Source organism: Talpa europaea, assembly GCF_964194135.1.
Source record: "Talpa europaea genome assembly, chromosome: 7".
NCBI classification, from domain to species: Eukaryota; Metazoa; Chordata; class Mammalia; order Eulipotyphla; family Talpidae; genus Talpa; species Talpa europaea.
The window spans coordinates 82,920,248-83,028,769 of NC_140074.1; the positions used below are offsets into that span (position 1 = coordinate 82,920,248).

The 108,522-nt window shown below is 48.9% G+C and overlaps 1 protein-coding gene across 1 annotated transcript; it reads left to right on the plus strand.

Moving 5' to 3' along the window:
• Nucleotides 1-27,139: 27,139 nt before the first annotated feature.
• LOC311173756 (galectin-9-like) lies at nt 27,140-107,402 on the plus strand (the record flags this gene model as incomplete). Its single annotated transcript, XM_084237842.1, is given in 9 exon segments — nt 27,140-27,163; nt 27,663-27,754; nt 30,016-30,217; nt 31,576-31,686; nt 33,130-33,255; nt 35,120-35,208; nt 35,330-35,405; nt 105,561-105,644; nt 107,256-107,402. Coding segments are annotated over 9 exon segments (951 nt in total).
• Nucleotides 107,403-108,522: the final 1,120 nt, after the last annotated feature.

Sequence of the window (108,522 nt, forward strand, 5' to 3'; positions counted from 1 at the left end):
GTTAGATAAGGAATGTGAAGATCCCCCACTCAGTAGCAAATTAAGTGAGACAGCCAAAAACTGACCAATCACAAAGAGACTGGTAGAGCTTTAGAATAATCAGGGAAAGAAAGTATATATTCCCTGAGACACGACTTCACTTTGGCTTCCTTGCCCCTCCCAGGCCTGGTTCCCTGGCCTGGGAGTCCCACTTTATTTCTGTTCTTTTTTTTCTTCTCAATAAACTTTTTCTAAACAAACCTGCCCTGCCTCTTCTCGCTTGCTTGCCTGAGCGTCTGCGAAGTTCCTGCTGTGGCTTCGTGAGACACCAACCCGTGGGGGGTCTAGAGGCTGGGGCTCAGCACTGCCCTGCAGCCTGGAATCTGTTCCTGGCTGGGAGACTAGGCCTGACAATTCCGGTATCACCTGCCCCATCTTTGGAACCTGGAAACATCCCCCTTTCCTGGGGACCACCCTGTTACAGCATGGCTCCCCAAGGGAGGTGAGTGGATTCTCCAGAGACAGTGGGGAACAGAACAGGCAGACTGACTGAAATACACTGCTGAGGGGAACAGCAGGTGAGACAGGAGAGGTCTGCTGCGCCATGTGGGTAGTTCCCTGGCTGTCTAGGTATTGAACCTGTGCTGCAGAGGCTGCAGATAACTTCACAGTGCTGTGTTTAACCCCTTGTGCCACCAGCGAGGCCCCTACCTAAAGAATTTTATCCTACTTATCATCTATTTAAATTACTTATTTATAACAATTATATTTACCCATAAATGTATTAACTTGCTCTTACTTGAATAATAATCCCAGGTACAATAAAACTTGTATTTCTGCATTATTACCTATAATGTTTTTATTCTTTTTTTTCTTTTAATAGAGGCATGCTTTTTTATTTTTATTTATTTGTTTGCTGGTTTGTTTGTTTTTTTGTTTATACAAGCACTGGGTACAGTCAGAAGCGCGGGAGGGTGAGAGAATTCACCAGAGCCAGAGCGGGGAGCAGAGCAGGCAGAAGGACCAAAGTACATTGCTGAGGGGAGCAGCGGGCGGCAGGAGAGGTCTGCGCGCCATGTGAGACCCTCCTCCGGTGGCCGGGGAGCAGCCGGGGATCGAACCGGTGCCGCAGAGGCCGCGCGCAGCTTCGCAACCCAGTGCTCAACCGCTGCGCCACCGGGGAGGCCCCCTATAATGTTTTTAACTCTGAAAACATGTTGATTTTGATTTAACCAACAAATTCAAACTCACTTTTATTTATCAAAGATTACCCTAGTTTATGTGAACTTTAAAAACACTTGTGTGAGTTTCTATTAGTTTTCGAGAGTTTCAGAATCTATTAAATACTTTTACTAATTTTGATAATACCAGTTGGCGGTACAAAATTAACATGTTTATAATAACATAAAAAGATACATATAAACAGAGATAACATAAACACAAAAAACTTTATAATTTTTATTTAAACATTTTTTGCCTTGAATTTAGTATCTATTCGTGTGGCCAGAGCTTAGTATTTATGAAGTAAGATTTGTATTTGTCCTTAATAAACAATCCTTATGGAAGCTGAGATTTTGGACAAGGAGGGGGGTTCTTTATAGCTACTTGCAAGTTTAAAGGGACTCTTCTCCTTTTCCCCTTCCCCCCCACCCCACCCTCATTTAATCTTGGCAAGTAACCTGAGTATTTATATTTCAAAGACATAGCAACAGTTACAACATTAAAAGACAGCCTATGAACTTTGGTCTCTAGGTAAGTTACATCCTGATCTATGAAGGGAAATTTTCCCCAGATTTCTCAGGAGAGCTATTAACTACCATGATTGGGCTTTCTACAGATATCAATAAAATAACTAATTAGATTGAGAGCTCTCAAAAAAAAAAGTTTTTCAATTGAAAACCTTCCCCAAGTCAGTGACTCAAGTCAGTAAGCCCTTGTATGGCTTAACCGTGATGTAAGCTGTATCCCAAGAGAACGCAAAAGACACAACCCTCACCAGAACCAGACAATTCATTTAAAGAATAGGCTAAGAGGGCCTCCCCAGTGGTGCAGAGGTTGAGCACTGGGTTGCGAAGCTGCCTGCAGCCTCTGAAGCGCTGGTTCGATCCCCTGCCACTGGCCGAGGGTCCCACATGGCGCACGGAACTCTCCTGCCGCCTGCTGCTCCCCTCAGCAGTGTATCATCAGTCTGCCTGTTCTGTTCTCCGCTTTGGCTCTGGTGAATTCTCTCACCCTCCCGCGCTTCTGACTGTACCCAGTGCTTGTATAAATAAATAAATAAATCTTAAAAAAAAAAAATAGGCTAAGAAAAGCCAGTAACTATGGGGGAACTAGTTTAACGGTTTTAAACAGTTGCTCCGACACACAATAAATCATGTTTTCCCCTCTTCTGAACAGAATAGGATGACATCAAAGCTCATCCAATTCTTTTTGATTGGGAAATTCATAAAAGGGCAAATTATCTCTGATGGGGGGGGAGTCACCGAAAACATGAGTCCTTATACTGCTAAACCCAAGGAAATAGTTTCACAAAGTCCATCACCTGAAAATCAAAATTAGAGAAAGAAAAGCTTTCTCACTATCTGGTTTCCATTATACTCATGGAAAGAAAGCTAAGAGACCCATGTTAGGTAGCCAAAGAAATCAACTGTACCGTTTTTGGTTCTAGGGTGGCAAACAATCAAACAACTGTCAGACAACCGATTGGTAATGCAACAGCGTGGTCCCCAGGAAAGGGGGAGGTTCCCTGCCCCAACCAAGGGAGGGTGGAGCTGAGCAGGAAGAGGAGAAGCTGCAGAAGAGACTGAGGAAGGAAGCAGGATGGAGCAAGGAGACCTGGAGGAGGCAGGATGGAGCCTAGAGACACGTGAAGAAGCTGCGCTTGTCTTTTGGTCGTGGACTGGGTGACACAGATGTGGGTGAGACCCGTGGGGAGGTGACAATGGCAGCTTTTATCTTGATGTTGATTTTGCTCTTTTCCTTCCGGGCTTGTCTGGTTGTTTCTGACCCTTTTCTGTGGGTCCCCACTGGAAGATGCTTTAGACTTGTGGCAGGCTTTGGGGCCTTGCTCTGGGCCAGTCCCATTTGGATGGAGTTTTACCCACGAGGGGATGGGTAACTTTGGGTTCTTGATTTAGAAATTAGACTCTTTGCCTTACCTGTATTGTTTCCTAGTTTTATTAAAGTTCCTTCCCATTAAAGTCTCATATGTTTTGTGTTGATGCGGCGGATGGCAGAACCCATTTAGAATAGGCAGGTTTGTGGGGTTTGGGCTGCCCCTCTCCCTGTCCTATAACAGTAAGAGAAAAAGTCAAAAAGAAATTTACTAAGTATGTATTCCTCCTGTATACATGGGAGAGACCCAGCAGGACTAGGCACCTCTTCCCAGGGCTGCAGACACAAACTTAAATAGTTCAGCTAAGATAAGGGAGGTTGGGAGAAGAAAGGAGACCAGGGAGTTTATCAAAGAAGACACAGGAAACAAAGGTATGCTGATTTAAATTCTGTCTTCTCCACTGAAAAGAGAGAAGGAAAGGATTAGGTTTTTCTGATACAGTGAGGGAGACTCCTTTACAGAGACAAGTTTATACATGCATGTCTTTTTCAAAAACAACTGCCATGTAGCTCTCAGTCCCTCCCATGAAATCAACCATTTGTCAAAAAGACATATTTTGGAGTGACAGATTTTTTTTTCTCTCCTACACTGACTTGGTCAAAAAAAATCATTACCTTAAGGGCCAACCTTGCCAGAGGCCCTTGATTTTGTCCTCTGCAGTCATTCCTCCAAAACAAGTGACATCCAGCATTTGATTGTCCTTTTGTGGTGGCCAAAATGTTTGGGAAGAAGCTAATCTTCCTTTATCCTTCTAGGACAGTATGGCAAGAAAATAATTAAATTGACACAAGACAGATTAGCAAGAGAAAATGCAAATTTAATTACATGTGTTGAGGCCCATAGAGTAAGGAGCTGTATGATCTGGATATCACAGTGAGGTTATATAGTTTTTAGAAAAGGGATAATAAATTTGGGAGAGAAAAACAGTGCAAAGAACTTTACAATTCAAAAGGGAATTTTGCAGAATAGTTTTACATATGAAAACTTGTTTGTCTGGATGATAAACTTGTCTCTCACCTCCAGTAGCAGGGATAATTGGGTTAAACATAATTCTTGGAAATGCTTGGCTTTTTTTTTTTTTAGATTTATCTTTATTTATGCATACAAGAACTGGAGTGCAGGCTAGAGGTGCAGGAAGAGAAAAAATTCACCAGACAGATTGGGGAGCAGAACAGGTGGATCTACTGAAATACACTGCTGAGGGAAACAGTTGGTAAGACAGGAGATGTTTGCTGTGCCACATGGGCCAGCTCCCCAGCCAGGTTCTAGAGTGGCAAACAATCAAGCTGTAACAGGGTGGTCCCCAGGAAAGGGGGAGGTTCCAGGTTTCCTGCCCAACTGAAAAGGAGGGTGGAGCTGAGCAGGGAGAGAAGAAGATACAGAGGAGACTGAGGAAGGGAGGAAGCAGGATAGGATAGAGAGCCAAAGGAGACCTGGAGGAGACACTTGGAGTCAAGAGACTCGTGAAGAAACTGAGCTTGCCTTTTGGTCGTGGACTGCGTGACACAGATGTGGATGAGAGACCCATGGGGAGGTGACAATGGCGTTTTTTGTCTTAATTTTGCTCTTTTCCTCCCAGACTTGTCTGGTTGTTTCTGATCCTTTTCTGTGGGTCCCCACTGGGAGGTGCTTTAGACTTGTGGCAGGCTTTGGGGCCTTGTTCTGGGTCAATCCTGCTTGGGTGGACTTTTACCCACGAGGGGACGGGTAACTTTGGGTGCTTGATTTAGAAACTGCCTTTCCTGTGTTGTTTACTAATTGTATTAAAGTTCCTTTTCATTAAGGTCTCATATGTTTTGTGTTGATGCGGCGGATGGAAGAACCTATTAAGAGCAGGCAGGTTTGCGGGGTCTGGGGTGCCCCTCTCCGTGCCCTGTAACAAAACAAGTGTCAGACAACCAATTGATAAGAGAAAAAGTCAAAAAGAAATTTAATAAGAATGTATTTCTCTTGATACAGTGAGGGAGATTCCCTTACAGAGAGAAGTTTATACATAAATGTGTTTTTCAAAAACAACCTCCATCTAGCCTTTCGATTGGCTCACACGAAATCAACCTTTTGTCAAAAAGACTTATTTTGGGGTGATAGACTGATAGTGATAGCTTGATAGCACTGAGACTTTAACCCCTGCACCACCAGGGAGACCCTGGAAATCCTGTTTTTAATTGCCTTCAAATCAAAATAATCAGCCTGTGACTTTGGCACATCCAACCCTTGGTACCCATAAGCATGATGCATTTTGCAGGTGGAGCCCAGCAAAAAGTTTTACAAATCTGCAACCTTGATCTGTAACAGGAGCAACTCCATAAAAGGGGAGGTACCATATTCCCCTTCCCCATGTGCATGTAGCCACCTGAGACTAGCTGCTGGGAACTAGGGGTGGAGCTGCCAGGGAAGCTATGGAACACAGAAAGGAGGCTGGCAAAGACGTGTGGAGAAGAGAGCTGCTTGCTTCTGGGCTTTGGACTTGTCTGAGGGCCTTAGGGGAGACACATGGGAGAGAGACACTTGAGGAGACATGTGGGGGGACTGACAATGGCAGCCATTGATTTGTACTTTGATTTTTCTCCTTTTGTCCCAGACTTGCTTTGCCTTTTCTCCCCTTTCCTATTGCAGCAGGTAATCTCCACAGAAAGGGGAGGTTCCCAGACTCCTGGCCCAGCAAAGGAAGGATGGAGCTGAGTGGCACCAAAAAGAGCTTTGGAGGAAAGATTTGGAGGAGAGGCATGTGGAACAGAGAGACCTGAAGAAGAAGCTACATTTGCTTCTCGGACTTGGACTTCTGTTGATGCAGTTGTTACAGGTCAGGGAGAGGGGCAGCCCAGACCCTGCAAGCCTGCCTGCTCTGTATAGGGTTCTGCCATCTGCTACATTAACACAAAACATGAGACTTTAATACAATTAAGAAACAATACAGGAAAGGCAAAGAGTCTAGTTTCTAAATCAAGTACCCAAAGTTACTCATCCCATCCAAATGGGATTGGCCCAGAGCAAGGCCCCAAAGCCTGCCACAAGTCCAAAGCATCTTCCAGTGGGGACCCACAGAAAAGGGTCAGAAACAACCAGATAAGCCTGGAAGGAAAAGAGCAAAATCAAAATCAAGATAAAAGTTGCCAATGTCATCTCCCCACTGGTCTTTCACGCACATCTCTGTCACCCCGTCCATGACCAAAAGGCAAGCGCAGTTTCACGTGTCTCTAGGCTCCATGTGCCTCCTTTAGGTCTCCTTCTTGCTCTCCATACTGCTTTCTCCCTTCCTCAGTCTCTTCTGCAGCTTCTTCTCTCCCTGCTCAGCTCCACCCTCCATTTGGATGGGGCAGGGAACCTGGAACCTCCCCCTTTCCTGGGGACCACCCTGTTACACAGTTACAAATGACTGGTCACTTTGGTAAGCATTAACAAGTTTAGCAAGTTTGTGTTTCCCCTATTCCCTGCAATTTCCCCTTGTTTGACAGGTTTGTCTTTTGGGCCTCTCAGATGAGCATTACCAAGTCCTCCTGTGTTTCAAGGAAGAGGGAGTTACAGAAGAAAGCAAGCTGGCGCCCACCTGTCCCCATGCCGACCCCTTCCCCTTCCCCTTTTCAGACCCTAGCCCTTCTCCCTTTTTTCCCCCTTTGTGTAAATACCCTTGCACTCTGCCAAAGAGCAGGACGGTGGTCTTTCAGACATGAGTCTGCTGCCCTCCTCATTTGTCAACAAATTAAACCACTTTCCTTTTCCTCAAACTCTGTTTCCTTTTATTGGCTGAGGGAAACTGGGCTGGCGTTCGTAACAGAATCAGGAGTGAGGATTCAAATGTGGGAAGCAGCAGGGCAGATTTCATTCTGTGAGAGCTGTTTTCCAGCAAACACAAGTATGAATTTTCTTTACATAGGTAGGAACAGTAAATCATTAAAAAAAATGTAGAGATAGGTTGATGCTGTTTCTGGGTGGAGGAAAGCAAATGCTGCAGTTAAATTACTTCTGCATTTCTAAGGATTACCCTGTAGAGATGCAACTGTCAGGTACCCATTGTTAAAAATCTTTATTTGGCTCCTTGGTCCATAGTGTGGGCTAAAGGTCAGTTTACCCTCAGGTAGACTTTTCCTGCTGGGCTATAGTTGTGCAGATGACTTTGCTCTTGCCTGCCAGATGGGGGTGGGAGGAGGGCAGGTGGGGGGAAGACAGCCCAGAATTTTTACACTATGTTCACAGCATTTGCCAAGACTTGCTTATTTCCCCTTAAACTGCAGTAATAAAGCAAAAATATATTACTGGGGGGGGGGGAGGGGGGGTTTATAGGGCATGAAAAGATTTGTAGGATGAGAAGAGGTTCATTGTCTGAATTTTCTAGGCTGGTTTCCACATTCCTGTCCCCAGGTGGGCTTCCTGGTGGGTTTTTGCATTCAGGCCTCCTGCATTAACCTTTCATACCAGGCTTTTGTTGATAAGGAAAAGGGGCCAAGCTTCTTTCTTTGGCTACTCCCTGCTGGAAGGGGGCTAAGACCAAGGGGGTGGCTCAGGCCAGGTTATGATGGTCTTTAGCAGGGATGCTAGAATATTGGTGGAGAAGGAGTTGATTAAAAGTGGTAGGAGACATTTCCTGAATGCGAGCCTGTATGAATTTTAGGAGGGAAGGAGCAAAAAGAAAAATAAAGTTATCATTAATATTGGCCCTAAGAGTGGGAGGAGCCATGACACTATAGGATTTTGAAACCATGTCAGCAGAGAGGTGGAGGCCCCTCTTTTCCTAGTAATGTTAGGGGGAAAAGGATGTCCTAAAGCAATTTCCATACAGGCTTTGTGGACTCCAACCCCCCCACTCCAAATCCCATCACCACCAAAGGGAAGGTGGCTGGGACCTGAGGGTGGGGTTAAGCAGCCAGGTGTGGTATAAAGCCAGACACGTGGGCTTTGGAGGGGATCCCCCATTTTGGCTCCCCGCCAGCTAGCAGCTTCCGGCCAGCTCTGAGAGTGCTTATTTGGTTTCCAGGTCGGCAGATCGGGTAGGACGCATTACAGACTTTATTTCCCTATTTTCTCCCTCAGTTGTACATTTCCTTAATTCCCTTTCCCTTGTAAATAAACCTTTTATTAACCTTTTGTGTGTGCCTGTAGTGGAGTATTAATAAGTCCCTTTTAAGCGTGCGGGTGAGGACCCACAGTCAGGCAACCTGTTTTATATCGGGGCTTTCCTATAACAGTTTGGCACCCTACGTGGTTTCCAAGCTTCACCCATGGTTGACCAGCCCAAAGTAATTTTTCTTGCGTTGGTCACCATAAAGTGCACTAGGTCTGTAGGACACGCAGTGAAAATCTTTGTTTCACGTCTTGAAAAGTCTGTTTCCCCCCGCCCCCCCCCCCCCCCGCGCATATAGCTCTTGTGGGTGTGGTTTTGACCCAAACGTGGCCTCAACCATGAACTTAAGCGGTTTTATCCCTAACTTGAGTTCTTTCAGTTTTTTCCAGCCTTGAGTTTAAGTAACCTTTTTCCGTTAAACATTACCATCAGTTTGATAAGTGTAAATAATTGGATTAAACCTAGTGTATGGCACATGATTTTACTTCTGTATACATGTGGATGGTTTACAAGCCTTCCCTACAGTCTGTGCTTCTGGGTGTTATTTTGGTAATGTGCATATAGGCGCCATTTGATACATTCTTGTTTCTATGAGAGGCAGATGTTCTACTTCACATACGGAGAATGTACTGCAACAAATTCAAGCTCTTAGCTATGCAACAACAAAATCAACAAGCTTTCGATTTAACTATTAAGAGTATAATGGATGAAAACCATAACGTTTTTGAGTCAGCTTTTAAAAGTATGCAGGATCAAGTGCAACAAAATCAGGCTTTTGATTTAACTATTGAGAGTGTGAGGGATGAAAATCGTAACGTTTTTGAGTCAGTTTTTAAAAGTATGCAGGACCAGATACAGGCCGCCCTCCATAAATTGGATATGGCGGAGGCGAAGGCTAGGCTAATGGTGCAGAGAAGAGATAAAACTTCTCCTTCCCATGAGGTCTGCAGAAGGGCGGAGTTAGAAGAGGAGGAGTATCATTTGCTAAATACCTTAAACACATCAGGACAAAGTCCTTCTTTACATGAAGAGGCCCCTCCCGCGCAGACTCCTTAGGCTTCACAGCCTCCATTGCCCTCTGGGGAGGAAACTAAAATGGCGTCTCCTCCCAACACTAGAAGCAGCACCCATTTTGGCAGGAAGGATCACCCTGAGGCAGGACAGTTTCCTCTTAGCCAGATGCTGATGGGTGGCTTGAATGAACAGGGGCGACCTGCTGGGTACTTTTGGTCACACCATCCTTTTAGCACTGGGGACTTCCTAAATTGGAGGAACTCTGTTCCCCTGTACTGGCAGGTTCCTAAGAGGATGGCGAACTTGTTTGCCTTCATCTTTGTCTCCCACCGCCCTAACTGGGTAGATATACAATCAATGTTACATACTTTACTAGGTCTAGATGAGCGGAGGATGGTAGTGAGGAAAGCCAGGGAGGAGGCTGACCATCTCTGCCAACGGGATAGCCAATCCCCAGGGCCAGAGATTGCTGTCCCAGAGGAAGATCCTCGATGGGACCCCAATGATGGAGGAATGGCGAAGTTGGATCTGTATAAAAAAACGTTTATTGGTAGGACTGGAGCAGGGAATCCCCAAACAAAAAAATTTTAACAAAATATTAGAACTTGCACAAGGGGCTAATGAGGATCCATCAGAGTTCCTTGAGAGGATTATTCAGATGTATACAAACCACATGGATATAAATCCAGATGCCCCAGAAAATGCTCGTTTGATCACTATGGCTTTCATCACATATAGTGCTCCAGACATAAGGAGAAAGTTAGCAAAGGTAGACGGCGTCACAGAGATGAGTCCGTCCCAGGTAGTGGACTTAGCATTTAAAGTTTATAATAATAGAGAGGACAGGAGAGAGGACAGGAGACCGAAACCTGTGACTGTTTTTGTACAAAGAGAGCACAGGACAGGGGTTCAGGGAAACAGTAATGGACAGAGACGTGAACCCCTAGGAAGAAATCAGTGTGCTTTTTGTAGGGAAGAGGGACTTTGCAAGTACAGTTGTCCCAGGTTACAAGGAAGCGGCAGACATAGTAATTACAGAAGGCAGGATAGAAAACTGCAGACACCACGACAGGATGATTCACGTAGGGGTTACAGGAGGGAATATAGGAGGAGTACACAGAACCAGGAACCAAGGAGAGAGCAAAGAAGACAGATGTTAGCACAGAGTAGAGGCCCAGATGATGATAGGGAATACGGACAGAGAAGGAATCAAGAGCCCAGCACAGAGGACAGGAGACCAGTGATAGCAGAGTAGGGCCTCAGGTGAAGATAGGAGGGAATATAGACAGAGTAGAAGGAATCTGGAGCCAAGTGTGGAGGAAAGGAGACAAATGATAGTTCATGGAGAAGGTTCAGATGAAGAATAGGGGTGCCCAGGGGCTCCACTAGATCTTAAGCCCATTAAAATAACCCCCTCAGAGCCCCGGGTAACCCTTGCTGTGGGGGATCATCTGATTGATTTCTTGGTGGACACTGGAGCAACATACTCAGTTTTAAATTTGAAATTAACTAAAATGAGCAAAGAGACTGTAGCAGTCACTGGGATTATGGGTAGGTCACAACAGAAACCCTTCCTGCAACCTTTGGAGTGCCGGCTGGGCACCACACAGCTCCAGCACAGCTTCCTATACATGGAAGAGTGTCCAATCCCTCTACTTGGTTGTGACCTTTTAAGTAAGCTCAATGCATGAATTATATTTCACCCAAAAATCAGAGGCTTCACCTACAGGTTCCTCCAGAGCATGCTCTGCGGTTCCAGATGTTGCTTACTCAAGATGCTCCACCAAAAGGTGAAATTTTACCTCCAGAAATTGTTGAAAGAGTAAGTAAATGGGTATGGGCTGATGGTACCCCAGGACGTGCGAAAAATGCAGAGGCTGTAAAGATAGAAGTGATAGAGGGGAGCAAAACCCCGAGGAGGAAACAATACCCCTAAAAGAAGGAGGCCTTGAGAGGAATTGAGCCAGTATTGAAAAGGTTCCTTCAGTCTGGACTCAACGGCCCTGCCGCTCACTGTACAACACTCCGATTTTGCCAGTGAAGAAACCCCATACAGGCGAGTACCATTTTGTCCAAGATTTAAGGGCTATTAATGATATTGTTCAGGGTTTACATCCCACGGTGCCTATCCGTACACCCTATTAACTGCCATACCTGGTGACTTTGGGTGGTTTTCGGTATTAGACCTGAAGGATGCCTTTTTCTGTATCCCAACTGAAGTCCAGGATCAACTGCTTTTTGCCTTTGAGTGGCAGGACCCTAAGTCCAAGAGCACTCTCCAGTATTGCTGGACTGTGCTTCCACCGGGATTTAAGAACTCCCCAACTATTTTTGGGGAAATACTGGCCAGGGATCTCAGGAAGGTTCAACTAAACCAGGGTGTCTTATTGCAATATGTAGATGATTTATTGATTGCAAGTCCAGACTACGAATCTTGTCTGGAAAATACTGTGGTGGTACTGAACTAGCTGTGGTGGTACAGAATGCGGCTACAATGTGTCACCTAAGAAGGCACAGATATGCAAACAAACTGTGACATATTTGGGGTTTGAAATTGAGAAAGGCAGATGGAGCCTGATGATGGAAAGAAAACAGGTAATTTCAGCCCTTAGAGTCCCCAGCAACCGGCGACAGTTACGCGGATTTTTGGGTATGGCTGGATTTTGTAGGATTTGGATTCCTAATTTTGGACGAATAGCAAAATTCTTATATGATGTTCTCAAAGGCCTGGACTCTGAACCTTTGTCTTGGACTCCAGAATGTCAAAAGGCTTTTGATGAAATAAAAGTAAAGTTGATCCCAGCACCAGCATTAGGGCTTCCAGATCTTAGGAAGCCATTCAGACTTTATGTACATGAGAGACCGGGGGTTGGCCTAGGAGTGCTAATCCAATTGTTGGGGCCAGAAATGCAGCCCGTTACATATCTGTCCAAACAATTGGACCACACCGCTAAGGGATGGCCTCCGTGTTTGCGTGCTGTGGCTGCCACTTGTGACCTCCTACATGAGGTGGAGAAGTTTACATTGGGTCAGCTCATCACTGTGTGTGTTCCACATTAGGTCTTGACATTGCTGGAGCAGAAGGGTGGACTTTGGTTAACCGCTGGGCAAATGGGAAAATATCAAGCAGCTCTGTTGGACAATCCTAATGTGAAACTGCAGGTTTCTAATTCCCTGAATCCTGCCACACTGCTTCCAAGCAATGCAGACGGATCTGAGGATGACACTTTAATCCATAACTGTTTAGAAACCATAGACAGTGTATGCCAGCCGACCAGATCTGACTGACCAGCCTTTGCCAGATCCAGAGTGGGAGCTATTTACAGATGGCAGCAGCTTCATGGATCAAGGCCGTCGATGTGCCGGATATGCAGTGGTGATGCTCCAGAACACCGTGGAGGCCAAGGCTCTTCCGGCAGGTACATAGCGCAGAAAGCCGAATTAATAGCCCTGATCCGTGCCTTGGAACTCTCAAAAGGTAAAAGAGTCAATATATTTACTGACTCAAAATATTCTTTTATGATTCTCCACATGCATGGGGCCATTTGGAAGGAGCGGGGACTTCTTACCGCTAGTAACAAGGATGTCACACACCCATTAGAAACCCTGGCCCTGTTAAAGGCAGTAGCTTTACCATCAGCTGTTGCTGTGATGCATTGTCCTGGCCACCAAAAGGGTGGGTCAGACATGGCAAAGGGCAACAGGGCAGCTGATCGGGTGGCTAAGGCCGCTGCCCGTCCTGCCCTCCAGGGTGCACTCATCCCTCTTGTGGACCTGACTCAGTATGCTCCTGAATCCACCGAGCGGGATGAGGAGAGAGCTCGTGCATGGGGATTTACTGAGTTTGACCCCAGCTCTACTTGGAGAGTAAACTCCCATGGGATGATACTCCTCCCGGAGGCCCTGGTATACCCGGTGCTAAAACATCTTCACGAAGGATCTCACCTTGGGAGAGATGCCTTATTAGAAACTGTGCGCCCATATTTGAAGGGACCATATTTGCATAGAATAGCACAATGGATCACCCGAGGTTGTCAACTATGTGCCAGGAATAATCCCAAGACTGACTCCCACCCTAAAGCCATTGGGGTTCAATATCGAGGCAAGTGCCCTTTTGAGGACTGGCAGGTGGACTTTACACAAATGCCTAGAACAACAGGCAACTTCAAATACCTATTGGTTTTTGTGGACACGTTCTCGGGATGGGTGGAAGCATTTCCCACAGAGACGAAAAAGCTTCCGAGGTTGCAAAACAGCTGCTGAAGGAAATAATTCCTCGCTTTGGGTTGCCGGATTCTATCCAGAGTGATAATGGGCCAGCATTTGTCTCTGACGTTACTCATGCAGTAAGCAGTGCGTTACAGATCAACTGGAAATTGCATGCTGCATGGAGACCGCAGTCTTCTGGACAAACGGAGAAAATGAACCACACCTTAAAGAAAACGAAGCACACCTTAAAGAAAACCTTGGCAAAACTGTGCCAAGAAACACAGCTTCGTTGGGACCAGGTACTCTCCCTTGCCCTCCTCCACATAAGAGTGGCACCTAGAAGTGGGCTACAATTAAGCCCCTTTGAAATTATGTTTGGAAGATCCTTCCAGGCCTCAGTTCTGAAAGCCAGTCCAGAAAGAGCACAAGATTGCCAGATCACACAATATGTGAAACACATCCAGGAGGTTCTGGCAGTAATTCACAACTTTGCAACCTCGAGGATCTCTATGCCTCCTGATCAACCATTGCATCCCTTCAAACCTGGAGATCAGGTCTTACTAAAGACCTGGCAGAGTGGGGATGCCCAAAACCAGCTGTCAGAAAAATGGACTGGTCCATATGACGTTTTGCTAAGCACACATACTTCTCTGAAACTTGCAGGCATAAAACCCCGGGTACATCATTCCAGAGTTAAGAAAGCGCCAGAAGGAACTGACCCAGAGACGAAGTCCCATTGGTGTTGTGAACCCATTGACGACTTGAGATATTTGTTTAAGAAATAGAAAAAAACTTGAATGTTACTGACTTCTTTTCCAGTTATTGTTGCAGGATACCCAAGGACTCATTTTTTTCTGAAGAAACCCTGAGATAAAAACTAACATGCTCTAACCAATCTTCTTCCTTTCAAAGTTTAGGAGATGTGAAATAACCATCTAGGATCATGCATATGCTGCCAGTATTTTTTTTTTTCACAGAAAGGTTTTCAATCTTGATTTTGTTATTTCCTTGTAATTTTTGCTTTTTTTTTTTAACTTCAAGGTTTTTTTTTTTTTTTTTCTTCTCTGCTTGCTTTTTTCTTTGGCCTATGAGTGAAACTGCAGTTGTATGAGATATCCCACACGTGATGAATGGTAATGTTAGGGGGAAAAGGATGTCCCAAAGCAAATTCCATATAGGCTTTGTGGACTCCACCCCCACCAAGGTCAAAGGAGTATTCATAAGTCCCTTTAAAGAGCATGGGTGAGGACCCACAGCCAGGAACCCGTTTAATATCGGGGTTGCTCTATAACAGTAACTAAAGAGCTCTTTGTGTCTATATGTTGTATGTCTGTATGTCATTGTGTCTTACTGTCTTGGCTTCCAGTGGTTGGCCAATTGGTACACATGGTGCCCATAGATGTTGAAAAAAAAAAAAGAGTCTCCAGTTATGAGAAAAACCAATGGTTATGGTTTGATTGTCAACATTGTACTACTGAACTAAGCCGGTGCCTTCGTAGAGATTGAATATTGTTTCTGTTGTTTTTCTCATATTTATGGCAAAGCTTCCCAGAAATCTAAATTCAAGTACTAATTTGGTAGCCTGTCATTTGGCTGATGCAAGGAAATTTTGTGGAACCTCAGTAGAGCTCCTGAGACACTCCACAAAGTTTCTCCCTTTCTGCCTGGGAAAAGCATTAGATGAATTTGTTCTATTTGGCTCACCTAGTGGAGTAAAACTGGAAGGGAAGCCTTGTCACTTGGGAAAACGGTAAAACTTTGGCATGCACAGAAATGTTAACACTGGTTTTCTAAAATGTGTATAAAACCTCTCAGTACCTGATATGTATGTATCAATTGTGATTGTCGCCTTGTAATATTGTATACTTCGATTGTTTATTGACAGAAATTGTTTCTGGAAAAATAGGGAAAAAAAAAAAAGACCTCAAAGGATTCCTATTGATGGAACAGTTGAGAGTACATTTTCCAGTTTTTTTTTTTTAATTTTTTTTTTAATAGAGGCATGTTTTATTTATTTATTTATTTGTTTGTTTGTTTGTTTTGTTTATACATGCACTGGGTACAGTCAGAAGCGCGGGAGGGTGAGAGAATTCACCAGAGCCAGAGCGGGGAGCAGAGCAGGCAGAAGGACCGAAGTCCACTGCTGAGGGGAGCAGCGGGCGGCAGGAGAGGTCTGCGCGCCATGTGGGACCCTCCTCTGGTGGCCGGGGAGCAGCCGGGGATCGAACCGGCGCCGCACAGGCCGCGGGCAGCTTCGCAACCCAGCGCTCAACCGCTGCGCCACCGGGGAGGCCCCATTTTCCAGTTTTGTTTGACATAATACTGGTAAATTTTTTTGCATTTTGTTCTGAATCCACAAAGTTTTTTTGTTTTGAGTGACCAGGACCTGCGGCAAGGTTGTGGTTTTTTTTTTTTTTTTTTTTTTTTTTTTAGCAAAGCTAACTTGTGTCACATTTTCTCTCCCCTTGATACCAACACAGCATACAAATAGTGGTAGTAATTTTTTTGCTACTTATCTCAGAGTCTGTTTTTGCATAACTTCCGTAGGGATTTTGTCTTCTTACACTAAAAAAAAAAAAAATTGGACATGAGTTTGATTGTGTGGCTTTGTGTGGAGCTCTTCCAGAAAGTTGAAACAGAGCTGAACCAAGAAGAGGAGAACCTGTTTGCTTTGTTCGTAGGGTTCCAGAGACCTCCAAAGAAGGTGAGGAAGCTTGCCTCCATTGGCAGGACTGGACAACCAGGCCACTGAAAAAGTCCCTGGTACCTTCGAGAAGAGGAAAGCCCAGGTAGAGTCTGATGAGACCAACTTTGTTCCTGAAGCCTACACGGACCGATGTCAACAGTTCACTCTGCTCATATATGGAGTGTTCCAACAAAGCCAGCGAAAATTGTTGCTTATTCTGCCCTTTGATTTTATGCAAAAATAGGTAAAGTGGTTTAAAAGTAGATTTAGTATGCAAACTTTTGCTATGCTGTTAAAAGTTTGGGCTCAAGGTTGAGAAAATTTGTGTTTTACATCAGTTGAACCATTTTAAGATTTTTTTCCCCTGTGATTTTGACATATTTGCTGTCTTGTTTTGGCTAATGCTTCCAGATGGTTTTTTTTTTTTTTTTTTTTTTTTTGGCTTGGACTGATGAACTGTTTTCCAGGAATGGAGGACTTTTGCTTTCCACAATGGACAATACCTGGAGGGACTGGTTTTCTTTCCCACTGGAACCCGGTAAAATTTTCATCTGAGACTGCATCCCAACATGCATATATTCGATCTTCATCACCATGGAAATGGTGGCAAAAAGTGAGAGGGGGGAATTGTTAGGGGGAAAGGATGTCCTAAAGCTAATTCCATACAGGCTTTGTGGACTCCACCCCCAACCCAGGCCAAAGCCATCAGGACATTGGGAAAGACAAATCCCATCACCACCAAAGGGAAGGTGGCTGGAATCTGAGGGTGGTGTTAAGCAGCCAGGTTTGATATAAAACCAGACACGTCGGCTTTGGGGGAGACCCTTTTTGGCTCTCCGCCAGCTCGCAGTGTTATAGGACAGGGAGAGGGGCAGCCCAAACCCCACAAACCTGCCTATTCTACATGGGTTCTGCCATCTGCCGCATTAACACAAAACATATGAGACTTTAATGGGAAGGAACTTTAATAAAACTAGGAAACAATACAGGTAAGGCAAAGAGTCTAGTTTCTAAATGAAGCACCCAAAGTTACCCATCCCCTCGTGGGTAAAAGTCCATCCATATGGGATTGGCCCAGAGCAAGGCCCCAAAGCCTGCCACAAGTCTAAAGCATCTTCCAGTGGGGACCCACAGAAAAGGGTCAGAAACTACCAGACAAGCCCGGAAGGAAAAGAGCAAAATCAACATCAAAATAAAAGCTGCCATTGTCACCTCCCCATGGGTCTCACCCACATCTGTGTCACCCTGTCCACGACCAAAAGACAAGCGCAGCTTCTTCACGTGTCTCTAGGCTCCATCCTGCCTCCTTCCTCAGTCTCTTCTGCAGCTTCTCCTCTTCCTGCTCAGCTCCACCCTCCCTTGGGTGGGGCAGGGAACCTCCCCCTTTCCTGGGGACCACCCTGTTACAGCAGCACTCGGCCAGCTCTCAGAGTGCCTTTGGGTTTCTAGGTCGGCGGATCGGGTAGGACACATTAAGGACTTTATTTCCCTATTTTCTCCCTGAGTTGTACATTTCCTCATTTCCCTTTCCCTTGTAAATAAACCTTTTATTAACCTTTTGTGTGTGCCTGTAGTGGAGTATTAACAAGTCCCTTTTCAGCGCGTGAGTGAGGACCCACAGCCAGGCAACCTGTTTTATATCGGAGCTGCTCCCTAAAAAAACTGCAAGAAAGTTATTCTCCTGTCAAGAGTTAGTCTCAGGCCTCCCTGGTGGCACAGGGGTGCCACATGGCACTATCAAACTGTCACCAGCCACTGCAACAGGAGTTCAATCTCCTACATGGCGCAGCAGACCTCTCCTGTCTCGCCCGCTGCGCCCCCCAGCAGTGTATTTCATTTTGCCTGTTCTGCTCCCCACTCTCTCTGGTGAATCCTCTCACCCCCTCTGTACCTCTAGATTACACCCAGTTCTTGTATGCATAAATAAATAAATCTACAAAAAAAAAAAATTAGTCTCATCCAGTCCTTTTGAGGACCTGAAGAGGAAAGGCTGTGCCGGTATTGCCTCTTGCCTGTGATGGTCTCCCTTTTATCACACACAAGGCAGGTTTCAGATGCAGAACTTTTGGGGAAAAAGTTAAGATGGAAATTAATAACTGAAAGGTCAACGCAGGGGCCAGGAATGAGGAAGCCCACATCGAAAAAACAAGATGGTTCTGACACCAGGACCACTGCTTCCATCAAACCGAAACTGAAATCATAAACATAAGAAAAACAACCTGGATCCACGAGAAACAACTTTGTTCTGCCTAAACCTATTTCTCCCCTGGCCAACCCAGTTTTCCTGCCTAACCTCTCCTCACCCTATAAAAGGACATCTCCCCCACAACGGGTGTGACTTCACGGACCCCCACCTTGGGTCCGCGAAGCTCGCCCAGGGGTGCAATAAATTTTCCCTTCCTTTGAGAAAGTTTAGCCTGGCTCTCCTTTTCTTTACTGTGCCAAACCATTCAATAACTTTCCTCCTGTCTTTTTTATCACAGTGAAATACACGTGAAAGTGATCATTTTAACCATTTAACCCCAAAGTCTCTCAAGGTGTAGCTCTAGAAAGCACAGGATGTTCCTTGTGCTGCATCTGCTGAGCACAACAGGTCACAGGAGGAAGAAGAAAGTCACTTTGCAAAAGGGTAGACAAAGGAAGCGAGACTCTGGGAGGCCATTACTGTAACAAGGAAGATATCATGAGAGTGTTTTTTAAAGACCTTTTCCAGCTCTTGGCATTGAAGCTCTCAGAGAGGACAAGAGGTGATGGTGGAATAATTCTGGAAGAATTCCTCTTCCCTCTTACTCCCCTGAAATGTCAGCATGGGAGGGATCCGACTCCAGTTACCACACACCAGTCCTCTGGGGTTTCTTTCCGTGTCTGGCCAGAGAGTGTGCAGCATCCGCGGGCAGCTGCCCCCTCCCATGCAGCCCCGCAGCGCCGAGGACATGTTATGGAACATGCGCTGCGCGCCAGGCCCTGTTCCCCACTCGACGCGGGCTGAGCTCGCAGACCCTCCTGCTGCTTCCCTGGTCGGTTCCGTTCTCACCCCGTATCACCACTGACCTTACAAGGGAGAACGGACACTGGGACACTATAAGTTAAGTCATTTTCCCAGACCAAGCGCTGGCAGAGCCATCTTTCATTAGGGCAGCCACGAGCGCCCGGCTGAAACTCGGAGGCCGCGCTCTGTTAGCTTCAGGGTACAATAGAAAACCAAGACAGGGAAAAATCACTCGGAGGAACTTGGGAAAGAGGAGATGAATACCAGGGGACACCAAGGGGGAGTCTAGTCTCCACCTCTTATTGGCTGTGACCTGGCCTGGGTCCTGCATCTCCGGGATGTTGGTTGATAAAGACAGCGGGAGTCTTGCCATGAAGACCAAACAGATGAAGCTGGGAGCCACTTTTACACCTAGTGAAAGCTCAAGCCTGGTGGGAGGACCCACTCTCCTTACTTCCCGGAACACCAGCCTGCCTCCTGGGAGATACACATAGACCCGGGTCTTCTTTCTCTCAGCCCAAGTGGACTCTGGCAACAGATCAGATCTTCCATGTTCCTAACATGCCGGCAACCTGTGATTCTCTCTAGATCCGATGTGGACACAGGTTTCCAACTCTCACCCCCAACTTACCTTAAAGGAGGGTTAACTCTAAGTTCAAGAAATAGTTAGTGTTCATAGGGTGAAAAGCTCAGTTTCTTCCTTGTCTTGCCAACAGAAAGGGGAAGTTTTGAAAGGATAGCAGAACTGAGGCGTTATAGTGGAACCAGATGATTGATGCTAACACCCACCCATGGCCATTAAAGGCTGATGAAAGTTCTCTAGGAATTTCGGAACTAATCATAGCCTTATGCTCTAGCAGCCACCCCCCAGCACAGGCCTGTGTCCTCAAATTTATTTTTATTTTTTTAAAAGATTTTGTTTTTTATGCATAAAACAACTGGGATACAGGCCAGAGGTGCGGGGGTGAGAGGATTCACCAGAGACAGAGCGGGGAGCAGAACAGACAGACTGACTGAAATACACTGCTGAGGGCAGCAGCAGGCGAGACAATAGAGGTCTGTTGCGCCATGTGTGTAGCTCCCTGCTGACCAGGGATGAAACTCATGCTGCAGGGGCTATGGATAGCTTCAAAGTGCTGTGCTTAACCCCTTGCGGTTTTATTATTTTTAAAAAGATTTAATTTTTTATGCATGTAAGTGTTGGGGATTAGGCCAGAGGTGCAGGGGTGAGAGGATTCACCAGAGACAGAGTGGGGAGTAGAATTGGTGGATTGACTGAAATACATTGCTGAGGCAGGTGAGACAGGAGAGGTCTGCCTTGCCATGTGGGTCAGCTCCTTGGGCAGGGATAGAACTCGTGCTGCAGTGGCTACTGAGAGCTTCATAGTGCTGAGATTTAACCCCATGTGCCACCAGGAGGCCCATGCTGTTAATGTTTTAAGCCACTAAGTTTTAGAATATTCAAGCAGCAATAGATCACCAGCACTTGGACTAGGAGCGTGAGCCCTTTTGGACACAGCTCAGCTGGACAGTGGCTCGGGGTCCTCTCTTAATTTCCATCAGAGGTCTCCCACAAAAAAGGAGGGGCTGTCAGGTGGGGGGAGGCACACAGACCCAGGAGCCAGGCTGCTCTGCTTTTCATCCTGACTCTGCATGGCCCTGGGCACGTCTCAGATTCTTGGATTTTTTTTTAAATTTATTTATTTATACAAGAACCGGGGTACAGGCCAGATGCGCGGTAGCATGAGAGGATTCACCAGAGACAGAGCGGGGAACAGAAGAGGCAGACTGAAGAAATGCCCTGCTGAGGGGAGCAGCGGGGGAGGCAGGAGAGGTCTGCGGCACCATGTGGGACCCTTGCCGCCTGGCAGGGATCTAACCGGTGCTGCAGAGGCTGCAGACAGCTTCATAGCACAGCGTTCAACCGCCTGCGCCACCCGGGGAGGCCCAGATTCTTGGATTCTTTAGTCAACCTCTGGTGTCAGTAAATATGGTTCCTTTCCTGGAGATGCTTGCAGAGAACAAAAAGGGATTTTGCTCCCTGAGAGCAGAGAGTAGGGTAGGAAGGAAGAAGGGGGAGCAGCGCAGGAGTCAGCTAACAGGGCTAGCAATACCCCTGGCTGCTCCAACCCGGCCTTCTTCCCGGTCAGACAGGTCAAGTTCTGGCTGACCCAAGAACATAGTGGGGAGGGAGGGGAATCGCAGGGGACCGTGGCTGTGGTCTGTGTGCACACGTCAAAGAGGTTGGTCTCTGCAGAGTCTGCCACTTCTAGGGAAGGTGGGAGAAGGCAGAGGGGGCAGGGATGCATGGCCCAGGGAACACTCTACCCGCTTGCCCTTCCCTGGTCATCGCAGGGTCACCTCTGTGCCTCCTCACTGCAGGGACCTGGTGGCCTCAGGGAAGCTTACATCAGTGCCCCGCCCCTCCGCCCCTCCGCCTCCCCTACCCAGCCCACTCTGCTGGTCTGTGAGCACTGAGCATTTCCCTTAACTAGGTGCTGAAGTTAATTAAAGGCGGTGTGGCTCATGTTTCCCTGACTTCCCTGTCACCTGGAATATTCTTCACGTGCATTCTAAAGCCCAGAAAAGGAGTGAGAAGAGAAGAAAGACACACTCAGCTAGGAGTGTCAGAGGCCCCAGGGCAGCCTGTTGGAACAAAACCTGCATTAGGACATTTTCTCTCTGCAAAACATTTCTAGTGTCTCTATGACTATGTTTATATATAAGGAATGGAATTTTAAAGGGACACTTACTCTGTGAGGACCTAAGAATCCTCATATAACTCAGGCTACCGGTGGTGAGCTGCGTGGCCTTGGTCATGTCCCTTAGACTCTCTGAGCCTCAGTTTCTCTGTGAATAAAAATGGGTCTAACCAGGCCATCCCCCAGCACCACCAGACCGCCCCATGTACCAGCAACCCAGGGACAAAGGCCCTTTCCTGCAGGTCTGCAGGAGCAACCTCAGGACACAGTCACACACTTGTGGATGGTGACATCTGGAAACTTGTCAGAAGAGAAGGGTCAGGCAAAATGGGTCTCTGGGCTGGGAGGGGGCAGCGGTCTCTGCCAGAGACTGCACCTCCCCCAGCATCTCACTTTGCTATATCTAGACCACATCTTCCTGCTTCTGGTTCCTCCCCATTGAACAATTGCAAAATTGATTAGGCTTCTATTTCTTGGCTAAGTCCTCTCCAGTGCAGAGGACTGTCTGGGGAAGCAGTGCTGGCCACAGGAGCAGGACAAGATGGCTTTCAGTGGTGCCCAGCCAGTTACCTACAAGAACCCAGTGAGTTCCATGCTGCTGACGGGTGGCGATGGCTGAGTGGAGGGCCTACCTAGGCTGTGGGAAGCAGTTCTGGGTCTTTGAGGAAAGGACTCATGGGTGGCAGCGTGTGTGTGCCAGGGGAGACACAGGGGCAGGTAATATCCCAAAGAGAACACAGAAAGCCAGATGGGACAAGCTGGCACAATTCTGCTCCCATTGTTACAACAACGCCTTTCCAGGAGGGTGGTGTGGTCAGCACTGGGGTCTGTGCTCCCTCTGGGTGTCTAACCTGTCTGGGTGCTCTTGGGAAGGCAGGCGTCGGTGATAAATGGAAGAATGGTGGCTGGCAGGGTGGGGGAAGTGATAGGGCTTCTGGGGAAGGGGCCAGTCCAGCCTGGCGGTCAGGGGCACTCACTTTAAAGATGGCTTCCCTGGGCAAGTGGTTTTGCCTCCCTGGGTTTCCACATCTGTAAAATGGGCATAATCCAGGAGCCACCCCGCCTGAGTTGAGGTCAGGACTAAGTGGGTCTCCTATCTAGAGAGTTTGCAAGGTACCTGCCTGCCCTGGGAGCTGTGAGGCTGTTTTGTATTCTAAGGAGTCTGGGGGCAGCAGGGAAGGCCATCTGAGGAGTTTCTGCTCCCTGAGGGGTGAGTTATTAGGTCAAGAGCAGGCCAGGGTGTTCTCAGAGGGATGAGAAAGGAGTGTGTGAGGGGAGAAGGGGCATGTGAAGGGTCGCCTTTTGCCTCATTTTGCAACATATGTAGACCTTGTCTGCAGGTGTCTTGTTCAAACCCAGGGAGTATTTTTTTTTAAGATTTATTTATTTATGCACATAGAGCTGGGGTACAGGCCAGAGATGCATTGAGTGAGAGAATTCACCAGAGACAGAGTGGGGAACAGAACAGGCAGACTGACTGAAACACACTGCTGAGGGGAACAGCGGGCGAGACAGGAGAGGTCTGTTGCTCCATGTGGGTTGCTCACTAGTTGGTCAGGGATTGAACTCGTGCCTCAGATTGTGCAGACAGCTTCACAGTGTGGTACCCAACTCCTTGTGCCACCAGGGAGTCTTAATGTCCCCACTCCATCCTTGGAAAATCTGAGATTAAAGAGGTTGCAGTCACCTACCAAATGGCCCCAATGGTAAGTGGCAGAGAAGGAACATGACTTGACTTCCAGGACAAGGGGGAAGGCGATAATGGAGCAAGTCAGGCAAGTGGCAACTGGGCTCAGGAGGCGTCTGTGCTCACTGTGTCGTGGGCTCAAGCCTGTACAGGAGTCTGATTGGCAAAGAGATTTCAAGGGGCAGGCGCAGGGGAGGGGCAGGAGAGCTTTGCAGATCCTTCCTGGATGGGCAGCGGCAGGTTCTGAGTGCGGGGAGTGACTGAGACTGTGCACTGTGTCCTGCCTCAGCAGGGCCCCTAATTGGCCTGTGTCCTCCCTGCTGGCCTGGTGCCACGTGACCAGCTGGTGGGGGCTTCTAGGGTGGGGCTGGGGGAAGCTGGGCCAGGTGTGATTAATGCCTCGATGGGGCCTCAGGCTCAAAATGTGACCTTGGGCAACCACACTCTCCAGATGGGGGATCTCAGGTTTTTCCCAAAATGCATTTATATTAATAAATGTTTTGTTCTTTCCAATCCTTGTACTCAGAAGCCAAAAGCTTCAAATCATTAGGGAAACCCTCCTGTGGGCAGAAGCGAATTAAAACAGGGCCCTGGAGTCCAGACAAGAGAAAGAATAGGGGCAGTTGCCACGGGCACTGGGACACTTCATCCCACGTTGGGGCCTCTCCCGGTGAACCCCAGGCCCCAAGGAGTCGGACCCTCACTTTCTCCATAGTGTGACAGGAAGGGCACGTGGCCCAGCCGTCTTCTGCAGAGCTGTCCACACCACTGGGTCTGGCTTGGGAGCTTCAGCCCATTCTCAGCTCAGGCCTGGTCTCGTCTGGCCCAGCCTCCTCCCACGGCCAGAGGGGCGGCTGGACCTACAAACAGGACAGGACTCACTATGGCTGTGGGGAGCAGCTGGTGAGCCAGGAGCAAGGATGCTCTGTGCTCACCGAGAGAGGCAGCCTGTGTGGCAGGAAAAGCACGGGCCTATTCTCTCTCACTCTCTCTCACTCTTTGTCTCATTCACACACACAAACTCACACACAAACACACACAGAGCAGCCATGGCCAGCCCAGCTTAAAACAACTCAAATCCATTCTCTTACAGTCTTGTTGGAGGTGAGAAAAGAAAATCAAAGTGTCAGTAAGACTGCATCCTTCTGGAGGCCTCAGGGGACATTCGTCTCTTGCTTTTCCAGAGTCTGGTGGCTGCTAGTTTCCCTTGGCTGAAGGCTGCTTCCTCCTCCATCTCTGTTGACACAGCTCCTACTACTGACTCTGCTCTCCTGCCTCCCTAGGGTGAGGAGCCTGTGGCTCTGTGGCCCACCCTGGGAAGCTGGGAGATGGCCCATCTCAAGACCCCTCACTCCTCACACCTGCAGAGTCCCTTTGCCACAAGTTGTAGCATTTTCAGATTCCCGCAACGGGAAAGTGGATGTTTTGGGTGGGGGTGGAGGTAGTATTTATTTATCCTACCATGTCCACCTCGGAGTCAGCTAGTGTTATCAGTTTCCTTGACTCCTTCCAGAGATACTTCATCCCTCAATAAGTAAAGGTATGTAAAATACATTTATTTCACCATAATTTATACCATAATTTATTTCACCCTTTTCCCATTGTGGTCTTTTAGATTCTTTTTGATCTTTTTCTGCAGTGAATAACCTTGTCTGAAAATTATACTCAGCTAAATATAGTGTTTGCCAGAATTTGGGGATGCCATTTAAGATATTGAAATCTAACAAAACTTTTGGGGGCTCCCCGGTGGCACAGCGGGTTGAGCACTGCTCTGTGAAGCTGTCCGCAGCCTCTGCAGTGTTGTCTTGATCCCAGCCAGCCAACGAGAATCCCACATGGTGCGGCAGACCTCTCCTGTCGCACCCACTGCTCCCCTCAGCAGTGTTTCTGTCGTCTGCCTGTTCTGCTCCCTGCTCTGCCTCTGGTGAATCATTTCGCCCTCCCACGCATCTGGCCTGTACCTCAGCTCTTGTATGAAAAAAAAATAAAAATCTTAAAAAAAAAAAAACTTTTGGGGAGAAATCATTGGTTAAGATTAAGCTGTAGGTGCCACCTGGGTCTGTAGCCTCCTTCCCCTCTCTGTCCTCACCTTTCTTCTGTGCCTGACAACTCCCCAACCCCCATCATTCAGTGATTTCAGTTCTGTGAAGATGCTTAAGTGAAGGCCACAAACTTGCCAGGAGTGTTCAAAATGTAAGCACTATCTCTCCTGACTGCATGAAACACTCCTAGGAGAATTTCAGACTTCTACAAATGGGGGAAGCAGTTTTCAGGGAGTGTGCCACCAGCTCACACATGTATCAGGCTGACTTGCTTCTCCAAAACCACCGATGTGGAAGAGACAACCATGAGAATGGAGATGCAGGGGACTTGTGAATTGCTCAGACCTGGCCTGAGGTAAAACATGATACCCTCCCAAATGTCCATGGGTAGCACCACCCACATGAGTGAGGACACTGTGAGTGTGCCTGAGAGCTGGGATTCTGCCCTGGGTTCTGAGAGGTCATAGAACTCAAGGTCACAAGGCAATGGCCACTGGACTGTCCTTGGCTGCTGGGTAATTTTTTTTTTCAAAATACATTGATTGTTTTTGACTATTCCTATAGAAAATACAGAGAGAATAATAAGAACAATACATAAGCATCACCTGACTTCAAGAGTTATTAACTCAAGACCTGTCTTGCTTCATCTATGCTCAAACTTACATCCTTTTCCACCCTAGAGATACTTTCAGGCAAATCCAGATTTGCATATACTTCATTATGTCTTTCCATTGCATATATTTCATTATGTTTCTCTCAATTCTTCCACAATCCTTTTGAAAGAATTTTCCCCTAGGAATTAGAAAATTTTACAGAAAATAAAAAGTCGAGATATCTATCTTCTCCTAAAAAACTGGAAGCTCTAACAACACTGGGCCCAGATAATAATTGTTGCTTAGACCTGAGGGGATCCTGCCCTTCTAGATGAAAGATATGAGATTATTTTGTCATAGTACCCACCATTCCCTATTGGACCCTACTGAGAATCTCACTATATACACCATCTGCCTGGCTCCTATAGACATTTCCTTTTTGTCGGGTGTTAACACAAAAGAGAAGTTAGATAAGACATTAACAATTTGAAAATGTGAAAATTTGCTAGGAGATAGGATCATGTTTACTGCAGATTGTGAAAAAAACATATTAGATAAAATTCATTCTAGGAATAAGCTTTGAATGTTGGACAGTAACCAGTTTGGGAATTTTGCTCAGAGAGACCATGGTAGGAAGACACCTACTATGTGTCAACCTCTTCCACAGATATTCTTACTAAATCTCCAAACAATCTTATACAGTAGGTAACTTTACCCTTATTTTCCAGATGAGGAAACTGAGGCAAAGAGAGTTTAGTAAGTTTCTAAAGGTCGCTCATGTGATGAGCAGCAGAATTAAGATTCAACCTGGAGTGGGCACGTGGATATGTGTGCCCACCATAGCCATCCCTCTTTTAAAGAGGACTGGGAAATGGAATTTGACAAAGGGCTTGTTGATGGGGCCTAGGAGCAGAGGAGAGAACACACTAGAGCTTTGGAGTCAGCCAAGGGCCTGGAATAGGATTATAGGGCCCAGAAGCAGAAGTAGAGGCAGGGCCTGCCCTGTGACTGCAGAGAAGATCTGGAAATAGGTGCCACTAAGTGGCTGGGAAATTGAAAAGGTCATGATCGCCATTGTCAATGGAAGGGTGGGCAGGGAAATGCGCCTTTTTCTTGGCCCTTTCATGTGAGCAGAAAGGTTTCTCCTCTAGAATAGGGCGATGGGTCTCTTGTCCCTGGGGCTGTCTGAGCTCCAGTCAGGCCCCGGGTGTTTACCAGGAACTTGGTGAGGGGCCCAGGGCCTCTCATCTCAGGACAGGGTGCATGCTACTTCCCTTCCTAGAAGGCCCTCCTGGAACCCTCATTTCCTGCATACTCTCAAGGGAGGCCATCTCTCTGTCCCATCGTCCCCAACTCCGTGTCTCCACATCACAATCTCAGAATGTCTGTATGACTATCTAGATTCTCATCTGCTTCCTCCTGGGTCTGGAAAATCAGTGAGGCCCAGACACCCTCTGTGCTGTTCACAGCCACACCAGGCCCCCAGGGAGGTGCCAGGCATTCAGGGGAGCCCAAGCACGTGCTGAGGCTAAGGGCAGGAACAGAAGGGGGTGGACCCACTAACTGACTTACATCTTCTTCCTGCAGGCTGTCCCTTTTTGTGGGCGAATTCCAGGGGGTCTACAAGAAGGAGGCAAAATCACTGTCAAAGGGACCGTTATTTACTCCAACGAAAACAGGTACCTGAAACTTTTGTTTCTCTCCAGCCTCAATCCTTAGCAAGTCCCAGCACTTTAAAGCTCTGGTCGGTTCACTCAGTCCCTCCCAGTCCCCAGCATCACCCACAGCACCACTGTCACCTGCCGATCACACAAGGGGCTAACAGGGCTAGTACAATCTATGCACCCATGCAGTCCTGTGCAAGAAGCATAAAAAGTTGTGGTGTTGAACTTTGTACTCTCTGACCCAGAGCTGAAAAAAGAAGAAATGATTTCCTTTATTTCCTATAGCTGCCCTTCATTCTGCTGATGTGGAAATATTTCAGCTATGTCATCAAATGTAATTCGGCCACTTTGGGTTTCAAGGTCTTTTCTGGAAAATGCTAAGTCAATTCAAAATGCAAAATCTCAGTACTGTTTCCCCTACTTGCTCCTGAGGAAAGTCCTGGGGGATATCTGGGAACAGGAACGAGTTTGGCCAGCTCAGAAAATGGCAGGCCCCCATGCTTTTGCAGCCCTAGCTGACCTCTGCTGAGATCCAGGGGTGCGGAAGTGGGAGATTTTTGCTCAGCTAGGCCTACATAATGCTTGCTTGCTGAAGTCCGCAATGCCCATGGAATCCCCCCACATGTGGCCCTCTCTCAGATGACTTGTCTCAATCCCAGCTGATTTCTGACCCCAGTGGTCCTGTTTTGACTTGCATGAGTCCTGGGACCTTCTGGATCCCTTCGTGCCACTCCCAGGCCCAATCCTACCTCAGCGTGGCATCCTGGTTCTAGGCAACTCCCCCTCCATGGCCTAAAAGCCACATGGACACAGCCATGCTGCCATGGGGCTTCTCTGAGAGCCCTGAGTGCCCCCAGGAGACGCTGAGGGAAGTCAGGCCTCTGGAGTCCTTAAACCCTGCCTGCCAGGGCAGTCCCGACCTCGTGTCTAAACTTCCGTCCTTTTCTCTCCTCCTCTCTGTCTGCCCTCTCCACCCCTCCTGTCCAGTGGAAACTGTCCCCACCTCTTCCCATGGGAGCTTTTGCTTTAACCCTTTCCTTGTGCGGGATTTTCAAAGCGCGCAGGAATGAACCTGAGGGGCCACACGGGCAACATATAGGCCTAGAGCTCTTTCAGGACATTATTCTCCATGTGAAGAGGAACATGGACTTCTGGTTCGGGTCACGGGTCCTTTCCCTGAGTGCTCCTGGCAGCACATCCTGTGCCTGTGGACAGAGAGCTCACTGAGCCACCTGGATTTGGGGGCGGACTCCGGGACTCTCCTCTCCAGAGAGAAACCAAATGGGCTCCACAGGGATGTCAGAGAACGTCCTTTGGTGATGGGACAGTGCACCTCCCTGAGCTCCTCACATGTGGTACCCCCTGAAGGCCAGAAGGAGCCCCAGGGCAGGCTGTGAACAGTGTTGGGGCCAAGTTCTGGGAGGGCGGGTGTCGCCTCAGCAGAGACCTCAGTCTGGAGCTTACTCTTAGGTCACTAGCAAGATATGTCTCGGAAAAGGCAGAACAGCCACTCTTTTTGAGTCAGGGTTCTTGGAAGCTTCTTTTAATTCCTCAACCTTAGAGCCACAGCTATAGTCAAAGGACGTTTTTATGGTGAAGGACTTCTTCCAAGGAGAGACAGTAACAAACATTTACTTGCATTGGGGACCTCTTAAACTCCATTTTATTAATCCTCCCCAAAGGCAGGTGCAGCAACTTGAGGTTCTAGGTCATTGAATGATGGTGCAGAGGGTAGTTGTGAGGACAGATCTGGCTGACTCTTTCCACACCTCATGGGGGACACACACCTCCTTCCAATGAAGGACAAGCAGACTAAAGTCTCTGGTGTCCCAGAGTTAATGTTTATTCACGGCCTTCCTCTTAGCCACTGTCTTTATAAGGACCTTCCCACACATTTCACAGGTTTTGAAAACATGTTGTCTTTTCCCCAGCTGAGCAGCTGGGAGCTTGCCTCCAAGTGTTCCTGGGAGGTAAAGACTCTCACTTCTAGGCACGTTTCTCGACTTCCTTCGTTGACTCCAATTTGTAATCAGTTTCCAAGACCTGGGCTTCTTGTGGGTAGTGTCCACATTTTTTGTCACCCACTTCCCACTTATTTTTAGAAAGTCACACTGCAGGGGCAAGATGTAATAAGGGCACAGAAACACTAAGTGTAACTAGCAGAACAGAGAATGTCAACAAACTAATCTCTGCTCGGCAGGTAAGCGGGCAAGTTCTTGATGAAGTTAGAGGTGAGAGGTCCTCCTGGGCATCAACCACATTGTTTCCTGGCCTAGGTTTCGTGTGAACTTCCAGTCTGGCAACTCCGACAACGACATAGCCTTCCACTTTAACCCACGCTTTGAGGATGGAGGGTATGTGGTCTGCAACACAAAGCAGAATGGGTCCTGGGGGCCAGAGGAGAGGAAGATGCCGATGCCCTTCCAAAATGGATATTCATTTGAGCTGTGCTTCCTGGTGAAGAGCTCAGAGTTCCAGGTGAGCAGGGATCTTGCTGCCCCTCCTGCTGCCTGTCCCCAGCCCTGGGGCTCAGTGAATCACTTTTACAAACTCGCATTAACTTGGCTGGGTTGAGCAATAATATGTAGCAGTAAGACTGTTTCCTTTTAAGGGTGTTAGTGATGGCTGCAGCCTCCTGTTGCCTCTGGGCCTTTTTTTTTTTTTTTAAACATTTATTTATTTATACAAGAACCGGGGGTATGGGCCAGATATGCGGGTGGGTTAGAGGATTCACCTGACAGAGAGGGGAACAGAACAGGCAGACTGATGAAATACACTGCTGAGGGGAGCAGCGGGAGAGACAGGAGAGGTCTGCTTCGCCATGTGGGATTCTTGCTGGCTGTGATCGAACCCGTGCTGCAGAGGCTACGGACAGCTTCACAGTGCGGCACTCAACTGCCTGCGCCATGAGGGAGGCCCACCTGTGGGCTCTTTTAATCAGAGTGAAGGAACTAGTTGGGCCTCCCTGGTGGCACAGTGGTTAAGTTTCAGTGCTATCAAGCTATTGCCAACCACTGTGGCATGATTTCGATCCCTGGCCAGCCAGGGAGCTACCCACATGGCACAGCAGACCTCTCCTGTCTCACCTGCTATTCCCCTCACAAGTGTATCTCAGTAAATGTGCTCAGTAAATAAATCTGCCTGTTCTGTTCCCCACTATGTCTCTGGTGAATCCTCTCTCTCCGCATCTCTGGCCTACATTCCAATTCTTGTATGCATAAATAAAAAAAAAAAAATCTTAAAAAAACCCCAACTAGTTAAGTCACCTTGTTACTTTTTGACCTCCAGGGTCTTTAAGGTCCAGGTTAATTCCATTCCTTGCTGCACCCCAGGTCCCTGGGACACCTATTTTTCAGCCACATTATTATAACCTTTGCTCAGGTTCTACTAATGGCTGTTTTGCCAGAGGTCGCAAATCACTTTTGCAAACAGAGTTGGGCCTTGGGTGTGGGGAGTTGGGCAAGCTTATCGGTATAGGGAACGTGGAAGTTTCCAACCCCACAGTGTGCAACCCAAGGTCGCCTTTCCTTGGTTCCCAGTGAATACTTGCATGCACACATAAATGCGCATGTTGAATAACCCCCAGGTGAGCTACTATTAGAAAGACAAACCCTGCAATAAACAAACACCACAGAACTAAAAGCCAACAACTAGAGCCAAGCAGTCTCCACGCACCTGGGCTCACAGGTATGTCCCTGACACACTGCGCAGGTTGGGGCCCTCCCCTAAGGGAGACAGATGAGATAACCAGAGGCAGGTGCTCATGTCTAGAGGCAGGGGGGGTGCTGGAGGCTGGGTGTGTCCCCCTTTCCTGTGCAAGTGACTCTTCTCTGCAGGTGACAGTGAACGGGAGCTTCTTCTTGCAATACTCACACCGCGTGCCCTACCACCGTGCAGACACTCTCTGTGTCAATGGTTGCGTGCAGCTGTCCGAGATCAGCTTCCAGGTAATACCGTCCACCAGGCACAGGCTGGGGATGCGGTGCTGAAGGTACTAGCCAATCTCCAGCCAGGTGACTCCAGGGACACACCTCCCCTGTCCTGTCCTGCTTGTGTGGCGGTCTGCTCTCTCTGCCTGCCGGGCTCTCTCCCTCTTACCCCTGCTCCTGCCTTTTCTCTCTTCCTTGGCTCCAGTAACACTCCTTCCCTCTCCCCCTGATGCCTGCCTTTTGTTTTAACACAACACCCATGTGGCCCCTGTCCATTCTGCCCTCACAGTGGATTCTCAAAGCCTTCTCATTTCTCATCTAAGCCCAGGGGGAAGAACAAACAGCGAGTGAGTGATTCCCAGAGGCCACGGGGAGTAGTCAACAGAGGGTCCTAAAAGTCCTAGTGACCCCAGCATGTCCACACACGGGTGCCCTCTCTCAGCCACACCACCCAGCCCAGAGCTCGAGACTGAGGAGTCATCCTTGAGTCTCCCCTCCCCTCCTCCATGGCTCTCCATGTGCCAGCACTCTCCCTCCTGGAGCCTCTGCCTGGCTCCAGGCCACCTGGTGCCACCCCAGGAGGACCTTGGTCTAGTTCCCCTCCCTCAGACCCACCCACTGCCAGACACATCTTATCACACTTCTCCCTGTTTAGAAATCTTAAAGCCCCCCACCCAAGTAGCCTCCTCTGCTCCCCCAAGCCTCTTTCTCCAACCTTTACTCATTTGTACATGCTGAAAGCCCCCTTTGTCTGCCTTGCTTGCACATCCCCCACAAGCAAACTTCTAATGGCCCTTCAATGTTTCTATTTAGGTCCTCCCTTATGGCACAAGGCGTTGAGCGCCACACTATCAGCAGGCCACAGCCTCTGCAGCATGAGATTGAACCCCAGCCGGCCAGGGAGCTACATACATGGCACGACATACCTCTCCTGTCTAGCCACTGCTCCCCTCAGCAGTATATTTCAGTCAGTCTGTTCTGTTCCCCACTCTCTCTGGGGTATCCTCTCACCCCTTCCCACAACTTTGGCCTGTATCCCAGCTCTTGTATGCATAAATAAATAAATCTTTAAATAAAATAATACAAAATGTTCTATATAGATGTTTTATTCAAATGTCATTCCTGGCATCTTCCTGCCAGGCAGTTGGCTGGATGCCCCCTCCCTCCATCAGGCGGGACTTTGTGTACATCTCTGTGCTGTGCCATCACCCATCCTGTTGTGCCTGTGTGTCTGTCCCCCCACCCCACCTCCTCCTCCCCACACCCAGGAGCCTCTGGCTGGGACTGGGGCTGGTCGTTAGCACAGTAATAGCGGCGTCAGTAAGAAATAAATGTGGAGTGTAGTTTGCACAGCCAGGAGAAAGAAGTCCAAAATAGTCTATTGGATGGGGACAGGTTCCTGAATCAGTGGGAAGTAGGGGCAGGGCTATCTCTCTCCCTAGCCTTCCTGTGGTCTGTCAGGTACAGCTGGACCTCCAGGAATCTCTGCAGCAGCCTGGCTTTGCCGCTGGCAGGGCAGGGCAGGGTGTGGTGGAGATTGTCAGACAGGACAAGATGCCATTTTGGATTTTATCACTTGCTGCTTGGGTGAGCTTGGGCAACTTGCTTAGCCTTTCTGAGTCTGTTTGCCTTGCCAGTGAAACAGGAGATGAGGATTCCTCCCTCAGAGAGCTCTGAAGCCAGAGCCTGGCACATGCTAGGTCTTCAGTAAATGGTAGCCTTCAACTATGAAAAAGGCATGGCGGGGATGTGCTTGCCTCTGGGAGCTGAGCAAGCGATATGGTCTGCACCAGACTCATTGTGTCTCTGGAGCAGCCAATTTGGATGGCCCTCTCCTCCAACCCTGCCAACCCCCATCCCATTTCATAACTGTATTGTACCTGCTAGGGTGAATAAGATTCTCAGTGCCACAGGATTGCTTGGGAGCAAGAGGAAGATGAGCAATAGTCTGGGACTGTGCCCCCAATTTCTGCATCATTGTATTGCCATGTGGCTCCAACATTAGCCCCCATTTTGCTTTTCTTATCCCCTCGGCCTGCAGGTGTGTGGGGAGCCTGCGGGAGTCCTCTTGTAAGTCTCTTGCTCTGTCTTTGGAACCTCTTTGTTTTGGGTCTTCCTGTGGGTTAGCAGGAGGACATGTGGCCAGGCATTAGGCCTCCCCTATGGGGAGGGGAGTGGGCAGTGAGGTAGGACCACTTGACCATCTGCCTGGCTGAAGTGGGGGTGGGAGTTGTGGGTGGGAGTCCGGACAGGGGTGGGCTGGCCCTGGTGCATTGGAGAACATCCTGAATTGACACTTTTTCTCAAGCCACTGCCATCCTGCAGGCAGTCACAGAAAACCGAGGCCCACATTTCCTTCCTCCTACACAGCTTGGCCATGCTGGGAAATTCCCCTGAGAGGAAAAATGGGCCGGGCCACAAGCGCAGCTGTATTTCTTCTCCAGAAGAAACCTTTGTCAATATCTTGCATGCAGACATTTGAGGTTAGGTCGCAGCTCATGACTCAGGGGCAACTTTCCTTGGGACAGCAGACAGTCTGGATTTACCCAGCAGCCCAAAAGGTGGGTCTCCTTGGGACCAGCAGGAAAACCTGTCCTTCTGGCACTTAAAAGGGGGTGCAGTGGCCCTTGGAAGTGTGGTTCATGGCCCTGCCTTCTGAGAATAAGTCCCCAAGATATCACTGCTGGTCACAGGCTGAAGGTGCTTCTCCTTCTTCTGTGGGAAGCCTGGGGATAGTGGGGCTACCTGGTGGATGTGCTGGGGAGGCCGAGGACCACAGTGGGGCTGGGGGACAGGGCAGGAAGTACTAACATGGCTGACATGAGAGGGAGGGGGATGGGAGAATTCAAGGGCTGAAACCTCAGGACCTCAGGCTCACATTGGAGCACCCCTAGACTGTGTGGGGGCCATGGGCACACATGCCCACACTGGATTTCCCGGTCTCTTTTCAACAGAACGCTATCATCCCACCCATGGTGTACCCCAACCCAACTTACGTAAGTGGTTGCCCTGGGAGGAGTGGAGGTTTGGTTTGCATTGGGCAGCGTGGGGGTGAAGGGCAGCTCACAAAATTAAAGGCGGCGCTTTAGTCAGCTGACGTTCTTCAAACAGCCAGTAAGTAAGGAGAGTGTTGACAGGTGCTTTCCACTGTAATGTTCCCCTGACCGTGAAGGGAGGGTCCCCTTCAGTCAGCTACCCTCTGCGTCTGGCCAAAGTGTCTCTGCTGACAGTTTAATGCCCCTGACTTCAGGAAGGCTGAACAAACTTCCTTGAGCATTTAGTGAATCAGATAAAGCGACCATGGACTCTTCCACAAAAACACACTACTCTAGGCGTGGTAGTCAGCTCAGCTGACACTCTGCATCCTTGGAATTTGGTACCAAGGGCCCCGTGCAGCAGGGCTGGGCTCTGGCTGCTCCTGGTGACCTGCCTGGCCCCTCCCCCTGTCTAGACCCTGCCTTTCTTTGCTGCCATCCCTGGAGGGCTGTACCCATTGAAGAACCTCATCGTGTCAGGCACCGTCCTGCCCAGGGCTCAGAGGTAAGCCAGGGCTCTCCCGGAGGAGGCAGCCCCGCTATTCTGGCTATCCCCTAGGCTCTGGGCTGGCCAGGGTGGCCCAGTAGGCTGAGGAGGTCCATGTGAGTTCCACACCTGACCCCAGTTTCTACATCAACCTGCGCTCTGGGAGTGACATCGCCTTCCACCTGAACCCCCGATTCAATGAAAATACCATGGTCTGAAACACCCACATCAATAGCTGTTGAGGGTCTGAGGAGAGAAACCTGCCCCCAAAAATGCCCTTCACCCATGGCCAAGGCTTCCAGGTAAGGTCCCGAAGCCTAGACTCAGAGGAGCTCCCTTGGGGCCACTGAAGGACATGGGGCTTGGGGGATCTTGTATGGGTGAGAGCTGATGCCTCTGGGGTGAGGTCTGGACCCTGAAGAGAAAGTGGGCAACAGATTCTTTTCTAAGTATTTCCCACAGATGGTGGGCAGTGCTAGCTCCCTTTCACAGGTGAGGAAATAAACTTGTAAGCTAAAGCATAACAGCAGCCATTTTCAGAATATAGCAGCCATTTTAAGAGCATAGCTGACAGAGAGGCTACAATTCCCGGAACCCAGACTCTAAGATTTGCCATCTGTAACTGTCAGATTACCCTAAAGAACCCATTCTAAATGCCTATATAAACTGCTTAATTTTGAAGTTTGGGGTCCAACCCTGTCTGGGCGCGGCCGCTGTGTCGGTTCCACCTCGGGGGTTCGGACCCTAGCTCGAGCTAGCTAATAAAGGCCACTTTTGCTTTTGCATTGAACTTGGGTCTTGGTTGTTCTTGGACTCGGCGCCGGTGTGCTCTAACATTTGGGGGCTCGTCCGGGATCGACCTCCCAATTTGTAAGCTGGCCTCGTTGATGCCGATCTCAGTCTCGGAGACTTGGGAGATGGATGAGTTGGGAGACGTCCTGACGACAGGGGCAGTTGTACCTCTTCTGCCGGATCCTCTGAAGTGGATGCCGGAGGCTAGAGGCTAGGGGACCGACGCGGACACCCGGTCCTGTGTGCACACTGGTAAATTCTTTTAAGGCCTTAAGTAGTCGTCCAGCCGGCTTGTGTTGTCTTGCGTTTGTTTTCTGTTACTGTTTGTTGTTCATCCCCCACTTTCTTCATTTTTCAGGACATTGGGGCGAGGACATGGGCCAGGGACAGACAACTCCCCTCTCACTCATGGGAGATCATTTTTCAGATGTTCACACTCGGGTTCAAAATCTTTCCCTAGATGTTCGTAAACGTCTCTTTATTACTCTTTGTGTGCCTCAATGGCCTTCCTTTCCAGATGTTCGATGGCCCCGTGGTGGTTCCTTGGACCTTTTCCTCATTCGTCAAGTAAAAAAGGTTGTCACAACCTTGCATCCTAAACAGGTCCCTTACATCCTCCTTTGGGAGGACCTGCCTGTTTTTCCACTTGACTGGTTACGGCCTTTTTGTCCTCGTGGCATTATTTCCTCTGATGGACGGAAGACGCATATCTATGTCACCCAAACTCCCCGCTGCGACAGGAGAACGCAGGTCCTTCTGGACTCTTCCCCTTCTCTCCTCCAGGCCTTGGACGACGACCTCGCCACCGCCGCTGTCCCATCGGCACCGCCTGCATATGCTGATGTAGCAGCCGAAGGGGCCGAGGCAGAGGGGGCCGAGGCAGAGGGGCAGACGCAGCGGTGCCTGACTCCACCTCCAGCCCGATCTCATCACCAGCCCGAGCGCACGTACACGGGGAAGGGGAAGGCAGAAAATTTGGCTATTCTAGCCCCTTTAAGGGCTGTAGGGCCGGCAGGCAAAAATGGCCAACAAACCATGCCGTATTGGCCCTTTTCTACCTCCGACCTATATAATTGGAAGAATCAAAACCCCCCATTCTCAGAAAAACCTAGAGGTCTTATTAATCTTTTCGAGTCTATTTTATTCACTCACCAACCCACCTGGGACGACTGCCTCCAACTCATGCAGGTCCTGTTTACGACAGAAGAAAGAGACAGGATCTGGGGAGAGGCACGCAAACAGGTTCCCGGGTGTGGATGGCTGCCCTACCCAGGATCCGACTGCCATAGATTTGGGGTTCCTCTTTCGCCGCCCTGATTGGGATTACAACACCCTTGTAGGTAAGGAGCATCTCTGGGTGTACCGCCAGACTCTGATAGCTGGGCTCCGAGCAGCGGCTAGAAAACCGACAAATTTGGCTAGGATCCATGATATAAGACAGGGGCCGACGGAAAGTCCGGCAACGCGTCATGGACGCTTTCAGACAATGTAGTTCCCTAGACCCCGAGGCTCCCGATAGCCAGGCAGCGGTCACACTAGCTTTTGTCAATCGGGCAGCCCCAGACATAAAGTAAAAGCTCCAGAAACTTGAAAGACTGGGGGAGAGGCCAGTACAAGAACTCCTCAGGATAGCTGAAAAGGTGTATCATAATAGGGAAACGGAGGAGGAAAAACAGGAAAGGCTTAGGATAGAGCAAAGAGAAAGGGAAGACAAAATTAGAGAAGAAGACCGTCGCCAGCGAGCAGCAGAACAAGAGGCAGAACCGCCAAATGACCCATATTCTGCTCGCAGCAATGGGCCGAGGTGACAAATCCCAAGGAAGGAAACCCAGGCCCAAACTGGACAGAGACCAGTGTGCCCGATGCAAGAAACGCGGACACTGGGCCAGAGACTGCCCTGACAAGCCTGAGCCTGAGCCTCTGCACAAACCAGGAAAGGTTCTCCAGGTCAACACGGAGGACAGTGACTAGGGGGGGTCAGGGCTCGGCTCCCCTTCCCGAGCCTAGGGTAATTTTAACAGTGGAGGGGAAACCGGTTGACTTCTTGGTGGACAGAGGGGCCCAGTATTCAGTTCTCATACAGGATCAAGGAGAAAAACAAAACTGCACCACTGGGGTCCAAGGGGCAACCGGAATTCGAGAATATGGATGGACAACAGACCGCCGAGTCAATCTGGCCCAAGGAACGGTCAGCCACTCCTTCGTGGTAATTCCAGGAGGAGTCTCTCGAGCGGGACTCCCGCTCGACTCTGGGCTCCAACAAGACCCACCTGTCCATGTCCTCACGATGGCACTGGTTGACGAATACCGGTTGTATTCAAAACCATGGGGGGACAACAGTATGATGATTGACTGGTTGCAACAATTTCCCAAGGGGTGGGCCGAAACGGGGGTCTTGGCTTTGCCGCCCACCAGACTTCTGTTTTTGTGGAACTAAAACCAGGGGCTGACCCATTTCGCATTCGTCAGTACCCTATGCCGTTAGCAGCCAGACAAGGCATTGCCCCACCCATAGCACGGCTAAAGGACTTAAAAATCCTCCCCCGTGCCACTCTGCTTGGAACACCCCATTACTACCAGTCAAAAAGCCTCATTCTTCTCACTAACGCCCAGTTCAGGATCTACACGAGGTTAATGCCCGTGTGGCTGACATTCATCCCACGGTGCCCAATCCATATTCTTTGCTGAGTGCCCTGTCTCCACAACACACCTGGTACTAGATTTTAGACCTTAAGGATGCTTTTTTCTGCATCCCTTTGGCACCTCAAAGCCAGGATATTTTTGCCTTTGATTGGCAGGATAATATGCGCTGGGTGGAGCAATTAACATGGACTCACTTGCCACAAGGATATAAAAAACTATTCAATGAGGCACTGGCCAGAGACCTGGAGCCCTCCCACCCTCATGTTACTCTCCTCCAATATGTGGATGACCTCCTGTTGGCAGCGGCCAACCAAGAGGCCTGTTTAACAGTCACCAGTGACCTATTGTGGCTGTTAGGCCGACTGGGCTAACGCACCAGCGCGAAAAAGGCCCAGTTTTGCTCTACGGAGGTCACGTACCTGGGCTACCGCCTCAAAGAGGGACATCGCTGGTTGACCCCAGCCATGACCAGGACCATCCTAAATATCCCAAGGCCGACAAACCGGCGACAGGTACGGGAGTTTCTCGGGTCGGTGGGCTACTGCAGACTCTGGATATTGGGGTTCGCTGACCTGGCACAGTCACTGTACGATCTAACCAAGGGAAATGACGCACTCTTTTCCTTGGGGCCCTAAACAAGACCAGGCTTTTCAGACTCTCAAGACCGCCTTGCTGTCAGCCCCGGCATTAGCCCTACCAGACCCCACCAAACCTTTTGTCCTTTTCATGGCTGAAAGCAGGGGGATCACCAAGGGAGTCCTCACTCAGGCACTGGGACCCTGGAAGCAGGCCGTCGCGTACCTGTCCAAGCGATTGGACCCTGTGGCAGCAGGATGGCCCCCGAGCCTGAGAGCCAAAGCGGCTGTGGCTATTCTGGTCAAAGACTCCGACAAGCTGACTCTCGGCCAGCAGACTGAAGTGGTAACTGCCCATGGAATTGAGGGGGTCCTGAGACAGCCACCCGGTAAGTGGATCAGCAACGCACGCCTTACCCATTATCAGGGGCTGCTCCTCAATTCCCCCTGGGGAATTGGTTTTTAAAACCGAAACCAGCCTTAACCCAGCCACGTCGCTGCCAGATCCTGCCTTGCAGGATACGCAGCACGAATGCCATGACATCCTGGCTAAGGCTGTCTCTGTAAGGGACAATTTGACGGATACCACCCTGGTTGAGGCGGACCACATATGGTTCGCAGATGGCAGTAGCCTGGTGCAGGACGGTCTCTGAAGGGCGGGAGCGGCAGTGGTCAGTAAAGACAAAGTTATTTGGGCTCACAGACTACCCAATGACACTTCTGCACAAAAAGCGGAGCTGGTTGCTTTAACAAAGGCCTTCCAACTAGCCCGAGGAAAGCGGCTAACAGTCTACATGGACAGTCATTATGCTTTTGCCACTGCTCACGTACACGGTGCAATCTATGTGGAACGTGGATTCCTCACCTCGGAGGGGAGGCCAATCAAACACGCTCCCATCATTCAGGAGCTATTGAAGGCTGTCCAGCTACCCTTCTGCCTAGCAATTGTACATTGCAGAGGTCACCAAGACTGGACACTATGGAGGCCCAAGGCAACCACAGGGTGGACGAGGAGGCCCAGAAAACGGCACTATCGACTGAGGAACTGGTGACCATTCAGGTGACCAAGGTTGACCTCCCGGAACCCGGCATGGGACCTCTTCCAAGTCAGGCTCCAACATTCACAGAAAAAGACCACCAATGGCTCCAGAAAGAACATGCTGAGGCTCAGCAAGACAACGGCTGGTGGAGGACTCAGGACACTACTTCTGCCTGAAGCGGTAGGCCAAGACTTGCTTAAACGCCTTCATCGGACCACGCATTTAGGAACAGAAAATATGAGAGCTTTAATTAAGACTGCTTGCTTAGACTTCCCTAAAATTCACCAGATAGCCAAGAAAATAGTAGAAAACTGCCAGGCCTGTCAACAAATGAAACGGTAAGACAGTTGAACAGATGGGAAAGTGGCTACGAGGTGAGCTCCCTGGAGATATGCGGGAAGTAGACTTTACAGAAATAAAACCAGGAAAGTATGGGTACAAATACTTGTTAGTTTTGGTAGACACCTTCTCTGGGTGGGTTGAGGCCTTCCCCACTAGAAAGGAAACGGCCCTTACCGTCTGTAAAATTTTATTAGAAGATATTGTTCCCAGGTGTGGAACACCTAGAGGAATTGGATCAGATAACGGGCCAAGCTTTGCTGCCCAGGTTGTACAATGCCTGAGTAACTCCCTGGGGATTAATTGGAAACTACATTGTGCATATCATCCCCAGAGCTCAGGTCAGGTAGAAAGAATGAATAGGACCCTCAAGGAGACCCTGACTAAATTGTGCCTAGAGACTGGCGGGGACTGGGTGACGCTCCTCCCCTACGCGCTTTTTTGGGTCAGAAATACTCCTTATTCTTTGGGGCTTACCCTGTTTGAAATAATGTTTGGACGAGCCCCGCAGGCCGTCCCTAGAAATGCAACCAGGTTGGCAGGGCCAGAGCTTGTGGGGCTACACCTTTTAGCCCTGCAAGCAGTTTGGAAGACCCAGTGGCCCCAGCTCAAAGCCTTGTACAGCCCCAGTGTCCATGGCTTCCAGCCTGGAGATTCGGTCTGGGTCAAACGGCATTCTCCAAAGACACTGGAGGCCAGATGAAAGGGCCCATTCCTAGTAATTTTTACCACCCCTTTTGCTTTAAAGGTAGATGGAATAATAACCTGGATCCATCACACCCACACAAGGCCACTCACAGGACGAGACCAGCTGGTCGCCGATCCCGGTCAGTGGACGGCCCGAGCGGACCCAGTCAACCCGCTGCACATAAAACTCAAACTCCGCCGGCACCCGGACTAACTCCCTGAGACTGATTCAAACAAGTCTCCCAAGTGAGCCGCCACAATGACCGGACCGTTCCTGCTTTTGCTGACCCTTCAAACTGTATGTGCTTTCCCCCCTGCATCCTTTCGGATGAGCCCACATACCCTGTGGAACATCACCTGGACCCTTAACAATGCAAAAACTGGGAAATTGGTTGTCGGGTCAGGCACCATGCTCCCCTGGGGACTTGGTATCCAGATATATCCTTGGATCTCTGTAATCTAGCAGATGGGGCCTGGGATAAGTCTAATAAAGACACAAGTATTTTTACTGGGTGCTGCAACAGGCCAGCCGGGCGAAGCCAAATCAGAGAAAGTCATTTTTACCTTTGCCCAGGGCATGGGGGGCGTAACACGCGCACCTGTGGAGGAGAAGGGGAGTTCTTTTGTGCATCCTGGAGCTGTATCTCCACAGGCCGTATTGACTGGACAGCTCCGTAAAAGGGGGATTATATTCAGGTTGGCAAAGCTCCAGGGTCTGAATCCTCAGGTTATGAACTTTTGCCAGATAAACACCATAAGTGGGGCCGCAGGTGGGCAGGTGGGCCTTGTGTGCAGGCTCAGTGCAACCCAGTTGTACTAAAATTTACCCAGCTGGGCAGAGACCCCAAGCTGCTTCCACAATGGAGTGATGGAATGACCTGAGGGCTCAAGCTCTATGTATCTGGCACAGATCCAGGTGTCTTGTTTACTCTAAGGCTTAATGTTTATCCACCTCAAGCACTCCAACCAGTGGGACCACTGGGACCCAATAAAGCCTTAGGCCCAGTCCATTCCCGGGAACCCATTGCCCTAGCCCACCCAGCCACCGTATCTCCTACTTCCTCGGGGTCATCAAGCACCCCAAACGACCTCAAACACTCAGTCACACCAATAGTACGGGCTGCTCAACTGCCAAAGACTGACACTCTCCTAGAAATGTACAGGCTGCTTAATCGCCTGAGACTGACGCTCTCCTAAAAATACTTGGGCATGCGTTTCAGGTGTTTAATGCTTCCCGGCCTGACTTGACTTCTTCATGTTGGCTGTGTTATGACTCAGCCCCTCCCTTCTATGAGGGGATTGCAGCCTTTGGTAATGTGTCCACCTCTATGGAGGACAGTGGCTGTCAATGGCAGCAAAAGGCCAAATTAACCCTACAACAAATATCAGGGCAAGTTCTATGCATTGGAACTGTACCCGAGTCCCATGCACGACTCTGCACTCATAACATGACCCTTAGCCCTAGCATGTCCCGTTCCTATATACTCCCTCCCATGGACGCATGGTGGGTGTGCTCTACGGGCCTGTCCCCTTGTATCCACGCAACGATCCTGAATCAAACGGATGACTTCTGCATTCTTGTACGATTGGTACCCAAACTAGTCTATCATTCGTATGATAGCTTCCTTGATTCTATGGGAAAAAATTGCTGGGCCCACCTCCGGACGGGTCAAAAGGGGACCAGTAGCTCTCCTCACTCTCAGTGTAATTATGGGTGCCAGTTTAGTGGGGGCAGGCACTGGAACTGCCTCCTTAATTTACCGGAATCAACAATACTCCCGCCTGTGGGCGGCTATTGACATAGATATTGAAAGACTGGAAGTCTCCATTGCACACATGCAGGAATCCCTTCCTCCCTAACTGAGGTAGTGTTACAAAACCGCCGAGGACTGGACCTTATTCTCTTACAGCAGGGTGGGCTGTGTGCGGCTTTAGCTGAAGAGTGCTGTTTTTATGTTGACCTTTCGGGGGTCGTTAGAGAATCCCTTGCCAAAGTAAGAGAGGGTTTAGCTAAACAAAAAAGAGAACGGGAGGCTCAACAGGGATGGTTTGAATCTTGGTTTAACGGCTCCCCATGGCTGACGACCCTGTTGTCGGCCATTGCGGGACCTTTAGTTTTGCTCTTGTGAATGCTTACATTTGGCCCTTGTATACTCAATCGCTTGCTTGCTTTTGTTCGCAATAGGCTCGAGGTGGTTCAAACTCTTGTACTTAGACAACAATACTAGCCCCTGCAACCCATGCAAGCTCCAAACATGCATTCGGGACCTTAAAATGGCGTTTTAGAAAAAGGGGGGAATATAAGGTGAAGCATAACAGCAGCCATTTTCAGAATATAGCAGCCATTATAAGAGCATAGCTGACAGAGAGGCTGCAATTCCCGGAACCCAGATTCTAAGAGATGCCATCTCTAACTGTCAGATTACCCTAAAGAACCCATTCTAAATGCCTATATAAACTGCTAAATTTTGAAGTTAGGGGTCCAACCCTGTCTGGGCGTGGCCCCTGTGTCGGTTCCACTCCGGGTGTTCAGACCCTAGCTAGAGCTAGCTAATAAAGGCCACTTTTGCTTTTGCATTGAACTTGGGTCTTGGTCGTTCTTGGACTCGGCGCCGGTGTGCTCTAAAAAACTCACAAGTGCAGGTTACTTACCTCCATTCATGGAGCCCAAAGTGACCAAACACATCCAGAAGGAGGCGTCATGCTTTTCCTCACCCAACAATCCCTCATCTGCTCTGGGACTGAGGGCCCCTCTGTGCAGAGTAGTCAGGGGCTGGGGCACAGCAGGAAGCTCAGGCGGCCCTACCCCTGCTGAGGTGACAGTTTAGGTGGAGGAAGAACCAGGCAACGGGACAGGCGGGGGCAGCTCCCTGCAGGTACAACAGGCACCATGCAGAGAGCCGCACAGGGGCAGGGGTGGGGAGGGTGGGGGGGGCGCAGCCCGTGGCCGAGGCACCTGCCTGGCCTGGGAACCGCTGGCTGGCTCGGGCGCCACAGTTCAGTTGAGACCTCAATGGCAGAAAGATAGTGCCAAGCAAAGGCCTGAGGGCACCTTCTCAGTCAGTGGAAGCAGCAGGTCCCATGTGCAGAGCCCCGAGCCTGGGATCTCTGGGATCAGGGAGGCAGGGCTGCAGGGGAGAGAGGGGGAGGGGTGTGGGGGTGTCACTGGAGGCCCCTCACACGGGGCTGGTGTCTCAGCCCTGACCACACACTCAAATACCTGCAGAGTTTAAAAAAGAAAAATCAGTGCCTGACCTGGTCCCAGGGCAAAGAAGGAAGGGTCTGGGCATCTGTGTTTGAAAACATGCCCTAGTTTTCTGCCCAGCCTTGAAAAGGACTGTGTGGGCCTTGAGGACCAGGGAAGGAGCTTGGATGTTCACACAGTCTGTTGGGGTGTTTCAAGCCAGAGAGCCCCAGCTTGAGTTCTAGGGAGCTGTGTGACCTTGAGCAGGTGGCTTCACTGCTCTGGGCTCAATTTCCTCCTCGAAAAAACGACCTGGGGCCGCTGGCCATAGAGCCCCTTATTAAGGTGAAATGAGGTGGCGCTTGTGACAGATTGAGCCCTGCCCCGCAGCGGGGCCCAGCCACCTTGAGGGAGTGTTGGGGTGGACCTGGTACCTCCGGACATGGCAGCGCCGGCTCTGAGCACTCGAGTGTGCTGGGCGCTGAGGACTGGGTGGCTTGAGCCCCGGTGGGTCAAGGTCTAGCAGGAGAGGGAGGAGGGCAGGACAGGCCTGGGAGGAGCACGGCTGGACTGGGAGGCAGTGAGGAGGCAGGAAAGGCAGGGAAGGCTTGCCTGGGAAGGCTGTGGAATCCCCTGGGGGTTTAGCAGCGCCCCCATGTGTGCAGGGCAGGAAGGGCGACCTTGGCGAGGGACACAGCGTGATGAGGCCTGGGAAGTTGAGGGCAAGTGTTCAGTGAGGAGCGAATCCTTGTGTGAGGCTAGAAAGCGGGTTGGGGCTGAAGGGAGGCTTGAGGAGGCGGGAAGGAGGGCTGGGGACACAGGAGCCTGCGCTTAGCGCTGAGGACTTCCCAAGCGTGGCGCCAACGACGGCCTCTCTGCCCAGGTGTGGATCTTGTGTGAAAGCGGCTGCTTGAAGGTGGTAGTGAACCGTCAGCCCCTGTGTGAATACAAGCACCGCGTGAATGACCTGCGGGCCATCGACATCCTGGAAGTGGGGGGTGACATCCAGCTGACCCAGGTGCAGACATAGGCAGGATCCCTGACCCTGGGGGTGAAAGCTGGGGTGCTGCTGCTTAGGTCTGCTCACCAGCACCTCCTCTGTCCCAGCGCCCCCGATCCCCCCTCCCCTCCCCCCCATCCCATGTCCCGCAAATAAAGAAAATGCTTGGGGGCCTCCCCAGGTGGCCCAGCAGTTGAGCCCTGGGCTGTGAAGCTGCCCGCAGCCTCTGCAGGGCCAGTTCAATCCCCGGCCACCGGCAAGGGTCCACATGGCGCGCAGACCTCTCCTGCCGCCCGCTGATCCCCTCAGCAGTGTATTTCATCAGTCTGCCTGCTCTGTTCCCCGTTCTGGGTCTGATCAATTCTCTCACCCTCCTCCGCTTCTGACTGTACCCAGTGCTTGTATAAATAAATAAATAAATCTTAAAAAAGAAAGAAAGAAAGAAAGAAAGAAAGAAAGAAAGAAAGAAAGAAAGAAAGAAAGAAAGAAAGAAAGAAAGAAAGAAAGAAAGAAAGAAAGAAAGAAAGAAAGAAAGAAAGAAAGAAAGAAAGAGAAAACGCTTGGCACAGGCCTGGCATGGTGTGGCTTATTAAATGTGCAGGCAGACATTTTGGCATCTCTAGAATTAGGGGGAGGGTGTCCTGGCCAAGGGCCATGGAGGAAAGTTTGCTCCTTGCTACACATTGAGCAGAAGTGTCCAGATAGCCCCACCTGCTCCCCGTGGATCCCCCACAAATCCCCCAAGGTGTGAGAAGACAGGCCAGCTCCACTGGGGCAGGGAGCTCTGTCAGGGGAGGCTTGGTGACAGGCGAACAGAGGAAACACCCCTGCTACTGAGATAGGTCTAGAGGGCCCCCCCCACCTCTGAGGAACCCAGCGTTCTTCCAGGTCCCCTTGTCTCAGTGGGAGGGAGCAGAAGATAGGGTTGGGAGAGGCTAACTCAGAAGAGGCCTTCCTCTGTAGTTCCTAAGATGGTTCCTGCATTGGGGGCTAGGGGTGGTGGGAGTGGCTCAGTGTGGGGGTTCTGTCCAGTCACTGGGCCATGCAGGGGGCCTGGCTCTATGTCCAGGTGATGCCAACTCATCTTTCCATGCCAGCAAGAGTCCAGTGCAAGGGGAGTTGGGGGTGCAAAGCCCAGTGCTGGCAGCTCACTAGAAATGCAGAGTCCCAGCCCTGCTGCACCAGTCTGCATGGTAGCGAGATCCCAAATCCTGGCATCTGTGTGCCCGTGACAGTAGGTGGGCACAGGTCCTGGTGGCTGTTCTTGGCAATGGTGCTCAGAGGCATTGTCAGGACATGGGAGACTGACATACCTCTTTCTCACCCCACCCTGCTCCAGGGGAGCAGCTGTGGCCAGGAGAGAAAGGGGAGAGGAGGGAAGGGCAAGGAGAGGGGAGGGGGTAGAGCAGTGGGGAGTAGAAGGGGGAGAGGAGGGAGTAGGAGGAGACAAAGAAAAAGAGGGTCTGTAAGGACCAGGGGAGGGAGTGAAATAAGGGAGGGGAGGAGGGAAAGGAGAGAGAGGGAGGAGTGAGGTAGAAGAGAAAGGAGAGGAGAGGCAGAGAAGGGGAGAAAGGGCCAGGAAGCCAGGGGAGCAGGGGCCACCCCAATCTGGGACCAGACTGAGCTGACCAGCACCCCAGCCCTGCTGAGTCCTCCCTGCTCTCTCTGGGAATAGATGTGTCTCCGCCCTCAATAAAATTTCCCTCACTGGCTGCCCAATCTTTGAAAGGCAGCCTGAGCTCACCCAGCACCAAACCATTTTGGCCAAACCTTCATGATTGGCCCAGGGAGAGATGCTGGCGTCTAAGGTCCAGCTGGGTCAGGGGCTGTGCCCCGCCCTGGCTTCCCGTGAGGCCACGCCTCGCGGGCGACCTGCAGCTCCTGGCCCCACAGGGTTTTCAGATGTGGGGAGAAGCGTGGCCTGGTGGGAACCCCCATTTGACCAGGTTGTAGGACCACCAGCCCCCCACTCTATGTAACACCCCACCCCTAAGACATCAATGTGGTTAAAGTAAAATGCCTTTCATATAATAACCTCCATCGGGAATGAGACAGGGAAGGCCCAAGGGTCCTTGGGAGAGACTGGGTTCTGTTGTTTGGTTTTAATACTAGCCATAAATAACTGTACAGGGGGCAGCTAAATACAGAGTGGCGCGACATCGCCCCCTGGGGGTCACTCGAGGGGGTGCGCTCAGACAGTTGCTTCCTTCACACCCACTTGCCAGGCCTGACACAGCAGATTTGGTCTCCATGGAAACGGGGAGGCTCCACTCAGTCCAGGCTGCTACTTGGTAGCAGGTCAAGTAAAGCATTTTGGGAACAAGGAGATGGGGAAGTAAGAGGTGAGACTCGGAGTCGGTATTTCCCTCCACTCCCGTGACCGCAGATCATCAAGAGCTGTGGCCATCCTTCAATCCCGTGCTTGCACTTCAACTTCTTATGTGGGCTGCGGGAGATCTGATGTCACTGGGCTGCTCTGCTGCCGCACCCTTTTTCTCACATAGGGAAATAAAGCACCAAAGATGTCTTCATGATAGCGCTTCTGGCTCTTTAGGGGAAAATAGAGAAGATGCATCAGCACTGCTGGTCCAACCACCTTACACCCATGAGGTCTGGGCTAGGAAGAGCCCCCAGGGGTGGCCCCAACTCCCCCATTATACCCACACTCAACAGAATTTGCCTTCCCAACTGTCATGCTTTGTTATGTTTGGATTTCACTTGGAATTGCTTCCATTTCTGCCAGCACCTGCTGTGGTGCAGACCACCATCTTCCCAAGCTTTATCTTGGGTATAAAACCTGGTAAAGCCTGCCTAGGGCTTGTCCTGCCAGACACTCCAAGAGATGTAGGCTCTGATGTTAAAAAAAAAAAAAAAAAAAAAAAAGTGGGTTCTGAGTTTGGGAAACATTTATTGCACACTTTCTGCCAGTCTTGAAGAGCTGGATGCACACGCAGAGCAGAGGATGGAAGTCTGGTGTTAAGCAACAGCTTTGTCTATGCTCAGCTGCACGTGTCCCAAACGTCTTTGACCTTCCTTGAAATGTTTCTCGTGGCAAATCTATCAACTCACTGAGCACATTTTGGGAAATGCCTGTGATCGTCTGGTTGTTCTGTTACAGAGCAGCCCCGATATAAAACAGGTTGCCTGGCTGTGGGTCCTCACTCGCGTGCATAAAAGGGACTTATTAATACTGCACTACAGACACACACAAAAGGTTAATAAAAGGTTTATTTACAAGGGAAAGGGAAATGAGGACATGTACAACTCAGGGAGAAAATAGGGAAATAAAGTCTTCAATGCGTCCTACCCGATACGACGACCTGGAAACCCAATGGCACTCTGAGGAGCGCAGCGAGCTGGCAGAGAGCCAAAAAGGGAACCTCCCAAAGCCCTTGTGTCTGGTTTTATACCAACCTGGCTGCTTTACCCCACCCTCAGATTCCAGCCACCTTCCCTTTGGTGGTGATGGGATTTGTCTTTCCCAATGTCCTGATGGCTTTGGCCTGGGGTGGGGGTGGAGTCCACAAAGCCTGCATGGAATTAGCTTTAGGACATCCTTTTCCCCCCTAACAATTCTTCCAACACTTCAGACTAACTCTCACCCCAGGGCCTTTGTACATGCTGCTCCCTCCAGAACAGTCCAGCACTGTCTTCTCACTCTCTTCACTACCCACAGGGCTCACTTCTCACCTCCTTCAGATCTTTTCTCAAATGTCCCCTTCTCAGTGATGCCTTCCTTGACTACATTATTTAAGTGACACCCCCTCCAACTCTGTTCGGACTCCTGATTAATTTTTCTCCAAAGCACTACACGTTTTATTTATTTGGTCCTATAAGTATGGTCCTATACTTATTTGGTCCTATACTTCATTTATTTGGTGAAAGGTCAATGCAGGGGCCAGGAATGAGGAAGCCCACATAGAAAAAGACAAGATGACCCTGACACCAGGACCACTGATACCACCAAGCCTAAACTGAAGCCATAAACAGGAGAAAACAACTCGGCTCCACCCGAAACAACTTTGTTCCGCCTAAACCTGTTTCCCCCCCAACCCAGTTTTCCTGCCTGACCTCCCTCACCCTATAAAAGGGACATCTCTCCTCACAATGGGCGTGGCTGCACGGACCCCCACTTTGGGTCCGGGAGGTCCACCCGGGGTGCAATAAATTTTCCCTTCCTTTGAGAAATTGAGCCTGGCTCTCCTTCTCTTCACGGCGCCAAACATTTCATCTGGTGCGTTGGCCGGGAACGGGGTTCAATCCCGCGGGGGGACCCTGCCCCGTCCTGAACCCTCCACTCTCCCTCTCAGTCACTCTCTCTTTCTACCTCTCGCCGTGGAACTGGAAGCCAGGAAGCCCTCTGAGCTCACTAAGGCTTAACGGCACTGGTTCGCGACCCGGGGCACCCTCCCTGCGGAGAACAGGCCCTGCTGCCTCTAGTGCCGCGTGAGCGGAGCAGGGACTTGCTCTACTCCCTTATTGGGCTTCCCTGGCAACTGCAATCCATGCGGCCACTTCCACCTCAACAACTTCTCATCTCCCTTGGAGGGGCCATCCCCCTCTTCCTCCTTTTGGCCCACCACCTTCTCTTCCTGCGGCACTTCACCAAATAATCACGAAGAACGAAAAGACTCAGCCGGCCTGTGCACCACCAGCGCTTGACTCTTGACTCTCCCAGGGTGAGTTGTTGCCTCTAGGGTCCCTCGGATCACGGAGGTCACTTCGTTTTTCAGCGATCACTACCCCCTCCTGATCCACACTTTCCATTTGGGGCTCCCTCTGAGGTGATGTTAGGGGGAAATGATGTTCTGAGCTAATCCCATACAGGCTTTGTGGACTCCACTCCCACTCCAGACTAAAGCCATCAAGACATTGGGAAAGACAAATCCCATCACCACCAAAAGGAAGGTGGCTGGGACCTGAGGGTGGAGTTGGGCAGCCAGGTTGGGTATAAAAACCAAACACGTGGGCCTTGGGGGGCTCGCTATCGCTCGCCTCCTGGCTTTATGGCTCCTGGCTTGCAGCCAGCTCTCAGAGTGCCATTTGGGATTCCAGATCAGCGGATCAGGTAGGACTCATTTAAATCTTTGTCTCCCACTTTTCTCCCTGAGCTGTACATTTCCTCATTTGCCCTTCCCTTGTAAATAAACCTTTTATTAACCTTTCGCGTGTGCCTGCAGTAGAGCATTGATAAGTCCTTTTAAGCGCGCGGGTGAGGACCCACAGTCAGGCACCCCATTTTGTATCGGGGTTTCCCTATAACAGTGAGACATCTCCTCAGGGGGACGACTGGTCCTATTTCTTGGAGGTAAAGAGGATTGCGGGACACTGCCTTCCCCTTTCACTCTCCCACTCAACTTCCTGAGAATTGGGCCAGGGACCCTGGGACTCCGGCTTTCCCCCCCCACCCCCCCCACCTCCATTTGAGAGCCTAAGAGTGTAACAGGGTGGTCCCCAGGAAAGGGGGAGGTTCCAGGTTCCCTGCCCCACCCAAGGAAGGGTGGAGCTGAGCAGGAAGAGGAGAAACGGCAGAAGAGACTGAGGAAGGAAGCAGGATGGAGCCAGGAGACCTGGAGGAGGCGCATGGAGCCTAGAGACACGTGAAGAAACTGCGCTTGTCTTTTGGTCGTGGACTGGGTGACACAGATGTGGGTGAGACCCGTGGGGAGGTGACCATGGCAGCTTTTATCTTGATGTTGATTTTGCTCTTTTCTTTCCGGGCTTATCCGGTTGTTTGTGACCCTTTTCTGTGGGTCCCCACTGGAAGATGCTTTAGACTTGTAGCAGGCTTTGGGGCCTTGCTCTGGGCCAGTCACATTTGGATGGACTTTTACCCACGAGGGGACGGGTAACTTTGGGTGCTTCATTTAGAAACTAGACTCTGCCTTACCTGTATTGTTTCCTAGTTTTATTAAAGTTCCTTCCCCTTAGGAAATATAGGCGAAACACTACGTGATTTGCACATCAAAGACATCTTTACAGACACATCACCCAAAGCAGTGATAGTGAAGGCAAAGATAAACAGCTGGGACTACATCAAATTAAAGAGCTTCTGCACAGCAAAAGAGACAATAACAAAAACAAAGAGAAACCCCACCAACTGGGAGAACATTTTTGCACCCAACACTAATGATAAAGGACTGATCACAAAAATCTGCAAAGAGCTGATGAGACTCAACAACAACAAAGAAAATAATCCAGTCAAAAAATGGGCAGAAGAGCTTAAAAGAAACTTCTCTGAAGAGGAAATGCAAATGGCCAACAGGCATATGAAAAAATGTTCAACATCACTTGTCATCAGGGAAATGCAAATCAAAACTACCATGAGATACCATCTTACACCAGTGAGAATGGCACATATTAAAAAAACTAGCAACAACAAATGTTGGCGAGGATGTGGAGAAAAAGGAACTCTTCTACACTGTTGGTGGGAGTGCAAACTGGTCCAACCACTGTGGAAAGCTGTGTGGAGATTTCTGGACCTACTAAACATAGAGCTTCCATATGATCCAGCAATTCCACTCCTAGGTATTTACCCAAAGGACACAGAAACATCAATTCCAAAGAACACCTGCACCCCTATGTTTATAGCAGCACTGTTTACAATAGCTAAGCTTTGGAAACAACCCAAATGCCCAAAAATAGATGACTGGATCAAGAAGATGTGGTACATATATACCATGGAATATTACTCAGCATTCAAAAAAGATAAACACATGCAATTTGCTGCAACATGGATGGCGCTGGAAGGGATCATGCTCAGCGAAATTAGCCAAAAAGAAAAAGAAAAATACCGGATGGTCTCACTCATAGCAGGAATCTAGAAAACTTAAATAAGGGACCAGGAAAATGAATAACTATAAGAAAGTGAAAATCAAAATCAACAAAAAACTATGAACCAGAGACACTTTTAGGGGGGCGGGGGCGGGAGGGGAGGGATTGGGGTCAGAATGGGGGGCTGCAATTGTATGGGGAATATAACAATAAAATTTATAAAAAAAAATAAATAAATAAAAACCTAAAAAAAAAAAAAAAAAAATAAAGTTCCTTCCCCTTAAAGTCTCCTATGTTTTGTGTTGATGCGGCGGATGGCAGAACCCATTTAGAATAGGCAGGTTTGCGGGGTTTGGGCTGCCCCTCTCCCTGTCCTATAACAAGAGGGACACTCACTGTCACATTCCGGCACTCACCCCCTTGGGGACCCTCCTAAAGGCCCTTGGCCCTTTACATTTAAAGCCGGATGTGAGACTTAAGCGCCTCATTTTTTATTGCACCACAGCCTGGCCCAAATACGAAATGGACAATGGATCCACGTGGCCAAAAACAGGCTCTTTTGACCCCAAAATTCTAAAAGACTTAAACAACCTTTGCCATAGGCAGAAAAAGTGGCCCAAAATTCCCTTAGGGCCAGGCTTTCTCTTGGGTTCTGCCCCTTCCCTCCCTCCAAAAAACCTGCCATACTTTCAAAGTCTCAAGACTCCTCACTCTTCACCCTCTCCAAACCCCTCTTCTGCATTCTCTAATCCTCTAAATCCTCCGCTCCCTCCCCTCAGGGAAGTGGGTGGGACTGAAGAAAGAATTAGAGTCCATGTTCCTTTCTCTGTCTCATCTCTCCCAAATTAAAAAATGTTTTGGCTCTTTCACTACCTACACCCAAAAATTTTGTTATCTTACCCAAGTCTATGACCTTACAAGTCATAATTGACATGTTATCTTCTCTTCTACCCTGACCTCTAATAAAAGGGAACTTATTTTTAGGTCTGCTCAGGACCGTGCAGATCAGATCCATTTGCCTACACAACCATGCCCCCAGGCGCTACAGCAGTTCCCAGCCCAGAGCCAGGGTGGGACTACCAGACTAACACTGGCAGGGTTGCTGGGGCTGGGCTCACCAAGACCATTTTATTACCTGACCCATAGCTGGTCTTCAACTGGCAGCGCATAAACCTATAAACTTTAATAAGCTCAGGAAAATTACCCAGTCTGCCTCAAAAAACCCTGCTGCCTTCCTTAGCCACCTGACAGAGGTGCTCCAGCACCATACCAGACTTGACCCTGACTTGCCTGGAGGCTCCACAGTAGCCATTTTATATCTCAGTCAGCCCCAGACATTAGAAAACAAGTTAAGAAGGCTGAGGACGGTCCTCAAACCCCTATCCAGGATCTACTAAATATGGCCTTTACAGTATTTAACAACCAGGAGGAACAGGACAGGGCAGAGAGGGAACTCCGTAGTCACCAGAAAGCTGAGCTTCAAGCTCAGGCCCTAGTTGCTGCCTTAAGACCACAAGGCCCTGCTCCTCCAACGACCTTAGCACCTGCCACCTGACAGAGGACAACAATGAGCCCCATGGGCCCCAACTGACTGCCGCTGGGAGCCTGCTTCCAGTGTGGCCTGGAGGGCCACTGGTCCAGACAATGCCCCAACCCCTGCCCTCTGCCAGGACCATCTGGGGCCACTGAAAAAGTGACTGTCCCTCTACGCCTGGCTGTGGTGGGCCAGTCCTTCCAGTCCCTGCAACCCTGCCACCGGTGATCTTGGGTTTGGTGGCTGAGGACTGAAGAGGTCCGGACTCATCGACTCCAATGATCTTCGAGGAGCCCAGGGTAACGGTCAAGGTAGCAGGTAAGTCCATCTCCTTTCTGGTTGACACGGGGGCCACCTTCTCTGTCCTCCCCTCTTATTCCGGTCAATTTTATCCTCAGCCCTCGGCTACGGGTGTTAATGGCCTTCCTTCTCAGCCCAGGACCACTGGTCCGCTCTTTCCTAGTCCTGCCATCTTGCCCCACACCACTCCTGGGTCGTGACTTCCTGACCAAACTCGGGACGACTCTCTCACAGGTCCAAGACCCTAGTGTTGCTCTCACCCTCCCACTGCTCCAAACATCTCCTCACCCTTCTCAGGACTCCCCGCTGTCTCCTTCCACTGTCGACCCCGTGGTCTGGCATGCCTCTACCCCAGCTGTGGCCACTCACCACCACCTACAGAGTGGTCATGGGCAACCCAGGTCACCCACCCCAATTTCTATATACGGCCTTGTAGGGTAAAGAAAATGTCAGGCTTTTCTGCCCTTCCACCAGCAGGATAGATGATGGATCCTTGTCCTGAATGCATGCCTGATGGCGGGCACCTGGAGTAGGGTGTGGGCATAGGTAGATGGGATTCAGCTGGGCTAGGACTGTGCTTTTTTTAAGGGCGGCGTCACGGGGACACCAGCAGCAGCAGCAGCAGCAGCAGCAGCAGCAGCAGCAGCAGCAGCAGCAGCAGCAGAAGCCGAAAGAGAAGCCAAGAAGCAGCAGAACGAACGCTAGAGAGCCCAGATAGAGTGAAGACTTGCTGGGGGCTGGGAGGCCTGCCAGCCTGCCTGCCATATGCCTGGTGAACCCCAATAAAAACCTGCAAAACCACAGAGGACTCTGACTCCTCCTTTACCCGGTCTGCATGGGATCAGAAAACCTGCACTGTGGCCAGTCCGGCCCTTACAGGCCTCCTGGCTTATTGTAGTCCTTTCCCAACCACCTTGGTTAGAAGTTGCAGGACAACCTCCTTCTGTTTAACAACCTCAGCTGCAGCCTCTTAAATCAAAATAAAAGTTATTATAAAGACAAAGTCTTCTCCAAAACCCCCAATCCCACAAAAAACTTGAGGAACCTGTCTTTTCATCCACTAATGATAAAGAAAAACCACAACCATATGCCTGGGCACCCTGGAGGCCCCCCTTGTGTCCTCCTCTACCGGCCTCCCAGGAATCCCACTTAAATGAGCCCCATCTACTTACTTGACCTAAATCTGAGTCTCAGCTGTTCCCTGCTAGTCCTGACTCCAAAGCCACCGGTTCTTACGCCCCAGGTGGTAAAACGTGTAGGTTGCAAGGAACAAATAGAGGCTCTCTAGCTCCCCTTAAAAAGACTCGGGGACCAGTATATTAAAATCTAAACGGGACTCTCCGAGGTAAATAGAGATTATTCACAGACCAGCCCTACTCCACCATGGACTTGCTCAGCTGACAAATCCCGCACACCTTCCTACTCCAGTAAGCCCTAGGCTATGATCAATCTCAGTCCCACAGCGAAAACGCCTAGAATCCGGTGTCACCTTGGGATTCTTACAAGTGTCAGCCCAGCTAGAATTTCCCCTTTTAAAAATCCTCTACAGTCGGCCACCCACTCCACCTCCTCCCCTAACGCAAACCCTACAGGGTGACCATAGCCAAATTACACCTTAAGTTTGTGTTTTTTCATCATTGTTTAGATGGTGTTAAATTTCCTTATAACACTAAGGTTTTGCTAAGTTTAGTAAATGCAAGTAAGGTGAGATATGTGTGTTTAAAAAAAGTATTGAAGATGGATATTCTGAAGGTCCTTAAAATAATTTAAAGTAGGATGGGTAAAATGAAATGGTATTAGAAAGAAAGAAAGCAAAAGAAAGTGTTGGAAGGTCTGAGAGAGATTTTCGTGAGAAATCATGTGTACTCAGGTGTCTCCCCCTCCTACAACTCATTCATGGGCTTACTCATTTTGTTAGGGGGAAAGGATGTCCTGCACTAATCCCATACAGGCTTTGTGGACTCCACCCCCACTCCAGACCAAAGCCATGAGGACATTGGGAAAGACAAATCCCATCACCACCAAAGGGAAGGTGGCTGGGACCTGAGGGTGGAGTTAAGCAGCCAGGGTTGGTATAAAAACCAGACACGTGAGCCTTGGGCTCTCTTGCTCTGTCGCTCGCCTCCTGGCTTCACGGCTCCTGGCTTGCGGCCAGCTCTCAGAGTGCCATTTTGGGATTCCAGATCGGCCGATCGGGTAGGACTCATTTAAAACTTCGTCTCCCACTTTTCTCTCTGAGCTGTACATTTCCTCATTTCCCCTTCCCTTGTAAATAAACCTTTTATTAACCTTTCGCGTGTGCCTGCAGTAGAGCATTGATAAGTCCTTTTAAGCGCGCGGGTGAGGACCCACAGTCAGGCACCCCGTTTTGTATCGGGGCTGCCCTATAACAATCTGACCAGCAAAACCCCCTCTGACCAACTCTTCGTCAGCTGAAGCTGGGGCCAGGATGACCAGACGTGGATCAGCTCTCCCTTACTACCATGGATCCTGCCCCTAGTAGGCCCAGTGATAATGATCACGCTTTTCTTTGTTTCTACACCCTGTTTTCTCCACTTTATCTAGGCCAAGATCTCTGAGATGAGCCTTAGCTCTCCCAGACCCGGAAAAGCCATTCCTGTTATTGACAGATGAGCAACAGGGTCCCTGTGGACAAGCAGTATGTATGCGAGCGTTTGGGCCCAACTCGGGTACGCATCACTGCACCCCTGGTCCAGGTTCCACTCAGCCTACAAAGTAGAGGCCCTCTGACTCTACCCCCTCTGTTTCTAATCCCATCTTTTAAAGCCACTTCCCGTTCTTCTGTCTATGCCTGGCAATTCCAGATCAGCGCAGACTTGGGCACTCCAACTCTCTGCTGCTATGGTTTCAAAATTCTATAGTGTCATGGCTCCTCCCACTCTTAGGGCCAATATTAATACTATTTTTTTTTCTCCTTTCCTCCTAAAATTCATACAGGTTCCCATTCGGTAAATGTCTCTATACCACTTTTAACCAACTCCTCCTCCACCCATATTCTCACGTCCCTGCAGAAGACCTTCATAACCAGGCCTGAGCCCCACCCTTGGTCTTCACCCCATTCCAACAGGAAGTAGCCAAAGAAAGAACCATCGCCCCTTTTTCCTATCAACATTTGGTCCTATATTTATTTGATCCTACAAGTCCTATAAGCTCCTTTCAGGTAGGAATGTTTGGCCTGTTCTGCTTACTATTTTATCTCCCAGCTCATAGTAGATGCTCAATGAATATTCAGTTGTCTCTGTTCACATCCCTGCCTGCTTTGGAGCCTTTGGCCTCAGATACTTTCTGAGCAAGGAAACTTGAGGGGAGACCAGGAGACTTTGCTTCTGTTCCTCAGATGGAAACAACAGAAAGAGTTTCTTGTGGCAACCTAAGTGATGTATAGTCAGACGTAAAGCCCACCTCAGTGTGTGACCTCAGCCCTGAACCTTGCAGAGCATGGCTCTTCTGGAAGAGTGAAACTGAGTAGCCCAACACTGTGCACTGCACCCATTGTCGCGCTAAGAAGAGGCCCACTCAGAAGGGAGGGGTGGTGGGAGCCGCCCCCCCCCCCCACTGCCCTGCCCACTGCGCCAGCAGCTGTCTCATTTTCCTTGGGCTGACCAGGCAGGCGAGAATAGGCTGTGTGGACCTCAAACGGCACCCCCTTCTTTTTCATTCCAGCGCCTCCCAATAGAGGTGGTCCTCCTCTGGGCACTGGCACCCCAACACCAGGGTCATGTGGCCCCAGCGGACCCTGTGAAGACCCGGCAGGCTGCAGTTACCAGGAGGGCCGCTAGAGGGCGCGCCAGGATCAACCCTGACAAGGAGGCGCCCAAATTGAATTTTCATTCCAGCCCCCATAAGTCATTATCTAGGAACTGCCCTCATCTTACAGATGAGGGACGAAGCCCCAAGATGTCAGGTCCCCAGAGTCACACAACTAAAGCGTGTAGAGACAGGATTTCATCCAGTGTCTCAGAGATCCAAAGGTCTGGGGACATCTCCAGTGTGGGCGGGAGGAAGAGATGACTCCAGCCCCACAGGGGCCCCTGACCGAGGCAAACTGGGAGAAGAACCAGATAAACTGGGGCCGTGGCCCAGCTCTCCCGAGGCTCCAGTTCTACCCCAGCCAGGCGCTGGCCACCCGTACCCCCTGGGCACCCAACCCTACCTTTGTGCTCAGCTTCATGGAGCCGTTGCTGCCAGAAGCTGCGGAAAGGGGCAATCCCAGTGCCAGGCCCGATGAGGATGCAAGGACGGGAGGGATCCTCAGGGAGCCGCTGCCACTGCAGAGGATGGAAGGAGAGAGGCCCCTTCTGCAGACATCCCAGGCTGGAAGGCTGTGAAGGACAGAGCTGGGTGGGTGCATGTGTGCTTGGAATGGGGGAGGGAATTGAGGGGTGCTGGAGAAGGCAAGAAGCTCAAACTTGATCTTCAACATCCTGTAGATGGTAGATGGCCAACATCCTGTGGCTGGCCTCCTGGGCCAGCCACACCATCGCCTCACCCTGGGGTTTTTGAGAAAGGACCAAGCCTCCTACTTTGGACCCCATCACTGCTGTCCTCTCTATCCCTGCTGGGGACTCAGCCCAGCTCTACTGCCAGGTGATAGACCGAGAGGCTCCATAGAAAACTAGTGCCTTCTTAAGTGGCACCAAGCCCCAGATCCCTCCATTTCACCCAAGAATCCTGGGGACCAGTTGTCATGCAAAGCAGGGGCTGTTTACCTTCGCACAAAGCAGGGCTCTGAGTCTTGGGGCTTCAGGCTGTTGCGCCATTTGCTCCAGACACCATGGTGCAGGGGACCCTGGCCACCTGCAAGGAGAACCCAAACTTGACCCACACTGCCCCCCATTCCTGTTGCCCACACTCGAAGCATCCCAGTGGCCCCTCCCACACCACGCATCCCCTCCAAATGCTGCCCAGACACTCTGCTGGCTGTAATGAGGGGACTGGTTTTCTTCCTGCTTCTGAGATCAACCCACTATTCGCCCAGGGCTGGTAAAGTTGAAAGGGGCTTATAGAGTGTGCGAGCCTCTCTATTTGCAGAAACTGAGTCTCGAGAAGGAAAGTGACTTGCACAAGGTCACCCAGGTGGTGATAAAGGCCGGTTCTGGCAAAGCTTCCCTGACTCCAACTCGAATGCTCCTTACAACAGTTTCTCCAGAAACCAACCCGGTCCACCACTCAGCTCCACTGACAGTGGCACAAGGGACCTGTCAGGGTGACCACACTCACTGCACAGAGTGTCTCCACGAGTCCAGCCTTTGCTGGCAGGATCTGCACATGAGGACAGCTCCTGAGTGTTCCCGTCTGTACAGACGCCTCACTGTCTCTGCAGTGGCCCCTCCTGGCTTGGGAAGATCCCAGCTTCTCTGGATTACACTACTTTCTTGGGGGTTCACCTCTAAAAGAGCCCTCCAGACTACTTGAGAAGTCTGTCTGCCCAGTTTTTAAAAACTGGGACCGAGCTTCACAGAGCACAGAGGGTTCTAAGGTATGGCCACAACTGGCACTCCCAGTGGCTGGCAGAGCTGCTATTATGGGAGAGGACGTTATGGTCACCCCGACTTTAAGAACTCCTGTCCAGTTCTGGAGAATAGTGTGTCTTCTGTGATTCCCTTCATTCTCTGCCTGTTTGAAGTTATCGCGCTGCACATCCTGCTTCCTGTTCTGTCTTCACATCCCGCTGTCCCACGTTTGTGTGTTTTATCCCCATGCACCAAAGGCACATTCGTATAGCTGAAGTGGCACCAGCTAGGCCACGCCGGCTTGTATTTCTCACACCAAGAGAAGACCCACGGCATGTGGCAGGGCCTCATCCACACACCACGGAGGACAGTGGCTAGTCCCCTGGGGGAGAGAACCCGGGTCTTTTATTTTGAGTCCCAGGTCTCCTGGCCAGAGCTTGAGGAGGGGAAGTGAGCAGCAGGGGTGAGCTCCAGGGGGTCAGGGCTGCTCATCAGTGAGGAGGGGCCATGGGCCTGTGGCCATCCTCTGCATAAACCCTGTGACTGTCGTGGGGGACCCTGGGAGAGGCTCTTTGTGCCCGGTTCTCATTTAAGCTGGCCCTACTGCCCATCTGGAATGGAGACGGGACTTCCTTTCTCTGTAGGGAAAGAGAGTTCCCTTCCTTCTGCCACTCCCCAGTCCCCCTCAGCTGCCCCCCAGACTTGGGTTCTGACACTGCTCTCTCCCCTGTCTCTCCTCTGTAGGTTGTAGGCCTGGCTGCCTTGCATGCCCTGGGGCTTCCTCCTCCTAATCAATAACCCAGTGCTGCTGTGACTTCTGCTCAGATGCAAACCCAGGCTCGGGCACTAACCCAGGGGACATGATCTCTGCTGCTCCAATCTTCTCCTGAGACTTCCTCTTTTGCTTTGTTTCTTTTTAAAACCGGCTCTCTGCGCAGCCTGCGTGTGCCTGAGTGACCGCCCTCCCGGGGTGGCCCTAACAGACCTTTGAACTGCCTTCCTGGACGGGACATCTTTCTCTCTAGTTCTTCTTCTGTGGGGTCTCTGGGGTTTGTTTGGGTGGTCCCATCTCCCTACTAACACTGTGGTGAGACTTAGCCCACCACCCGTGCCCACTGGGGTGTCTACACTACAGGGTGGGGGTTCTGCTTGACGGTTAACCCATGGGAGGTCTTCTGCAAGGGAGGAGTGGAGTGATTTCAGAGCTGCCCAGGGCCGGTCTCCTCCTGTTGGGTTGGGGGTGGACATCACAATTCTGCTGCCCTGAATGATGACCAGCTGGGAAGGGCAGTATCCTCAGAGGCCCACGCTGGAAGCTTATCCTAAAGCAAATGGGGCAGGGTGGCCTGTCCCCAGGCACACTAATGAAAACAAACTTCTGTCTCCTCCTCCTGAAAATTTCTCTCTTTACTCCAGCCCAGTACAGACAGAAAGTTCTAGATCCCAAGTCAATACTGGCCAAGGGTGTTGCTGACAGGCCACCCCCAGCAACCCTGCTCACCCAGTTCAGATTCATGATCCCCCAAGACCTGAGTCAGGGTCTCTGGAGGCAGGTTCTGAATCCACACGTCAGCCGGCTTCTCAGATGGCCTTAATACTCCAAGTTTGAGGACCATTTCCAACAGGGGAATGTGACGTCATGCTCTGTAGTGGGGGGCAGGTAACTTGTCCCCCAATTCTGCTGAGAGCCAGAGCTTTCCTAGGCTGCTGGGAGAAGGCAAACCTTATGAGCCCACAGCAGTTATGAGCATGCCAAGCATGACATGCCAAGCACTGGAGTGGAGATCAAGAAGCCACTGCCCTGCAGTGGGGAGTGTGGCTGAGGCACTTTCCCATGGACACTCGTGTCCAGGAGCAGTTCTGCAAGGACAGTGGCCCTGCCGTCATTCATGCTTCTCTGTGGGTTCCCGCTTCTCCTTGGGGCAGGGCCGTCTGCTGAGCTGCTGAACTGGCCTCTCCCTAAGTCGTGGCACCTGCTCTGACCAAGACCAGCAGGGCAATAATCCTTATTTTTGTTCCTCTTTGCAGCATTAGCAGCAGCACTTTGAAACATCAGCCACTCTCCTAAGCACAGCAAACCAGGAGTAAAAGACCTAAATTCAGACTATGCGGGGAAAACTTGGGTCCAGGAACTGGCACCGTGTCTGTTTCTTAAAGTGATACCAATAGCAGCCTCTTGTCCCCAAAGATGGAGAATGTTTACCTGTGTGGTTCTGCGGAGGGAATCTGATGCTGTACAGTAGGTAATAATAAAAGCAGAAGTGCCAGAGGACCCTGCGGGTGGTGAGGCCCATGCTGGGCCAGAAGGCAGAGAAGCATCTTGACGTGGCTGTTTTCAGGTCTGACAGGAGGACCTCAAGCCTGGCCAGGCCCAGCCCCTGCATGGCCCTAAAACCCATCCCTGGGGAATTGCCTGTGTTCTATCAAAGAACACTCGCCTGCCCCCTCTGGTGGAGGAAGCCCAGCTAAGAGCTGAGCTGCAATAGGGGCTTGGGTTCCCAGGGAGCTTTGGCTCACCTCTGACCCCCATAAGCCAATCTGTGCCTACTAGGAAAGCAGAGACAGAAGCCATGTGACATCTGGACTGATTTGGTTGCTCTTCACCTGACTTCCCGCTGACAGCCTGTGAGCAGACCCAGACCCAGTGTCTTTGTTGGAGGTGCCTGTACCTTCTAGATGCCTTGGGGGTGGGGATGAGGCACTGGTCATCTACACCTTTTTTCTAGGAGCATCCACTGCAGTTGTGTAGAGAGAAGTGCTTTGGCAGGTGGGGCAAACAGAGCAGTAGAAGAGGAAGGGCCCCAGTACTTGTGGGGCTCCTGCTCTGAGCCAGGAGGTGCTTTCTCCATGTCATCGCACCTCAGTCACATCTCAGAGAGCCAATGCGCCAAAGCAGGAACTGGGAGGTGTCAGCTGAGGGACTGAGGCACCGAGAGGCCAAGGTGAGACACGGCTGAGAGTGGGTAACTCGTGCAGGACTTGGGCCATGGACTTGGCCCCAGACACCCTACCAGAAGTCAGGGAACTGGGCCTCCCTGGTGGTGCAGGTGGTTGAGCGCCACGCTGTGAAGCTGTCCGCAGCCTCTGCAGTGCCAGTTTGATCCCGGCCAGCCAGCGAGGATCCCACATGGAGTGACAGACCTCTCCTGTCTCGCCCGCTGCTCCCCTCAGCAGTGTATTTCGTCTGTCTGCTTATTCTGTTCCCCGCTCTGTCTCTGGTGAATCCTCTCAACCTCCCACACATCTGTTCTATACCCCGGTTCTTGTATAAAAATAAATAAACCAAAAAAAAACAAAGAAAAGAAGTCAGGGAACTTGCTGGCTGGCCGCTCATCAGCACCTATTGTGTTGCTGAGTGTTGGACTCACATAAAACGGCAGTGCCCTTGCCTTTAGCCATGGACCAGTGAGTAGCCCAAAGAAGGGCTCCCTCAGTCTGCCTGGCAGACTTCATGGAGGAGGTGGACTTGGAGAGGATTTGAAACTTGAGTAATAGGGTGTATAACAGCAAGTGGAGGGCAAACTGCCCCACAGGGCAGGCACATGCAAAGGCTGAGACCACGTGGTGTGCTTGGGAAACCACAAGTCTAGCTGTCGTGAATGGGAAATAGAGTGAATGTGGAGAGGACCCCTTGTGGATCCTCCCCCCAAGAGTTTAGGCTTTAGCATGGTGCCCCCGAGGAGCCATTAAAAATTCTTGAGTGGGCGAGGGCCATCATCAGATTTATGTTTTAGGCATCTGGGATGGGCTGGGGTGGGCTTGGCTACAGGTAGGCAAGGTGGAGACTGGAACTTGGGCATGAAGGAGAGGTGAGCATTCTATTCTGAAGCAAATTTATCCAATTTAAATAATATTTTAGATTTAAAAAAACATTTAAAATATTATACCAGGGTATTTTAGATTCCTGGAAATTTCAAACAATTTCTGGGATATTCTATATTATTAATTATATAAATAAAACAAGGAAGGCTTAGTATTACCCTTTTTTTGGGGGGGGGGAATCCTGGCAATTTTATTCCTTCATCACTGAACCTCAGTTCCCTCATCAGTAAGATGGAGATAATAATAGTACTTGTTTCATAATAACAAAGATGGTCCACATTAATGCGAGCGAAGCACATTTATATATGCCAGCCATGCACTAAGCACTCAACAAAGGTGCCAGTGACTTCACTCAGGGGAACACGTAACACAGAAAATGGTAGCTGTTAGCCACTCACTGCTTTCTTTCCCCTGTAACATGCACTGCGCCCACCCCAGTTTGTGCAAACACATCAACACAGTGTCCCCAACCCCGGACCCTGGTTCCAGACAACTGCTAGATGGCTCTCATGCCCAAATTAGTGTTACTTCTTATATGACAATACGTCTCCTTTTATAAGGAGAGGGAACAAGTCTTTCGGAGTATTTTAGGAACCTGCTGGGATTACCTGTACCTTAAAGTTAGTCTTAAGTTGAAAAGATTTCATTTTGAATTTGGTTCTGGATATGGGTAGCTTGTCAGAACATTAGAGGGCTTTAGAACACTATTCAAATAGATTCCAGGTCACTGTCCAACAATATTTAGTCGTATATTTCTCTAAAGTGGAAAGGAAAGACTCCCAGGCAAATACAGAAAGTCACACAGCTGTGAGCAAGGCTTAACCTTTTTAATGTTGAGAAAATAAGGTTTACTTAAGACATCAAAAACCTGGTAATAAAGGTAACAAGCTACAAATAAGTTATTTTGGTGAGACACCAAAATCTTGCTTTCTAGAATTTATTCAAAAAGAAAAAAAATTCTTTGCTTTTCCTTTCTTGTTAAGAGCAGACCAGTAATCTAATAAAGCTTGCCCTTTTGGTGCTAGAAAATTGTTAATTATAACAATTATATTTACCCATAAATGTATTAACTTGAGCTTATTTAAATAATAACCTGAGGTACAATAAAACTTGTTTGCTACACTATTACATATAATGTTGATAACTCTGAATGTTCCAGGCAACCCCGATATAAAAACATACAATCACATGAGTAAGTTATTGATAGCTAAGTTTTTTTTTTAAAGATTTATTTATTTATTTAAGCATACAAGAGCTGGGTATAAGCCAGAGATGGGGGAAAGGTGGGGTGAGAGGATTCACCAGAGGCAGAGTGGGGAGCAGAACAGGCAGATCTACTGAAGTACACTGCTGAGGGGAGCAGCGGATGAGACAGGAGAGGTCTGCTTCCCCATGTGGGTTGCTCCCTGGCCAGCCAGGGATCGAACTCATGCTGCAGAGGCTGCAGACTGCTTCATAGTGTGGTGCTTAACTCCTTGTGCCAACAGGGAGGCCCCAGTTATTGATAAAGTTAAGTTTAGCCTTAAAATCCTTATGATAACAATTTAATTTTTGCCAGTTTATCCCTGTTTTTTCTGAAAACATAGTCCTATTTTCTTGCATACAGAGATGTTTCCATTTTTAGTGGCTTTAATTGTATATATTCATTAAAATTCTTGTTCCTTAGAAACCCCAATTTTCTAGTGAAAATTAAGAAGCAAATGTGAACTGTCTTTTTAATTAGCTTTCTTTAGATTGGCAAATTTCTGAGTACATTTCAGAATTTCTAGACACAGGTGCTTCTTCATAATAGAGTTTTCAAGCTGGCATGAGATACATTAATTACTAGACCCAAAAATCGTTAGTTCCTCTCTAATAAGAAACTAAAAGTGATTAAACGTATGTTTAGGATTAATATTATTTATTTAATCTCATTTGAAAACAATCTAGGTATCAATGAATTTCCTAACTTAATTTACAATCGACTTAGCAAAAACCTGGTGGGTACAAGTTAACAAAACATATTTGGGAGATTATTCAAGTAACATATCTTATATATAATAATTGTGCAAAACTTTACTTAAATATTTTTATCCTACTTATCATCTACTTATATTACGTAATTATAAGAATTATATTTACCCATAAACATATTAACTTGAGCTTATTTAAATAATAACCTGAGGTACAATAAAACTTGTTTTCTACGTTATTATATATAATGTTGATAACTCTGAATGTTGCAGGGCAACCCCGATATAAAATGGGTTGCCTGACTGTGGGTCCTCACACACGCGTTAAAAGGGACTTATTAATAGTCAACCGCAGGCACACACAAAAGTTAACAAAAGGCTTATTTATAAAAGAAAGGAATTAATATCTCAGGGAGAAAAAGAGAGAGATAAATTTGTGAATGCGCCCTACTAATTCCACTGACCTGGAATCCCAACGGCACGCTGCGAGCTGGTGAAAATCCAAGAGCCATGAGGCAAAGAAAGTGACCCAAGGCCCACATGTCTTTTTTTTTTTTAAGATTTATTTATTTATGCATATAAGAACTGGGGTACAGGCCAGAGGTGTGGGAGGGGAGAGGATTCACCAGAGACAGAGCAGGAACAGAACAGGTGGATTGACCAAAATACACTGCTGAGGGGAGCAGCGGGCGAGTCAGGAGAGGTCTGCTGTGCCACGTGGGTAGCTCCCTGGCCAGGGATTGAACTTGTGCTGCGGAGGTTGCCATAGCCCCACAGGCTGTGTCCCACCCCGTGCGCCACCAGGGAGGCCCCCATGTCTGGTCTTATAACAAACCTGGCTGCTTAACTCCACTCTCAGTTGCCCGCAACGTTCCCTTTGGTGATGATGGAATTTGACATTCCCATATCTTGATGGCTTTGGTCTGGGGTGGAAGTAGAGTCCACAAAACCTGTATGACGGTGGGTCCTCATGTTAGGATATCCTTTCCCCCTAACATGAAGACATGTCGATTTTGATTTAACCAACAAATTTAAACTAACTTTTATTAATCAAAAATTATCCCAGTTCATGTGAACTTGAAAAACACTTGTGTGAGTTTCTATTCGTTTTCAAAAGTTTCAGAATCAATAAATACTTTTACTAATTTTGATAGTACCGGTTGGAGGTAGAACATTAACATGTTTATAGTAACATAAAAAGATACATGTAAAGAGAGATAAGGTTACAGGGCAGGGAGGGGGGCAGCCCAGACCCCGCAAACCTGCCTGCTCGAAATAGGTTCTGCCATCCGCAGCATCAACACAAAACAAATGAGACTTTAGTGGGAAGGAACTTAAATACAATTAACAAACGATGCAGGAAAGGCAAAGAATATAGTTTTTGTAAGGTCGAGGCCGGGGCAGGGGTGGGGCAGAGAAGGAGGAACTTGGAACTGCTGCTGCAGTATCCCAGACAACGGCTAGAGCGGGTTTAACCAGGTCTGACAAGCATTGCTGGGAAATCGGCCCATTTCGAAAAAATCAACTTCAGATCCACATTTTCCCCCTCCTGCCATCCGCATTCTCCCACTGCTGCCAAGTCCAGACCCCGCCCTACAAATGCTTAAATAAATAAATCTTTAAAAAAAAAATACCATTGGATAATGGCTTTCACTGGCCAGAACATGGCACTTTAGATTTCATGGTCCTTACAGAGGTAAACAATTTCTGTCTCCGCAATGGAAAATGGTTAGAGATTCCTTATGTCCAGGCTTTCTTTCTCTTGCGCTCCCGTCCCTCCCTCCTGAAAACCTGCCATACTTTCCAAGATCTCCTCGCTCGAGACTCCTCTCACTCTTTGCTATCTCCAGACCCTTCTTCAACATTCCTGATCCTCTAAATTCTCTATCTTCACCTCCTCAGCTCCCCAAAGACCCTTACCTTACCCGTGACCTGCTCCCAACTGCCCTCTGTCCATGACCCCTACCCAATCCAGCCCCCCTCTTTCACCTCCTAGCCACCACACCCTCTCTCACGATTGTCCTCTTCTCTGCCCCCTTAGGAAAGTGGCAGGGACTGAAGGAGTAGTCAGGGTCTATGTTCCTTTCTCTCTGTCTGATCTCTCCCAAATCCAAAAGTGTCTCTGCTCTTTCACTAATGAGCCCACTACCGACTCCAAATAATTTTGTTATCTTACCCAAGCCTATGACCTTACATGTCATGATTTACATGTTATCCCTGACCTCCGACAAAAGGGAATGTGTTTCTAGGTCTGCTCAAGACCATGCAGATCAGGTCCACTTAAGTGATGAGGCCAGGCCCCCAGGTACAGAAGCTGTTTCCTGCCAAGAGCCGGGGGGGGGGGGGACTATCAGACAGACATGGAAGCAGGGTGACAAAGTAGAGCCCACTGAGACCGTTTTATCACCCGCCTCCTGACTGGTCTCCAAGTGGCGGCACACAAGGCTATAAACTTTGATAGGCTTAGAGAAATCTTCTAGTCCACCTCGGAAAACCCAACAGGCTTTCTTAACTGCCTCACAGGCCCTCCATTGGCACACTAGGTTGGATCCTGATTTACCTGGAGGCGCCACAGTTCTGGCTACCCATCTCATATCCCAGTCAGCCCCTGATATCAGAAAAAAGCTTTAAAAAGCTGAGGATGGCCCTTAGACCCCCTATCAGACATCTGTTGAACATGGCCTCTAAGCTTTTCAACAACCGGTTGGAACAGGACAGGATGGATAGAAAGACCTGTAGTCTCCAAAAGGCTGAACTTTAAGATCAGGCCCTAGTGTCTGCCTTGAGGCTGTCATGCCCTGCTCCTCCAATGACCACAGTGCCTGCTGCCCGACAGAAGATGACAATGGGCCTCAACTGACTGCCGCCGGGAGCCTGCTTCAAGTGTGGCCGGGAGGGTCACTGGTCCAAACACTGCCCCAAACCTGTCATCCATCTGCCAGGACCGTGTCCCATCTGTGGCATCCAGGGTCACTGGAAAAGTGACTGTCCCTCTACGCCTGGCCGTGGTGGGCCAGTCCTTCCTGCCCCTGCGACCCTGCCACCGGCGGTCTTGGGTTTCGTGGCTGAGGACTGAAGAGGCCTGGACTCGTCGACCCCAATAAACTTCAAGGAGCCCAGGGTAACGGTCAAGGTAGCAGGTAAGTCCATCTTCTTTTTGGTCGACACGGGGGCCACCTTCTCTGTCCTCCCCTCCTACTGGGATCAGACTTATCCTTCTCAGTTCTCGGTTATGGGAGTTAATGGCCAACCCTCTCAGCCTCGGGCTACTGGCCCTACCCCTTGCCAAATAGACAATAAGCCCTGAGTTCACTCCTTCCTAGTCATGCCTTCCTGCCCCACACCACTCCTGGGTCGCGACCTCCTGACCAAACTTGGGGCTACTTTCTTATGGTTCCAAGACCCTAGTGCTACTCTCACCCTCCACTGCTCCAAACATCTTTTTTTTTTTTAAAGATTCATTTATGCATACAAGAGCTGAGGTACAGGCCAGAGATGGGGTGGGGGGGGCAGTGAGAGGATTTACCAGAGACAGAGCAGGGAACAGAACAGGCAGACTGACTGAAACACACTGCTGAGGGGAGCAGCAAGCGAGCCAGGAGAGGTCTGCTGCACCATGTGGGTTGCTCCCTGGCCGGCTGGGGATCGAACTCGTGCTGCAGAGGCTGCAGATTGCTTCATAGTGGGTGCTTAATCCCTTGCGCCACCAGGGAGGCCCCTGCTCCAAACATCTACTAATCCTTCTCAGGACTACCCGCTGTCCTTCCACTCCTACCCGTGGTCTGGGATACCTCTACCCTGGTTGTGGCCACTCACCACCAACCAATCCTGATCTCTCTGAAAGACCCCACTTCTTTCCCGGCCCGTCCTCAGTTCCCTATCTCCCTGACCCACTGGAGGGGTCTCAAACCCATCATCCAGCAACTCCTGGACAAAGGACCTCTGGTTCCTACTAATTCACCCTGCAACACTCCTATCCTACCTGTAAAAAAGCCTGATGGCTCATACTGGCTGGCTCAGGATCTGTGTCTTATCATTGACGCGGTTGTCCCCATACACCCTGTCGTTCCTAATCCATATACGCTTCTCTCACATATTCCTCCCTCAACTACTCATTTTTCAGTCCTAGACCTAAAGGATGCCTTCTTACTATTCCCTTTGACCCAAAATGTTACCATCTTTTTGCATGGGAGGACCCTGATACAAACACATCTCAACAACTTACCTGAACGGTCCTGCCTCAGGGTTTAGAGCCAGCCCTCGTCTCTTTGGGCAAGCCCTCGCCATGGATCTAGCAGCCTGTAATCTCAGACCTAGCGCTCTCCTACATGCCCTTGCCCATCAGCTTCCCAGACTCCCTAAAAACTGAGGAAGCAGTTGTTAAATAACAAAAATTCAACTGAGTCCATTCAAAGATCTAATTTCTTTTATTAGGGAATTCATGAACCAGACAGCATCCCATCTGGAAATAGAAAAGAGCTCCGAAGAGCTAAGGAAATGAAAAGGTGAAAAGGCAGGAGTAGTAATGCAACAGGGTGCTCCCCAGGAAAGGGAGAGGTTCCCTGCCCCACCCAAGGGAGGGTGGAGCTGAGCAGGAAGAGGAGAAGCTGCACAAGAGACTGAGGAAGGAAGAAGCAGGATGGAGCCAGGAGACCTGGAGGAGGCGCATGGAGCCTAGAGACACGTGAAGAAACTGAGCTTGTCTTTTGGTCATGGACTGGGTGACACAGATGTGGGTGAGACCCGTGGGGAGGTGACAATGGCAGCTTTTATCTTGATGTTGATTTTGCTCTTTTCCTTCCAGGCTTGTCCGGTTGTTTGTGACCCTTTCCTGTGGGTCCCCACTGGAAGATGCTTTAGACTTGTGGCAGGCTTTTGGGCCTTGTTCTGGGCCGATCCCATATGGATGGACTTTTACCCACGAGGGGACGGGTAACTTTGGGTGCTTCATTTAGAAACTAGACTCTTTGCCTTACCTGTATTGTTTCCTAGTTTTATTAAAGTTCCTTCCCATTAAAGTCTCCTATGTTTTGTGTTGATGCGGCGGATGGCAGAACCCATGTAGAATAGTCAGGTTTGTGGGGTTTGGGCTGCCCCTCTCCCTGTCCTATAACAGTAAGTCATCAGCCTTGGCTGGTGCAGTTGGTTATGCATCCCCCATACACTTGTGCTTTCCCCATTTGCCTGCTTGCTTCTTTGATCTTTTTATTTTCTGATTCTAAACAAAAGCGAGACTGCCCTTGGAACTGGGCTGCACTTTCTTGGTGCAGCCCCTCTAGGCTTCTCATTGTTCTGGAAATAAGCCAACAAAATATAAAGCCTGATTCATATCAATGGATCCACATTCTACAAACGGCTTGAATTTCTAGACCATACTAACTCCAATTTCAATGCCACTCACTGTTTTCTGTGTGCGTCTCTTCAACGCCCAGTCCTAGCAGCAGTTCCCACAAATGCGACCGTTCTACGCCAGGCAACAACTTGCTCCTTTCATCGTGAAGTCCCTCTTTGGGAGCTGGTAAATCAGAGGAAACAGTTACCTATGGTTTGCTATTGCCCCCCCCCCACCCCGGACAAAGAAAACTGTCATGAGCCCCTCTGTGACGTTTGTGTACTCATAACCACACCTTCTCAAATCCCCTTGCTCATTCTCTGTTTTCTGTTCTGGTGCAATGGCTCCTTATCTTCACATGCAAGACCTTATGCATCAGGCAAGGGGCAACAGCTCCCCCGTGACCTGGCTGAGTAACCCTCTGGCTACATGGGTACTCCACTGGTGGGACTACTAATTCTAATTTCAATATTTTTTCTCCTTGCCCCATGCATGCTCCAGTTCATGCAACACTGTGTGGGAGAGATGACCCGCACTACTTGTGCTACACCCCTACTCACGCATCCCTACCAGCAAACATGGCCATTGACCTTACTTCTTGACCTCTCCTCCCCACACCACCCCACATCAGCAAGAAATAGCAAGAAAGAATACTTCATCCTTTATACTATAACTAAGAGGTCATAATGTAAGATCTAGGCTGCCCTTATCCCGGAAACCAGCTAGAGCCAGTTTAATTAGGTTGATAAACACTGCTGGGAAAATGACTCATTTCAAAAAAAACAACTTGAGATCCGCATTCTCCCCCTCCTGCCAAGACCAGACCCTGCTCTATAAAAGCTTACCCTTATCCCCCAACAGGTGCTACTTCTCCAACCCCTGTGGGAGTCAGTGAACCTCGCCTGTGAGCACAAATAAAAGCTCCTGCCTGTCAGAAACTTGGCCTGGCCCTCCTTCTCTTTACAGTGCCAATCCTTTCAGTTTCTAAATCAAGCACCCAAAGTTACCATCCCCTCATGGGTAAAAGTCCACCCAAACAGGATTGGCCCAGAGCAAGGCCCCAAAGCCTGCCACAAGTCTAAAGCACCTTTCAGTGGGGACCCACAGAAAAGGATCAGAAACAGCCAGACAAGTCTGGGAGGAAAAGCACAAAATCAAAATCAAAACAAAAACTGCCATTGTCACCTACCCAAGGGTCTCTCACCCACATCTGTTTCAACCAGTCCATGACCAAAAGGCAAATGCAGTTTCTTCATGTGTCTCTCGGCTCCATGTGCCTCCTCCAGGTCCCCTTCTGGCTCTCCATCCTGCTTTCTTCCTTCCTCAGTTTCTTCTGCAGCTTCTTCTCTCTCTGCTCAGCTCCATCCTCCTTTTGGGTGGGGCAGGAAACCTGGAACCTCCTCCTTTTTGGGGACCACCCTGTTACAATAACATAAACAAAAAACCTTGCAATTTTGATTTAAACATTTGGGCCATAAGACAAACATCAACATATCCATGAAGATCAAAATCATTCCAACTATCCTCTCTGATCATAAAGGCATCAAACTAGAAATAAATCATGAAAAGAAAACAAGGAAACCTCCCACACTTCATGGAAATTGAAATCCACACTACTGGAAGACAACTGGACTAATAAGGAGATCAAAGAAGAAATTAAAAAATACTTTGAGTTGAACAACAAGGAGTACACCACTTTCCAGAATGTATGAGATGCAGCAAAAGCAGTAATAAGAGGAAAATATACAGCAATACAGGTTCACATGAAGAAACAAGAAAGAACTCAAAGAAACAACCTAATCTCACATCTCAAAGAGCTAGAAAAAGAACAACAAAAAAAACCCTAAAGCCAGTAGAAGGAAGGAAATAATAAAAATCAAAGCAGAAATAAATGAAATGGAAATTGAAAAAACAATCCAAAAGATCAATGAAACCAAAAGTTGGTTCTTTGAAAAAATAAACAGAATAGACAAACCTCTAGCCAGGCTCACAAAGAAAAAATGGGAGAAAACACACATAAATAGGATTATAAATGAAAGAGGAGAAATCACAACAGACTCTGTAGAAATCAAAAGAATAATGAGAGATTACCATGAACACTTATATGCAAACAAATTCAACAACGTAGAACAGATGGACAAATTCTTAGAATGACATAATCATCCAAACATGGATAAAGAAGAAATAGAACAACTAAACAGACAAATTACAAGCAGCGAAATTGAGGCAGTAATCAAAGCACTCCCCCAAAACAAAAGCCCAGACCCAGACGACTTCACAAATGAATCCTACCAAATGGTCAGCAGTGAATTAGCGCCAATCCTACACAAACCCTTTCAAAAAATTGAAAAAGAAGGAATACTATCAAATATGTTCTACAAAGCCAACATTACACTAATACCAAAACCAAAGACAGCACAAAAAAAGAAAATTACAGAGCAATCTCCCTAATGAACACTGATGCAAAAATCCTCAACAAAATCCTTGCCAACAGAATTCAACAAAGCATCAAAGGGTTAGTACACCACGATCAAGTGGGATTCATCCCAGGGGCACAAAGATGGTTCAACATATGAAAATCATAAGTATAATCCAACACATCAACAAAAAGAAAAAGAAAAAAACCATATGATCATATCAATAGATGCTGAGAAAGCATTCGACAAAGTTCAACATCCATTTATGATGAAGGCCCTAAAATTCTTGGGATAGAATGAACATACCTTAATATGCTAAAACCATATACGACAAACCCACTGCCAATGTTAATCTCAATGGCAAAAAGCTGAAGGCCTTTCCTTTAAGATCAGGATGTCCTCTCTCACCACTGCTCTTCAATATAATACTGGAGGTCCTAGCCAGGGCAATAAGACAAGAGAAAGACATACAAGGAATCCAAATAGGGAAAGAAGAAGTAAAACTATCACTATTTGCAAACGATATGATAATATACATAGAGAACCTTAAAAACTCCACAGAAAAACTACTCAAAATAATCAACCAGTTCAGTAAAGTAGCAGGATATAAAATCAACACACAAAAATCAGTAGCTTTCCTATACACAATCAATCTGAAGAAGAAGAAGAAATCAAGAAGACCATCCCTTTTATAATTGAAACAAAAATATCAAATACTTGGGAATAAACCTAACAAAAGAGGTGAAAGACCTATACAAAGAAAATTATAAAACACTTTTAAAAGAAAGTGAAGAAGACACAAAGGAATGGGAAGACAGTCCCTGCTCATAGATTGGAAGAATTAACATTAAAATGGCCATCCTACCAAAAGCAATATACAGATTCAATGCTATTCCAATAAAATCTCAATGACATTCTTCAAAGAAATGAACAAATACTGATGAAATTCATATGGAACCACAAAAAACCATGAATACCCAAAGCCCTACTGATGAGAACAAAGGAGAAAGGAGGTACCACACTTCCAAACTTCAAGCTGTACTACAAAGCCATAATAATTAAAACAGTTTGACATTGGAACAAAAACAAGCACACAGACCAATGGAACCGAATACAGAGCGCAGAAATAAAGCCACACTTACATGAACAACTAATCTTTGACAAAGGAACAAAGAATATGCAATGGAACACGGACAGTTTGTTCAATAAATGGTGCTGGGAAAACTGGACCTCCACATGCAAATAAATGAAACTAGACCAGTACCTCTCACCATGCACAAAAATCAACTCAAAATGGATAAAAGAACTGGACATAAGACCTGAAACCATAAAATATATAGAAGAAAATATAGTTGAAACACTACAAGATATACATTGCAATAACATCTTTAAAGACTCATCACCCAAAGCAATGACGGTGAAGGCAAAGATAAACAAATGGGATTACATCAAACTGAAAAGCTTCTGTACAGCAAAAGAGACATTAACCATAACAGAGAGACACCCCACTGATTGGGAAAAAATCTTTGCACTCCATTTAACTGATAAGGGACTGATCACAAAGATTTACAAAGAATGCACATGGCTCAACAAAAACAAAATAAACAATGCAGTCAAGAAATGAGCAGAAGAACTTAAAAGACATTTCTCCAAAAAGGAAATGCAAATGGACAACAGGCATATGAAAAAATGTTAAACATCCCTTATCAGGGAAATGCAAATCAAAACCACACTGAGATACCATCTTAGAATGGCACCTATCAAAAAAACAAGAAACAACAAATGTTGGCGAGGATGTGGTGAAAAAGGAACACTCCTATATTGCTGGTGGGAGTGCAAACTGGTCCAACCACTATGGAAAGCTGTCTGGAGGTTCCTCAGTCCACTAAAAATGGAGCTACCATACGACCCAGCAATTCCACTCCTAGGGATCTACCCAAAGGACACAAAAACATTGATTCAAAAGAACACCTGTACCCCTATGTTTATTGCAGCTCTATTTACAATAGGTAAAACCTGGAAACAACCCAAATGCCCAAAAATAGATGACTACATCAAGAAGATGTGGTACATATACAAAATGAAATATTATTCAGCAATCAAAAAAGATAAACTCATGCCATTCGCAGCAATGTGGATGAAGCTAGAAAGAATTATACTCTGTGAAATAAGCCAGAAGGAAAAAGAAAAATATCAGATGGTTTCACTTATAGCAGGAATATAGGGGAACCAAATAAGACATCAGTGTATAAAAAAATTATAACAGTACAAAACACAACAAAGCAAAAACAGACAATTATAAATCAGAGACATCCTGCAGGGGAGGAGGAGGGAGAGGGATCAGAGGGAGGGAGAGAGGAGCACAGGGGACTGTGGTGATGGTGCACAGGTGCATTGGGGAAGGAAATTCCATGGGGACTCAATCTGAGGGGGTAGGGGGAAGCAAATGCTGTTTAAAAATAAAAATATATATAATAAAAAAGTAAATAAATTTTCAAATATGAAAAAAAATCAGCTGTACCATTTTTGGTTCTAGGGTGGCAAACAATCAAGTTTCAGATAACTGACGGGTAAGAGAAAAAGTTAAAAAGAAATTTACTAAGAAAGTAATTTCCTGTATACATGGGAGAGACCCAGCAGGACTGGGCACCTCTTCCCAGGGCTTAGGACACAAACTTAAATAACTCAGCTAAACAAGGGAGGTTGGGAGAAGAAAGGAAACCAGGGGTTTATCAAGGAAGGCACAGGAAACAAAGGTATGCTGATTTAAGTTCTGTCTTCTCCACTGAAAAGAGAGAAGGAAAGGATTAGGTCTTTTTGATGCAGTGAGGGAGACTCCTTTACAGAGAGTTTATACATGAATGTCTTTTTCAAGAACAACCCCCATCTAGCCTTCAGAGACCCTCCCATGAAATCAACCTTTTGTCAAAAAGACATATTTTGGGGTGATAGATTGATAGCAATAGCTTGATAGTGCTGAGATTTAACCCCTGCACCACCAGGGAGACCCTGGAAATGCTGTTTTTAATTGCCTTCAAATCAAAATAATCAGCCTGTGACTTTGGCACATCCCACCCTTGGTACCCACATGCATCAGACTGGGTCTTTACATGCACGCCCATGACCTCTTCTGCAGTAAATGTTTCCATCTTTGGCCCAGGAGAGAGAACTTCCTTGAGAGTCATTGGGGGTAGGGAGCTGTGCTGGCAGGTGCCTTAGGCTGGTCGTTGGGGAAGGAAGGCGAAGCGGGACCACCAGTGCCAAGGTCACAAATGACAGCAAATGACAGTGTATCTGGGTCTGTTTTAGACAGTAGGTCTTTTTCAGAGGTTCTGACTCCTTGGGAAAGAATTTAACAAGAAGGTCAGACAGACGACATCCAGACAAGGTTTTATTAAGCCTATGTACAAGGAGGTAGCACTGGAAGAGGAAATTTCTAGCCTGACTCTCAGAGGGGAGTTGGGAAAAGGGTTTTACTGGATTAGTCTACCAGGTGGGGTAGAGAGGGAGTGACAGCACAGCATCTTTTGGGACAGGCTATACTGGGGCATGCGCTGAAGAGCTCTCTGCTTCTTCATCTGTCACATGTCTCGTTAGCATCTAAAGCATCTGGGTAGTGACCCAGAGCTATCCATACATTTTAGCATGCTTGGTTATTCTTGGCCAGGATTTTTGCTCTGTGCACATGAGGCCTTCAGCCATCCCCACCTCCGGGAAATTGTGAAATAATCATTAGCCAGGATGCAGCCCCTCTGTCTAGGCATGGCACCTGTGGTCAGTCCCGCGGGCCAACTGGATTGACAAGATGTTAGGCAGCAACTGCCAGTCGGCCAGCAGTCCTCCTATTCCAGCAGGATGGTGGGCAACTCTTATCCTACCAGCTCCAACTTCATTCACCTGGATGGTGTCAGGTCCTCGGGAATTATATTTAAAGCTGTGGGGAGAAGCCTTGTACTGGGGAGAATGAAAGTTTTCCCATCCCCTATGGCTAGATTGAAGATGCAAATACAATCCAGTCTTTAGAAGCAGATATCTCAAAGCATTGATGGGATATTTGTGCAATTCGAAACCAACTGAAAACGCATGTGACTCAGCAACAGCCCCTTCCCTACACTGATCGCCTGGAGGGATCATTAAAAGCAGAGGATGAAGAAAGAGGCAGAAACATGCTCTGAGGAAGCACGCACACAACAATATATTAGCTGGAGAAAGTGGCACTTTGCCAGTTAGCCGATTTGGAGGCAGATAGACTGATATGCTTGACCTCGGAGGATGTAGAGACACTCAGTGGGAATGTTCTAAATTTTTCCCTCAGGAAAAAAGTATATGTGTGTGTGTGTGTGTGTGTGTGTTTCAGTGATTAATGTGATACAATGTGGCTGTACCTACACAGTGAGGTTTCCAAAGGACCTGGATCTGGTAGCCAGGACTGGACTTGATGAGATTCCCTGACCACGCTGCTGAGGTCCCTTTGTGCTGGGACTCCAAAGGATTCCTTCTTGAGGAACTGTATTGCACAGGAGGGTAGACCTGGGGTCAAAATCTATCCAGACCAGCAACAACCACCTCAGGGCTAATTAGTATTTGCTGTGTGACTACCAACTGTTGACTTTGGTGCCAAATCCTCTTCACTGATCAGTCCGTTCAATCCCTACAACTACCCTATAAAACTTACATTCATTAACTTCATTTTATAGGTGAGGGGATGAAGATTGATGAAATCAGGGACTTTATCCAAGATCACTCAAGAATTAAATGGCAGGGCCAATCATATACATATGGGAAATCTACATAAACATGTGGATTCCCAAGATGAGGCAAAATGAGAGTATGTATATCCTGAGCTATGGAATGTAGGGGCCTGAGCTTCAAAGAATAGAGAGGGACTCATATGACAAAGACCAGATGCTCCATAATCAGATGTTTGTCCTGCCATATAGAGAGCCCTCTCTAGTAGAAATGTTATTTCTGGAAACAACCCTCATTCTGGATAACCCCCTTCATTTTCATCCTTCAAGGTAATTAAAGGAGTGGTAAAAGCTTCTCATGAGCTTGTAGGGCCCTAATTGGCTTCAGCTTGAAATAATCCACTTACCAAAGTGACATGTCCTATGGAGGCCAGTTCTGGAAATTTGGAGAGGTCTATCAATTGCTATTTTGGGTAGAAAGAGGGGGGCCCTCACTGTCTTCTCAGACATTTTGCACTTTAATATGCTTCCCCCCCCCCAGAAAGAAAGTCAGATTTGTTTATATTTCCTCTTGAACCACCAGTGGCTTTGGTTTAACTATGGGAGCAGGAGGTATGTTTTGTAAGAGAAAAGAACCAGGTGCATGTTTGTTAAATGCACAGGGATATACTTTGCTGCTACAAAGAAATACTTTTTATCCTATTTTTGTAACAAATCTTTCATGTTATTATTTGTTTCCTCGCTTTCACAGAGACACAAGTATAAAGAAAGATACTTATCCTGTAAGAAGCACACAATGGAAATGCAATGACATCTGACTATTGGCTCTTGCTCTTCCTGTTGGAGAGACATTAGAGAATGGCGAGGAGTGGGGCTGATTGTAAAAAGCACCCTCTAAGGAAGTGCCTGGTCCTCAGCTCTGGTAAATTGTTTCCTCCTGGAAATGAGAGCCCACTGTTGCCAGGTCTCTTCTTTTTTTTTTTTTTTTAATTTTATTTTTATATTCCCCATACAATTGCAACCCCCTTATTTTTACCTCAAACCCTCCTTTCCCCACACCCTCCCCCCCATAGTGTGTCTTTGGTTCATAGTTGTTTGCTGATTTTGATTTTTTCTTTCTTAGAGTTATTCTTTTTCCTGCTCCCTTATTTAGGTTTTCTAGATTCCTGCATGAGTGAGACCATCCGGTATTTTTCTTTTTCTTTCTGGCTTATTTCTCTGAGCATGATCCCTTCCAGCTCCATCCATGTTGCTGCAAATTGCATGTGTTTATCTTTTTTGAATGCTGAGTAATATTCCATGGTATATATGTACCACATCTTCTTGATCCAGTCATCTATTTTTGGGCATTTGGGTTATTTCCAAAGCTTAGCTATTGTAAATAGTGCTGCTAGAAACATAGGGGTGCAGGTGCACTTTGGAATTGATGTTTGTGTCCTTTGGGTAAATACCTAGGAGCGGAATTGCTGGATCACATGGAAGCTCTATCTTTAGTAGGTTGAGGAATCTCCACACAGCTCTCCCTAGTGGTTGGACCATTTTGCACTCCCACCAGCAGTGCAGGCGAGTTCTTTTTTCTCCACATCCTCGCCAACATTTGTTGTTGTGCCAGGTCTCTTCTGTTTGTCATTCTATCTTTTTTAAAAGTGAAACTAGAAGTCTGCATTTATATGCTAACCCTCCCAATTTGCAAAAATGGGCATATTTAAAAAAAAAAAAACAGTGAATAGGACAAACAAAACAAGTTTACAGATGTAATTGGCCTGCAGGTCACCCTTTTGTGGTTCTGGCCCAACACTGGCTGCCAGTGGGAGGCATCGAGAGCCAATGAGACCCTGCTATGGCAGGCAATAAGAAGGTCAGTGCATGTTGACCCTCTTGACTTACTGCTGCTGCATGCTCTGTATACTATAAACAACTGTGCTGCTCCCCGATGTCCAGAGACTGTGATGGAAGCCTGACAGGCATCATGCCTGAGCTTCAATGTAAGGGAAGTGGGGGGGGGGGTGTCAGGGATGGGACATAGGCAATGCACTCACATACCACAGCTCTGGCTTGCTATCTCTACCCCTTGGTTTCAGGCAGTGCCGACCCTCCTGTGGCCCCTGCTGTCCTCCACAGGGCCACCCAGTGAGAAGCTGACTCCCAGCCAAGAGCTTCCCCATGTGGGGACTCTTCTTCTGTGGGTCCCTAAGGTATTAAACTCATGCTGCAGAGGGTGTGGATAGCTTCATGGTGCTGTGCTTAACCCCTTGCAGTTTTATTTTTTTTTTGAAAATTTATTTATTTATGCATACAAGAGTTGGGGTGTAGGCCAGAGGTGCAGGGGTGGAGTCACTTCCCTGACTGTGGATTGAACTCTTGCTGCAGTAGCTGAGGACTGCTTCATAGTGCTGATGCTTAACCCCTTGTGCCACCAGGGAAGCCCATGTGTCCTAAATTTTAAAAAGTCCAAGGCCTCCCCTGGTAGTGCAGTGGTTGAGCACTGGGCTGCAAAGCTGCGCACAGCCTCTGCAATGGTGGTTCGATCCCTGGCCACCGGTGAGAGTCGCACATGGCGCGCAGACCTCTCCTGCCATGACTGCTGCTCCCCTGAGCAGTGTATTTCGTCCATCTGCCTGTTCTGTTCCTCACTCTGGCTCTGGTGAATTCTCTCATCCTCCCGTGCTTCTGGCTATACTCAGTGCTTGTATAAATAAAATAAATAAATTTTTAAAAAATAAAATAAAAAATCCACAAGGACGCAGTACAAAATATGCCTCAAACTTCTCCCAGCTGCAGAAAAATCTCATTTCACCCCATTTCCCTAGCAAGGTAATCAATAAATCTGCCTTTTCTACATTCCATACTATCTCTAATGAACTCTTTCCTCCCTCCCTTGCCCACCTCCACACCCATTTCTGGTAAGTTGTAAAGTTGGGCAGCACTGGCAAGGCATACATCTGTAGGCTCATATATCCCTGTCACCAAGCAGGAACTGAGTGGTTACTATGGATTGCCCTTGGAGCACACGGCTGGGCCGTCACCTCTTGGGGAAAGAGGTGGTCAAGGAGCAGGCATTTGGATTTGGAATTTGACCTGGTCTAATTTTCTGGGCAGGTTGGATAAGCCTTCCACAGCAGCTTGGGAGGAAAGTGCTCTAGGATTAACCACATTTCTGGACCATTACCACCACTGTCTGTAACTGGACCCACTGTGATAGCTACTGGGAGAGGCTGACGGTCATCCACTCCATGTGGAAAGAATTGTTGGATTTCAGAGAACTGCTGGGTGACATGGCTATCAAAACTAATAAAATAATCTTAGGTCGCATTACTATAAATATAACCCGCTACCATGTCAGGGCCAGGCAAGTTGCTTCATATATGTCCTCTCTCATTTCATATCAGGCAAATATGTGAGACAAGTACTGGTCTGTCTCACTTACACATAGAAAAACTGGGAGTCACTGAGGTGAGGTAACCTGCTCAGGGTCACCCAACTAGCAAGTAAAGGAGCTTGGGTTTGAAGCCAAATCTGGCTGGCCCCCAAAGTGTGTGCTCTGGTTTTGACTTCCGGGGTCCTCTGGAAGTTGATATTCTACTATGGAAAATATCATTGCATTTCACATTTCTTTCTTTTAAGGAGGTTGAAAGAGAATGGCTTCACTGTTCCTTTCTGTTCAGCAGAGCAGCCTCCACCCCCATGGCCTGCCTCCTGTCTGCATTCGGCCCTGCATGAGAGGGTGTTGACAGGATCCAAAGCTGTGCCTGCCACGCTGGGTTTCCCACTCTCCAGGCCCCGAGAGCACTGATTAAAAATGAAACCAGGGACTGTTTCTAGGCTGGTTCCAGCCCTCCTCACTCTGGAGAATCGGGGCCACCAAGGTCATGTTCCCTACCACAGATGACAAGTAAGGCCGGGTAGGACAGTGGTTAGCAACACAGTCCATTGCCACAATGCAGGGGCTGAGGCTCAGCTCTGAGACTTTCTAGTTGTGTGACTTCGGACAAGGTGCGTCACCTCTCTGTGACTTCCTGTCTTCCCAGGTAGAACGGACTTAAAAATCAATTTGGCCTAATTTATGAAAAAGCTAGAGGATTAAATGTAAGACACCAACTAGTGCTAGCACATCACCAACACTGTGAGCATGGACTCAAAGAATCTCTGTGCACTTCCTCCTTTGTGCCCATTTTACTCTTTGAGATATGAGCTCCTGAAGATGGGGATTATGCCCAAAGCCTTCTGTACTCCTGGGTTCAGGGAGGGGCCAAAGCACTTGCTTATTGACTGGCAGTCACTGCATTTATTGTTGAAAATATTAAAATATTTTCAAGTATTTTTGGTCCCGCATGCTCTTCCAGAATCTTGGCACTTCCCATCAAGAGATGAGGCCTCTTCTCACCCTTGAATCTGGGTAGGGCTTTGGGATCACCTGGACAGAGTGTGGTGGAAATGGTGCTGTCTGGCTCTAGGCCAGGTTATTACTGGGGCAAGACCACCGCAGGCTCCTGAATGTTCAGATGGCTCACGCGTGGGACCAGCCTCAATATTGTGAGGAAGACCTGTCACGTCTGCTGCTCCCCTCAGCTGCACCTCTGGCTTACACCCCAGTTCTTACATGCCTAAATAAATAAATCCTTAAAAAAACAAATAATGTGAGGAAGGCCAGGCCTTGTGTGAAGTCTGCTGGCAGGTCTTTAGGTCAGTTTGCAGCTAAGCCATCTGCTGTTGGCGCTGGGGAGCAGTGGTGCAAGTAGAGCTTGGGGTAATCCCACGGTCAGCTTCTGAGCTAGCCCCCCTGATACCCAGTGACTCAGAGAGGAGCCCTGCCAGGTTGAGACTTGTGAACCAAATGCATGTTGTTAATATTTGTTTTCTTTTTTTTAATTTTTTTTTTATTTGTGCATACAAGATCTTTGGGTATAGGCCAGAGGTGCGGGGGGTGAGAGGATTCACCAGAGACAGCGTGGGGAGCAGAATAGGCAAATTGACTGAAACACACTGCTGAGGGGAGCAGCAGGTCAGACAGGAGAGGTCTATCTTGCCATGTGGGTCAGCTCCTTGGCTGGGGATCGACTTGTGCTGCAATGATTAGGGATAACTTCATAGTGCTGAGACTTAACCTCATGGGCCACCAGGAAGGCCCATTTGTTAATGTTTTAAGCCACTAAGTTTTGGAATAGTCAAGCAGCAACAGATCACCAGCACTTGGACTAAGTGCATGAGTCCTGGTGGCTGCAGCTCAGCTGGACAGCAGCTGGGGTGTTCTCTTAATTTCCACCAGAGAACTCCCACAAAATAAGGAGGGGCTGCCAGGTGGGGGAAGCACACAGACCCAGGAGCCAGGCTGCCCTGGTTTTCCTCCTGGCTCTGCACGGCCCTGGGCACGTCTCAGATTCTTGGATCTTTTGTCAACCTCTGGTGTGAGTAAATATGGTTCCTTTCCTGGAGATGCTTGCAGAGAACATAAAGGGACTTTGCTCCCTGAAAGCAGAGTAGGGAAGTAAGTAAGAAGGGGGAGCAGCACCAGGGCCAACTAACAGGGAGAGTGTGGACTGGCAAATACCCCTGGCTGGTCCAACCCTGCCTTCTGCCCAGTCAAAGGACACAAAAACATTGATTCAAAAGAAGACCTGTACCCCTATGTTTATTGCAGCACTGTTTACAATAGGTAAAACCTGGAAACAACCTACATGCCCAAAAACAGATGACTGGATCAAGAAGATGTGGTGTATATACACACTGGAACATTATTCAGCAATCAAAAAGGATAAACTCATGCCATTCGCAGCAACATAGATGGAGCTAGAAGGAATGATGCTCAGTGAAACAAGCCAGAAAGGAAAAAAAAAATCGGATGGTTTCACTTATAACAGGAATATAGGGGAACAAAATAAGACATCAGTGTAAAAAACTAGTAACAGTACAAAGCACAACAAAGCAAAAACGGACAATTATAAATCAGAGACATGCTGCAGGGGAGGAGGAGGGAGAGGGATCAGAGGGAGGGAGGGAAGAGCACAGGGGACTGAGGTGATGGTGCATGGTGGATTGGGGAAGGAAACTCTATGCAGACTACACCTGTAGGTGTTGGGGGAAGAAAATATTGTTTAAAAATGAACAATGGGAGGGGCGGAGCAACATGGCGGCGAGGAGACGCTGCGAGTAAGATCTCCCATTAAAAAAAGTTAATAGGGAGGAAAAGCAGCAGGTCCCAGTGAGAAGTGGGACACAGAAGATAAACGGGTGACGCCAGCAAACTGCCCGAAGAAGAAAGTGGCCATAAAAGAGGACCAGAAGGGAGGGAAGTGCAGAACCCTGCTCCCCTCCCCCGCCCACAGAGGCGGCACTCTCCGACCGGCAGAGAGGAGGGAAACAACAAACCAAAACGGCCAACAAGAACAAACGACGCAGCAAGCGGGACTGTGAGTGGAAAGGAACTATTGCAGCCACCACACCCCGTGAACGGGAGCTGTGGAGAACCCTGCAGGATTCGCCGCGGCGGGGAGCGAACGGCTCCGGGTGCCATTAGAGAAGAACAAAGACCCCGGGAGACGCACACACAGCCCGGGCTGCCGGTAAGCTTGCGCGGGAAAGCGGCGCGCTTGGCGCGCTTGAAAAGCAAACGCAGATCGGGATCCCGGCTGCCCAGGTCCCCGCGCCTCTGACCTAGGCTTGCGGGGAGACGCGCGGAGGCCCTCCTCACTGAGGTGAAAGTCCCTCACTGAGTGAGCAGGAACCAGGCGCCCAGGCACGGGAGCGGGTGCAAAAGGCGCCATTCCCACGCCACTGAACTGGGCTACAGCCCGCGTCCTGGAACTGAGGGCTTTGGAACTGAGACCCGGGGCACGAAATTCGGGGCGTGGGTTCTCCACGACGGTGGGGCACAAGGCAGACACAGCACCCCAAAGCCATTGAGGTTTACCCTACCATTCTCGCTCTGCTCCCTGTCCCACGGGGGGGGGGGTGTCAAAAAACAGCCCCCCAAGGACAATAGGAGAGATCTCTGGCGCCACCTAGCGACCAGAAAAAAAAGTCACTAACACCCCATAGAAAAGGGAAACTTCTTAAGAAAAGACTTCTTGAAAAGGGCAGAAGGCTTCTGGAGGACCCAGTGGCCAGCTGGGAAGTTAGCCCACGCCAGGCCCCTTCCGTCCAGCAGTCTGAGCCCACAGAGGGAGCAGGCACCCACGTCCGGGGCAGACCGGGTGCGCAGAAGAGTGTGCCTGAAACCGGAGGCGCAGGGACTGCATCCCGCTTCGCCATTTTAGAACAGGGACATTTCTTCAGTAAAGACTGCCTAAAACCAGCAGAAAGCTCCCCCAGAAGCCAGAGATGGCTCCTGGAGGAGCCAGAGGGGAGCGGAGAAGTTCACCCAAGATGCCAGCCAGTCCGAGCAACACAGTGTCCCAATGCATACGACAAATTAGAAAACAGACAGTAGGGAGTAGAAGAACCACACGCAACCTAACAACTCCTCAGGAAAGAAGCACACCACAAAAAGAAAACCACTCCCCAGATTGCAACGACAGCAACTTGGAAGAACTTCTGAGCCTTCCAGAAAGAGAATTTAAAATTGCCATGATTAAAAAAGTGATAGAAGTCATAAAGGAAAACAATGATCAGAAGAAGGAAATTGAGTCCCTAAAGAGGGAAAACAATGGTCAGAAGAATGAAATTGAGTCCCTAAAGAGGGAAGTAAAAGAAATGCAGGAGATCAAAGAATTAATGGAGGAACTAAAGAACTCTGGGAAAAGCAATGAAAGCAGAATAGATGAAATGGAAGAACGAATAAGTACTCTTGAAGACACAGAAATAAAAAGAACCAAAACAGAAAAGGAAAGAGAAGTACGAAGGAAAAAGAATGAAGAAAGACTTCGGGAACTATCTGACTCCATGAGGAAAGGAAATATAAGAGTTATAGGAATTCCAGAAGGAGAGGAGAGAGATTTAGGAACAGAGAAAATATTCCAGGAGATAATTGAAGAGAACTTCCCAAATGTGAAGAAGGAGCTGAAAATTGATATACAAGAAGCAAGAAGAACACCAAACTTCCACGACGAAAGGAAAAATACAGCAAGACACATAATAGTAAAGCTCCCAAGAATCCAGGACAAGGAAAAAATAATGAAGCTGACAAGAGGGAAGAAACAGATAACATTCAAAGGGAAACCAATCAGGCTGACATCAGACTTCTCTGAAGAAACACTACGGGCAAGGAGAGAGTGGAGGGACATAGTCAACAGACTCCAAGAAAACAGATGCCAACCAAGAATACACTATCCCGCAAAGCTCTCCTTCCTCTATGAAGGAAGAATAAGGATCTTCCCAGACAAACAGAAACTCCGGAATTTCATTACGACTAAACCCCCACTCCAAAAAATACTACAAGGAACCCTAAAGCCAGAACCTCAGAGGGACGAATAACAACGAAAGAAGACCAAAAAAAAAAAAAGTTATTAAAAGAATAAATAAATAAAATCAAAGGAAAGACAAACATAATGGCAAATACAGATGCTAACATATCAATATTAACTCTAAATGTAAATGGACTAAACTCTTCAATAAAAAGAAACAGAGTTGCAGCCTGGATTAAGAAACAAAACCCAACCTTTTGCTGTCTCCAGGAAACACATTTAGCTACAAAAGATAAAAATAGGCTCAAAGTCAAAGGATGGAAAACAATCCTACAAGCAAATGGACCAAAAAAGAAAGCAGGAACAGCTATACTTATATCAGATAAAACAGACTTCAAACTCAAAAAAATAAAAAGAGACCCCAATGGTCACTACATTATGATCAAGGGGAAAATACTTCAAGAAGAAATAACACTCATTAACATATACTCACCAAACGAAGGAGCACCAAAATATATCAGACAACTGTTGTCCTCTCTGAAAACAGACATCAGAGAAAACACATACGTAGTGGGAGACTTCAACACACCACTATCAACAATGGATAGATCAACAAGGCAAAAAATAAGTAAAGACACTAAAGCTCTAAATAAGGACCTAGAGCATTTGGGCTTAACAGACATCTATAGAACACTAAACCCCCCCAAAAAACGGAGTACACATTTTTCTCAAGCGCACACAGATCATTCTCCAGGATTGATCACATACTGGGGCACAAGACAAACATCAACAGATACACCAAGATTGAAATCATACCAACCATCTTTTCTGACCACGAAGGCATCAAACTAGAAATAAACCATAAAAAGAAGGCAAGGAACTATCCTAACTCATGGAGATTAAAAACCACACTACTGGAAGACCACTGGACTAACGAGGAGATCAAAGAAGAAATTTAAAAAATTCTTTGAATTGAATGACAAGGAGGACACCAATATCCTAAATGTATGGGATGCAGCAAAAGCAGTAATAAGAGGAAAATATATAGCAATAGAAGCTCACATCAAAAAACAAGAAAGAACTCAAAGAAACAACCTAATCTCGAAGCTCAAAGATCTAGAAAAAGAACAACAAAAAAACCCCAAAACCAGTAGAAGAAAAGAAATAATAAAAACCAAAGCAGAAATAAATGAAATCGAAATTAAAAAAACAATCCAAAAGATCAATGAAACCAAGAGCTGGTTCTTTGAAAAAATAAATAAAATAGACAAACCCCTAGCCAGGCTCACAAAGGAAAAAAGGGAGAAAGCACAAATAAACAGGATCATAAATGAAAGAGGAGAAATCACAACGGACACAGCAGAAATCAAAAGAATAATCAGTAACTACTATGAACAGTTATATGGAAACAAGTTCAACAATCTAGAGGAGATGGACAAATTCCTACAACTCTACAATCACCCAAAGCTAGATAAAGAAGAAATAGAACACCTAAACAGACCAATTACAAGCAGCGAAATTGAAATGGTAATCAAAAACCTCCCCAAAAACAAAAGCCCAGGACCTAATGGATTTACAAATGAATTCTACCAAACATTCAGAGAGAATTAGTGCCTATCCTTCACAAACTCTTCCAAAAAATTGAGAAGGAAGGGACAATACCAAACACGTTCTATGAAGCCAACATTACACTAATACCAAAACTGAACAAGGACAACACAAAAAAGGAAAACTACAGGCCAATCTCCCTAATGAACACTGATGCAAAAATCCTCAATAAAATTTTAGCTATCAGAATCCAACAATGTATCCATAAGATAATTCACCACGACCAAGTTGGATTCATTCCAGGGACACAAGGATGGTTTAACATCCGAAAATCAATCAACGTTATCCAACACATCAACAAAAAGAAATATAAAAACCATATGATAATATCAATAGATGCTGAGAAAGCTTTCTACAAAGTGCAACACGCATTCATGATAAAAAGCCCTTGAAATTCTTGGGATACAAGGAACATACCTCAACATCATAAAGGCCATCTATGACAAGCCAACAGCCAGTATCATTCTCAATGGTGAAAAGCTGAAAGCAATTCCATTAAGATCTGGAACAAGGCAAGGATATCCACTCTGACCACTGCTTTTCAATATAATACTGGAAGTCCTAGCCAGAGCAATAAGACAAGAGAAAGACATACAAGGAATCCAAATAGGAAAAGAAGAAGTCAAACTATCACTATTTGCAGATGATATGATAATATACATAGAGAACCCCAAAATCTCCACAGAAAAACTAATTCAACTCATCAATCAGTTCAGTAAAGTGGCAGGATACAAAATCAACACGCAAAAGTCAGTAGCCTTCCTATACACAAACAATAAATCTGAAGAAGAAGAAATCAAAAAAACCATCCCTTTTATTATCGAAACAAAAAAAAATCAAATATTTGGGAATAAATCTAACAAAAGAGGTAAAGGACCTATACAAAGAAAACTATAAAACACTGTTAAAAGAAATAGAAGAAGACACAAAGAAATGGAAAGACATCCCCTGCTCATGGATTGGAAGAATAAACATTATTAAAATGGCCATCCTACCAAAAGCAATATACAGATTCAATGCTATTCCAATCAAAATTTCAATGTCATTCTTCAAAGAAATAGAACAATTATTGATGAAATTCATATGGAATCACAAAAAACCCCAAATAGCCAAAGCGCTACTGAAAAAAAAAGAAGGAAATGGAGGCATCACACTCCCAGACTTCAAACTATACTACAAAGCCATAATCATCAAAACTGCATGGTATTGGAACAAGAACAGACATACAGACCAATGGAATCAAATAGAAAATCCAGAAATAAACCCACAGATTTATGGTCAACTAATCTTTGACAAAGGAGCAAAGACTATGCATTGGAGCAAAGAAAGTTTGTTCAATAAATGGTGCTGGGAAAACTGGGTCGCTACATGCAAAAGAATGAAGCTTGACCACTACCTCACACCATACACAAAAATCAACTCAAAATGGATTAAAGAACTAGACATAAGACCTGAAACCATAAAATACATAGAAGGAAATATAGGCGAAACACTACAGGATTTGCACATCAAAGACATCTTTACAGACACATCACCCAAAGCAGTGATAGTGAAGGCAAAGATCAACAGCTGGGACTACATCAAATTAAAGAGCTTCTGCACAGCAAAAGAGACAATAACAAAAACAAAGAGAAACCCCACCAACTGGGAGAACATTTTTGCACCCAACACTAATGATAAAGGACTGATCACAAAAATCTGCAAAGAGCTGATGAGACTCAGCAACAACAAAGAAAATAATCCAGTCAAAAAATGGGCAGAAGAGCTAAAAAGAAACGTCTCTGAAGAGGAAATGCAAATGGCCAACAGACATATGAAAAAATGTTCAACATCACTTGTAATCAGGGAAATGCAAATCAAAACTACCATGAGATACCATCTCACACCAGTGAGAATGGCACATATTAAAAAAATCTAGCAACAACAAATGTTGGCGAGGGTGTGGAGAAAAAGGAACTCTTCTGCACTGTTGGTGGGAGTGCAAACTGGTCCAACCACTATGGAGAGCTGTGTGGAGATTTCTGGACCTACTAAACATAGAGCTTCCATATGATCCAGCAATTCCACTCCTAGGTATTTACCCAAAGGACACAGAAACATCAATTCCAAAGAACACCTGCACCCCTATGTTTATAGCAGCACTGTTTACAATAGCTAAGCTTTGGAAACAACCCAAATGCCCAAAAATAGATGACTGGATCAAGAAGATGTGGTACATATACACCATGGAATATTACTCAGCATTCAAAAAAGATAAACACATGCAATTTGCAGCAACATGGATGGCGTTGGAAGGGATCATGCTCAGCGAAATAAGCCAAAAAGAAAAAGAAAAATACCGGATGGTCTCACTCATAGCAGGAATCTAGAAAACTTAAATAAGGGACCAGGAAAATGAATATAAGAAAGTGAAAATCAAAATCAACAAAAAACTATGAACCAGAGACACTTTTTGGGGGGTGGGGGGCGGGAGGGGAGGGATTGGGGTCAGAATGGGGCGTTTGCAATTGTATGGGGGAATATAAAAATAAAATTTATTATTTAAAAAAATAAAATAAAAATGAACAATGATGTAAAAAAATAAAAAATTAATATTAAAAAAAAAAGTTGTGGCTGACCCAAGAACATAGTGGGGAGGGAGGAGGTTCACAGGGGACCGTGGCTGTGGTCTGTTGTATACACGTCAAAGAGGTTGGTCTCTGCAGAGTCTGCCACTTCTAGGGAAGGTGTGAGAAGGCAGAGGGGGCAGGGATGCATGGCCCAGGGAACACTCTACCCTCTTGGCCTTCCCTGGTCTTCGCAGGGTCACCTCTGTGCCTCCTCACTGCAGGGACCTGGTGGTGGCAGGGAAGCTTACATCAGCGCCCCTCTGCCCCTCCACCTCCCCTACCCAGCCCACTCTGCTGTCTGTGCACACCAGCATTTCCCTTAACTAGGTGCTGAAGTCAATTAAAGGCGGTGTGGCTCATGTTTCCCTGACTGCCCTGTCACCTGGAATATTCTTCACGTGCATTCTCAAGCCCAGAAAATAAGGAGAGGCAAGAGAAGACACACTCAGCGAGGAGGGTCAGAGTCCCCAGGGCAGCCTGTGCTTTTGGAACAAAAGCTGCATCAGGATAGATTTTAGATTAGATTTTGTATTTTAGAAAGTTAGATCAGGGCCTCCCCTGGTGGCACAGGTGGTTGAGCACAGCGCTGTGAAGCTGTTTGCAGCCTCTGCAGCGCCAGTTGGATCCTGACCGGCCGCGGGTGGTGGTGGGGGGCGAGGGTCCCACATGGCGCGGCAGACCTCTCCTGTCTGCCCGCTGCTCCCCTCAACAGTGTATTTCATCTGTCTGCGTGTTCTGTTCCTCGCTCTGTCTCTGGTGAATCCTCTCACCCTCCTGCGCATCTGGCCTGTACCCCGGTTCTTATATAAATAAATAAATAAATAAATAAATAAATAAATAAATAAATAAATCTTTAAAAAAAAAAGAAAGATTAGATTTTAAATTCATTAGATTTTCTATCTGTGAAACATTTCTTTCCATATGATTATATGTTTATGTATAAGGAATAGAATTTTGAAAGAGAGAAATACTCTGTGAGGACCTCAGTATCTTCATATAACTCAGGCTACCAGTGGTGAGCTACGTGGCCATGGTTTCTCTCGCTGAGCCTCAGTTTCTCTGTGAATAAAATGCGTCTAACCAGTCCTTCCCATCAGCACCAGCAGCACCACCCCGTGTACCTGCAACCCAGGAACAAAGGCCCTTTCCAGCAGGCCTGCCATTTTCTGGACACCGTGACGGACCAAGGTAGGGACACAGTCATACACTCCTGGATGATGACATCTGGAAACTTGTCAGTAGGGGCAGGCACTTTGGACCTGTAAGACTCAAATACTAGCTCTCAGGGTGGGGCACATGAGGAATAGGCAGCAAGGGTCACTGGGTGGGAGGGGGCAGTGGTTTCTCTGCCAGAGCCTGCCCCTCCTCCAGGACTCCACCTTGCAATATATCTAGACTGAAGTCTCCTGCTCCTGGCTCCTCCCCATTGATCAATTGCCAAATCGATTAGGCTTCTATTTCTTGGCTAAGTCCTCTCTAGTGCAGAGGACTGTCTGGTGGAAGTAGTGCAGGCCGCAGGAGTGGGGCAAGATGGCTTTCAGCGCTGCCAAGCCAGCTATCCACCTGGGCCCAGTGAGTTCCATGCTGCTGGCGGGTGGTGATGGCTGAGTGGAGGGGCTGCCCAGGCTGTGGGAAGCAGTTCTGGGTGTTTGAGGAAACAACTCATGGTTGGCAGCGAGTGTGTGTCAGGGGAGGCGTAGGGGCAGGTACCATCCCAAAGCGAACACAGAAAGCCAGATGGGACAAGCTGGCACAATTCTGTTCAGCAACGCCTTTCCAGGAGGATGGCGTGGTCAGCACTGGGGTCTGTGCTCCCTCTGGGTGTCTAACCTGTCCTGGGTGCTCTGGGGAAGGCAGGCGTCCGTGATAAATGGAAGAATGGTGGCTGGTAGAGTGGGGGAAGTGATAGGGCTTCTGGGGAAGGGGCCAGTCCAGCCTGGCGGTCAGGGGCACTCTCCTTAGAGATGGCTTTTCTCGGTTCAACCAACCACTAGCTGGATGACCTCAGGCAAGTGGCTGTTGCCTCCTTGGGCCAGGGTTTCCACATCTGTAAAATGTGGATAATCCAGGAGCCTCAAGCCCTCTGGCTTGAGGTCAGGACTAAGTGGGTCACCTGTCTAGAGAGTTTGCAAGGTACCTGCCTGTCCTGGGGGCTGTGGGGCTGTTTCGTATTCTAAGGAGTCTGGGGGCAGTAGGGAAGGCCATTTGAGGAATTGTCTGCTTCCTGAGGGGTGAATTAGTAGGTCAAGGGCAGGCCAGGGTGTACGTAGAGAGATCAGAGAGGACTGTGTGAGGGGAGGGTGTGTGTGAAAAGCCACATTTTGCCCCTTTTTGCAACATATGTAGACTCTGTCTGCAGGTGTCTTGTTCAAACCCAGGAGTCTTAATGTCCCCACTCCATCCCTGGGAAAGCTGAGATGAGAGAAGTGTGGTCACTTGCCAAATGGCCCCAATGGTAAGTGGCAGAGAAGGAAGGTGTCTTGACTTCCAGGACAAGGGGGAAAGCAGAAATGGAGCAAGTCATGCAAGTGGCAACCAGGCCCAGGAAGCATCTGTGTTCACTGTGTTGTGGGCCCAAGCTTGTCACAGGAGTCTGATTGGCAAAGAGATTTCCAAGAGGCAGGGGCAGGGGAGGGGCAGGCAAGCTTCCAGAGCCTTTCTGGATGGGAAGTAGCAGGGTGCTGAGTGCGGGGAGTGACTGAGACGGTGCACTGTGTCCTGCCTCAACAGGGCCCCTAATTGGCCTGTGCCCTCCCTGCTGGCCTGGTGCCCCGTGACCAGCTGGTAGAGGCTTCTGGGGTGGGGCTGGAAGAAGCTGGGCCAGGTGTGATTAATGCCTCGGTGGGGCCTCAGGCTCAAAATGTGTCTTGGGCACCCACACTCTCCATATGGGAGATCCCAGAGCTCTTCCCAAAATGCCATTTATTTTAATAAATGTTTTATTCTTTCCAAATGTTTTATTCTTCTGCCCTCCTGTGGGCAGAAGAGAATTAAAACAAGCCCTGAAGGGCCTCCCAGGTGGCACAGTGGTTGAGCGCTGGGTTGCGAAGCTGCCCGCAGCCTGTGTGGCACCGGTTCGATCCCCAGCTGCTCCCTGGCCACTGGAGGAGGGTCCCACATGGTGCACAGACCTCTCCTGCCGCCCGCTGCTCCCCTCAGCAGTGTACTTCGGTCCTTCTGCCTGTTCTGCTCCCCGCTCTGGCTCTGGTGAATTCTCTCGCCCTCCCGCGCTTCTGACTGTACCCAGTGCTTGTATAAATAAATAAATAAATAAATCTTTTAAAAAAGAAAAAGAAAAAAAAAAACAAGTCCTGAAGTCCAAACAAGAGAAAGAATGGGGGCAGTTGCCACAGGCACTGGGACTCCCCATCCCACATGGGGGGCCTCTCCCGGTGAACCCCTGACCCCGAGGAGTTGGACCCTCACTTTCTCCATAGTGTGACGGGAAGGGCACGTGGCCCAGCCGTCTTCTGCAGAGCTGTCCACACCACTAGGGTCTGGCTTGGGAGCCTCAGCCCATTCTCAGCTCAGGCCTGGCCTCGTCTGGCCCAACTTCCTCCCACGGCCAGAGGGGCGGCTGGACTTACAAGCAGGACAGGACTCACTGTGGCCGTGGGGGGCAGCTGGTAAGCCAGGAGTGAGTATGCTCAGCGCTCACTGAGAGAGGCAGCCTGTGTGGCAGTAAAGCACAGGTGCTGGGCCTATTCTCTCTCTCTCTCTCTCTCTCTCTCTCTCTCTCTCTCTCTCTCTCTCTCTCTCTCTTTCTCAGACTCACACACACACACACACACACGCAAACACATACGCACACGCATGCGCACACGTCAAATTTCCATAGCAGCCATGACCAGCCAAACTTAAAACAACTCAAATCCATTCTCTTACAGTCTTGGAGGTGAGAAGAGAAAATCAAAGTGTCAGTAGAGCTGCTTCCTCTGGAGGCTTCAGGGGACAATTCGTCTCCTTTCCTTTTCCAGCGTCTAGTGGCTGCCAGCTTCCCTTGGCTCAAGGCTGCTTCCTCCTCCATCTCTGTTGTCACAGCTCCTACTACTGACTCTGCTCTCCTGCCTCCCTAGGGTGAGGAGCCTGTAGCTACACTGGCCCCCCGGGAAGAAGGGATGGCCCATCTCAAGACCCCTCACTCCTCACACCTGCCGAGCTCCTTTGCCAGGTGTCCTAACATTTTCAGATTCCAGCAATGGGAATGTGGATGTTTTTGGGGGGCGTGGAAGTAGTAATTGTTTATCCTACCATCTCCACCTGGAGACAGCTAGTGTTATCAGTTTCCTTGACTCCTTCCAGAGATACGTCATCCCTCAATAAGTAAAGACATGTAAAATAGATTTATTTCACCATAATTTATACCATAATTTATTTCACCCTTTTCTGATTTAGATTCTTTTCAGTCCTTTTTCTGCAATGAATAACCTTGTCTGAAGACTTATATTCAGTTAAATATAGTGTTGGGGACACCATTTAAGATATATTGAGATCTTACAAAACTTTTTAGGGGCAAGCATGTCTTAAGATTAAGCTATAGGTGCTGCTGGGGGATTGTGGCCTCCTTCCCCTCTCTGTCCTCACTTTCCTTCTGTGCCTGACAGCCCCACACCCACACCCTCCATCACTCAGTGATTTCTGTTCTGTGGAGATAAAGCTTAAGTGAAGGCCACAAACTTGCCAGCAGTGTTCGAAATGTAAGCACTGTCTCTCCTGACTGCACAAAATGCTTCTAAGAGAATTTCAGACTTCTATACACAAATGGGGGAAGCAGTTTTCAGGAAGTGTGCCATCAGCTCACACATGTATCAGGCTGACTTGCTTCTCCAAAACCGCTGACGTGGAAGAGACAACCATGAGAATGAGATGGAGGGGACTTGTGAATTGCTCAGACCTGGCCTGAGGTACAACATGATGCCCTCCCAAATGTCCATGGGTAGTACCACCCACATGAGTGAGGACACTGTGCGAGTGTGCGTGAGAGCTGGATTCTGCCCTGGGTTCTGAGAGGTCATAGAACTCAAGGTCACAAGGCAATGGCCACTGGACTGTGCTTGGCTGCTGGCTATTTTTTTTCAAATTACATTGTTTTTGACTCTTCCTATAGCAAATGCAGAAGAATAATAAGAACAACACATAGGCATCACCTGACTTCAACAGTTATTAACTCATGACCTGTCTTGCTTCATCTATGCTCAAACTTACATCCTTTTCCACTCTAGAGTTATTTTGAGGCAAATACAGATTTGCATATACTTCATTATATCTTTCCATTGCATATATTTCATTATGTTTCTCTCAATTCTTCCACAATCCTTTTTAATTTAATTTTACCTTAGGAATTAGAAAGTTTTACAGAAAAAAAGACCAGATTTCTATCTTCTAAAAAAAACTGGGAACTTTAAAAACCCTATGCTTAGAGAGTAATCGTTGCTTTGAGCTGAGTGGATCCTGCCCTTCTAGATGAAAGATATGAGATTATTTTGTCATAGTCCCCACCATTCCCTATTGTACCCTAACTGAGGATCTCACATATACCATATGCCTGAGTCCTATAGACATTTCCTTTTTGTAGGGAGTTAACCCAAAAGAGAAGTATGATAACATATTAACAATTTGAAAATGTGAAACTTTACTAGGAGATAGAATTATGTTTCATGCAGATTGTAAAAATCCATATTAGATAAAATTCATTCTAGGAGTAAGATTTGAATGTTGAAAAGTACCCAATTTGGCGATCTTACTCAGAGACCATGGTAGAAAGAGATAGTGGTGGTAAACAGGCACCTACTATGTGTCAACCTCTTCACAGATGTTCTTACTAAATCAGCGAAAAATGTTATACAGAAGGTAACTTTATCCTTATTTTCCAGATGAGGAAACTGAGGCAAAAATAGTTTAGTAAGTTTCTCAAGGACACTCAGATGATGAGCATCAGAATTAAGATTCACACCTGGAGTGGGCACCTGGATATGTGTGCCCACCATAACCATCCCTCCTTTAAAGAGGCCTGGGAAAGAGAATTTGACAAGGGGCCTGTTGATGGGGCCTTGAAGCAGTGGAGCGACAACATCAGAGCTTTGGAGGCTACCAAGGGCCTAGAAGAAGGAATATAGGGCCCAGAAGCAGAAGTAGAGGAGGGGGCCGCCCAGTGACTGCAGAAAAGATCTTGAAATAGGTGCCACTAGGTGGCTGGGAAAGTAAAAAGGTCATGATTGCCATTGTCTTATGGGTGGGGTGGGCAGGGAAGGCATCTTTTTCGTGGCCCTTCCAGGTGAGCAGAAAGGTTTATCCTCTAGAATAGGTCAATGGGACCCTTGTCCCTGAGGCCGTCTAAGCCCTTGTCCAGGGCCCGAGTGTTTACCAGGAACTTGGTGGGGGGCCCAGGGCCTCTCATCTCAGGACAGGGTGCATGCTCCTTCCCTTCCTAGAAGGCCCTCCTGGAACCCTCATTTCCTGCATACTCTCAAGGGAGGCCATCTCTCTGTCCCATCATCCCCAAGCCCGTGTCGCCACATCACAATCTCAGAATGTCTGTAGAACTATCTAGATTCTCATTGGCTTCCTCCTGGGCCTGGAAAATCAGTGAGGCCCAGACACCCTCTGTGCTGGTCACAGTCACACCAGGCCCCCAGGGAGGTGCTAGGGCATTCAGGCGAGCCCAAGCAAGCACTGAAGGCTGAGGGCAGGAAGAGAAGTGGGTGGATCCACTGACTGACCTACATCTTCTCCCCGCAGCCTCTCCCTTACTACGCGCCTATCCCGGAGGGTCTCCATGAAGGAAGTAAAATCACTATCAAAGGGATCGTTTATTTCTCCAGTGAAAACAGGTACCTGGAACTTCTGTTTCTCTTCAGCCTCAATCCTTAACAAGTCCCAGCACTTTTAAGCTCTGGTCGGTTCACTCAGTCCCTCCCAGTCCCCAGCATCACCCACAGCACCACTGTCACCTGCCGATCACACGAGGGCCTCACAGGGCTAATACAGTCTACGGCAGAACACAGGCCTATGCAGAAGCATAAAATGTTGTGGTGTTGAACTTTGTACTCTCTGACCCAGAGTTACAAAAAAAAAAAAGAAAAAAAAAGATCATTCCCTTTATCTCCCATACTGCCCTTCATTCTGCTGATGTGGAAATATTTCAACTTTGTCATCAAATGTAATTTGGCCACTTTGGGTTTCAAGGTCTTTTCTGGAAAATGCTAAGTCAATTCAAAATGCAAAATCTCAGTACTGTTTCCCCTACTTGCTCTTGAGGAAAGTCCCGGGGCATGTCTGGAAACAGGGAAGAGTTTGACCATCTCAGAAACTGGCAGGCCCCCAGATGCTCGGGCAGCCCTAGCTGACCTCTGCTGAGGTCCAGGGGTGCGGAAGTGGGAGATTTTTGCTCAGCTTGGGCCTACATGCTGCTTGCCTGCTGAAGTTCGCAATGCCCGTGGAAGCCCCCCACACATGGCCCTCTCTCAGATGACTTCTGTCTCAATTCCAGCCGACTTCTGCCCCCAGTGGTCTTGTCCTCACCTGGCATGCGGCCTGGGACCTACTGGATCCCTTCATTCCACTACCTCAGCTTGGCATCTGGATTCTAGGCAACTCCCCCTCCATGGCCTTCCAGCCAGGTGGACACAGCCATGCTGCCATGGGGTTTCTCTGAGAGCCCTGAGTGCCCCCATGGGACGCTGAGGGAAGTGAGGCCCCTGGAGTCCCTAAACCCTGCCTGCCAGGGCACCCCCGACCTCAAGTCTAAACTTCTGCCCCTTTCTCTCCTCCGTTCTCTCTGCCCTCTCCACCCCTCCTGTCCAGTAGAAACTGTCCCCACCTCTTCCCATGGGAGCTTTTGCTCTGTCCCTTTCCTGGTGCGGGATTTTCAAAGCCCTACAGGAGTGAACCTGAGGGGCCACACGGGCAACATGTAGGCCTAGAGCTATTTCAGGACAATATTCTCCATGTGAAGAGGAACACAGACTTCCTGATTCAGGTCACGGGTCCTTTCCTTGAGTGCTCCTGGCAGCGCGTCCTGTGCCTGTGGATGGAGAGCTCGCTGAGCCACCTGGATTTGAGGGTGGCCTCTGGGACTTTCCTCTCCAGAGAGAAACCAAATGGGCTCCACAGGGATGTCAGAGACAGTCCCTTGGGGATGGGACAGTGCACCTCCCTGAGCTCCTCACATGTGGGACCCCCTGAAGGCCAGAGGGAGCCTCAGGGCAGGCTGCGAACAGTGTTGGGGCCAAGTTCTGGGAGGCTGGAGTCGCCTCAGCGGAGACCTCAGTCTGGAGCTTGCTCTTAGGACAGTAGCAAGATACGTCTTGGCAAAGGCAGAACAGCACCTCCTTTTGAGTCAGGCTTCTTGGAAGCTTCTTTTAATTCCTCAACCTTAGAGCCACAACTAGACTCAAAGGACATTTTGATGGTGAGAAACTTTTTCTGAGGAGAGACAGTAACAAACATTTACTTGCATTGGGGCCCTTTTGAACCCCATGTCATTAATCACCCCCAAAGGCAGATGTAGCAACTTGAGGTTCTAGGTCATTGAATGGTGGTGCAGAGTGGGGGCTCTGAGGACAGGCCTGGCTGACTCTTTTCACACCTCAGGGGGGACACATACCTCCTTCTGTTACAGGGCAGGGAGAGGGCCACCCCAGACCACGCTAACCTGCCTGCTCTAAATAGGTTCTGCCGTCCGATCATCCACACAAAACATATGAGACTTTAATGGGAAGGAACTTTAATACAATTAGTAAACAATACAGGAAAGGCAAAGAATATAGTTTCTAAATCAAGCACCCAAAGTTACCCATGCCCTTGTGGGTAAAAGTTCACCAAGGCAGGATTGGCCAGAACTAGACCCCAAAGCCTGCCACAAGTCTAAAGCATCTTCCAGAGGGGACCCACAGAAAAGGATCAGAAACAACCAGACTAGTTTGGGAGGAGAGAGCAAAATCAAAATCAAGACAAAAACCACCATTATCACCTCCCCACGGGTCTCTCACCCATGTCTGTGTCACCCAGTCCACGACCAAAAGACAAGCACAATTTCTTCACATGTCTCTCAGCTCCACGTGCCTCCTCCGGGTCTCCTTCTGGCTCCATCCTGCTTCCTTCCTTTCTCAGTCTTCTCTTTAGCTTCTTCTCTCCCAGCTCAGCTCCACCCTCCCTTGGGTTGGGCAGGAAACCTGGAACCTCCCCCCTTTCCTGGGGACCCCCCCTGTTACATTCCCAATGAAGGACAAGCAGACCAAAGTCTCTGGTGTCCAAGAGCCAAGGTTTATTCATGGCCTCCCTCTTAGCCACTGTCTTCATAAGGACCTTCCCACCCATTTCACAGGTTTTGAAAACATGTTGTCTTTTTCCCAGCTGAGCAGCTGGGAGCTTGCCTCCAAGTGTTCCTGGGAGGTGAAGAATCTCACTTCTAGGCACCTTTGTCAACTTCCTTCGTTGACTTCAATTTGTAATTAGTCCAAGACCTAGGCTTCTCATGGGTAGTATCCACATTTTTCTTCACCCAATTCCCACTTATTTTTAGAAAGTCACACTGCAGGGGCAAGATGTAATAAGGGCACAGAAACACTAAGTGTAACTAGCGGAACAGAGAATGTCAAACTAGTCTCTGCCCAGCATGTAAGCGGGCAAGTTCTTGATGAAGTTAGAGGTGAGAGGCCCTGCTGGACCTCAACGGAGCTGTTTCCCAGGCCTAGGTTTTGTGTGAACTTACAGACTGGTAAGACCGACGACGACATAGCCTTCCACTTCAACCGCGCTTTGAGGATGGAGGGTATGTGGTCTGCAACACAAAGGAGCGTGGATGGTGGGGGACCAAGGAGAGGACGCTAAATCCCTTCCAGAATGGACATGCATTTGAACTGTGCTTCCTGGTAAAGAGCTCAGAGTTCCAGGTGAGCAGGGACTCTTGACACCCCTCCAGCTTCCTGTCCTCAGCCCTGGGACTCTGTGAATCACCTTCACAAACTTGCATTAACTGGGTCAGGTTGAACAATAATATGTAGCAACAAGATTGTTTCCTTTTAAGGGTGTTAGTGATGGCTGCACTCTGCTGGTGCACCTGTCGGTTCTTTTAGCCAGAAAGAACCAGTTGGGGCTCCCTGGTGGCAAAGTGGTTAAGTTTCAGTGCTATCAAGATATTGGCAAGTACTGCGGCAGGAGTTCGATCCCTGGAGCTGGCCCACATGGCGCAGCAGACCTCTCCTGTCTCACCCGCTGCTCCCATCAGCAGTGTATTTCAGTCAGTCTGCCTGTTCTGCTCCCCACTTTGTCTCTGGTGAATCCTCTCACTCCCAGCATATCTGACCTACACCCCAGTTCTTGTATACATAAATTTTAAAAAAATCTTAAAGAAAACCCACCTAGTTAAGTCACCTTGTTACTTTTTCACCTCCAGGGTCTTTAAGGTCCCTGTTAATTCCATTCCTTGATGCAGTCACTCTTTCACTCCAGGTCCCTGGGAACACATATTGTTCAGCCACGTTATTATAACCTTTGCTCAGGTTCTACTAATGGCTGTTTTGCCAGAGGTTGCAAATCACTTTTGCCAGAGGTTGCAAACAGAGATGTGCCTTGTGTGCGGGGAGTTGGGCGAGTTTATCTGTCTGTGGAAACATGGAAGTTCCCAATCCCTCAATGTGCAACCCAAGGTCGCCTCTCCTTTGTTCCCTGAGAGTACTTGCATGCACACGTAAATGCGCATGTTGAATAACCCCCAGGTGAGCTACTACTAGAAAGACAAACCCTGCAATAAACAAACACCACAGAACTAAAAGCCAACAACTAGAGCCAAGCAGTCTCCATGCACCTGGGCTCACGGGTATGTCCCTGACACACTGTGCAGGTTGGGGCCCTCCCCTAAGGGAGACAGATGAGATAACCAGAGGCAGGTGCTCATGTCTAGAGGCAGGGGGTGTGTTGGAGGCTGGGTGTGCCCCCGCCCTGGGGTGGGACCCCTTTCCTGTGCAAGTGACTCTTCTCTGCAGGTGACAGTGAATGGGAGCTTCTTTTTGCGATACTCACACCGCGTGCCCTACCACCGTGCAGACACTCTCTGTCAATGGCTGTGTGCTGCTGTCCGACATCACAGTCCAGGTAATACCGTCCTCCTAGCACAGGCTGGGGGTGCGGTGCTGAAGGTACCGGCCAATCTCCAGCCAGGTGACTCTAGGGACACACCTCCCCGTCCTGTCCTGCCTGTGTGGCGGTCTGCTCTCTCTGCCTGCCGGGCTCTCTCCCTCTTACCCCTGCTCCTGCCTTTTCTCTCTTCCTTGGCTCCCCTAACACCCCTTCCCTCTCCCCCTGATGCCTGCCTTTTGTTTTAACACAACACCCACTGACCCTGTCAGAGCTGCCTTCATGGTGTGATTCTCAAAGCCTTCTCATTTCTCATCTAAGCCCAGGGGGAACAAACAACGAGTGAGTGATTCCCGGAGGCCCCGGGGGGCAGTCGGCAGAGGGTCCTAAAAGTCCTAGAGACCCCAGCATGTCCACACAAGGGTGCCCTGTCTCAGCCACACCACCCAGCCCAGAGCTGGAGACCGAGGAGTCATCCTTGAGTCTCCCCTCCCCTCCTCCATGGCTCTCCATGGCCAGCACTCTCCCTCCTGGAGCCTCTGCCTGGCTCCAGGGCATGTGGTGCCACCCCAGGAGGACCTTGGTCTAGTTCCCCTCCCTCAGACCCACCCACTGCCAGACACATCACACTTCTCCCTGCTTAAAAATCTTAAAGGCCCCCCCAGCAGCCTCCCCTGCTCCCCTGAAGCTCTCTGGTCCTTTCACTTCTGCACATGCTGAAAGCCCCCTTTACCTGCCTTACCCCCACCCCCCACAAGCAAGCCCCTAATGGCCCTTCAGTGCTCTATTTCAAATGTTCTACTTAGGTGTTTTATTTAAATGTCATTCCTGGCATCTCCCGCCAGGCAGTTGGCTGGATGCCCCCTCCCTCCATCAGGCGGGACTTTGTACATCTCTGTGCTGTGCCATCACCCGTCCCGTTGTGCCTGTGCCTGTGTGTCTGTCCCCCCACACCACCTCCTCCTCCCCACACCCAGGAGCCTCGTGGCTGGGACTGGGGCTGTTCATTACGCAGTAATAGCGGCGTCAGTGAGAAATAAATGTGGAGTGTAGTTTGCACAGCCAGGAGAAAGAAGTCCAGAATAGTCTCTGGATAGGGACAGGTTCCGGAGCAGTGGGAGCTAGGGGCAGGGCTGTCTCTCTCCCTAGCCTTCCTGTGGTCTGTCAGGTACAGCTGGACCTCCAGGAATCTCTGCAGGCAGCCTGGCTTTGCCTCTGGCCAGGGCAGGGCAGGGTGTGGTGGAGATTGTCAGACAGGACAAGATGCCATTTTGGATTTTATCACTTGCTGCTTGGGTGAGCTTGGGCAACTTGCTTAGCCTTTCTGAGTCTGTTTGCCTTGCCAGTGAAACAGGAGCTGAGGATTCCTCCCTCAGAAAGCACTGAAGCCAGAGCCTGGCACATACAAGGTCTTCAGTAAATACCAGCCTTCAACTATGAAAAAGGCACTGGGGGCCATGTGCTTGCCTCTGGGAGCTGAGCAAGCGACATGGTCTACATCAGACTCATTGTCCTCTCTGCAGCAGCCAATGGGGATGGCCCTCTCCTCCAACCCTGACACCCCCACCCCGTTTCATAACCATATTGAACCTGCCAGGGTGAATAAGATTCTCTATGGCACAGGCCCAGGAAGGATTGCTTGGGAGCAAGAGGAAGATGAGCAATAGTCTGGGATTGTGTCCACGATTTCTGCATCATCAAACTGCCATGTGGCTCCAACATTAACCACCATTTTGCCTTTCTCATCCCCTCAGTCTACAGGTTTTTTGCCGGACAAAAGTCAGAATTCCGTAAGTCTCTTCCTCTCTCTTTGAACCTCTTTGTTTTGGGTCTTCCTGTGGATTAGCAGGAGGACATGTGACCAGGCATTAGGCCTCCCCCAAGGCAGGGGGAGTGGGCAGTGAGGTAAGACCCCTTGACCACCTGCCTGGCCAAGGTGGGGGTGGGAGTGGTGGACGGGAATCGGGACAGGGATGGCTGGCCAAGGTGCATTGGAGAACAGCCTGAATTGACACTTTTTTGCTCAAGCCACTGCCGTCCTGCCGCCAGTCACAGAAAACCGAGGGCCCGTATTTGCTTCCTCCTACAAAGCTTGGCCATGCTGGGAAAGTGCCCTGAGAGGAAAGATGGGCCGGGGCCACAAGCACAGCCGTATTTCTTCTCCAGAAGAAATCTTTGTCCAGACCTTGCTCTCTTGAGGGAAGAAATAGTCCCCTTTGGAGTTCTAGGGTCTGGTCCTGGTAATGGTGTTGGTTACAGGCCCAGGGTGCACTCGCCCCCTCAGCATGTTCCCTCTGGTGGCAGTCAGTGGTATTGCTGTTGGTGCTGGCGAGCCTGGTTAAAGCAGGGTTTTAACCAGTCGTCCACACTGTGCAGGGCACTTCTGGACAGATGTTTCCTGAAAGTCTGAAATCTCTGGGCAGCTCACAGCCCCATCATTACCGCTTCAGTAAGAACTGGGTTTTCTAGTCTCAGAGTTAGGAAGAGGGAGTGTAGCAGGAGGGTGAGGACATCCGGGTCAGGTGTCTGCTCAGGGAGGCAGTTGTGAATACTGGACTCTCAGATAAGCATCCACAAGTTTAACAAGTTTGTCTTTTCCCTATTTCTTTCAATTACCCCCTTGTTTGACAGATTTGTCTTTATAGCCAAGGAAAAATGAGTTAAACATCAGCTGTTGAAGAAAGCAAGCTGGCGCCCACCTGTGTCCGTGCCGACTCCTTCCCCCTCCCCTTTTCAGATCCTAGCCCATCTCCCCCTTTTTTCCACTTTGTATAAATACCCCTGTAGCCTGCCAAAGAGCAGGATGGTGATCTTGTAGACACGAGTCTGCTGCCCTCCTCATTTGTCGACCAATTAAACCTCTTTCCTTTTCGTTATACTCTGTTTCCTTATATTGGCTGAGGGAAACTGAGGCAGGAATTCAGTATCAAGGACTCAGCGGCAACTTTCCTTGGGACAGCAGACAGTCTGGGTTTACCCAGCAGCCCAAAAGGTGGGTCTCCTTGGGACCAGCAGGAAAACCTGTCCTTCTGGTACGTAAAAGGGGGTGCAGTGGCCCTTGGAAGTGAGGTTCATGGCCCTGCCTTCTGAGAATAAGTCCCCAAGATGTCACTGCTGGTCACAGGCTGAAGTTGCTTCTCCTTCTTCTGTGGGAAGCCTGGGGATAGTGGGGCTACCTGGTGGATGTGCTGGGGAGGCCGAGGACCACAGTGGGGCTGGGGGACAGGGCAGGAAGTACTATCATGGCTGACATGAGAGGGAGGGGTTGGGAGAATTCAAGGGCTGAAGTCTCAGGACCCCAGGCTCACACTGGAGCACCCCTAGACTGTGTGGGGGCCATGGGCACACATGCCCACACTGGATTTCCTGGTCTCTTTCAACAGAACGCTATCATCCCCCTATGGTGTACCCCAACCCAACTTACGTAAGTGGTTGCCCTGGGAGGAGTGGAGGTTTGGTTTGCATTGGGCAGCGTGGGGGTGAAGGGCAGCTCACAAAATTAAAGGCAGCGCTTCAGTCAGCTGACGTTCTTCAAACAGCCAGTAAGTAAGGAGAGTGTTGACAGGTGCTGTCAACTGTAATGCCCCCTGACCGTGAAGGGAGGGTCCCCTTCAGTCAGCTACCCTCTGCGTCTGGCCAAAGTGCCTCTGGTGACAGTTTAAGCCCCCTGCCCTGAGGAAGGCTGAACAAACTTCCTTGAGCATTTAGTGAATCAGATAAAGTGACCATGGACTCTTCCACAAAAACACACTACTCTAGGCGTGGTAGTCAGCTCAGCTGACACTCTGCATTCTTGGGACTTGGTACCAAGGGCCCCATGCAGCAGGGCTGGGCTCTGGCTGCCCCTGGTGACCTGCCCGGCCCCTCCCCCTGTCTAGATCCTGCCTTTCTTTGCCTCCATCTCCAGGAGGAGGTTGGGGGGGCAGGTGTTTTACCCTTTTAAGAATCTCGTCGTGTCAGGCACCATCCTGCCCAGGGCTCAGAGGTAAGCCAGGCCTATCCCAGAGAAGGCAGCCCCACTATTCTGGCTATCCCCTATGCTCTGGGTTGGCTGGGGAGGCCCAGTAGGCAGAGGAGGTCCATGTGAGTTCCCCACCTCACCCCAGTTTCTACATCAACCTGTGCTCTGGGAGTGACATCGCCTTCCACCCGAACCCCCAATTTAATGAAAATGCCATGGTCAGAAACACCCAGATCAACAGCTCTTGGGGGTCTGAAGAGAGAAACCTGCCCCCCAAAATGCCCTTCACCCCAGGCCAAAGCTTCCAGGTAAGGTCCCAAAGCCTAGACTCAGAGGAGCTCCCTTGGGGCCAGTGAAGGAAGACATGGGGGGGACTTTGGATGGGTTGGGAGCTGATGCCTCTGAGGTGAGGTCTGGACCCTGAAGGGAAAGTTGCAACAGATTCTTTTCTAAGTATTTCCCACAGACAGTGGGCAGTGCTAGCTCCCTTCACAGGTGAGGAAATAAACTCACAAGTGCAGGTTACTTACCTCCGCTCATGGAGCCCCAAAGTGACCAAACACATCCAGAAGGAGGCGTCATGCTTTTCCTCACCCAACAATCCCTCATCTGCTCTGTGACTGAGGGCCCCTCTGCGCAGAGTTGCCAGGGGCTGGGGCACAGCAGGAAGCTCAGGCGGCCCTGCCCCTGCTGAGGTTACAGTTCAGGTGGAGGAAGAACTAGGCAACTGGACGGGCGGGGGCAGCTCCCTGCAGGTACAACAGGCGCCATGCAGAGAGCAGCACAGAAGCAGGGGGTGCGCAGCCCGTGGCCGTGCCTGGCCTGGGGACCACCGGCTGGCAGGGGCACCACAGTTCAGTTGAGACCTCAATGGCAGAAGGAGTGAGCCAAGCAAAGGCCTGAGGGCGCCTTCTCAGTGGGTGGAAGCGGCAGGTCCCATGTGCAGAGCCCGGAGCCTGGGCTCTCTGGGATCAGGGAGGCAGGGCTGCAGGGGAGAGGGTGAGGGGTATGGGGGTGTCACTGGAGGCCCCTCACACAGGCCTGCTGTCTCAGCCCTGACCACACACTCAAATACCTGCAGAGTTTAAAAAAGAAAAATCAATGCCTGACCTGGTCCTGGACAAAGAAGGAAGGGTCTGGGCATCTGTGTTTGAAAATATGCCCTAGTTTTCTGCCCCAGCCTTGAAAAGGACTGTGTGGGCCTCGAGGACCAGGGAAGGAGCTTGGATGTTCACACAGTCTGTTGGGGTGTTTCAAGACAGAGAGCCCCAGCTTGAGTCTAGGGAGCTGTGTGACCTTGAGCAGGTGGCTTCACTGCTCTGGGCTCAATTTCCTCCTCGAAAAAACGACCTGGGGCCGCTGGCCATAGAGCCCGTTATTAGGGTGAAATGAGGTGGCGCTTGTGACAGACTGAGCCCTGCCCCGCAGCGGGGCCCAGCCACCTTGAGGGAGTGTTGGGGTGGACCTGGTACCTCCGGACAGGGCAGCGCCGGCTCTGAGCACTCGAGTGTGCTGGGCGCTGAGGACTGGGTGGCTTGAGCCCCGCTGGGTCAAGGTCTAGCAGGAGAGGGAGGAGGGCAGGACAGGCCTGGGAGGAGCACGGCTGGACTGGGAGGCAGTGAGGAGGCAGGAAAGGCAGGGAAGGCTTGCCTGGAAGGACTTGAATCCCCCGGGGGTTTAGCAGCGCCCCCATGTGTGCAGGGCAGGAAGGGCGACCTTGGCGAGGGACACAGCGTGATGAGGCCTGGGAAGTTGAGGCCAAGTGTTCAGTGAGGAGCGAATCCTTGTGTGAGGCTAGAAAGCAGGTTGGGGCTGAAGGGAGGCTTGAGGAGGCGGGAAGGAGGGCTGGGGACACAGGAGCCTGCGCTTAGCGCTGAGGACTTCCCAAGCGGGGCGCCAACGACGGCCTCTCCGCCCAGGTGCGGATCTTGTGTGAAAGCAGCTGCTTGAAGGTGGCAGTGAACCGTCAGCCCCTGTGTGAATACAAGCACCGTGTGAATGACCTGCGGGCCATCGACACCCTAGAAGTGGGGGGTGACATCCAGCTGACCCAGGTGCAGACATAGGCAGGATCCCTGACCCTGGGGGTGAAAGCTGGGGTGCTGCTGTCTCGGTCTGCTCACCAGCACCTCCTCTGTCCCAGTGCCCCCAGATCCCCCCTCCCCTCCCCCGCCATCCCATGTCCCTCAAATAAAGAAAACGCTTGGCACAGGCCTGGGATGGTGTGGCTTATTCAATGTGAGGGGACATTTTGGCATCTCTGGAATTAGGGGGAGGGTGTCCTGGCCAAGGGCCATGGAGGGAAAGTTTGCTCCTTGCTTCACTTTGAGCAGGAGTGTCCAGATAGCCCCACCTGCTCCCATGGATCCCCCACAAATCCCCCAAGGTGTGAAGAGACAGGCCAGCTCCATTGGGGCAGGGAGCTCTGTCAGGGAGGCTTGGTGACAGGCGAACAGAGGAAACACCCCTGCTTCTGAGATGGGACTGAAGGTTCCCCCACCCCTGAGGAACCCACCTTCCTCCCGCCCGCCCTCCCTGTGTCTCAGTGGGAGGAGGCAGCAGGTAGGGTTGGGAGAGGCTAACTCAGAAGAGGCCTGGCTGTATTGTTCCTTAGAGGGTTCCTGCATTGGCTACCAGGAGTGGTGGGAGTGGCTCAGTGTGGGGCATCCTGCCAGTCACTGCGCCATCAAGTGGCCTGGCTCTATGTCCAGATGATGCCAAGTCATCCTGCCATGCCAGCAAGAGTCCAGTGCCAGGGGAGTTGGGGGCGCAAAGCCCAGTCCTGGCAGCTCACTAGCAATGCAGAGTCCCAGCCCTGCCGCAGCCCCCTGCACCATCCTGCGGGGTAGCAAGATCCCAGATCCTGGCATCTGTGCGCCTGTGACCATGGGAGGGCACAGGCCCTGGTGGCTGTTCTTGGCAATGGTGCTCAGATGCTTTGCCAGGACAGGGGAAACTGACAAACTCCTTTCTCACTCCCCCCTGCTCCAGGGGAGCACTGTGGCCAGGAGTGGAAGGGGGAGAAGGGGAGGTCGCAGGAAGGGGAGGGGAGGAAGGGAGGGGGGAGGGAAGGCAGGGAGAGGGAGGGGAGAAGAGAGAAGGGGCCTGTGAGGAGCAGGGGAGGGACTGAGATGAGGGAGGGAGGAGGGAGAGGCAGGAGAGGAGGGAGGCAGAGGCAGAGAAGGG